This window comes from Mytilus californianus, unplaced genomic scaffold, assembly GCF_021869535.1.
Source record: "Mytilus californianus isolate M0D057914Y unplaced genomic scaffold, xbMytCali1.0.p SCAF_7, whole genome shotgun sequence".
In the NCBI taxonomy this organism is placed as follows: Eukaryota; Metazoa; Mollusca; class Bivalvia; order Mytilida; family Mytilidae; genus Mytilus; species Mytilus californianus.
Window position 1 is genome coordinate 87,943,028 of NW_026262723.1, and position 113,568 is coordinate 88,056,595.

At 32.6% G+C, this 113,568-nt stretch overlaps 1 protein-coding gene and 1 long non-coding RNA gene across 5 annotated transcripts; one reads left to right on the forward strand and one right to left on the reverse strand.

Moving 5' to 3' along the window:
* Positions 1-14,587: 14,587 nt before the first annotated feature.
* Positions 14,588-65,202, forward strand: LOC127709654 (uncharacterized). 4 transcript variants are annotated; one of them, XM_052215261.1, is made up of 13 exons: positions 14,588-14,687; positions 31,587-31,673; positions 32,279-32,429; positions 33,336-33,484; positions 37,002-37,102; positions 37,981-38,118; positions 38,876-42,292; positions 43,635-43,670; positions 49,072-49,425; positions 50,121-54,869; positions 57,867-58,105; positions 59,932-60,698; positions 62,688-65,202. In XM_052215261.1, exons 2-13 carry the CDS (start codon positions 31,625-31,627, stop codon positions 62,693-62,695), a joined length of 10,158 nt encoding a protein of 3,385 aa, XP_052071221.1. In that variant the 5' UTR covers positions 14,588-14,687; positions 31,587-31,624; the 3' UTR covers positions 62,696-65,202. The 4 variants fall into 4 exon arrangements, with proteins under 4 accessions (XP_052071221.1, XP_052071222.1, XP_052071223.1 ...); XM_052215262.1 differs by having other exon boundaries at positions 49,075-49,425; XM_052215263.1 differs by lacking the exon at positions 43,635-43,670.
* On the reverse strand, positions 34,350-36,020 carry LOC127709655 (uncharacterized). The gene is made up of 2 exons (XR_007985700.1): positions 35,892-36,020; positions 34,350-34,954 (listed from the first exon to the last, which is right to left on the reverse strand). It is a non-coding gene; the product is annotated as an uncharacterized LOC127709655 (long non-coding RNA).
* Positions 65,203-113,568: the final 48,366 nt, after the last annotated feature.

Genomic DNA, 113,568 nt, shown 5'->3' on the forward strand with positions numbered 1-113,568 from the left:
ATAGACAGTGGATACATCTCAGCATTGTGAACATTCCTGCACCTGTCAGATTTTATCTATTTATAGTAGTTTTCAAGATAATAGACAAAACTTGCATTTTACCCCTATTTTCTTTTTTTAGCCATGTCGCCCATGTTGGTTAGCAGGCAGGGTCATTAGACACATTTTTAAACTAGATACCCCAATGATAATTGTAGCCACGTTTGGTTAAATTTAGCCCAATTGTTTCAGAGGAGATTTTTGAAAAAGTTAACAGACAAAGACGACAGACGATGGATGATAAATAATGAGAAACGGCTCACTTGGTCCTTAGGACTAGATGAGCTAAAAACTGAAATTTGCAAAAAATTTACATTTCAGGAACAATAAATCCAAAGCAGGTAGTTTTATTTTTCTGAAAATTTTGCAGGAGTTAAACTTTGACCTGCTGATCAATTCTTTTCATATCAGCTTTGCTCTAACTGCTTTAGTTTTTGAGATATATAAGCCCAAAACTTTGAAATATACTAAAAATTGACATTTCAGGGACAATAACTCAAAATGGATTGTCCCATTGTTCTGAAAATTTATTAAGTGTTAGATCATAGCCTATTTTATGAAAAATAAGCAGAAAACTGCATTCTAACCCTATGTTCTATTTTTAGCAACAGCAGCCACTTTTGTTAATGGGTCAAATCCATGGATACAATTCTTAATCTAGATACCCTTAGGAACATTTAGGTAAAGTTTGGTAGCATTTGGCCCAGTAGTATCAGAGGAGAAAATATTTTTAAATGTTAATGACGATGGACAGATGGACGACAGAGGCCAAGAGATGGCAAAAGCTCACATAGCCATTTAAGCCAGGTGAGCTAAAGAGTAAATTGTGATTTCATTTTTAACCACACCTCCTCAATAAGTGAACTACAACCACTGGACATTAATTATTGGCATTCAACAATCAATCATGCAAGTTGCAGAGAGAAAAGTTTGTTTTTTTTGCAGTTACATCTTGTTTGTTTAACCATCGCCAAATTGATTTTTTACTTTTGTTTATTAGGTAATCATCATTTTGTGTATTGTCATTCTTTCCAAGATAGAAAAAATCACAAAAGAAAGATAACCCGAACAATACACTGTATTGTAAGTAAACAGTAAAATCATCTACTGGAAGGTTAGATCATAAATTAACCAAAAAAATGAAATTTATTTACTGTCCAGTTTTTGCAAGCGTTTACACTTTGTTCATTGGCGGCTCGGGGTCGGAACCCCCCCTTTAATAAATGGCTGGATCCGCCCCTGTTGTTTGATCATGTGAATTGGTAATTTGCAAATATATTGAGTAAAGACAACATGAACTTCATTGTGTGTAATGAAAATACAAAAAGCTATGATATTCTAAAATTAGCGAAAAAAGCTATTCATCTTTTAGAAAATTTGCTGCAATTTTCATGAATATGTGCTTTTTCAAGTATAAAACGTGTATTAATAGAAAGTTTTTTAACATTAGAAATGTATCCTGTATTTTGTGGATAGTAACTCATTTAGGGAACTACTCCCCATATGGCAGGTTGTCCTCAACCTGTTAAACATGATTTTAAAGGCAAAAAAGCATGGCATATGTCTTGACATGATAGATTGATTGTTGGTTGCTTCAATGCTTGCTTAACGTCCAGTGGCAAATATTTCATGAAGGTTCAGGACGAGAACAAACTATCAATAAATACAATACTGAATAGGTAGGTGATGTTTTACTGCCAGTTGGAAGAAGACCTGTAGTTACTATATTTCTATTCCCCAGCCACTTGAGCCTGTCTTGACATGATTTCTCATATGTCTCTGATTATATATATAAGCTCCAAAAAGATAACTTCACCTTGTTTTTATTCGAAGGGATTTTCAGACGATCATTACATTTTTAAATATTTTAGATGCACACATTGCTTTGAAGAAAGAACCTTGAATGGAACAAGATGACTAGATATGATTCTCGTCGCCTGTTGTTTAGTCCACAGCTAATCTTCAGCATCTCCCATTTCCGGTTGTCTAAAAAACGCGGGAAATACAGTTAACTTCTCTTGAAAAATGCACGTGAAATCTGGGACTATTATACTATATAAGTTAGGGAGCTATCATTTGATTTTTATTGGGGGCTTGGGTGAAAAATTTTGTCCTGCATTTTTTTTAGTTGTAATCACTGTCCTGCCTTTTTTATTTTTCACTCTATTCGGTCCTGCCTTTTTTTTTAAATTTATTAGTTTAATTTATCCTGACTTTTTCAGTTTACATAAATTGTCATCCTGCCCCCCCCCCCCCCCCCCCCCCCCATTCCTCTTTGTGGTATCATGATATTTTCTTAGATTCGGAATAAAATGAATTGTTTGCTTATATATTCAGTCTGAGGGGTCGGACAGGGGCTACCTTTCTCCTCAAGTTTCTCCAGCACCCTTTCTCTTTTCTCCCGCCCCCTTTCTCCTTTCTCCCAACCCCTTTCTCTTGTCTCCCGCCCTCAAACATGAAAAAACTAATGTATAGGAAGCTCATTTTAATAGAAATCGATCAAATGTCTTGTTTTTTTTTTATGGCTCGTCCCCGTCTTGTCCTTTCACAAGACAGAAGTGTTGTTTCTTCTGCTTCAAAAACCTCAATTACCTTTTCACTGACTGTTAAGCTGTCTGATTGCATTGATATAAATGTCTTCGTCTGGAGTGAAAAAAATCAAGAAAAAACAAAGGTGGTGCAATTACTTCCCAAACGGTGTCAACTGGTGTGGCTCTCACTGTGTCTTTGTGAAAATTAATTAAGCCCGCTTTCTTCTTTATACAACATAACTTTGCAAAATGTTGAGGTGTCAAAGACACGACCTGTGACTTTTCCTATACACAACTGATCATCCATCATTATCGCCAACAAATCATTATCTTCATAAACAACGTCTCCAACCTGGTCATCATCCGACTGTCGTTCTTGGTTTGTTGGTCTCGTAGGTACTACCTCTCCAGTTGGGATTTCATGAACATCAGAAACAAGCAACTCGATTGGAGAACATTTTGGTGGAATGTTGTTGTGTCTGACCGAACACTACCATGACTACGCTGTTGAACGCCTTTCCCATATTTCTCTCTAAACTCGAACATAATGTTCATTCATGTTTTCTGTTGTAAAAGCAGGATGTTTTTGGCGTTAAACTGTGGAAATTGTTCAATAGATAAATATTGCTTTGGTACCTCATATCCAGAATTTTTCTTTGACGTAGAATAGTGGAACCCACAGAGTGAAACTTTTTCATACATTCAATGATACCTCTTACGTAGTCCCAACATGATATGTAATTGCTCATTTACCAAAGTATGCACTGAATTAATATCAACTCTTCTCAAGTACTAGTAATCCGAATCGATACCAAACAGTTGTTCCAATAGGGACTACAACATTTATGGTAGCATCTGAATTGATTTGATTGTTTTACTGGCTGGCATACCATGGGGCCCTTGTAAGCAATTTATTCTAAGACTAAGCACGTTTTTGGCTTCTGCTGAACATTGTTCTAAAAACTTTTCAATATATTTAAGTTCAGTGATAGATCGTTTGATGTCGTCGCTATGACCGCTCCCCAGTATTTCACAATGCACAGAAAATGACGTGTACAGTTTGTTTAGTGTTGTCAAATATTTGTTCAGTGCTGAAAGTGATGTTATGATCCTGACAATCTTCGACCAGAGTCAACTACAAAAAGAGTGTTACCTTCACTGCAAACCCCTGACGGTTGAGAAAACTGACATTCATGACTAAGTCCATCTTCATTCCCTTCAGCTCCTGTACCAGCAAAAACAGCTATATCAAGTTGATTCTCGGATGTTGCTTCTTCACATTCTTTAATTCTATAAAGTTTTCTCTTTGTAACATCGGAATATATTAAATAATTTCCAAAAATGGCAATGTCGTGTGGTTGGCTATGTACAGTGTTCAGTATGAGATTTCAAAATTACAGTTGAAACTTTGGAATTCAAATCTATCCGCAAAATCCTGCTGCATGGTTAGCTTCATATAGACAATGCATACTGTAGGTCAGTCCAAAACATCCACTCATATCTGGTATATTTATTCAGCATAAACTACTCCCATACAGTTCATAGCCATAAGTAACCATTTTTATAAAAGGGGTGACCTTTTCTGATGGTACAACTATGACGTTCTACACTGTACTTGTCTCTTGTCTGAGGTTAATAAAAGATCTGACTTTAAAGATACTTTTTAAAGTACAGCAAAATTAGGGCTTTATTTAAATGTTCTCATTTATGAAACACATGAAGCAACAAAAAGTCTTATGAGTTAAATTATGTCTATTAATACCATGGAGTTCAGCTTCCTCTTTCAGTAGCAATTTCAAAGCATGTTTCCATGACGGGTTGTTGTTAATGACAACGAGTTTTCTGTCCTTTTTCTCGAAGATGGTTTATTCGGTATCAAAGTGAGGGATCCCTAATTTTCCACATCTCTCATGAAATCCATTATTTATTTTCAGTTCTTTCAAAAAAGTAGTAAAATCTTTGTCATTGATAACTCTAAATAAATAAAATGGTTGTCCAATGCGTGTGTCTGGTGCCTTCCAAATATGTGTACACCGGCACTAATTGTGTTCATTTTACAGGATCTTACAGCTGTTCCAGCCAAGTCCAACTTTGCTCTTTCCAAAACAAATCGAAATCTAATTACGGCATATTGCCGGACCGAACAAAAGGGGGGCCCTGGCACAATGCCCCCCCCCTTCCCCAATCCGCCTCTGTTTTGTTATGGTTAGTTCGTGCTTTGTATCGATCTGATGAATATAGCCCTTTTCAAATTTATTTTTATAGGTTGTTTTCTATGAGGCGCCGTTTTACTATTTATTGCCTATTTTCTGATATCAAAAAATGATTTTTTGATATCAAAAATTCTATTTTTTGATATCAGAAAATCGATTTCTTGATATCAAGAAATAAAGAATATTTTCTGATATCAAAAATTCGAATTCCTGATATCAAAAATTCATTTTTTGATATCAGGAAATAGATTTTTTGATATCAGAAATTCGAATTTTTGATATCAGAAAATATTTTTGATTTTTTGATATCAAGAAATAGATTTTGTGATATCAAAAAATGATTTTGTGATATCAAGAATTCGAATTCCTGATATCAAAAAATGATTTTTTGATATCAGAAAATAAGAAATAAATGAATGATGGCTCCCTGTGTGTCATTTAAAACATTCAGGCTCACCAATGAGGCCAAACATTAGGAAATATCTGAAATAATGTTCCCGGTAGACCAATTGTTTTATAGTGTGGAGTACCGCTATACACGGTATTGGTCATTATATTGATGACATTGTGTCCCTTGTTACAAAAACAAAATGCTTATACACTTCAAGTTTTATAAACATGAATAAGACTTCAAAGTCTCCGGAAAACTGCTATTTAATGACAATATTTGAAGCAAAAAAAATATTTACACTAATCTTCAGTTTGATCAAACTTATTATGAAATTCAAGATCCATGCACTAAAAGACAATATATGGAAGATTTTTTAAAATTATTCCTAAAGAAAACATATTTACTCTTGTGTCGTACAATCCGAATTGACGGGATATGTCGACCTAAGAATTTACTACATACTGGAAAATGTTTTCAAGATTTAGATACGATGGCTCGATAATATATTCAGGTTCAACTGGCGATATACACGATCTTTTTGCCTTATATATCTAATAAAATGTACTACATATATACCCATCTAAATTGTACTTACAACTTTTCTCAAAATGAAGTGAAAATTTCTTGACAATCCTTTCAATATAAAGACAAACTTTTCCAAAATGAAGGTATTTTAGAGATGAAAACGTACATCCAACCTACTGAAACGTTTCATTACTTCACAGAAAAAGCTCATATGTATTTAAAAGGTTTATGGAAGACGCGGTTCATAAGAAATACTAGCAGTCTCGTAAAAAGACGAAATAGACAAATCTTTTGAAAATATAAGACATGCATTTTTTTTATGTTGTTGTTGGCTTTGAACTAGTTGTCACTATCACATCTGTAATTTGTGTCTTTTTGTTGTTGTTACCCTGCCACGTTTGTTCTTACACTATGTTGTAATGTAACACCAGTGTCCCAGGTTAGGGGGGAGAGTTGAGCGCTCAAACATGTTTAATCCAGCCACATTCTTTATGTGTCTGTTCCAAGTCCGGAGCCTGCAGTTTAGTGCATTGTCTTGGTTCATAGAATTGAGAATGGAAATGGGGGGAATATGTCAAAGAGAAAACAATCCGATCAAAGAGCAGACAACAGCCGAAGGCCACCAATGGGTCTTCAACGCAGCGAGAAAATCCCGCACCCGGAGGTGGTCCTCAGCTGGACCCTAAAAAAAATTGTGTACTAGTTCAGTAAAAATGGACGTCACACTAAACTCCAAAACATATCAATGAACTAAAATTAAAAAAACATACAAGACTAACAAAGGCCAGAGGCTCCTGACTTGGGACAGGCGGAAAAATGCGGTGGAGTTAGACATGTTTTGTGAGATCTCAACCCTCCCCCTATACCTCTAGCCAATGTAGAATAAAGAAAAACATAGCAATACGCACAGTAAAACTAATTTTAAAAGAAGTCCGAGTCCGATGTCAGAATAGGTAGCAAAATAAACTAAGCAACTTGAAGGACAATGATACATAAATGAACAAAGGACTACTAGCAGTTACTGACATGCCAGCTCCAGACCTCAATTAAACTGATTGAAAGATTATGTCTTCATCATAAGAAAATAAAGTACAATCCCTCCCGTTAGGAGTTTAGTATCATACCATCATAAAATATATGAGAAGAACATAGACAGTATCATGCCAAAACTGGTTTTAGAATAAATGTGTTTATTTCCGATGCAAAGACCCTATGAGTGAATCAAAATATGCAATCATTAATGACTTATTGACAACAGTATCGTAACTACCGGTATATCCTTTCCGAATAAGTCTGTTTAAAGGTTTGGTTAGATTTTGAGGTGAATGCCGACATTTTTGTGCTTTGTAAAGAATATTTCCATAAAATATTGGATGTGAAATACCTGAACGTATAAGAAGTCTGCATGTTGATTTATATTTACGAATGATGTCTGCCATATTTGTTTTACGATTTGTTTTGTTAAAAATCATATAGGCCTTTAGCTTTCTAAATTGAGTTGTTTATTTCTTTTTCATATTGGAGCCTTTTATAGGCGACTATATGGTATGGGGTTTTCTCATTGTTGAAGGCCGTACGGTTGCTTATAATTGCTTACATCAACTTCTTTTAAACTTTGGTGGCTAGTTGTCTCATGGGCTATCATACCACATCTCCTTATTTTTTAAACTTAACAGAACTTACTTACTTACTAAATCCTCAACATAAATAACGGGAAAAAAAATATAAAAACAAGATGAACAAAACACTCCCAGCAGGCACACAACGTTGAACCAACGTTGAAAATATGTTGAAATTTGGTTGTAGCGTTGATCAACGTAAAATCAACGTTGTATCAACGTCAATCCTATCAACGTTTAAATCACGTTGTTGAATCAACGTTGATCTGTGGTTAGAAATATCAACGTTGAACTTTCAACGTTGAATCAACATTAAATTTGAGTTGATGCTTTCAATGCTTTAATTGGTTGAAAATGTAACGCTGATAAAAGGTTTAGTTAAGGTTGATGACTTTAAGTGTCAACCAAAGTATGATTCAAGATGAGATTGAACGAACTTTGTATAGTCCTTTTAGCTAAAATAATCACTTCTTATTTATATTGGTTTACTGATGTTTTTGAATAAATTCAATTATTACTGTTGTATATATAAATTAATCTTTAAACTGCGATAAAATATTTTAATTACTCGAAACGGATATCTTTTTTCTGATTGGCGCATGCGTTTGAGGCCGACATTTCGAATTTATTTGCGCCAATTTGATTACCACATCAAGTTAACAGTTGCTCTCAGCAGTGCAAAGTAAGTATAATTTTCATTTATTGTTTGATTTGATAATAGTTATATGATAATTTAATGTATACAATAGTGTAGCTGTAATTATATGAGTATAGTGATTTAAGCAGATAAGAAATAATTTATAATTATACACGTAGTTGTCATATTCCAGCAGATAAGATACACACATATTGTTTAGGTCTCTGGGAACATCAATGTTGACCTTAAGATATATTTGTACATTTATTGGGTGAGGCAACTTATTATGTAAAGACTTGAAAAAGGGGGAGTGTGTTTATGAACAATGATTAGGTAATTAAAAACAAAAGCGTATGGCAAAGAATTCTATCATTGCAGATATTGGGAGGGAGGAGTCAAAATATATCATGGAACATCGGATGAAATTGAAGAATTTATTCGTCTGGCAAATAATGATAATCAATTATTGAAGTTCACATATTTTCTTTTACATGTTTTATATGTTGATACAATTAAAAGTCAAAGATTTACAACACATGGCATTCTTGACCTTGCAACACATTTAAAACAAACAAATTCTTTTCTCTGGGTCAGAATTAATAGATGTCACTCACAGCATGTATTCTGAGGATTTATTAATGAAGCAGTACGGCAGATAAGAAACACGTGTGACCATAACAAATTAATACACAATGATCTGACTAATTTCAAAGTGGTTAATATGATAACGTCGAAATAGATGTTCTTTCAGTTGACCGTATTGAATTATTACAGCGCAAAAAAATCAAGGAAATAGAAAATATTCCTTTAGTTTCAATATCTAAACTTAATCCATATGCATGTTAACGTAAACTTAAATGAGATGTAACACAAAAGACTGGAATTTATTGAAGTTTAAAGAAAAATGTAAACACAGGTTCAAAGTTGAACTACTTCTTGCGTTTAGCAACCATGTCGAAAGTATCTATTGATGAAGAATTTAGATGTAAAAAGACATATATATTAGTATAGTTAATTATACGGGAATTATATTTATTTTGAATTATATTAAAGTAAAGCATCTTAAGATGACCATCCAAAGCTTTACATATCTGCCGAAACACTAAAAAAAAGTATATTTAGGGACATTCTTGTATCTTAAGAGGAGTGACTGTCAAGATCTTGGTGCTTGTGGTGCATTATTGTTTCACAAGATGAGTGACTGTCAAGATCTTGGTGCTTGTGGTGCATTTTTTGTATCTCAAGATGAGTGACTGTCAAGATCTCGGTGCTTGTGGTGCATTATTGTTTCTCAAGATGAGTGACTGTCAATATCTTGTTGCCTGTGGTGCATTATTGTTTCTCAAGATAAGTGACGGTCAAGATAAATAAAATTGAAACCCCATTAGCGTATTGTGAGATCTTCAAACTATAATTTAGGATTAAAATTAGTTATAATTAAAGCCCATGATTCTCAAAGGCAGAGCTGGGGACGGTGCCGGGCACCCCTTTTGAGGGAAAAAATGGTTGATTATATAAGAAATCAATGAAACGTGACTGGAGCGTCCCCCCTTATGCAGTCAGTGGACCCCCTTATGAAAACTTCTGCTACTGATTCCAGAATCTTGTTGGATTATGGAGGACAAATTTAACGTCATGCTACAATAAAAATAATTGAACCATAAGGTTTTCAAACAATTTATGAAAGGTTTTGGAAGTCAAAATTTTGTAAGCGTTTCACACATATGAAACTTTTTATTTTCAAGTTAAAGAGGGAGTTGATAATTTAGAAATGCTGCACTTAAATTTTTTTTTTTGTAGACGTCTTACAAATAAACCAGTGTCGGAAATTACATATTACCGGGTATAAAGAATAAACATGCCTTCGGTGATTCAAGCTAGTTTGAAATAATAAGAGATGAGTATTGAAATAATATATGTCATTGTTTTTTCATATTACAAATTGTGTGAGATTTTGTCACTTTGTCTCTAAAATCTTTGTTTTTTTTTTAGAAATATTTTTATTTTCTCATTTCTGAACTCAAGTTTAAAAAAAAAACACATGGTCGCTCTCAATAGATATCTAAAGAAATAACAATAGCATTGCACAGAGATTATTAGGGCCCCACCAAATGGCGGACGCCCTATAGTGATCAGTCTGTCCGTCCGTCCGTCTGTCCGTCCGTAACACATATTGTCCTCTCTATATCTAGAGAACCGTTATGATTTCAAAGTTTATACTTGACATGTATATTAACCAACACCAGAGGGTGTGTCATAATGTATGTACAGCTTCCTATGTCAAAGGTCAAATTCAAAAACTTTGGTTTCAGTTGACAACCCCATGTCCTATGGTAAAGATCGTGTCCGCTCTATATCTTGAGAACCGTTATGATTTCAAAGTTTATACTTGACATGTATATTAACAAACACCAGAGGGTGTGTCATAATGTATGTACAGCTTCCTATGTCAAAGGTCAAGGTCAAAAACTTTGGTTTCAGTTGACAACCCCATGTCCTATGGTAAAGATCGTGTCCGCTCTATATCTTGAGAACCGTTAAGATTTCAAAGTTTATACTTGACATGTATATAAACCAACACCAGAGGGTGTGTCATAATTTATGTACAACTTCCTAGGCCAAAGTTCAAGGTCAAAAACTTTGGATTCAGTTGACAACCCCATGTCCTATGGTAAAGATAAAAAAATGTAATGTACATTATTCACAGCGGGGCCCACAGAGATGGCTCCCATCTCAATGATATCTTGTTTGTTCATATATAAAAGTAGTATTCTTTATTAGAGCTGCATAATGATATTTACGAAGTTATGATAAAGATAGCACAATATGTTTTTTTTTTCTGTTGCAGATGCTGTAGTTACAAGTGACTAATGTGCAACAGAGACCACAATATGGAACTACTGTGCAAGATACCTAAAATATGCCCCTGTTATATCTGGGAATGTGTCTAGCAGAAGGACTAAACTTTTAAATAAAATTAATTGTTCAGTTTGTGTTTGTTTAAAATTGTAAGATGCATATATGAGCAACTTGTTATATAATTACTGTTTTGTGTCACAAACATATTTTGTGTATTAACAAAATAGTTATGAGCACAACAAGATCCTGTCTATAAAGAAAAATAAAGTTACAAAAATGTATGCCAACTGACATTACAATAAAGTTTCCGATTATCTATGCCTGGTAAGGTTAACATGGTTAATAACTTGTTCCTGTTCTTCTTGTCAAGGCTTGAATAATAAACATCAGATTCAGAAATGAGTGGTCTCCTTACCAGTATTACCGAAACAAAGAGAATGACTTATTTTCCACTTGATCATAAAATGTAGAGAAATCTAAAAAGGGAAATATTCGAACAGGCAGAAATTTCAATGACATAAATATTGAATTCTGCAACAGACTACATGTACATCAACCACCGACGCATGACTACTCCCACTTAGTACATATAGTTTTGCGATAGTTTTATTACACATAAAATGGTATTGATGGATATAATAAGGGGTAATGATTTCAGCTGTTATCAAACCTCAATTTAACCAATGTTCAACATCCTATTCTCAACATTGACGACATTTCTAGTTTCAACTTAAATTAACCCTACAACAATCTACCTGGACCCAAATCCTACCTATTTTCAACATACACTGACCACAGTTCAACCAGCTTTCGACCTGATTTCAACATACACTGACCACAGTTCAACCAGCATTCGACCTGATTTCAACGTACACTTACTATAGTTTCACCAACATTCGACCTGATTTCAACATACACTAACCACAATTCAACCAGCAATCGACTTTTTTTCAACATACACTGACCAAATTGAGACGAAAATTCAACCTATTTTCAACGTTGAAAGCTGACGTTGAATCAACGTTATGTTTTCAATGTCATATCAATTTTCAATCCAACACTACTTTTCAACATTGATTCAACGTTGAAATCTGACGTTTATTCAAGGTTGAAACAACGTTATTGTGCCTGCTGGGCTGGGGCTTGATATTTGCAAAAACCTGACTGCACAAATCTGTTTCAAAGGAAACTAATAATTGCTTATAAAAGAAGCGAGAACTTACAATTATTGACTATAAACCTTAAAATAATAAATATGTGAAACACAAAAAACACAAAACTTCTTATATATATTAAGACTGATGAAGCCGAACTCTGATACATGCTTTCGTATATATTACACGACCGAAACACCAGACTTAATGTAAGGGCTCATTGGTGAACGTTGATGCTTTTATTGACACACAGGGAGCAATCGTTGATATTCTTCTTATTTTCTGATATCAAAAAATGATTTTTTGATATCAGGAATTCGAATTTTTGATATCAAAAAATCATTTTTTGATATCAGAAAATGTATTTCTTGATATCAAAATATCGTCAGTAATAATTGATATCAGAAAATCTATTTTTTGATATCAGAAAATGGATTTCTTGATATCAAAAAATGATTTTTTGATATCAAAAAATCGAATTTCTGATATCAAGAAATAAAGATTATTTTCTGATATCAAGAAATCGAATTCTTGATATCAAAAAAGGCAATTTTTGATATCAAAAAATTGAATTCCTGATATCAAGAAATATTTTTTGATATCAAGAAATATTTCCTGATATCAAAAAATCATTTTTTGATATCAGGAATTCAATTTTTGGATATCAAGAAATATTTTTTGATATCAGAAAATAAGGAATAAATAGTAAAACGGCGCCTCATAGTTTTCATGTTGTACTGTTACACAACTGTCCCAGGTTAGGAGGGGGTGGCGCCATCAAACATGACTAACCCCGCCACATTCTGCATGTGCCTGTCCCAGTTAAGTCATGAATCAGTGGTTGTCGTTTGTTGATGTATATCGTATTTGTTTTTGATTTGTCATTTCGGGGTTTATATAGTTTACTCTGCGATATGGGTTTTGATCATTGTTGAAGGCCGTACGATGGCCTATAGTTGTTAACTTCTACGTCATTTGGACTCTGGTGGAGATTGCCTCATTGGCAACATTCTACTTGTTTTTATAATAAACGAAAAACAAATGCAACTACAACTTCATCATCAATTAACCGTTATTTACCGAAAACTGACCCACAATGGGCATCAAGAAGTATGTCAGAGAGCAACCAACGACAACCACTGAATTGAAGGCTTCTGACATGGGCCAGACCCTTAACTTTAGAATACGGTGGAGTTAAACATGCTTGTGAGCGCCCGGCTGTCCTTCCGTAGCCTCGGACAGTGTTGCAACAGTACCACACAAGAGCACAATTAATTAAAAGGCAGTGGCTATTTTTCAAAATAGAAAATATGCTGTTTTGTCGGCTCTAGATAAGCGGAAGCCAATATTGCCAGTAAAAACGATTTTGCAGATATGCAATCCAAAGAACTGACTTTTATTTCAAAAGCAAAATTAATTTTAACATTTTTAATTTTGAAGTTATGTGATTAATTTTGTTATATTATATAATGTTTTATCAAATTTATATGCAATGAGATTTTTAACTTTTAATTTTTTACGACATACAGTTAAAAAACCTGAGATTTTATTCTTATAGATATAAGAAGATGTGGTATGAGTGCCAATGAGACAACTCTCCATCCAAGTCACAATCTGCAAAAGTATTATGCATACCGGTACATTTAGCATTAGATTGTGACTGATGTTAGAAGTAATTTCAACTGCATGTTTTAATATGATTTCATTGCTACAAATGGATGCTCAATGTCTTTATTTTTATTTCTATTTACGTTGGCAAATTCTACAATGTTTTCTTTGATAGATAAATGTTTTAAACGATTATATGTATCTCAAATACTGTTACTGTTATCTAATTTAACTATATGAGTAATAATTTGATTCTTTATGTTGACAATGCACATTTTCGTAGTACTTTTCAAATGTAAATATTAGTGAAATTCTCTCTTAAAAAAAAACAAAATAACAAATTCACTATATTGCCGGCGCCGGCAAAATATCCATTGCTATAGAAATATGCTATTTTGATGGCTTTAATTAAGATATTTTAATCAGAGCCGGCAAAACAGCCACCGCCTTAATATAATGGGGTATGGTTTTTGCTCATTGTTGCAGACCGTACTGTGATCTATATATATATCTATATACATGGTTGCTTTAATATGGTTCATCTCGGGACTCAGTTCTATAGTTGTCTCATTGGCAATCATACCACATCTCCTTATTTTATACTAGTCCTGTTCTATGTTATATATATATTTCATATTGATTACTTACTTTATACCAACAGAATGGAGGCGGACTGGTGGAGGACACTTTTTTGGAAAAAAGTTTATATCTAGAGCAAGCACTCGTCTAAAATCGGCCGGTATCGCTAATGATAATATTAAAATTCATCTTCATTATCCATCCAGGATTAACAAGAGTGTTAAAAAAGTTAGATAATGTGCATGTCACATAAAATATTTTCAAGTTTTTACATGTAAATTCTATTAATTACTATCATCATCATCATGTAGATCCATGTATATAGGATTCATATAGTGTTTATCAGCATGAAATAAAATATGGGATAAGGGAGATTACTCAGAGAATTTATTGATACTTTTTGTTCTAACCTGATTGGTCAGTTTCCAGACAGCCATTGCTTAACTTTCCGTTAAAGGATAAAGGAACGGAGATAAATATGTAATGTAATGCTTAGTCTTATTTCAGGAAGAAGATAATTAAAAATTTCTTTGTAAGTATGAGGGAGAAACTTTTGGTGGACTTATCTATTTCGATCATTTGTTTGTGAACTGTTGAGTACTCGGTGGTCGCCAACAGCGCAGAAATCGAGACTCGATGGGATCAAAAACATGGTCACAAAATATTATTGCAGGAGGTTTAATAGATATTTAAGTCTTTTTGCAGAATTTGGGAAGCGGAAATGACGACGAAGACATGAACTGGTAGCAACAGTCGATTTTTCTTTTTCAGTAATGGATTGTCAACTTGTATTTCATACGGCTGCTCGCGTGATGGGAATTATTCAATATTAAGAGGCATGCATTGTATTTACCGTGCAAAAATGTATACATTTAGAAAAACAATACATATTTGACCATGTCAGCAGGTTAAATGACTTTAAGTGGTAGTAATTTTCAAACTTTTACAAATCAGAACTTGTTTAAATGATATGAAATTAGACTAAATAAAGCCAAAACAACACACCAGAATGTAATTAAAAGAAAAAAAAGTGTCAAAAACATGTAACCAGAGACATATGTCTCTGATGTAACTAACCAATAACTTCTAGGTGTTTGGAAATAATAAAATAGTGAGCACATACATTTTGTTCAAGAAACCAGAGACATACATTTGTAAATATACACACCTATATATATGTCTGAAGAAACCAAGGATTTATAGAAAGTCTTACTATATAAGGTCATATAAATCCTTGTAGAAAGTCGTCAACCATACATTGCAAATTACTTATTTAAACTATTAAATGTTCAATGTTTTAGATATAAGGATAGTTATTACATTCTCACACACAACATGCACACAAAAGAAAAGTGCGATATAAGTAATTGCCTGAAAAATTTTCAAGTATCCAAAAACTCTTGTGTTTGCAACATAACCACTATACATGTACATGTAGGTACACATATGCATGTACAGGATAAGCTAAAGTCTACAGAAATTGTGTTCCCTGTTGACTTTATTATTATGAGGCAAAGTTCATTCAATTGTTTTTATTAATTGTCTGTCAGAAATTCTTGTTATTTATACTAAGTAGTTTGATGGGTACACAATTCATAAACACCTATACAAAAAACATGTATATATTAAGTATACATCTTTAAAAGAACTGTAGAAAAGAAGACAGACTATAGTGAACAAACATTGGATAATAAACTTTGCAAAACATTTGTGTGAATAAGATAAGATATTGTTATTCCAATTAAAGGGCCCATGAAGAGCAAAGTAATACACTGTGCAATATTTCTTTTTATTAACACAAATAATTTTGACAATCATATATAAATATGAATATAATCAACTTTATTTTGAGATCTTAAACCACATTCAGATCAGAGCCATAGGCACAGTCATGTGTAAAAAAGCAGTAATAAAACAGATTATATATAATATTAACAGGCAAATAAATTTAATGGGTTACATATAAACATATCTGTACTATATTGATAGTTTCCTGAGTTCAAAACATTTATTGATGTAAATTCCAATAATTTATAGTTACGTTTCTGTTGTTTCCTTTGAGAGAGATCGATGCTGTACAACTGTTGTATGCTAAATTTATAAGTGTTTTTTTTTTACTCTATTAGGGAAAAACCCATTTATTTGCTCATAAACCAGACAACATAGATATGTATATATATAGTAATTAAATTATTTGCATGGGGATTTTAAATTTTATTTCTTGTATTTTTATTTACAGATAACAAAATAAATTGACTGCTGCTGACATTCAATCCCAAAAAGTGTTGTTTCTTGAAGTTTCATTTGTAGGGGTAAATGAGTATGGTTGCCTAGACTTCTTCCATCCGGCAGTAGAACTTGTGCTAAAGATGGACATCTATTTGTCTAAGCAGGATGTATAAATGCGCTAACATGTGTTGGTTGAATTGGGTTGTTAAATTTTATGTCTTGTGTAAGGAGAGTCCTACACTCACTGCATGGTGGTTAAGAACCCTTGCAACTACTCTGCAACTACCCTGAGGGGTTGGTAAGTGGAGTGCTGCAAGTCTAAATTTCTCTCCCCACCCTCTTTTCCAGTATTAGTCAAAAATTCTCACGCTTTATCCTGGTTGTCCAAATTTGCAGAACCTAGGGTAATGTTTTAGTTGTTAATTTGTTCTCATCCTGAATATGCATTGTTAGTGAATATTAAGTGAACAAAAGTCAATGAAAACGGTAGACCAATTCTACATTTTATTTTTTTGAAAACTAATATTTTATTATGAAAGAGGCATATGTGTTGAATTAAAAATGAACCTGAATAATATAATTTGGGCATTGTGCCTCTGTTTGATAATCAATCTGATTAAAAAACAGGACCTGTGTCTAAGCTTTGCTTAAAAGGATCTGAAAATGCTTGGTTCTACTTTCTGTTTCAAAGACAATTTGGAATCCTCTGGTTTTGTCGAATTAATATGCCTATATAAACAACCAAATTTTTCCCACAAAAGGGCCCCCCCCCCCCCCCTCTGAATCCGCCTCTGATGTTGAAACATTTTTATAACTCTCAACTTATAGAATATATATGTTTCTATATGACATAATTTGAGCTTGAGTTATTTCCCTTGGCCATCCTTTTGAATGTGTGCCATAAATGGTTAATTTTCTTATTTGACTCACCAAATTACATGTGGTACAGAGATGACAGACAAGTCTGATAAAAGATAATTACTAGATTGTAGTGATGAATTAAGCATGACTAAAACAAATTAAAATTGTTCAAAAAACAACCTTTTCTTAATGTTTAACTAGCTGAATTTGGCTGATTTGTAATGGGAGTTTGCACGGTAGACCTCCAAAAATGTGACAATAGGGTAGTAACTCTTGCTCAAATTGTGTCAATCAAAAATTTTCTACAAGTGAAATCACTTTTAATAAGTTCATAATGTGAGGGGTAATCTTACAAAGAGGTAAACACCAATGAACACGTATAACTACAATTGAATTTTGAAACCCGAGTACAAGAAAATCCAAATCAGTAATTGTTATAAAACTGACAAATCATTTTTGCTTTCAAAAATGTGTGAGCAACATGTACCAAGTATTCTGAAGAATAACTAATGGTTTAATACAGTTTTACAGTGCTAAACCTCTTGCTAATATGATAAATGTAGTCACAAAAATAGCTTTTGATCCATCAACATCTTGCATGCATTTATTGGATTAGTTAGCGAAATCATAAAAAATATTAATAACAATTGCAATTATAGCATAAAAAGCATCAAAAAGTTTTTAATGACTTTATAAGGCAAATGTACACAGATAGGGGGAATACGTATGCAATACAAGCATAGTCATAAGTTTAGGTTTCATGTAAATGTCGATCATCACTATTTTTTTGTGTGGTATGAATTTTTAGTTTGAAACCATAAAAAATATAGACACATAAAAATAAGATGTGGTATGATTGCCAATGAGACAACCCTCCACCAGAGACCAAATGACATATACATTGTATATAGAAGTTTACAACTATATGTCACACATGCATGCATTATCTATTATATACATAAAAATAAATGTTTTAAAAGTAGATCCATGTATAAATCCATAATGTACATGTATGGTGCCATTAAGTGCATGTGTGTACTGTTACACAGAAGTGAGGTTGTTGATCTTTCCAGGAAGTGTTACTTTGTTAAAAATGTTAAATTAATTAAAATTACATGCATATAAATATAAAAAAAATAACATTGCATTTGTGTGAGATCATCACTTTTAATGTTCAAGTTTTTTTTTTGTGCAGTTGATATGAAACCTTTGCAAGTTGAGCAGACATGATTTTAATTTTTTTTATATGAAATATCTTCTTCAAAATAAGGTTTTTAAAGGATACAGCCTCTCTTCTAATTTTTTATACGACCGCAAAAAAAATTGCGGTCGTATATTGGTATCACGTCTGCGTTTTCCGAAGACATTTGGTTTCCAGACAATAACTTTAGTATATGTAAATAGAAATCCGCCCTTGAAATTTGAATTGAGATTATGACCATATCTGGAGGGAAAGATTTTTTTTTTTTTTGGAAAAAGGGGGGAGGTGAAAAAAATTGGGGGGGGGGGGGGGGGGGGGACAATTTTGATCCCATTTCAGATTTCAGAAATTAAAAAGAAATTTCTAATATTTTTTTTTTGCAAAAAAAAGGGGGGAGGGGAGGGTTAAAAAAAAAAAAATTCGGGGGGGGGGGGGGGGGGGGGGTCAATTCGCAACAGCATAGTGTATTGCACAAAAGCAAAAAAATGAATATAAATTCAAATCATATAACCAATTATAAGTTCTTTGACTACAGTTATTCTGTGTCAGAAACCTATTTAATATGTGTCAAATATTTAATTACAATCCAAATTCAGACCTGTATCAAGCGCGAATATTGTGTCCATTTTTGCCCAAACAGTTCAGGGTTGGACCTCTGCGGTCGTATCCAGCTGCGCTCTGCAGAGCAATCTATTTTTTTAACATTTTTTTCATTCAAATTTTATTAATGGAACTTTCTCTTCATTTTTATACGACCGCAAAAAAATTTTTGTGGTCGTTTATTGGTATGACGTTGGCGTCGTTGTCGTCCGAAGACACATTGGTTTTCGCACTCTAACTTTAGTTTAAGTGAATGGATCTCTATGAAATTTTACCATAAGGTTCAATACCACAAAAGGAAGGTTGGGATTGATTTTGGGGGTTATGATACCAACAGTTAAGGAATTAGGGGCCAAAAATAAGCATTTTTGTAACTTCCAGACATAACTTGTGTGTTAGTGTATGGATTTCTCTGACATTGTACCACAAGGTTCCATATCACAAAGGGAATGCTGGGATTGATTTTGGGGGTAATTGCTTCAAAATTTTAGGAATTAGGGGCAAAAAAAGGATAAAAAAACAAGCATTTTTCTAGTTTCATGACAATAACTTGTGTGTAAGTGTATGGATCTTTCTGAAATTGTACTACAAGGTTCCATATCACAAAGGGAAAGCTGGAATTGGGTTTGGGGGTAATTGCCCAAAACATTTAGGAAAAGGGGGCAAAAAGGGGCCAAAAATAAGCATTTTTCTAGTTTCCAGACAATAACTTGTGTTCAAGTGTATGGATCTCTCTGAAATTATACTGCAAGGTACTATACCACAGAGGGAAGGCTGGGATTGATTTTGGGGGTAATTGCCTCAAAATTTTAGGAATTAGGGGCCAAAAAGAGGCAAAAACAAGCATTTTTCTAATTTCAGGATAATAACTTGTGTGTAAGTGTATGGATCTTTATGAAATTGTACTACAAGGTTCCATATCACAAAGGGAAAGCTGGGTTTGAGTTTGGGGGTAATTGCCCTAAATGTTTAGGAATTTGGGGCCAAAAAGGGGCCTAAAAACAAGCATTTTTCTAGTTTCCAGACAATAACTTGTGTTCAAGTTTATGGATCTCTCTGAAATTGTACTGCAAGGTACTATACCACAAAGGGAAAGCTGGGATTGAGTTTGGGGGTGATGAATCATAAGGGGGTTCAAAAAATTGGGGGGGGGGATTTTTTTTTCCTTTTTTTTCTTTAAAATTTTCCATTTTAAATTGGTTATTTCTGATTTATATATAAAAGCAAATAATAATGATATGGTTTGAATAGGTTAATTAAAAAATTTTAAGTTCTTAGACCACTTTCATTCTGTGTGAGAAACCTATGCTGTGTCAAATATTTAATTACAATCCAAATTCAGTGCTGTATCAAGCTTGAATGTTGTGTCCATACTTGCCCCAACTGTTCAGGGTTCGACCTCTGCAGTCCTATCAAGCTGCGCCCCAGCGGAGCATTTTATTGTGATATGAGATATTTCTACATAGAGATATTTGGTCATAATATTTTTTAATGATATTTGATGTTGAAATTTATAAATGTGGAATATTTTAACATCATATTAAATCCTTATAAACAAGGCTCAATATATTTCAATAAAATTGACCTAAAGTTGATGATTAGCTTTTTGACAGTGTAGTTGTTTACATTTTGGTCATTTTATTTGAGATTAGAGCCACAGAGACAGCAATTCAACAACTTACTGCGAACAGAATAGAATTCTAGAGATCACCATACTTCATTCAACAAAAAAACAATGTTCACATCACATGAAAATACCAAAATAAAAGTTACCCTGAGTCGAAGCAAGTTTTGAATATAATATATATATATATATTGAATATAACATGCACCAAATATTTAATTTCATTACAAAATTGTCAGTGACAGCCACCATCACTACCTAATCTGGAATAGGCACATTAATATGTTGCATTGTTAATTACTTAATTTTGTATTGCATGTCACAGCATGCAAGACAGATATTACAACCCAGTCGTGTCAGCTTAAACTTTTTGTATAAAGTTGCATATTTCAGAGGGTAGAAGACCTTGATGCTTCATACTTAGTATACAGATGCCTTATGTTACAAAGTTTCTGCCTGTCATGTCCATGGTTCAACAACTGCTTGAAAAGAATGTACATCTTTTTTTTTGTCATGTGAATTTCTCACTTGTGAGTAAAAGGATAACAAAATATGGTAAATGGGTTCCTTGCAAAGTCTACATGTCTGTCAGACCGTGACCTCATTTGATGATGAGTGATCAAGGTTAAAGTTACTTGATTATGTCCATTTCTCAGATACTATGAGCATTAGGTCAACTATATGCAAATGCGGATTCAGGTTTTTATACGCCCATCAAAATTTTGACGGGACGTATTATGGTATACAAATGTCGTCTGTTTGTCCGGCGTAAACATGTCGCACCGTAACTTGAGAACGACTTATCCAAATTTCATGAAACTTAATATAGTTGTTTCTTATGATGGTCAAACGATCTGTATACTTTTTGGTGAAAATAAGATCAAAACTTTTTGAGTTACGGGACTTAGAAACTAAAACAGGTGTGTGTTTTTTTTCACATGTCATGCCGTTTCTCAAAAATAAATCAATTCATGATTATTGCTTAAAACTTTACACACTTCTTAGTTATATTAATCTTAAGATCTGAATACTTTGTAAAAAAAGGGGGAGGGGTTTTTCACATGTCGCACTGTATCTCAAAAACGATTTATGATTATTGCTTAAAATTTTACACACTTCTTAGTTATATTAATCTAAAGATCTGTATACATTTTGGTTTTGATTCAAAATTTTATTTTAGAAATATTGATTTTTTTTTTTTTTTAAATGGGGGTTTTCACGTGTCGCGCCGTATCTCAAAAACGATTTATGATTATTGCTTAAAATTTTACACACTTCTTAGTTTATATATTAATCTAAAGATCTGTATACTTTTTGGTTTTGATTCAAAATTTTATTTTAGAGATATTGAGTTTTTTGTAAATGGGGGTTTTCGCATGCCGCGCCGTATGTCAGAAACTTTATGATTATTGTATAAAAATTCACACACAAGACGACGGGTGTATCATGGGCTCATGGCGCAGCTGTTTATTGAAAAAGGGGGGCCAAAGGCCCCCAAACAAGAGTCTGGATTAACCATAAATATAGCTCCATTAAGGAGGGGGGGGGGAGTTGGCACCCTGCCCCCTCTAAATCCGCCTCTGAGAATGATTGTAAGGTGTACATGTCAGTCTGGCAGGTTTCATATGGCCATGACATAATTTTCATGGTTCAATTCTGTTTTTCAAATACTATATAAGCAATAGGTGACTATAGGTCAATTATATTTGGTGTATGGAATGATTTTAAGGGGTACATGTCTGAATGGTAGGGTTCATCTGACCTTCGCTATCATTTTCATGGTTCATTGGTCAATGTTTAGTTTCCTGGTTAAGTTTGTTAGATACTGTAAGCAATAGGTCAACAGTATTTGGTGCATGAAATAATTGTATGGTGAATATGTCTGTCTGACCTTGACCTCATTTTTATAGTTCATTGTTTAATGTTAAGTTTTCATGTTTGGAATGTTTCTTTTGGTACTTTTAGCAAAAGGTCAACTCTATTTGGTGTATGAAATGATTGTAGGATGTAAATGTCTGTCTGGCAGGGTTTATCTTACCTTGCCTATTGTTATGTTTAGTTTATGTGTTACTTGTAGTAAAACCTTTATCTTGAAGACTTTCAACCTTAAATATTTAGTCATGGTCAGTAAAGCAGGCAAGACATTTTAGCAAATGCTTTAAGGTAGGGAATCGTCCTGAACATGCATGAACTATTTGCCACTGGACGTTAAGCAACCAACAATCAATCAATCTTGTAGGGAATCATTTATTCTAATATGGAATTTTATTTTTTAGCTGACTTTTGGCCAAAGGTCCAAGGAAGCAATTGCCATTACCTGGCATCTAGTTTAAAAGTTGTGTTTGTTCTCAAGGCAAAAAACGTGGTCACTCTGGCTAAAAAAAGAACAAATCTTATCTTGAAAGTAAGAACAAGGGTAATTGTTGCATCAACACAATCATCAAGTCATAATCTACTAGTCTTTCTACTGGTATCCTCTATTAATTCCTTATAGTAGTTGGGGACAATCATTTGATATTTTGGGTTGGGGAGGGGGCAGGAGCATTTTGAAAATAAAGTGTCGGGGCTGGCAAGTACTGAGAATGAAAAATCTTGCCTGAGACACTAACTGCAGCCAGACATTGCCAGTTGCAAGAAATAATTGTGTACACTACAAAAAAAGAAAAATCAATTTCAGTGCCAAATCTTCCCCTTTCTGCCTTTTAATGACTGTTTTTGTCCTTTTGGTTTAAATCTTTAAAAATATAAAATAGTTAGATGAAGGTTTTTAATTTTACTTTTCATTTCAATGCCTTAATTAGAATAGTTTAGGGCCATTGTATTTCAGGTGTGTAGATCTGTCTACTGTAAATTTGTCTGTATCAGGTTAAGTTTTGGTTTAAGGGAGGCTTAAGTTTTGGTTTAGGGTAGTATGAATCTAGTATATGGTCACAAAAATTTTAAACTTTCTAGTTTGTACACATGTTTATTATATAATTTTTTAGCAAAATTAGGGGTTTTGACACAGATTTCATAGTTCTCTAAAAATGGAAATGAAATGGTGCAGACAGCATATGGTGCCCTATGGACACATATTCTTGTTATTATCTTGGAAGCTATAATAAATAAAGAGAAATATTAAACATCACAAATTGATCAGCAAGACAAGGTCCAAAAATAATAATTATTAGGATGATTGAAATTGTCCATGAATGTCTTTTAGAAGTTATTGACCTATACATTTGGCATAAATGATGATTTTTACCATTTTTGTTACTTTTAGAAATTATCTTAAAAACTGCAATAGATGGAAAGAAATTATAAATAGCAAAATGATCATCAAGCAAGATCTCCAAATAAGTGAGCATGACTAAAATTGTCAGTTGACTCCTAAATATAAGAGTTATACACAAATGACTATTTTCGCCATTTTTTGATATTACCTATAATCCATAGAAAGAAATTTTAAACAGCAAAAATTATCATCAACATAAGATCTACAAGATCAAGTGTCTTTTAATGACCTAATGATTTTATGTCAGCTTGACCAAAGGTCTATATAGTCTATTGCCATCATTTCATGTCCTTAGTTTTCATTTAAAAAAATGGAAAACTGCTGAGTGGTTGGGACCAAACCAGAATCATCATTGGGGTACATGTATTCTATTTTCAAAATTGTGTTGATTATGTTTTAACCAACAAACATGGCCACTGTTACTATAAAGACAACATAGGGCCTGGGGTAAAATAGTTTTTTACTTGTATCTCTTGAAAATAAATCGGAGTTAAACTGACATAGGGAAAAATTATCAGCAGGTTTCAGAGAAAACAGACAAAATGTCAGGTTTTTTTTGTTTTTTTTTCAAATTTCATGTTTTCAATATACTCTGGAAAATTATAATTAATAGATAAAATATTTAAATTTAAGTTTCTATTATCTTGAAAACTAAAATAAATAGAAATCTAAAACAGCCAAAATTGATTAGCTAGACAAGATCTACAAAAAAAAATTTGCTGAAATCACCAGTTGACTTCTTGTAAGAGTTATCTCCCCTAAATAATGATATTTTTTTTTATTATACATGTATCTTTGAAAACTAAAATAGGTGGTGGTGGATGGCTGCTTAACTATAATAGATATAAACTTTAATAGCAAATATAATCAGCTAAGCTAGATCTACAGATAAACCACCATGATCATCAGTCCATTCCTTATACATTTTATAGGACAATTCACCACCTTTTTTTAAAAACATTTTTGACAATTATTCTAAAAACCATGATAGAAAGAGAGAAAAATAATTAATAGAAAACAAGATCTACAAACAAGACTCAATTTGTTGAGTAACTCTTTATAGGAGTCATTGCCCCTAATTGACAATTGTATAATGCTCATGTTTTATGTTTTTGGTTAATATATTTTGAGAAGTACAATAGATATAGAAGGGTCTGGATTGGGTTTACAGAATAGATGAATAATGGGCAAAAAGTGCAAAATAAAGGGCAAAAAAATAAAGAATTGAGAAAAAAAGTTCAGAATAAAGAATAATGGAGTGCTGCAATATAAAGAATGGAGAAAAATGGTCTGAAATATAGTATATATAATGGCAATTTTGTTTTTGATATTGACTATCAGCAAGAATATCAAACGAGCCTGCCAGGCGAGCTGATGAAGTCTGTATAAAAAAATAAATGCCATTATTCTTTTTGTCAACAATTTTTGTCTTTACAATGTGTTTTTTGTTTGAAAATATGAAATAGTAATAAAACTATTTTTTTGCATAGAAAACGTTGAGATAGTTGTTTGTTTGTATGAATGAGGCTGCATGTATTTCATTGATAAATTGATGTGGATAGACATGAACATGTGACCTCATTGCCTAATATTATAGAATATATCAGATCCTGTCCAAGATATAGAAAAAAAAATTTGCAGTAAGAACAAAGGGAAAATAAACAAATTGCTGATAAAGTTAAATAATAAGGAAATGAAGAAAATCCATCCAGACCCTTAATTAGAGAAAATGTGAAGCATAAATGAGCAGCAAGATAAAGATCTTGAGATAGGTGAACATAAATGAACTTGTTGATAGACTCCAGTCTCTCTGTAGAAGTTACCTCCCTAAATTACAATATTTGAATAATTATAGTTTTTTTTTCTGTTACTGGTATACATCATGAAAACTGTAATAGTAGCAAAAAAATGAGTTGAGTTCTGCCAAGTGATTGAACCAGGCTTGTATGTTGTATGTTGTCATAAAAAATGAAGAGTATACAATACAGATTGAGTGTGATAAAATTTTGTTTACTACACCACATGATTTCAAAAGAATTGCATGATTATTTGAAATATCCAGGAAGTCCTTTAATTTATGGGGAAAATTTGCATACTTATGAAAATAAGGAGATGTGGTGGTATGATTGTCGATGAGACAACTATCCACCAGAGTTAAAATGAAGTTGATTACTTTATTTCATGAAAGCAGGACCAATGCAGTTTCTTGCTGATATTAATGTTTAATATAATACATTTATTGACTTTTGATGAGGTTGATACAATGATTTATCAACCCCAGAGATATTATATTCACTGAGGGCAATGACCGAGGGTGAATGTCTAATCAATGGGGTTGATCAATCATTGTAATTGATATCAAAAGTCAACAATTGTTTTATGATATTACTTTTTTATCCATCTCTTATTTCTAGTATTTGCTCAATATATTCAACTGCTCCTTTCATACTAAATATAGTTTTTGCTTTGGCAGTTGCTAAAATTTTATAAGTTGAAATATTTAATAAGATTTATTGAAAATAGATTACAAAATGAGAATGTGCATGACATAATAAGCCTACGTTATTGGCGTTGCCTTGGATAAAACTAATAGTTATAGGTACATGTAAGCTGTTCCAAATCTTATATTAACCTCTCGTGACTTATCCTGCGGTTATTATAAAGTTTAGTTTTATCAGAGAAGATTCTGTATGTTTTTAGCCAATGAAAAAAGAGAATTTGTATAGTCATATAATAAATGGAATTATTTATTTACTTGTTCACTTCTTTTTCATACACAATTGGATATATCTTTATATCTATTAATTAAAGTACCTATTATGAATACTTGTGACGTCATAGAATTTCTGAATATTCTATTTTTGGTAGCATTCCACATTCAAAAGTGGATGCTAAATGTATTTGAAAGAAACTAGAAAAATTAATGTTATGCATGTAAAAGGAGGTTCCAAATGTGAGATAACCTGTACAAACTAGAAATATATTTCATTCAGTTCGCGGCACATGTTTTCCTGAAATATCAGGAATTTTTTTTTTAAATTGGTACTATAGATTCCATAATTGTCCATCATGACAGACATAAATACACCATATTAGCTCTAAAGTTGGCATTTGTATTTATCTTTTCACTGATTTTGTTTCTAATGTTACATCTTTTGAAATGGAAAACAAATCCTAGGTAGGACAAACTCTGATCCATGCCAATATATTAATATGCTAAAGGAGATGTTGGGTAGACAGCAATCAATCCACAAAAAAATTACATACATTGAATCCAGTATGCTTTAATAAGGTTTACATTGACAAGATCATTGTCCGTCATACTTGAGTTATCTCCCATTACCAAAAATTCTAAAATTAAAAAAAGTTGTGATTTGAAAATAAACAGTTTCAATGCTAGCTCTTACTGTATTAAATAATTATTGAACTTAAAGAAATTTATTTTGATAATTTACAAAAGACATTCAAGTATGAAATGTTAATTGCCATAAACATTTCTTCCAACATGACAGTCTGCCATTCACTTTAGAATTTTGTCTTTTTTTTTACAATCTCTCAAAAATAAAAAAAAAATAAAAAAAAAATAAATGTAACCATTAAACTATAGTACCTATTCTGTATTTTTTCTGTCATTTAGTGACCTACATTTCTTTCATTATTGGCCCTATAATTAGAACCTCTGATCTTGCAACAATAATATGGAACTTAAGGTCACCAATAGTTTCATTATATGCGTGGATGGCAAAGATTTGCATCTGTTTTTGAATGGTTTTTGTACCATATTTCTTTTTAATATATATATAGCTTTTACATAATTGACTTTTAATACAAAATGTATGTTTGAACTACATGTATATTTTTATAGAAATACTTGATGTACTTTCATCAAACTTTTCATTTTTTTTCCAGTGTACTCTCTTTTGAGTACTGTTTTATAAAAACAACTACATGCATTTTATGGGGATGGGATATCAGTTTAAGGCTTGGGTAAAAAGTGTTTTTTTAAAGCTTTAAAAATTCATTAGTCAAAGTATATTCTTTTGTTTTGATTTTAAGAATAAAATTCCTTAATGGAACAAGGTTAGCTTTAAAACAGAGAAAGAACAGTGGAACACCCCTCCCGACATATTGGAAATAAGAATATTTCCTCCCAAGTAAAACAAAACTAACAACCCTTGCATACCTGCCAACTTTTTCAAAATCTCCATGGGGGATTTTAAGCACAAGAGGACCTAATGCATACCTATACATGTCATGAGTTTTCTTATTTGGAACATCTATGGTTTTGAATGAGTATACATGTGTTTAAATGTATTTTTGTCTCACTTGACGGAGTCAAAAAGGGAGACATAGGTATGCTGTTTCTGGCGTCGGCAGCGTCGGCGTCAACAATGTATTAGTTTGTGATTAGGTCTAGTTTATGGTGAACCACTAGTGGTACATGTAAGTCAAAGATATTTGGTATGCAGTTGTATTAGTATTGGCACATCTCATTACCATGGAGATTATTTAGCCCTGCCCCCTCAGTTATGGTTTATTGACTGAAATTTATGCTTAGTTTTCATGTATTAGTTTGTGATTAGGTCAGTTCATGGAAAATCACTAGTGGTAAGTTAATGATAATTGGTATGCAGTTGTATAAGCATTGGCATATCTCATTTCCATGGAGATTATTTGACCCCTCCCCCTCAGTCATGGTCTATTGACTTTGAAATTTTTGCTTAGTTTTCATGTATTAGTTTGTGATTAGGTCAGTTTATGGGGAACCACTAGTGGTAAGTTAATGATAATTGGTATGCAGTTGTATAAGCGTTGGCATGTCTCATTTCCTTAGAGATTATTTGGCCCCGCCCCCTCAGTCATGGTCTATTGACTTTGAAACTTTTGCTTAGTTTTCATGTATTAGTTTGTGATTAAGTCGGTTTACTGGGAACCACGAATGGTAGGTCAATGATATTTGGTATGCAGTTGTATTACCATTGGAACATCTCATTACCCTGGAGATTATTTGACCCCGCCCCCTCAGTTATGGTTAATCAACTTTGAAATTTTGCTTAGTTTACATGTATTAGTTTGTGTTAAGGTTTGTTTAAAGAGAACTACTTATGATAAGTCAGTGGTATTTGGTATGCAGTTGTATTAGCATTGACACATCTCATTTCCAAGGAGATTGTTTAGCCATTTTCCTTCAGTCATGGTTTTTTGACTTTGAATATTTGCAAAACTTACATGTGAAAGTGTTGCTATTTTAAATTCAACATTTGCATTATCGAAAATTAAAAAAAAGCGAGACATATCTCTGTGATAACAGTTTATTTACTCCTCTTAATGCCTTTTTTTAAAGTATTTAAGTCTTAATAATTGAGTTTTATAAGGGTCAGGTCAACACCTCTCATGGGGGGTGCCCTTGAAAAGTCAATGCAAACAACTTCCTTGATACTTGTACATGGCAGAACAGGAAGACTGGGCAAAAGAACATTTGCCATCCCCCAATTTTCAAAAACTGGTAAAAAATCTTTTAGGCTTTATAAAGTACCTCCAAAATATGAACTGAACAGGTATTTGTTTGTTTTATTTTATACTTGTCAAAGTTTTATATATTTTTGGTTGATGTTAAGTTTTGGTGATCAGATCTTAAATTCTTGGAAAAAAAATATTTGTTTCAGAAAGGATGTGAAAAGTAGTTTGTTTCCAAAAGGATATGAAAAAGGTAGTTTGTTTCCAATGAAAATAATGGAAAAAGTAAATACATTTAGTTTTCAAAATATATTTCTTGTTCCTGTATGTTATTTTCTGAATAGGCATGGGTTTTTTCAGGGTTTTTTTTATTGGGACAAATAGTTTTTGGGCTTAATGCTATTTTTTTTCAAAAACATACTAGCTTCCAATCATAAAAACTGTTTGTTCTTAGAAAAAAAAACAATAGGAAAAAAACATGCTCAAACTAACAACACACACAAAAGATGAATGGTCAGTGCCTTAGTTAACCTAAAATTTTGAAGGAACCTTTTAGTCTCAAGACCCAATTAACTAGAAAAAATAAAAAAAGAATAATAAAATCAAGAATTGTTTTAGTAAATTAAATACATTCTTTATCACAGGTTTTGTAATTACATGAGTAACACGATTGGTACCACAAGGGGAGCAGGATCAGCTTATCCTACGGAGCACATGAGATCACCACTGTTTTTTGGTGGGGTTGCTCAGTCTTGAGTTTACTATGTTGTGTTTGTATTTGGTCTTTTTCTTTCTTAGCCATGTCAGTTTATTTTTGACTTGTGAGCCTGAATATCCCTTTGGTATCTTTCCCCTCTCTTTCATTATTTTATTTACCTGTTCTTTAAATTCTTAGTACCAGTACCTAAATTCAGTAAATTATTTCTTTAAAAGATTGAACTGTAACCATTGTTTTGAATAATTTAGCAAATATTTTTACAATAATCATAGTAATTATTTAGTTGATGTATGGGAGATAACTCATGATTATTTATTTTCTATACTATGGGATCTAGCAAAATTTCTGCCAAGTGCTGAGTTTACATAGGCAGATGTAGGGGGAGCTGGACCCCCCCCCCCCCTTCCCCCCCCCCCCCCCCCCTTATGGAGTTTTATATTTTGTTAATGCATAGACTTTTATAAGTCCAACTTCTAATATTGTCTTGTTGGTAGGACCCCCTTTTTCAAAATCTTGGATCTGCATCTGGCTTATTTGAATTTAGCTACATTATCTGGCTTAGTTGTAAATATTTATATTATCTGGTATATTTGCATTTAGCTACATTATCTAGAAATTCCCCAAAACAGAATTTTCTCATATATTCCGTATTAAAGTTACATTAAAAAAAAGATACTGTAAATTTGTCTGATTCTGATATAATTCTGTAACTTAGATCTGGCTCCTTAAGGCACAGTTGACCTTTGTCAAATAATGTCAGTTTTTGGTGTTCCTATTTTTGTTAACTTTTGGTGAAGCAGGTCCCATTAACTGTTTGTTATTGCCATTTCTATTCCATGTTTACCTCATTGTTCTGTCTTTATGGCAATTGGTTTGTCTTCCAAATATAAAAAAGGATCTCAAGACAAATTTGATTTTATCATTATCTGGGGAGAATATAAAGTGTTATGCCTATATATGAGTCTGTCTGTCTGTGATCACTTTTACTCTTGTGGTACATCTGTGAATTGATATATATTTATATTAAGAAAACTGTGTTGCTTTAATAGATCTTTTAGTATTTTTTACACTATCTGTTTGATACAGCAAAAAGCTCCTTTTTATTTTGAAGATTTTTTAATTTGTTTTGGCAGACTTAAAAGTCTTAAATCGTAAAAAACAAAAAATGGTAACCAGGAGCATGTCATCTTCTATACCTCAATTTTATATATAGACTTTCAGAGTTTCCTCAACCTTGAACAATTTATCAACATACTTGTAAGTGAAAGCAGATGACAGAGTATCATCTGGCACAGAAGTTCATTATTCAACATTTATCTCCTAACAAGATTTTTTGGCTTAATAGGACAGGTAGAAAGCATGGTTACCAGAATATGTACCAGTTTTGATATATCTTTAATTATATAAACTAAACATATTAAATGAAAGATTTAGTATGAAACATTTGTAATTTGTTTCTCTTTTCAGAAAAATGGTATGGGAATCTTTTGTAACATGAAACAAACATGGACTTCAACTTTAATATTCCAAAAATCAAAAGACAAGCCACAAAGGGTAAGTCTGTTTTTCTCTGATTATACCTCAGTGCCCCAGAGACGCAACCTCTGCATTGCTAGAGACGTGTGTTTGACTGTGTCATTGTATTGTGTAAAAATAAGGAGATGAGGTATGATTGCCAATGAAACAACTATCGATCAAAGTTCAAATAAAGTGGATGTAAGCAATTATAGGCAACCGTATGGCCTTCAACAATGAGAAAAACCCATACCGTATAGTCGGCTATTAAAGACCCAGACATGAAAAATATGAAACAATTGGATTGAGAAAAACTATCTGTAGTATGTTTTCACAATTGAAATACAATTACATGTACCATAAACACTATTTTTAATTGAAAGTAACTCAAATTACTACTGTTTGTTTGATAAAAAATTAACTGGAGGACAAAACAATCAGCTTCGTATAACAAGTTTGGCAAAATTTTGTTTCACTTACTGCAGTTTTATATAAAGTTTTTAAAAAAAACAAATAGATGAAAAATCCGAAACAGTGCTTCAAATTTAATTGAAAACAAGGAAGTGATTTATTAGAAATGTATAAACTTCATTGAAGGATTTGTTATATTGACATATTTTGAATGTGATGTTTTTGTGCTTCAGATAACTTAAGGAGTGTAACAGTAAAAGGTAGAGATGCACAAGATGTGTTGGACAATTTACAGAGATCATACCTGGACAGGAATTTCAGAGCAAACTGGGAGGTTACATCAGTCTATTTGGTGGAAAATAAAACATTAGAGGATGCTTATAGGTATAAAAGATGTAAAATACTTTTAGGGTTTATGATTGTGCAAATATTTTAAGCATAATTTCATTCTGTTGTGTAGAACTTCCAGTACACAAAACACACTAGAGTATTTTTTCTTCACACTAGTGTGTTTGTTCTGCTGGAAATGAAACCTCATGGAAAATTTGTCAGGGAATTTTTACGCCAAAAGGAAAGAGTATACTGCTGGAAAAGATTCACTATTACACAATGGCAGGTTTATTTTAAAACTTTGCCATTAATGATAATGGTAACTTGATCATTTTATCTAATCAATTAGCTTTTTGTTTATTTATATGAATAGAGGTGTAAAGTGCGTAGAGAAAACCTACCTACAACAATGAATATATATATATATGTTACCAGAAGTTTTCAGTTTTGAGCAGACACACCATATATAGCTGTCTAACTACCATAAAGTTTCAAAACTTTGTTAAACAGTTCAATGAAGACAACTGGTAGATCTAAAATGTTGACTCTCAGTTTCATAGAACAGCAAATAGTTGTGGTCACAAATACTTAAAAACCCTGTTCTTTTTTCAGTATTCATGATACAACAACTTTGTCCTCATTATGATAAAAATTACAATTTAGTTTTATTCCTTACACAGCTGTGGTAAGAAGTGGGGGAGGGGTTGCAGTAAAAAAAATAAAACATTTTGTCACAGCTACTTCATGTTTCTAGGGATTTTTAAAGGCACTGCCTTCTTACAGATACATGCATATGAATGACATATTATCATAATAATATATAATGGACCTATTTTATTGCATAACAATCCCAGGAATTTCAGTATGAGTCATGTCAAAGACCCACATAGAACTTTTCCTGAAACTGCCCAGTTCAAAACCATTTTATATTGTTATAAATCAGAAATTGATATATTTCAGAACCAAGAGAAATGAAATGAAAGAAGATGGAAGACATTCTAGGGAGTTGGCAGAACAATATGCATATGTTAGTATGAAAGATCCAAAGATTGCACAAAAAGTCGCACAAGATGGATTAAAAACAAGAGAGTTAAACTTCAATTCATTGGGTAAGATTTTAATATTCATAAACAAAAAACTAGTAGGAATATTTTTTCCAGAGATAGATGATATGGACTTGTTGCAGGAGGAGTAAAAACCTCAGTTGAAGTGGCATATAGGAGTTATTGACTTTTAATGACAATTTTACCAATTTTTTGCTTAAATTACCTATTATTTTAAAAATTATAATAGATATAGAGAAACTTCAAATAGCAAAAATAAGTCAAAATTGGTTGGTTGGCACTTTATAGGAGTTGTTGTCCTTAAATAACAATTTTTACCAATTTTTCACAGTTTTGTCTACTATCTTGAACACTATATTAGATAGAGACCAACTTCAGATGGCAATAATGATCAGCAGGACCAGATCTACAAATAAGTCTGCATAGCCAAAATTGTCAGTCAACCCCTTAAAGGAGTTATTGCCCTTTAATGATTATTTTGACCTATTTTTGTTGAAAGCTGTAGGTGATAAAGAGAGTACCCATTTTTCATTCTGGGCAAAAATAATAGAAGATAGGGCATGTAGGGAGAAACTGTAAACAGTAAAAATGATCAGCAAGACATGATCAACAAAAAAGAGATTTTAGTCATGAAGTATTCTAGTTTACATTGTTGGAGATTGTCCATTGTTGAAGATGCACATAGATCCAGGTGAGCCACTGGTTTAGGCTTGTAGTAAGATGTTGACAAGAAACTCTTTCATTATATAATTCAATCTTATAAATTAAACAGATGAGACATTTCAGTATGTTAATTCTTGTTAATGAGATTGGTGATAATGTATTTCTTTGTCACTGTGTTTAACTGAACTATAAGGTGCATAAAAGTATGAGCCCCTGAGTTATTACATAGTATCAGTATATTGTGATATAAGAAGAAAGATGATTTATTTCCATGATCAGTTTTACACTGCAGTTTGACGATATCCTTCAGTTACAAATATATTTTCTAGAGATGTTACACTAGTTGTTGCATTTAACCTTCCTACTGAAAGTGAGTGTGCACTTAGATTTCTGTCTGAACTTATTGTCATGTTCTTAAAGTTGTTACGCTTCAAGTCGCTCAATGATTTTGACATTGGCATTGATTTTGTTCTTGCATGTCGTGGTATGTGTGTATCTGGAGTTGAAGTTGAAAAATCTTCTACTGTCCAGATTATATTTGGATTACTTTTGGCAGTTCTAGTGTCCTCTTCACTTTTCACAGATTCTACATCAGAACTTTCATCTCCACTTTCAGTTTTTGTACCAACTTCAATTTCATGTTCATGTTTTGTATCCTGTTTAGAAGAACAACATTTCTTACAGTTGTACTTGTAGCACATATTAAATATACAGTCACTGCATGGTAAACAAAACACACAACTACACACATATCTGCCTAACTGTTGGCAGTTTTCTGGACAACGTCCTAATCTATGGCATAGTCTGTGGAAGAATCCATTGTCTGAATCATGTACCTCATTATCATCAGACCTAAAAATACACAAATAATCTATAAATAAAAGCACGAAGGTAACAAAATAAAATTTGAAGAGAAGAAAATCAAACATTTGTGAAAAAATGTACTTTTCCTCAGGAAAATACCATTTTAAGCTTAAAAATTTGAATAAAAGGTGTTCATATTAACTAATAATTACATAGATATTTGGTTTAAGTTTAATATAATTTTTTTCTGTTCCTTATCAGATATTTTAATCATTGAGGTAGTGTAGATACATGTAGTTTGTTGACACCAACCTTTCAGATACTGCCTCATTGGTCTTCTGGTAACATGTTTGCCTTGAATTTTGGAAGGTTATGTATCACACGACCAGGGGGTTAAAAATTGATATTCTCTGCTAAGCATGTTGCCTATTGGAGTAACAGTACAAAATGGTTGTCCTGGATTCAGAATAGTTTTTCATGATAGGGCACCTTTCTTTGGACTAAACATTGTGAGCTTTTATGTGCAATATTTGCCAGTGCACATTAAGCACGCATCTATCAATCAATTAATTAGCCTTACAAGTCACTAAGTAAAACACCATTACAGTTGAGGTTTAAAAAGTTTCTTTTTTTTTTGTTCTAAAAAAATGGCAACAATACCTTGTATTTTCTGTAATGGTGGACACGTATACAATACCATGTAAACAACTAGTAAGTCATGTTCATCCGAAACAAACAAATACTTTATTGATAAAGATTACAAAGAATATTTTGTTTTACCAGTTTTATTTGCAAGAATAATTATACTTAAAAATGTAAAATAAATTCATTTACACGCTATGAACTCTCTAAAAGAAAATAATTGAAAACAAAACAAAAACAGACAAAAGAATAGCAAACAAACAAAATATGGTGGAATATGTCTCTTTTTATCAAAAAGAAGTCTTTCTGTACATTGGACATGAAAAGAAATGGTAAAACTTACATTTTTTTAGCCAAATTAAATCATAAATAACTCCGTAGAGACCACCTAGATGTACATGTATAATTGAGTGTAAATCTGATTCACAGGATTTTAACACTTGTATGCTGTGTTGTTTACTCAAATTTGAAGTACATAAAAGGAAGTGTTCATATATAGATTATAATTTTGCTTTGTTAAATGAAGTCAGAAATAATTTTTTGATCAGTCTGAAGTAACATTTAGTTCAGGAAGTCGTATCCCACATAATTATTTTAATTAGGAAACCTGTAATATATTAGTTGACACTTATTTTTGGGTTGCATCCAAATTTTTTTTATAGATTTTAAAAAATGTATTATTCCTAGACATTAATTTTCATTTGGTCTTAACAAGAGCCAAACTAAGAATATGAACACAAATCAACATTTACCTATTGCAACTGGAATTGAACTGAGGTTTTACAATGGTAGAAATACTGACTCCACATATCAATATCAAATGTATACCTTGTACATTTATTTACTTTGAGTTCAGTTCTAGTATATGGAAGTTTTAGACTTTCAAATTTTTTTGTCAATGCATTTTCATTCAAAAGGTTTTGAATAATTTAAGGATATCTGAAGTCTTTAAATTATATTTCTTTAAACCAAGTTCACACATCTATTTTTGTTACTTAGTTGATTAATGCCGTTAATCTCTAGCTTATATAATGTCAACACTTATGTAGGTTTAATGTATGATTAAACACATTTTTCTAGAGGTTATTGATGTGTAAACTGGGGCGATAAACTCACAAACTGAATAAAAGTTTTCATTTGTATAACTTCATGTTTGCCATGACATAAATGCATCAAGATCATTTATAAAATTTTAGCTGAATTTTATTTTATTTTATTTTTATACATATTCCAAGCTCTAATGCATTTTTTTTTTTTTGGTAAATAACAAATTGTATTTGTTTTTCAATCTTAATTTTCCCATGTATGGTATAGGTTATGAAAGTAGTTGTGGCAACATGATCTATGAAAATGAGAACCAAGAGAAAAATGTTTGTGAATTCAATCTTATTCAAGTACTATTAGATATGCAAATCATATAAGAATTATTGTGTAATAACAATATATTTTACAGGTAACAGTAAATTTGGTGTGTATCTCTGTAAACATGCTGATGTTCAGCTTGGTCTGTTTGACACTTCTGGTCAAGAAACGTGTCAGCTGATGATTTTTAAGGTATGATTATTTTATATACATTTAAGATATGAATATGTAGCAATACAGGAATGTTAGAGTTATCTCCCATTTTATATGTTATACTATTTGTGAATTCTATAAATTATTTGAATTAAATTTTTTCTAAATTAAGAAAAGTTTGAATATTTTTAAATAGAATGACTTCATGAAAACAGATTTAAGAGGTTAATGAGCAGTTACTACAACTGTTGATCATCTTTTGTATATCCAGTTGGGGTAATAATGACATCAGGAGAGTGGAAAGCAAAATGTTGTACATGTGATTTACCTCAAATTTTTTTTCAAGATGAAATTGTGGCCTTTTGTAGTAAAAGTGTATCAATACGTATACGTAATAGTAAATTGATTGATTTTCCAATATTTATAATTTCTTTTAATTTTGATATGCTACTGAAAAGAACTAATAATAACAAAACATATAACTAAAACAATACAATATTATCTCCAATGACGTAACATATATGTATAACTAAAACAATACAATATTATCTCCAATGACGTAGCATATAACTAAAACAATACAATATTATCTCCAATGACGTAACATATAACTAAAACAATACAATATTATCTCCAATGACGTAACATATAACTAAAACAATACAATATTATCTCCAATGATTTTACAGTGAAAGCCTTACGTGTTAACACATTTTTTCTAATTGGTCCATTCAATTTTAATTTATGAACAGTAACAATATTTGTAAAGTATTGAATTTAAACTTGTCATTTATTAAAGTAGTTATGGTAAATTTAAAATGAATTCAACACATCTTCTGTATTGTTAGTACTATATAAAAAAATATTTTGTATTATTTATACTATATAAAATCAATATTTCCATTCTGATATATTAGGTGACCCTGGGGAAAAGTAAAGTGATGAACTTACAACCCACCATGAGTGTAGAACCAACTCCAAACTATGACTCACATATCAACCAACTAAAACCATCTCCTATGGATTTACTTAACATACAGAATCACAGGTCACAGGTAGGTTACTTTTGATTTTAGATTATATAACATAAGTTACCATTATAAATTATAAATGACATTTGTTAGTCAATTTTGATTTCTAGTAAAGGAAATTCTCAGCTACCCTTATAAATGACTAAGTTCAGTTACCCATGTCAATGACAGCTTTTATTTATCCTTATCAATGTTGCATTCAGACAGGGTTACCCAATTAGACATTTATTTGCTTTCATTTTTTCCCTGTTTGAATTTATTTTTTTATTTGGATTTTGGCTGCTTTCATGGTCATGAGTCAGATCATTTTAAAATGTCAGACTGATGGGCAGGTATGAAAAGAGTCCTATCTTTGAATTATTTACTTCTAGTGACATGATTATTTTAAGAGCAACTTAGTATATATTTGCAACTTTATATCATATTCAAGTGGTTTTATCTTGACAAGTACGTCTTTCAGGCATGTTCTGTCACGACGGCAAAAGATTCTTTGCAGATACTTTGAATTATGAGTAGGGGTAAGCTCAGCACCACAATGTGTGCAACTTCTTGTTCTATTTGAATTTCAAGGAAAATATCTCTGATGAAGATAATTTGACATAGATACTAACCAGGTCATATTGCTTTTAAAATGGAACAAAAATGATATAAGAACTTGGCAGAAAACCTGTCAAGAATGAAAAACTATTGATAAACTAAAATGAAAAAAAATATGGTGAGTGCAGAAAGCCATCAAATTTGTTTTATATGTTTAACATATATATTTACATGATCTTTTTAGATATACCTGTATGAATATGATGATGACTGCGAACCAGTACAAAGACCACGGCAATGTCTTCCATATGCTCTCATCACATATAAAAAGATTAAAGATATCCCTCAGACTGCACTGAGTGGAGCTAGTGCCAGCAAGTACAACAGACCCTTCAAACCTACAGAAGTCAAGGTCACTGAAACAAGTGAACTGACCACAATCCCTGTACTCCTTAACCGGAATATGAGTGAAACAGCTGTTTTAAAAATTCCGACTGGTCCATCATTCACAAAAGATCCAAATCGTCAATTAAGTAAACAAGAAAGGAGGGAATTGTTTGAAAGGCAACATGCTGAGTCACTTAGACGACAAGCTCAGGAAAAAAGGCCAGCTACTGAATCTTATGAAACAAACAAAATCTATTATGCAAATACTGATTATTCAAAAACTCAAACACGTCAAGATCCAAGAATGAAAAATATACCATTTGTCCCACCACAGCCTGCAAACATTGTCAAACAACAACCATCAACAAATTCCATGGATCCTAGGAGATTAACAAATGAGAGACCTAATCGAGGGATGGGATACCAGAAACAACTATCTGTTAATATTCCACGACAACGCCACATGTCTGGTGGCAGTCCCTCTCCTGATGGTGATAGTATAATAAGTGATGCTTTAACAGATCTTATTGTTAAAAATCAAATAAAAGTTGATGCATTTGGAAGACCTGTTTTGGCTATTCCTAGTCCTGCTAAATCTGAAGAGGAAAAAATGCAAGCAATTAATCAAAAGTTTGCGGAAGAAATTCAGAAACATTTGCAAATGACTGGTCCTATTGATGTACCTAGAACTGCAATGGAGGAGGACTACACTCCTCAGCCAATGGAAATTGAGAGTTCTGAATCCCTGGACAGTAAACAGGATAAAAATGATATGTTAGAATTTGACAGTAAAATTTCAGAACTTTTAAATGAAGCTAGCTTGAAACCTATTGAAAATGTGGAAATGAAGACCCAACAGGTAACTGAAGTCAACAAAGAAAGTGGAAACGAAATGCCTTTCAATGATTCTGATGATGAATTGCCAAAATTGAAAAGGCCAAAAGCTAAGACTATAGATAATTCAGCTGTAGAGGAAGATGACGATGATGAAAAGTTAATTATTGCTGAAATGGATGTTGAAAGTAAAAAACTGGAAGTGCTTGAAAAAAGGAGAAAAAGCCATGAAGGATCTCTCGAAAAAGATCTACTTACTTTTGTCAGTCGAGAAGACATTAAGAAAAAAGATAGTGATAAAGGCTCAGATAATTCAAAATCACAAGAAGAGCAAAGTATATTAAACAGGAAAGAAGAAAAAGATAAAAATATAAATATAGTTGTTGTGAAAGAAGAAACTATGAGTAAAGAAGAGCAAATGAAAATGCAAAGGGCAAAAGTACTTAAAGAAGTTCAGAGTATGTTGGAAAAGACCAAAGAAAAAGCTGTTGATAAAATTGATGATACTATAAAAAATGACAATGAAATATTGCAAATAGATTCAAATAAAGAGGGAGAAAAAGGGGCCGAAGCGAAGAAACAGATGGAGGACAAAAAAGACATTTCTTCAAATAAAGAAGCAGGAAATTTATCAAGTGAATATATAGACTATGACTTAAGTACCTTCAGTTCTGATTCCGATAATGAAAGTGTTAGATCTGATGATAGTAGATCAAATCATTCAATACCTCAAACATATTCAAGACCATCACCAATTTACAATGAGAGCCCAATGAAAGTGGATCAAAGAGGTCCATACAATGTTCAGACAAGTCCACATAAAATGCAGTCCAAATCGGACTCCTGGGTTTGTAGAGATTTATATAATGCTTATGGTGATCGTGTCCAACAACCAGGATTAGACAATAGACCTGAAGATAGAAATCAGGATTGGTCACAACAACCAATGCACAGAGAACAGATAAATCAGCAACCCATACCTGGACATCAGAGTCAACCACAAATAACCAGACCCCCAACTCAGCAACCACATCCCAGCCATCATCATTATCAAACACCTGTTTCTAGTCACCATCAGCCACCCATACCAGGCCAGCATCAAACACCAATTTATAGTCAACAAAATCAGTCATCTATACCAGGTCAACAAAATCAACCACATTTTACTGGTCATCAAAATCTGCCACCTTTTCCAGGGCAGCAAATGATTAGGCCACCAATGCCTGGCCATGAAAACCAGCAATTTTTTCCAGGTCAACAGATGATAAGGCCTCCAATGCCCAACCAATCTCCTGTACCTAACCAACATATGATAAGGCCTCCAATGCCCAACCAATCTCCCGTACCTAACCAACAGATGATGAGGCCTCCAATGCCCAACCTGCCCCCTGTACCTAACGAACAGATGATAAGGCCTCTAATGGATCCACCGCACTTTGATGGACATTCCTATCTACCTAGGAGACATGATGATCCTAGAAATTATCCATCACAGTTTCCTGTCAAATCAAGATCAGACTCTGACATGGTATATCCACCACATCATCCACAGAGTCCTCAAGGTCACCTCCCAAGTCCTTTTATGCAGGATACAGACTACAGACAACAACCAAATATGAATTTTTTAAATGTTCAAGACATGGATCATAGGCAAAATTCACTCATTGATGTGAACCCTGAAACTGGTGATGTTGATTATCGTAGATTGAATCCAGTAAAACCAGCTCAGAGTCAACCACTAAATACTCCGGACATGAGGAACCAGTTTCCACCTAATCCTAATATGCCATTTAATTCACCACCATTACATGTAAATATGCCTCCTCAACCTTCAAATCAGAATTATAGTCCAGAAGGAGCTAATCTACAGTTTAATCCTAATAATCAGAATATGTTGAGTCCTCCTCGTTCATCTAGTTGGGGTAAAACAGAAACTATTGGTTTAACCTCTCCTTCCAAAGAGAAAAAAATTTCATTAACAGCCTATAAAGCAAGGAGGAAAAACAGTCCAATCAGAGATGGTAGTTTTGAAGGTCAATTCCCAACTTTTGATCTGGATGTAAATAACCTGAAAAACATCTTACAAACAGTAAATGTTGTTTCTGCTCTAAAAAAAGACTTCGCTGAATCTGAGAGTGGGGATTCTATTGATGGAAGAGCACAAAGATATATTGATGATGTCACAAAAGTTAGTCCATCAAACGTTAAACATACAGGAAAACTTGCTTTTTTAAATGATGTTCAAGATGATGATGGACTATTTAATTGTTATGGAGGCGAGAAGATACCAGGGATAGATATATCACCTCAAAATATCACTACAGGACAAATAAGCATTTCATCTATACTTGGTACGAATGTAGATATGAAGAAATTTGATGTGGATATGAGACAGGACCAAAGACCTGAAATCCTAGATGCTCAAGGAACTCCTTTAAAGGTATAATTAATGTAGTTTATAATTAATCAATGTTGTACAAATTATATTTGTTTTTGTATACCCGGTATGTTGTTGTATGAAAGAGAATATTTAACCATGTTGCATTGAGGGCAGATCAGAATTTGAGTTTAATAGATGATAGGCTCTAGAAAATAAGTAATTAGTATGAGATTATATTGTGATCTATAAAAAAAAAACGCCACAGTGGCTTAAGTAGAACATGAGGGTAAAATGCAGGAAATGTCTAATATCTTGAAAACCATAATAAAAACATAAAATCTGACAGAGTAATAATGTTTGATATTTGTAGATCTTTCTCAACTCAATCTCTACCAAAATTTTCAAATAACCCTTTATCTGAGTTATGGCTCTGAAATGACAATTTCAACCAATTTTAAAAACTATAACAGATACACAAAATATGTTAAAGGCAAAAATGATCGGCAATACTAGATTTATGAAGCTAATTAAAACATGTTTGACATGACAATAAATAGAAAAGGTGGGTTTAAAAAAAACAACAACAAAAATTTGCAGATATGTATATGCAGTCCAGGACCAAACTGTAGGGTAATAATGCCTTTCCTCTTCTTGATTCTGAAAAATACTACTGCAATCCAGCCTTCAATGCAATTATAATAGGATAGTTGATTAGGATTATTATAACCCCTATTTCTGAAGCAGGAAGGGAATCCCATGGTCCTATCACATTTTGAGGTCATAACTGCTCATGAACCTTTGTGCACCCACATTTTTTTTCTATCCACATTATTTTGGGGATTTCCCTTAGAGGCACAACATAAATTTTGCATTTCCTGTATGTGGCAGCTGGGGGTATCATTTTGTGAGCTAAAACAGCTCACAGTATCTCTAGTTTGAACAAGTTCTGTCAGAAATATTGTACTTAATATCTGTTCCTACATTAGTGATGTTCACTCAAGTTATAAATTTTCACATACAAATTGAATTAGTTAAAACTACTGAAATTCCTGTGAAATCTAAAGGCCATTTTATGCCAAAAATGGACTAAATCATTGTAAGGTTGTTTGAGACTATAGATTTACATTAGTGCTACTCACACTTAATCAGTATTATGTATATATATTCAAGGTCAGCAAACCTCAAGCTGTAATGTGTTAATTAACATTCACCAAGAACTTTATTAATATTAAAAAAGCAATTAATTCACTTAAATTTTTGACAAACCACAAAAACACAGCCTTGCATTCATTTTGTAATCAAATAAATCACATGTTAAATGGAAAAATTAAAAGAAATATTACTATAAATGTCATTATGTTGCAGTGTTTTTTTTTGTATTGTTGATATTATTGCATTTCAGAAATATTACGGCAAATATCCATGGGAAGAATTGCATGTATGTACATGGGTACCACTACACATCTCACTACTAATACATATCTGGGCTGAGGACACTTGATCTTTATATATATACCTAATGTTTCTCTTACTCATTTTATAGTATAATCTAGAGCTATGAGTTTAACACCCTTTGCTAAAGTAGATGAGGAAACTTTTTTAACTCCACAATATCTCTCATTAATTTAAAAGTATTGGACCAGTTATTTTTTTCTTTGATTTGAAACTGTGGTTAAAAATTTTATACATAAAATATATATATGTGGATTTACGTTGCCTCATCTGTTATTAGTAAATATTGTGATATTTCCTTTCATTGACTCTTCTAAAATTTGAATAGACACTTAGCAAGATAGATGTTTGTGATATTCTATATAAGAATACCCTTATACTTCCAATTTCCAAAGTAGAGTATTTATTGAAATTGCTAAGTAATTGAATTTCCTGTCATCTGGTCACATTTCTTGAATTTAATGCAGAATTTAAAAGGATTTCATGACTTGTTAGTTTGTTGGGTGGTAAATTTAGAGGAGGCCAGGGATGGGCACGATTACTGACAAATGTAATCGATTAATAATCGATTACATGAAGGATTTTTGTGCAATCGATTAATAATCGATTACTCTAAATTTGGTATGTAATCGATTGCAATCGATTACTTTATCAAAAGTAATTACATTACTTTTCGATTATTATCAATTACATGTTATAAAATATTGAAGAAAGTTTAAACACAACTTATTTAGAGTGATAATTTAGAACTTTACAAAAACAGCTTTTAAAGCATTGTTTCCAAATGTTATGTTGACAGTTGTTTTCTAGATGAAAGCTCTTACAGAGGATCCAAACTATTTAAATATTCTTGAGTGAGTGATGATAAACATGAGAACATTCTTGAAATGAAATCGACAATTGTATCAATTGCTTCCTTATATTGTAGGTCATTTTCTCCATAGTTTGCAAATTTTGGCTGTCATACTGACTTAATTTTGATATTTACTCTTATTTAACAGGATGGTTTATTTGAATATAATGAGTATGAGAGGTTTCCTATGAAAAAAAATATATAAAAAAGAAGAAGAGTTAATTTAACTAATTTTGAAAGATGGAAATTTATAATTTATAGTTACATGAATGAATTTATCCTTTTGTTTGGATAATCCCCCTAATTACAGGTTATACAATTGCCAATGGAGAACAATTTATAACCTAAGGGCAACAACTTGTATTAAATCTCTCATTTAATTAAACATAATTGAAATCAAAACATAGTCTGTATCTCATTGATTAGAGGTCTTTGCTCATCTGATTAGTAATTATAAAAACAAGAAGGATTTTGAGAATTCTTTGTTCTCTTTTCAAAATCATAAACAATTTACATTTTAGTGACACAATGGGATACATGTATCTATTACTGAACAAAAATTTCAATGCATTGGTTCATTGTAAAAATGTTTTGTATTCTTTCCTAATTTTGATGTCATAACACTATGACGAATCAACAGTTTATCTACTCTAAGCTAAAGTTCTAAATATAATTGAAAATTAAGCTTTAAAAAATGTTATTACATATATAAAAGCATTCTTCTTTAGTATAGTACAGAACTTAACTTAGGACTACAAGTACATTTATGTATTTTCCTATATTGAATCTATTTTCTTAATTTTAACATTTTTGTGTTTAATAAAAAATGTCTCAAATTATTGACAAGCATTGGAAGTCATTTATTTCAAAAGCTGGAAATAAAGTAAAAATTGTTAGCCTAGGAGATTTGGTTTATCATAATGCAGCGTGAGACAACAGATCTAAATAAGGTATTTGATAAACTCTCAAGTAATATTGATGCATTCTATTTTATCAGTACTTTAAACTGATGAATAAATGCAGTTGTCTATTTTCATTTAAACTAGGTTTTATTTCAAACTATATTACTAAAGTAATCGAAATGTAATCAAAAAGTAATCAATGATTACATCATAATTTTTGCTGTAATCGATTAAATTACGATTACATGTAATCGAAAATGTTGTCGATTACAGATTACTGTCGATTACTTGAAAAAATGTAATCAATTACAATCGATTACGATTACAGATTACGATTACCCCATCCCTGGAGGAGGCATTTTCAAGTCTGTTAAAGTTTCACTATTTTAAGTTCAGATTGAAACCTAAAGATTTGAGCATTAATTAAACTTTTGATTAAAAAATTAAAGGAAAGTGGAAATATTAATTTTGGATTGAAAAGTTATAGAGGGAAAGGGTATTGTTGAATTTTATTATAAAGAATGATGATGGTACACTTATTATATCTTGGGCCATAAAAAAGGATGACATGCTTGCGTTATTTGGAAGTGTAAAATAAGTAAGAGAGGTTAGGTTATGAGGTAAAATTCCGTAATGTTTTCTAATTTTGATTTTTGTTTTTGAGCCAGCCAATCTGACACCATGTCACCACTCCAGATTTTAATATGGGACAGGATACTGAATAAAAGCATATAATAACATCATAGATGAGTAAACGAAGAAATTATAAGACACAATTTTTATCATTTACCACTAACTATTCACCTCTAATTTGCCCTTTTTTAAAAAAAATTTTGAAGTTAAGCTGACTGACTCAATTTCAATTTAATTCAATTGCTTAAAGTTCCATCTGTTATAACATTTTGGTTAGAAATATGATAGTTATACTTGTGGAAGTAGTTGAATATAATTCAGTAATAAATATAAAAATGAAACAGTTGACATTTACATGTTGATTATGCATTTGTTAAATAACAAAATTCTGCTAGAATAAGATTTTCAAAAGTAAGAAAGTTCCAACTTGATCCCTTTCAATACTTAGTATTAAAAAGGGCTTCCAACAACTGCTTTAAATTAAACAATTGGAAAGAAATTCTTGAATTTAATATTTTCTGTGTATAGTGCTGATTTTTATGATTTAGTAAGATTGACTGGCTCACAGCATCAGCAGCGCTTTGATTAATACCATGTTATTTACAGATAATATGACTGAAGGGTCATAGTGTTTACTTAGGTTTTGTTGATTACTTGTTTGTTTTTATAAATATGATACTAATTAGACTTGAAAGTTGGGTTTTTATTAGTGGTGGAAGTTTTTTAAATACATCGTCTTATTGTATTATCATGATTATTCTCTTCTGTCTTCAAATAGGTCTTTTACCAATGATTAACACAATGTTCATCCTCATTAGATCATCATTTGTCTGTCTCTCCTTTTTAGTTCAATATTTTATTTAAAGTTTGTTTCCCAAAAAGGTAGACTGAAATATTAATAATATTATGGCATTTCTAGCCTCTTTGTTAAGTCTTGTATAGTACAACCTGATTCAGTACATTTAAGTCACTTATAACTCATGCTAGAATGACTTTTGTTATGTTTCTTTTGTTTTCATTTCTTCCCCTTTTATATTTGAATGATGTTTCAGTGCTGTATATCTATTAGATAGTACAAGCCTGGTGAATTCTATACCAATTTATATGCTATTGCTAACTTACACTTCAGCAAATTTGGATTAAAAAAAAAGTCAATTTCTCCAAAAAAATATGATTATGTGATAGTTCAACATTTTAATCCCCTTCAACAGTAAAAACATTGTAATAGCATCCTTCACATCTATTATTACAGGACCCTTTCATTGAACATCACAGTACCCAAATTGCACTCATTTAGCAAAAATAGCAGCGGAATCTTACAAGTTTTCTTAGAGACTAAACAATTTGTATTCTTATGATTTGACATTATGCACGTCTTTCAACCTAGCTAAATATATTTAAATATACGCAAAACGTTCACAGTATCTACCAACAGATGAAGTATTCAATGGGAAATGTAAAATCTACAGAAACATCACAATGCCATGTCCACATAAAGTCAAGTTTTAAAAATGAACAATTAAAATATTTTACAGGCAATCCATTTCTTCAAAAATAAACACTGAATGGAAACGCTTGTCTGGATCTTAAAAAAAACATAGGTGCAATTTGGGTACCCTCACGTTACACTGTTTTTCAATGGATCAATCCTCATATGATTGTACCTCAAGCTGCAAAATACTGGGGTATATATATAGGTTTTTACTTGTAAATCTGTCCATCTTGATTGCAGAAACTATAAATCAACTATTGCAGAAACTATAAAATCAACTTTATTTCGGATTACAACCACCCATATAACGAAAGGATGATTGCTATTAATTTTGAGGTCACAGATCAAGATCATATTCAAAAAATAGACTGTAATAAGTACAGATAGGGGGTTTCATGGTTATAATTCCAGATCATTACATGGTATTGCAACTAACTTGGAAATAAGGTCACTGTCCAAGGTCAAGGTTATAGTTATTTAGAATAGACTGAAATAAGTGCAGAAAAGACTATTCTGTATTATAACTCCAGAACCTTTCCGTAGGTACATGTTTGTCTTTGGGCTATTCTTAAGGTTTAGATTTAGGATTGATTGATTAATTTTTCATATATTCTATGTTTCGCTTGACCATCCCTGTCTTAAGGACACAATATTTAATTTCTCTTCAAAGCTCAATTCATACATGTCATACATTAAAAATTAAAAAAACTGGATTTCTTTTTCAAATGATCTATCAGTACTAATGTCATTTAAAATCATCATATAGAAAATATGATATCTCTATAAACTTAATCAAAAATTATGCATCCTAAAGAATAAAGTCAAGATTTTAATTAAGATCTATACACTGAATTTTATAAATATAAAACTTGAATGAACAAATATAACTTTCATTAGTTGAATGATTTATCTAGTGCTTATCCCAAAAATATCATGAAATTGAAGTATTTATATATAAATAAAGTTATTACACACGTATTAAAAACTATAATGACTGACATCCTCCTATATATATACTAGCTAGATACTTTCTCCTTTGTTATGCTTATTCTTATATTTATGTTATGCAGTATAGTTAAGCAGGTCACAAAAATAAAATAATTCACATCTTTTAAACTAGAAATAATATAGCTAAATAAAACATAAACATTTCTTTCATATAGAAAAAAATTATTATGTGTAAAAGTTTTATAAGTGTTAGTATTTACTTTCAATATCTTTTATGTTACATAAGATAATTAGGTACCAGTAGATTCAAACAAGTTAGATAATTAGGTACCAGTAGATTCAAACAAGTTCATTTAGTTTAAGCTTTATAGTATTTATTTATTCATTTTAGTCAATGTAGCATAGATCTCATTTGTTTTGGTTTTAGTTTTAATTTTCATTATGCATGAATTCTAAATAAAGCACTGCAATTCTTACATATCCACCCCATTTAAAATACACCAAACACTTTGCACAAGATACTCATGTATGATGTACACTAAAGCTCATGTCTCTTCAGCAGGTAACTACACAGGCTCATGATGGAGAGAATGATCCTTCACCAGTTAGCACGGCTTCTGGTAAAATGACACCTCCATCAAGCTGTTCATCACCGAGGGGACGAAAGAAGAGAAAAATTAAGTCAGGAATGATGGGATATGTGAAGAGAAAAAGAAGGAAAAAAAAGAAAAATTTATTTGACAATGTATCTGATATAACAGGTGAAACTGGTAGCGTTGCCTCATCTGACTGGCGAAGTAGTATAGAAGATTTAGGACGAGTTAGAGTCATGTCCCTAGAGGAAGTTGGTCTTAACCATTGGACTGATGCCATTAACCACTCATCATTTCAACCCAGAGTAGTACTAAAAAGGGTAACATCTTACTTATGTTTAGAGTTATACAGTTATATATATCTTAAAAATTAATGATTACTAGAAAAATTGAAAACACTATAAGAGAACTCTTTTAAGGAAAAGAATTGCATTGCCAAAGTTGAAGTGTCAACATTTTCTGTAGCTTTTGAAAAAATGACACCATGAAATAAGCTGTTCCAAAATAATTTAATTAATTTCTACTCTTTAGTCATATGTACAATTTAAAAAATTTAATGTATCTGTTATGGAGTAGAAGTTCCTTTATAATATTAATTCCAAAAGAAAGAAATATTCTGGAATATTATTTCCACTGGAATAGATATTATGGAATAAAGGATATAGAATATGTGTTCCAAAAGGAACGGATATTATAGCATTATTTTTAATAAAGTTCCAGATGATAAAAAAAATTCCAGAGGAACTTCTGTTAGGAGAAACAATCATATGTTGACAAAAGAAGTCCCATTTTCAATGTTTTTTAGTACTTTCAAAACATAATCATAAACATCGCAGATGATATAAGCATTACATTAAAACCTGATTTAGAAAAGAATTATATTGCCTTTGTCTGAATCACTGACTTATGGTCACTTACAAATCTATAGCTCTCTATAAAGATGATTAACGGAATAAAAATAAGACTTAAGGCAAATGAATATGTGTGCATGAAATTTTTTTAACATCTGTTTCAGGAAAAAGAAGCAGAAATTGGTGCAGCAAAGATTGCAGAGAGCAATGAACTGAAATCCGAAAAAGAAGCTTTAGATTCTCAGCCAGAACAAAAGAATACTATGGTTAGACAATGGGTAGAAACCTCACACAAGAAAATTAAACTTATTACATTGAAACGAACTAAAGAGGAAGATACAGCAAAGAGTGAAAAGTCTTCTATTCTGGAGGATGTTATAGATATTGATGGTTTAGTGGAGAAACAGATAGCTCAAGACATGGCCAAAAGTGATGATGCCATGTCAATCTCATCATCCAGTGATATTATTTATCAGAAACCTGGACCAAAGTGTAGCAAAAGGCCACCATTGGCTGGGACACATCAGTCAATACCAGTTCTCAATAAAAGAAAAGTCTTACCCACCCAACCAGTTAGTGATTCATTGTCGTGTACAATACCAAGAAGTCAGGATCAAGTGTATTTGCAGTCATCTCAAGGCCAAGGCCATAGACAAGTGCCACCATATCCAATAGTTACTGATATATCTGTGCCGCCACCAGTTGTTTATAGTACATCGTATCCGCCACTATCTTCTTATCCAGTGCAATCATACTCTATTCAAAGTTTCAGACCTCGAGGTCAAGGACAAATGAATTCCCCTTTGCCTGTGGTTCCGCCATTTCAGTATCCAAAGTCATCCATGAGTAATCTTGTACCCCCGCATCCACTTTCAGCCTTTGGCCAAACAGATTTTAGTCAGCCACCACCTCAATTGCCATCTGCACCATATCCACCAAAACCTGTGGTAGGGACACATGTAAGTAGTACTACACCACAATCCACGCTTCATTCATCAGCACCTCCAAGTCATCCATCATTGACAACAAATCAACAAATGCAGCATCCTGTTAGTCATCATCAACCAACTCATCAATCAACAACTCTTAGTCATTTGAGCATAACTCATCCTGCAGAAATTCGAAATCCATTGCAAAATCATGCAGGACAACCTCGTATACTTTCTCCAGGTATCCGTCCAATTGTGGCGCAGGCAAATTTTCTTAATCGTCCAAGGTTGTCACTGTACACACCACAATCTGTGCCGGGATCAAGTGAACCACAGACAACAACAGTAGTTACTACCTCTGTGTCATCAAATCTTGTAGACGTGTCTACTACAACAGGTTCAAAGAGACCATCAGATTTAGCAGATTGGTTTGCAGATAAATTGAATCCTAAAGCATCTCAAGATACTGTAAATGATCCAATTACAAAACTAGAAGGCAGTACTATTATGAAGCCAAAAGAAGGAACCTTGAGGGAAGAACTTGAAAAATTGAGAAAAAACAAGCTTGAGGAAAAAGAAGACTCCAAAAAAAGAAAATCTAGATCTAAATCAAAAGAAAAATCACCACAGCTAAAATCTAAAAAGAAAAGAAATCAAAGCAGTGATAATAATAGTGACATATTTGAAGATTCAGAAAATGATTCAAAACGGAGCTTGTCTAGTTACTCTCCAAGCAGTAGAGGAAGCAGTAGAAAAAGATCTCCAGAATATAGACGTAGGTGGCCATATGATTCTCCAGATTTTAGAGGAAAATACAGTTATTCACCAAGAAGGAGAAGGTCTCGCACAAAATCCTATTCAAGGTCACATTCTAGGTCAAGATCACGTTCTAGGTCAAGGTCATACTATAGAAGATCAAAATCAAGATCAAGATCAGGCTCACAAAGCAAAACTGGAAATAAGGTACGGAAATCTCCAAGAAGAAGAAGTAATTCAACAGATGGAAAATCTAAGGATCTTGAAAAAGATGTAACAACTAATAAATCTACCGATGGAGTAATAAATAGATCTGATTCTGTTAGAGCAAAAAGGAGATCTAGTACGTCACCTGATCGCCCTAGGAGAAGGAGAACTCCAGAATCGTACAGATCAAGAAGATCAAGTAATTCTCCAGAAAGGTGGAGAAGAGGAAGGTCACCACTGAAGAGGTCAAGTAGTTCCCCTGATAGTAGACAAGGGAAACAATCTCCAGAATATAATAGATTTAGTAACAGAAAGAGAATCAGCAATTCACCAAGAAGAAGTGTTTCGCCTAGATGCAGAAGTATATCACCAAAAAGGAGAACATTTGAATCTAAGCGTAGAAGTATTTCACCTCAAGTCAAAAGTAAATCACCTAAGCGTAGAAGTATTTCACCCAAAGTCAGAAATAAATTGCCTAAGCATAGAAGTATTTCACCCAAAGTCAAAAGTAAATCACCTAAGCGTAAGAATATATCACCAAAACGTAAAAGCATTTCTCCACTAATTCAAAGAAATCCTTTGCAAAAACAAATTAATACTACCGAATTAAAATCATCAGGAAATACTGAGAAAGTATCTAACGAAAGGGAAATAGTGGTTGAGATACCTACAGATACTAATAATGAGGTTAACAAACCAAATGAAGCACTTTTAAAACCATTTTTAAGGGGTCCTTTAACACTGGCCAGTCAACATGTACAGTTATCAACAGAAGATAATAAATGGACCAAATCTAACTTTACAGAATACACTATTGATCAAATTACAGAAGAAGATCAGAAATTGCAAGAAGAACTTGAAAGCCTTGAGGAACAGAAGAAACTTCTAGAACAAGAAGATAAAAAAATGAAGGAAGAAATGATGAAAAAAGAAGATGCAAGAATTAGGAAGGAATTGATTGAATTAGAAAAACAGAAGAAAATAGCAGAAGAATTGCTTGAATTACAAAGGCAGAGAGAATTTGCAGAAGAATTAGTTGAATTAGAAAGGCAGAAAAAACTTGCAGAAGAATTAATAGAATTAGAAAAACAAAGAAAAATTGCAGAGGAACTTGTAGAATTAGAGAAGAAGAAAAAAACAGCTGAAGAAATTGAAGAACTAAATAAACGAAAGCAACAACTAGAAAAAGAAGTTGAGAAATCAATAATGGTAGATATATTGGCAGAGGAAAAGATGGATGTGTCAATTGATGATGACAAGATGATATCAGATGAGTTAGACGAGCTTGCTCAACAGAAAGAGAAGCTTCAAAAGGCATTAGCTGCCCTGGAAAATATAGACAAAGATTCTGATGTCTGTGAAATTGATTCATCAGGTTTGGAGGATGGAGAAATTGAGGATGACTCAGAAGATGAGGAAAAGAAAGATGAATCAAAACCTGGAGAGGATAAACACAATCCCATACGAATAAGCTCAGTAATAGATTTAACTGACAGAGCACCTTCAAGAGATAAAAGATCATTGTCAAAGGATTTGAAACGGTCTCCTTCAAGGGAGAGACGGGAATCTTCTACTGAAAGAAGATCATTAAGAGATTACAGAAGGTCTCCGCCTTATAAAAGAAGGTCATCTTCAATTGAAAGAAGACGATCACGTTCTAGGGAAAGGAAAAGAACAAGCTCAATTGGATCAGATTATTATGATGAGTTCAATGGACGGTCTTCAGATGATAAGCATAGACAATCCTTGGAACACTCTGACAAAATTAAAAGGCAACATGCCAAGGAGATTGGAAATGTATGGGGTGCTATGATTTCTCACAACGATACTAGGGTTGAACGCATCAAAGGTGATCCATTTTTCAAGAAGACGCCTGAATCTAAGGAAATAGAAGATGATACCACTATTGTGCCTAAGCCTAAATCCCTTGCTCAGAAGATCAGATGTAATGAACTCATTACAGCCTATGATTTGAATCAAGAGCACCAAAGGTCTGTCACCAAAACTAGGCAAGAATTAATTACCTTTGCTGATTGGTTAAAGATGGAATATGAAATAAGTGACGAGGAAATTGGTAAATACCAAAAATATATTACTTGTGTCCAATTAGATTCCAGAATTGATGAAAATAGTAAAAACAAAAGAAAAACACTGAAAAAAAGATTACGTGCAGAAATGGCGTCTGCACAGGAAACTTTAAAAATTGAGGAACAGGAGAAACAAAACCAACAAGGAATGGATAAACCTTCTCGTAATATTGTTGTTAGTGGTGTTAAAGAAAGACTTGAAAATGTAAAAGAGGGGGATAAACGTATCGTTTGTGACAGTGGAGTTCATCAGTTATCTGAAATTGAACATCTTCATCAGCCATTTGATATATCTCGTCAGCAACTTGTATCAGAACTTGAAATGGTTCGATCAGCATTAAAAATGTCATGGAAAACACCTAAAGGCAAAGTACCTGATGTCGTCAAAAATGAATCTCTTGGTTTTGGAGAAGGGGATTATGACCATGAGTTTTTGATGAGACATGATCTTCAGCAGTTAGAAGCAGAGATTTTAATGAGAATCAATCATTTTGAGTTTCATGGTGTACCAAACAGAAGAGTACCTGAAATTCTTCTTACTAAAAAAGAAAAGAGCTTGCATTTTTCAGAGGAGGGCCTATTTTTAGTAATGACAGCATCGATTTCTAACAAGGCATATCAAAATTTACTGTCTTTAAAGAAAAAGTTAGAACAAACAGAAGAAGCTGCATCAACAATGAATCCTGTTACCCATCATGAGCGAATTCTTAAACATTTACAAGAAATAGAAGTTTTACATCAGTCACGGAAGGCTGTCATGCTTACAATAGCAGGATACCTTACAAAGAAACGTTTTTCTAAACTATCAACAAGACTTAAATACTACAAAAGATGTATTCAGTACTTCAGTGACTTAAGAAAACCAGAACTAGTGTATTTAAAGACTACTGTTGCTGATGTTGAAGTTCATCTGAAGCTTGGTGAAAGACTTCTGGTAGGCTTTTTACTTTATATTCAAACAAAAATAGATTCAGGTTATGAAAAAAGAATACATTATAAAAGTTATCATCTCTGGCCAGTTTAAGAAATAATGCACTTTATACCCTAATCTATAGCTCGTTAAGAAATGGTTAAAGTAATTCATGTTATCTTTGCTTCTTCTGTTAACTTCATTACAATTTACTTGAATGCCTTGAACTAAGCAACTTCATACCATTTAGAAGAACCTTAGTTTAACTGATTTTTGTTCTTGATGAGGCCTTGAACAGGGGACCAGTGTTTGGTAAAATGCATTTAGAGCAAATCTGACAGGTGGCAAAACTGTTCATCAGATTTAGATTTATCTGCCCTGAAATTTTCAGACGAATCCGACAACCTGTTGTTGGGTTGCTGCCCCTGAGGTAGTAATTTTACAAAAATTTTGCAGTTTTTTGTTATTATCTTAGATATCATTATAATATCTAATATCTAATACTATTAATTATGATTTTAACCTTATTTTACATGATTTCCAAAGCATCAGTAAATACAGGTGAGTGACACAGGCTCTTGAGAGCCTCTAGTTTGTTATTATCTTAGATATCATTATAATATCTAATATCTAATACTATTAATTATGATTTTAACCTTATTTTACATGATTTCCAAAGCATCAGTAAATACAGGTGAGCGACACAGGCTCTTGAGAGCCTCTAGTTTATTGCTCCATTTGTGAATAAAAAGAGTTAAACATCCATATGGCATCAACCGAACAACACAAAAAAACAAAGACATATAAACTATATAAACATACATTTCAATTGATATTTTACAGTGTGTTTTTTTTATGTTGTAATGTTACACTACTGTCAGGTAAGGGTGAAGGTTGGCGCCTGTTGAAATGTTTAAACCCGCTGCATTTTTTATGCACCTGTCCAAAGTCAGGAGCCTGTTATTCAGTGGTTGTCGTTTGTTGGTGTTGTTCATAAGTGTTTCCTCTTTCTCATTTTTATACGCCCGCTTACGGGATGTATTATGGGATACCATTGTCCGTCGTCAACATGTCGGACAATAAATCAAAAATGGGATTTTAATCATAAAAAAAGGGGTGATTTTCAAGTTTTGGGACAATGACTCAAAAGTGCTTTAAGCAGTTTTCATGAAACTTTGGTGACTGGTTTATATCTATGAAAACAACCTTCCTTTAGTCTTTATGCCTCCGCTGAGGGGGCATTAAGTTTTACCCTTGTCCGTCTCTGTACATCCCAAAATTGGTTTCCGTTCTCTAACTAAAGTTTGCCTCAACCAAATGTTATGAAACTTATACACAATGCTTATTACCACATAATACAGATCAAGTTTGAATTTTGGTAGCGTCACTCTAACTGTTCTAGAGTTATGACCCTTTATAAATGAAAAAATTACAAAATTTTTAGTTTCCATTCTCTAACTTAAGTTTGCCTCTACCAAATGTTATGAAACTTATACACAATGCTTATTACCACAAAACACAGATCAAGTTTGAATTTTGGTGGGGTCACTTTAACCATTCTCTAGTTATGCCCCTTTATAAACGGGGGAAAAAAATGCAAAATTTTTTAGTTTCCATTCTGTAACAAGTTGCCTCAACCAAATGTTATGAAACTTATACACATTGCTCATTACCACAAAACACAGATCAAGTTGAATTTTGGTGGGGTCACTTTAACCATTATCGAGTTATGCCCCTTTATAAATTGAAAAATTGCAAAATGTTTAGTTTCCGTTCTGTAACTTAAGTTTTGCCCCAACCAAACATTATGAAACCTATACACGATACTTATTACCACAAAACTCAGATCTAGTACAAATTTGGGTAGCTTCACTTTTATTGTTTTTGAGTTATGTCCCTTTATAATGTTGTATGCAAGTGGGGGCATCATCTGTGTCCATGGGGACACATTTTCCATTTATTTATAAATTTCTGATATGACATTGAGGAGTTATTGACCTTTTATCTTTGAAAAAGCAACTGGCGTATCATGTGCTCTTTTCACAGCTGTTATATAGATTAGACCGTTGGTTTTCCTGTTTGAATTGTTTTACACTAGTCATATTGGGGCCCTTTATAGCTTGCTGTTCAGTGTGAGCCAAGGCTCAGTGTTGAAGGCTGTACTTTGACCTATAATTGTTAACTTTTTATACATTGTGACTTGGATGGGGAGGTGTCTCATTGGCACTCATACCACATCTTCTTATTCATATATATAGTCTTCAGCAATAGACAAGAGTCTACTCAGTATGTCAAGTTCAAATGGCATGGCATGAGTTTAGAAAACTTGTAAGATTAAACAGAGACTATAAAAGATATGTGGTCAACACCAATTTCCTAAAGAACAACAAACATTAAGAAGAAGTGACTTAAAAAATACTGATGAGCTTTTTTATTGGACAGAAACATGAAAACTTCTTCATGCATGGTTGAGCTGGGGGAATAAAGGGGGTATTTGGGAATCAGTCTGTCTGTTCATCTTTCTGATCAAACTAAGTTTTGTCCAATTTAAACAAAACTTTGTGCATTTACAGATAATCATGTGACAACTTTGAAGCAAAACATTGGGTATTTTCCTCAATTATGCCCTAGAAAATTTTAGATACTATTAAGTATTCAGTTTGTAGATGTAACTCCTTATACATGCTTCATCATAAATTTTTCAAGAACCTTGATACATTTTAAGATCCTTAAATGAAAATGCCAATACTAGTAGAACATCTTGATCCTTGAACAAATCCCAGCATTATGCCCCTTTGAATTTAGAAATTTTTTATGCTATTCAGCCTGCAATTTGTGGACAATTGTTAACACTCTTCTTTACATATTTCCACCAGATGTTCATGAAACTACCTTTTTCAATCAACAATATATGCATATAAGTAGAGATTCCAGGTCTGTTTACAAATTCAATTGTTGTGCCCCTTTAACTTAAAATGGTGATATGATATTCAATTGCAATAAGAAATGTTTGTTTTTCAGCAAGAGCAAGAAGGTGGAAAACCAAAATCATTACCTCTTCGTTTTATATCATTACCCACACAATCCACAGTTTCTGGCCAAGTATCAGGTGCATTGTCTGCTGGGCAGACCAATATAACACAAAGAACAACAATAAATATACCAGCCAACACAATTCATGTCAATCGGAATGTGGAGCTTAAAGCATCAGAAACACCTAGAAATATACCCTCACATACTACCAGCCAGACTACTCAGAGGTAATTATATTTATAGAAAAACTATAAAAAGTATAATATAAACTTCTTGTCAACCTTTTATTGCTGTAGTAATTTTATTTCAAATTTACTGGATTGATTGATTGTTACTTGTTGAATGTACAGTAGCCCATATTTCATGCATATTTAGGACAAGTTTACTGGAAAGTACATAGATACCTATGTGATTTAATACTACTGTATTGCTGCTTTCTTTAAAAACACTCTTCAAATTATTTCAAAGTTAAACCTTGACCACATAAAGCTGTCCTATTTTTAAGTCAATAAAAATATATGGATATAAAAATATGAAGATGTGGTATAATTGCCAATGAGTCAACTCGCCACCAGAGACCAAATGACATAGAAGTTAACAACTATAGGTCACTGTACGGTCTTCAATAATGAGCAAAACCCATAACCCATAGTCAGCTATAAAAAGTCCCAAAATGACAAATGTAAAACAATTCAAAAGAGAAAACTAATGGCCTAATTTATGTAGCCTTGTTTCATATTCTCTAATTAGTTTTACATTTGATTGAATATGTACCCATGTGATGATGCATTAATACTTCTTGGTCTAACTTGCTTGGAATGTGTTTACCTACTTCCCTCGGTCATATTTAATGTTTCCCTCTGTCATCCTTTTAACTCACTTGACATGAAGTTTAATTCAAACAGTGACAAAGGATCTGAAAGAACTTGCCTAAGTGATTGATTGATTGATTGATTGGTATCTTAACGCCACTTTCAGCACTATTTGTTATTTTGTTGTGGTTAGTTTAAATTGGTGAACCAAGACCTTCGGCAGGAAAACTAATAATCCTTGTCAATTCAGATTGGAGTCAAGCACACCTGCCACGTGTAGGGTTCTAACTCACAACCTCAGTGTTGACAGGCTAGTGATACAGTAGTTGAACTACTTACATGACTCAGACCACTCGGCCACAGAGGCCCCACTTACCTAAGTGATTCTTGACTGAAGAAATCTTTGTATCTGTCAAGAGCTTAAATAATACAGAATGGAAATTTATACTGAATTTTTTTAGGAAAATATTTCATCTATTAAAAAAAGTAAATTCTATTGTTGTGATATTTTTATGAAATGAAAAGTTCCGTGGGCATGCTTACTTGAGTGTGAGTCCAAAATACATTAAGGCAAGCCATTTGCTTGTGACTAGGATTTTAAGCCCCAGTAGAGACAAAGTTTGTACAGTAGTGTAGCTTCAATTGACCAATCAGGTTAGAAGTTTTAGCATCATTATCCTGGGTATAAATCATAGGAATGGGTTTCTAAAAATAGGACCAAAACAGGCCCAACAAATGTTTTCACTAGTTTTATGCATCAGTCTTTTTTTAAATTGCCCTTTGAAATTGAAGTCACTTTCAATGAAATGTCAGAATGAAGAAAGGTTTGTATGATCACTACCATAATGGTAAGTCCTGTACACTACTACTGACCACACTTTAGAGAGTATGGGAGTTAATCACCAACTTGCCTGATTTATGAACAAAAAATAAACGAAAAAACAAATATGATATGCAGAAACAAATGACAACGACTGAATTACAGGCTCCTGACTTTGGACAGGCACATACAGATATGTGGTGGGGTTAAACATGTTTGCTGGCACTAAACCCTCCCCTAAAGCGTTTCTCCATGTACAATACTAACAAAAAATTAGAATTTTTATCAGCCTCTAGCTTGAAAACAAGCACTGTGACCTATACTTTTTGTATTATTTTTCATTTAAAAAAGTTTGATGTCTACCACATATATAAACATGTTATATGAGATGTTTTGAAATATTTGTATGGTTTTTAAATAGGATTCCAGTAACTTCTACTCAGACTTTACCAACGACAGTTCATTCTGGATTATCTTCAGGAAATTTACGACAGGTTCCTTTAGCTACCACAAAACAAAAACAAACAAATAAAGAATCCTCAATAACTGTACAACAGATTCCAATTCCAACTTTTAAACAAACAAATCAAGAGTCCAAACTTGTGGATCCTAGATTTAAAAGGCAAAATTCAAATGAAAAAGTCAGTGATCTGCCAAACCCTAGATTTCAAAGACAGAACTCAAATGAATATGTAAATAGTCCAAGAACTGTTGATCAGTCAGCTAAAGTAGCTGAAGAATTACCACAGTTGTCAAGAGGACAGAACACTCAAGACAATTCTGAAACGGGCAGGAATGTGCAATATAATCCTAGATATGGATCAGTCGAAAAAGGAGATCCTAAAGGAGAATCTGCTGCCATATCATCACCATATACTTTACCTCCTGCCAGATACTTACAACAACCAGTACAGAAACCCCCTACGTGGGGCCCTAGAGATACAAATCAAACAAGGTCACAAAATGATAAAAAATTAGAATCAGACTTAATGACTGTCAGAGATAAACTTGTACGTCTGTCACAACAGTTAAACCATGATCAGAGTGTTCGTATGAGTGTACAGTCAGTTTTACTGTCTGTGACAGAAGCCCTAGATCTTCTGAGAGAGGAGTCCAGTAATCTGCCTAAAGTTAAAGACATCATTTTGGAATGTTTAGCAAGATATAACGCTGTCAAAGAATTAATGGGTAAGTAAGGGCAACATATATTTGACACATTACTAATTTATTTAAGAAATTTGCTTAATTGATCACTCGTCCAAAACTGTTTGGGATCTTTTAAAGCAGCTTGATTTCTTTCACAAATTTACTGCAAAGAGTTACTGGTATATCAATTATTGATAAATTTTTGGTTTATAACTTTTTAATTGATTGAATACTTACTTACAGTTTGCTGCCAAAAAACTGGGTTGTCTTATTATGAAAAATACTTATGAAGTTTTGAACAATAATGAGATGCCAAGAAGTACTGAAAAAAGACGTTTTGATTGAGTGAAATTGGTTATACATTTAAAACACACACACAATTGTAAACATAGATAACTCTTCACAAAGGTGCAGAACTATTTTCATCATATATTTTAGCTGTCAAACTCGATATAATCCAGGATGAAATCATTTTACTAAGTAATATTGCACAACAGGAATATTATTTTCATTTTCAAAAAAGAATCACATATTGCTTTTAAGTGAAATTGAATGAAGAATATATAGTTAAAGGGACTTCAGTACTACAAGTTTAACCATTTTCAATTAGGACTGTCTGATTGCATTTATTGTAAACAAAACCTACCAGTATCGAAATAAATCTAATTAAATTTAGCTAAGAATCTTGAATAAAATAGTTTTATTGTTTAATTCTGTTTTGTTTTTAGGTTTAAGCCAGTCTGTATTTTACACAGATTCCTAGCCTATCGTCTGTCTTTTTAAAGAATGAATATTCATATCAAATGTTTTCATCACATTTTATTAGCAATACCAGTATAAAAAGCCATATATTTTTTTAATTCATTCACACTAAAAACTACAATTTTATTTTTTTACCAAACACAAAAAAAAATACACAAATACATTTTCAAAATATACAGAAATAAGAATTAATGAATTGTTTATTACAGTGCAACCTGTATATATACAATAAATACATATTAGTACAATATTACATTACAGCCAGCCAAATAGGCTTGCAATGCACTGTGATATATCTAAAAAATATACATTAAATAATGTCTTATCCTGGATTGAAAAAAAAGTTGTGTCTTAATCTCTAAAACCTCTGAAAACATGAAAAATGAAAGATAAAATTTCTCCCATGCTGAATTTTATTAATAAGATTTTTGTCTCGCTAGTTGAAAGTCGCTTCAGTGAGGTATCGTCAACAATTGTTAAGTTTTCTGCTTAAGTTAGTTTGATAGAAACTACTTGTGATAGATCATTGATATTTAATATAAAATTGCATTACTATCAGTACATATCAGTTTGACCACTTTTTTTTAGGCCCTGCCCCCTAGGACATGGTCCAGTGACTTTGAATTAATAAGCAATTTTCAATGTTAAGTGTTCTGCTTAAGTTAGTTTGATGGGATCTATTTGTGATAGATCAATGATATTTGGTATGAAGTCGCATTACTACTATCAGTACATATCAGTTTTGAGGCCCTGTCCCCTAGGTCATTGTCCAGTGACTTTGAATGAATTAGCCATTTTCAATGTTAAGTTTTCTGCTTAAGTTAGTGTGATAGATCAATTAGATATTGTATAAAGTTGCATTACTATCAGTACATATCAGTTTGACGAATATTTTGAGGCCCTGCCTTCTAGAAAATGTTCCAGTGACTTTGAATTAATAAGCAATGTTGCTGTTCATCAAATTGTCTTTTTCTGAATTTTATGCCTACAGGCGAGACATATCTCTGTGTCAACAGTTTATTTATCTAAATTCCTGTTTCCCTGTTTGTGTTACATTCAATTCATTCTTTAAGCAAACTTTTAATTGTCATACATTCAAAAACAAATCTTCAAATGTTATATAAATGTTGCTTCACTTTTGATACAGATTAGAATTGTAATGTATTTACTGGACCATTTAATGGAGTAGATTGAATTTAAGATCGCATATTGTTTAAAGTGATCAGTATAGATAATCATTAACAATTTTTTTGTTTTTTATTCTTACAGAAGGTTGAAGAAGTTTGAAAGGCTGATGTAGAGAAAGAGAAAACATGCTGGCATTGTTGTGTTACATTGTGTCATTTGTATAGATTTTTTTTTAGATGTGCAGTATTTTGAAAAATGTTAAGTGAATGTTATTGTCTGTATTCAGTTTTACACAAATCTGCATAAAAGACGTGGAATTATGAAATCCAGAAGGCATAAAGAGTTTATGAGAGTTCGAAATTATTGTGATATTTTTGTGTTCATTTCGCTTTCAGTCAAGTGTTTATGTGAGAAAAGTGATGTATTATGTAAGATAGGTTTTTTAATAATTTCAGTAAGTATTGATGTAAGAAGTAAATTTATAATTTGAAGCATCGTTTATTGCATGATGATACCTCTATATCATACACAATAAACTTGCATCTTACTGAGTGAAATGACATCACAATTGGTTGTACATTTTTATAATGGTGCTTTTTACTTTGTTGTATTTTACATAAATCATTAGTGCTTATTGTTTGTGGTATATTGCATATTTTGCATATTTTTCATTACTTTCATTTGAATTATCAGTCCCTTCATAACATCATATTTGAACAGTAATTAAAAATTTTAAGAATTTCCCTGCTGTGAATGTATATAACTGTTGTCATTAACAATGTAAGGGATGTTCTTGAATGCTCAGAGATTTGTGGTGAACATCAATTAGACATCAATCCAACAACTATATTTACAAAAAAAGACATTTGAAGGTCACCATACATCTAACCACACCAGACAAGCATCCATATCATATTTAAAACTTTTAGTTAATATTTAATATTCAAAAGGGCCACAAAAATATGTAAACATTCAAATTTTTCACAGACATTTGAAATGTAATGGAATATGATATCTTGATTAAATTCTTGGGTCTAAAAATTCATCCATTGGTACCCATTTATGAACTATCTGTTGGATTTCATTTCCCAAATGGCATGGTTTTACAAGTTTATATAATACATTAAGATTCAATGAAAAACTTGTTCATTAGGCACCAACTTTTCATTTTTCGCTGGTAACACTTTCAATTGATACCCTAGGAACCATGTACTGCTTTGTTTGATTCAGTTTTAATTTTTTTTATCTGTGCCTAGCATAAAATTGTGAAAGCAGGGTCCTTGCTAAATTGTAAGTTTTTACATTCATAAAATTGTTAACTTTGAATAAGCTTCTGTGCTATATACAAACTTTTGATCAATACCTTGACTTTCTGCATTTTTCTGTAATCATACAGATAGTTTATTACTATTAGGTCATATAGTTTGTTATAAGTAATGCAAACAAGTACAAACTTGGTAAAATTTTATACATATATATTTTTTTTTCTGGAACTACAAATCTAAAACTGAATTGGTTTGTGAGCTTGTCATACCTTGTGATGCATTTTAGCAATCATGGCTCATCACCTTTTGTTAACTAAATACTTATGAGAGTATTAGTTAGCTCACAGTTCATCTTTGATTTTTAGTTTGAGTGTAAAATGGGTAAGTTAAGTAAGTTAAATGTACCAAAAAGATTCAAACAATACTGCTTTTAAGAAGCATAGATTCTACCATTGAATATTTTTATGCCCCTGCCATCCTACCGTCCGTCCAATATTTGTTTCTGCACTCTAACTTAAGTTTGTCTCATGCAAATTTTATGAAACTCATACACGATGATAAGAACCAAAACTTGCAGAGATTGAATTTGGGAAGGGAGTCACTTACCATACTAAAGTTATGTCCCTTTTTAACTTGGAAAATTGCAAAGCTTGAACAGGGGCATTCGTGTCCTCAGACACATTCTTCTTTTATTTTTAATGAAACATTTATCATTTTTACAATTTGTAAAACAAAGAAAAATAAAACTAGCATCATAATATAAGAAATTGAAGAAATGAGACTTGCAAACTAATGTTAATTATCAAAGCAATAAACTGAACAGTACCGAAGGGAAACGTTTAAATTTGCTAGCAATCACTCATACTATTTTTTGTATGATTAGTTTATTAAACTAATTGAAGAGTCAAAATTGACTTCTATCGAAGGTTTGTTCTTAAATTTACAAAAATTGCTTGCTGTATATAAATTATTTGATCTTTAAATGATTTAAAGGTTAAAGCAATATTAATCAGCATGTGATGATGTTGTATAAGAAATTCTCTTTTTGTTAATGAGTGTCTGCAAAAATGAAATGTTAATTAGAAATAATTTTGAAAACGGCTGAAATTAAATGGGAGAATGACTGTAAGTGTATTTTTTCCATTTTTAATGAAAAGACAATCATAAACTGACTTTTACTTGAAAAATGTTACTATAGAGATAGAAAACATTAAAATTATTAATTTTTAACATTGTATCTCTTACTGATACTAGTAGAGACAACTCACGTTTTATCACATTTGAATCATCTCATTGAATTACATAATTGTTTGTTATTTTTAAGCATATATATTGTTATTTTAAGCTGTTTGTTGTAAAATTCTTATAAAGAATACAGCCAGTATAATGCATTTTTGAATTTCTTACTATAGGCATGGTGATTTATCCATTTGAAGGTATTAGAAATATCACATGTAACAGGAGTTTATGTCCTACCTGCATCAAGTATGTTGTTTTGCAGTCTGCAGCTTTCTGTCAGTCCAACACATTCGCCTTCTCTTGGTTAAGTTTTCAAGTCTCAGGTTTAAGGAAGTGTTATAAGAAGCAGATGGGATATAACATTTAATTTCTTAAATTGAAGATAGAATATGTCTAACTATGAACTTTCCTAAATAAGGTCAAAACAAAGAACAAAGAAACAGTCTACAAAACACTACATACCAATTTCTGGTGATATGACATAAACAACGAAAGTATATGCTTTTTTGTCGAGCCTGCGACATTGTATCTCTTACTGATACTAGTAGAGACAACTCACGTTTTATCACATTTGAATCATCTCATTGAATTACATAATTGTTTGTTATTTTTAAGCATATATATTGTTATTTTAAGCTGTTTGTTGTAAAATTCTTATAAAGAATACAGCCAGTATAATGCATTTTTGAATTTCTTACTATAGGCATGGTGATTTATCCATTTGAAGGTATTAGAAATATCACATGTAACAGGAGTTTATGTCCTACCTGCATCAAGTATGTTGTTTTGCAGTCTGCAGCTTTCTGTCAGTCCAACACATTCGCCTTCTCTTGGTTAAGTTTTCAAGTCTCAGGTTTAAGGAAGTGTTATAAGAAGCAGATGGGATATAACATTTAATTTCTTAAATTGAAGATAGAATATGTCTAACTATGAACTTTCCTAAATAAGGTCAAAACAAAGAACAAAGAAACAGTCTACAAAACACTACATACCAATTTCTGGTGATATGACATAAACAACGAAAGTATATGCTTTTTTGTCGAGCCTGCGACTTTTGTCGCAGAAAGCTTGGCATAGGGATAGTGATCCGGCAGGGGCGTTAGCTAACTTCTTAAAAGCTTTATATTTTCCAAGGTGGAAGACCTGGATGCTTCATACTTTGTATATAGATGCCTTATGTTATGAAGTTTCCGACTGTCATATGTCCATTGTCCTTGACCTAATTTTCATGGTTCAGTGACTACTTGAAAAAAAAGGGAAGATTTTTTGTAATGTTCATTTTTCTCTTATTATGAGTAATAGGATAACTACATTTAATATGTGCGTACCTTGCAAGGTCCTCATGCCCGTCAGACAGTTTTCATCTGACCTCATCTTCGTGGTCAAGTCCATATATCAGATACTATAAGCAATAGGTCTTCTATATTTGGTGTATGGAATGATTGTAAGGTGTACATGTCAACTGGCAGGTGTCATCTGACCTTGACCTCATTTTCATGGTTCAGTGGTTAAAGTTAAGTTTTTGTGTTTTGGCCTTTTTTCTAAAACTATATTTGGTGTATGGAAATATTTATCAATATGTACATGTCAGTCTGGCAGGTTTTATTTGACCTTGACCTCATTTTCATGGTTCAATTTGTTTCTTTGATACTATTAGCAATAGGTCAACTATATTTAATGCAAAGATTGATTGTAAGGTGTACATGTCTGTCTGAAATGGTTCATCTGACCTTGACCTTATTTTCATGGTTCATTTGTCAATGTTTAGTTTTCCTGTTTGTCTGTTTCTTAGAAACTATAGGCAATAGGTCATTTGGTATATTGAATGATTGTAAGGTGTACATGTATTTCTGGTTTGGTTTATCTGACCTTGACCTCATTTTCTTGGATCATGTTAAGTTTATGTGATACTTTTAGTAAAGCTTTATATTTAGGACTATCAATATAAAATCAATGGTCAGTAAAGAAGGCGAGACATTTCAGCATGTGCACTCTTCTTGTCAAATGTCACAAAATCCCAGACATATAAATAAAATTCTTGTGGCAGTGATGAAGTTAATTAGTTGTATAAAGCTTAGAATTTCATTAGGTATGTTGTGTTATGTTCAAAAATCTACCTCTGGGATATGGCTGTTGTCAGTCAACTCCTTTTCATGGTTTAGTAACTGCTTCAAACCTTCAAAGTTTTTTATTGCATGATTATTTTGCTGAGTTGCCACAAGTCAAGATCTGTTTATGATATGATGAATACCTTCAGGACATCAACATATTATACAGACAAAATCTTTCAAGGCCATAATGAATATCTTTACCAGACTTGGTCTGATAATGCTGATAGGAAGAGGGAGATCCTACTGATTTTGGGGTCAATAGGTCAATGTCACAGCAGCAATATTTAGACAGAAATATTTGCAAAATTTTGGTTTTCTGATTTTATCTTGCACCATGTTTCAAATTTTTCACTTGGTTTGGTATGGCTTTATAGGGTGAGGCAACCCCTTGTTGATTTTGTTATAGGAGCCAAAGGTCAAGATCACAGCAGATGTTATAAGATTAAATTTTGGCAAATTAATGGTTTCCAGATTGCGTCTTTTGTATCCTTTGCCCAACTTTTACCATACTTTGTGGGATTATGCCCCATGGTTTGAGGAAATCCCTATTGAATTTTTGGTCAAAAGGTCAAGGTCACAGCAGCTATTGAAAGATCATTGACAAAGTTTTGGTTTCCTTCCAGACAAAATGTTTCACACTTCAAGGAATATCTTTACTACACTTAGTTTGATAACTGCTCATTGGAGGAAGACACCTATGATGTGGGGATCTATTGACTTAAGGTCAAGATCACATTAGCTATTGATAGACTGAAGTTTCTAGATGATAATGTTTGGGCTACATGTTCAACTTTTACCAAACTTAATTTGATAGAGATTGAAAAGACCTCTATTGACGTTGGGGTGAAAAGACCAGGTGAACAGATATGGATAGATTTGAATTTGGAAAAAAATTTGATTTCTGAATCTTATCTTTTAACCTGTGCACAATTTTTACCAAACTATGTTTGTAAATGCCTCATGGGTAGAAGAAAAATTTCTTTTGGGTTAATATGTAAAGGGTCTAGGTCATAGCAGTTATTGATAGAATGAAATTTAGGTGAAATATTGTTTATTCTTGTTATCGTGTGAACATAATAAAGAAATACATCCAACATTTACCAAATTTGATTTGGTAATGCCCCATGAGATAACAAACATCCCTATTGATTTTTGGGGTTAATATTGCTTTCATGCAATTTAAACCCTTATGTGGCTGGCTTGATTGTTGTCATATTTCCAGACTTTCATCATTACTTTAAAGATAAATAAAACATAATGCATTGAGCACAACATTCTATACATTCTATCCATAAATATTTCAAAAAAATTGTTTAATGAAACGTGTACACAGATATTCAAGCTACAAAATAAGGTATCTAATCTAAAAAATATCAATGATGTCATTGTAAAAGTAATACTTAGATTTAGAGTTATCTTTCTTTGTCCATAATAGTTGAACCAATACATTAAAGTGCCTTCCAATGCCTAATTCAATGCACTGTCTCACTTCAAAATGAAAGCAATCTTTAAGTCAAAGTCACAGTACCTTTAAAATTACTGAACATAAGGCAAAAGTTTGTTTTGGGAAAGTATCTTTTAAGCTATAAGACAGAGCTTTACCCATCTATGGCAGATAATACGCCTTGGGGTGAAAAAAAACAAAATCAATTGATTTTACGTCGCAGACTTGTAGATCATGATTCAGCTGCAATTTGGATTTCCCACAATTTGAATTAAATTGTCGGCTATCTTCATTGTACTCGACACAAAAATCTGTTTCTTCTACTAGAAATAAAAGTTCGCAACTTGGCTTCTGCATCGCACACATTGTGCTGCTTTATTTTTTTAACAACTATATTTGGTATATAGACAACTTGCAAAATATATATCTTCGTTAGACAGGGTTTACCTGACCTTAACCTCATTTCATTGATCAGTGTGATCAACTTTAATTTTATTTAATAATAAATTACGTCCGTTTCTCAAATCCCAAAGAAATAGGTCAACTATATCTGAGACTACTATAACATATAGTAGTCTCAGACTATATTTAGTGCATACCTCCGGTTTTTTTTTTTTTATTTTTCCTATACCCCTATTTATATAATCATGATATTACGTAATGGAAAGAAATTTAAAAACAACCCTACTTGTAGGATATCCACGTGCTTCAAAAATCGTATTTCTAATATAAATTCTATAGCAGCCTATCAAAATCATCATACAACATTTAGCACTGTGTACAATTGTGTCAAAGTAGGCAATGCCTCTGCAGCAAGATTGTTAAACAAAAATGCACGTGGATATCCACAAATTTTCCTGTGCAATGCCAGAAAATAACTTACCTGTTTCAGATTAACTTTACACAATACTGTTAGGTCAACAGTGAACGGGAGAGCTTTTTCGCTCTCCTTTTCCTGTGACATTACCTGAAAAACCAAAAACCTTATTTATGTGGTAACCTGAACCCAGAAGTGTGGAATTCAATATGTGGGACAGACGGGACGAGAATATTACAGAAGAAATCAAGAGCACCTTTTCCGCTTTCGAAGACCTAAAAAATTCAAAAGTTTGATATACTGATTGATATACAAACATTTAGATTAGCATAATCACAATCTAAAATTTATAAAATTCCAACCACTTGAAACCGTTCAGAAACAACCAGGACAATCACACAAGCAATTTGAAAAATCCCGTGAAGTTCGCGAACTATTTTGGATAAAAAGACTTCAAACATCTTATCCTATCGGTCTCAATGACAAAATATTGGGACAGGGGAACATATCTAAAACTTCTATCGATGTCATTAATATTGTCGATAAACGGCTAAGAAATAATAGGTCTCATGGGAAACGTAATCTACGTATTAAACATCGTATAAATTATACACTTGCTGATCTGTTATCTATAATTTAAAAATAACGATTGACATCAATTATTATGCAAACTTGGTCATATACCAATAAGTAAATTATATGATATTTTTCTGGGGTGTGATAAAATTTCATTTTTTAGCCCGTTGTATGAATACACCCGTATTATTACAGCCTTTTGTCATCACAGGCTTTTTACCTAGTATCGCTAAACCTGAAAATCTTAAATTAAAATATATAGATAGAGGTATTGATTTTATTAACTTATCTAGTATATTCAATTTCTTTTGAAAAATCTCGTTGCAAATTTATTTGCTATAACTCGTTTAAAGCCTTTTTCTGTAACGAAAAAGGAAGGTATGCTAGATACACTTACTGGAAATGTGAAGATATGATTGAAGCTTTAAATTTTCTCCTGGACAACATATATGTACGTTTCGGCGATAAAGTGTATCGACGGGTAGTAGGTATTCCTATGGGCACTAATTGCGCCCTTTTAATAACAGATTTATTCCTGTATTGCTATGAATCTCAGTTTATGACCAAATTCAGTAAAGACACGTCATTGTTACATTTGGTTGACACATTCAACAAAACCTACCATTATCTTGATGATATTTTTTCGTTAAATAATCCAGAGTTATCTAAATATACTACCGAAATTCACTCAAAGGAACTTACTTTAAACAAATCTAACATAAACAGCAGTAGTTGTCCTTTTCTAGATTTAGACATTTCAATTTTCAAAGGGAAACTCCATACTAAAATTTACAACAAAAGAGACGATTTTTCATTCCCTATTGTTAATTTTCCTTTGGCTCCATCATACGGTGTTTATATATCCGAACTCGTTCGTTATGCCCGTGTGTGTTGTGATGTCATAGATTTTAACGAACGTAATCAATGCATCACTGCATGGTAAATTATTAAGTCAGGGATTTCGTTACCATAAATTACCTAAAACTTTAACTAAATTCTTTCATAGATACAAAGATTTGATTAGTAAATTTGGCTGTCCCTGTAGAAAACTTATTAAAAACGGTATTTCACATCCTAAATTTTACGGTAATATTGTACTAAAAACGCGGAAATCACAATGTGAACCGTGTAAACTCATCGAACCTTTAAACAAACTTATTAGTAAAGGTTATCTTATTAATGATTTAATAAGATCTTTGAATATTGTTTACATTAGCACAAATATCGATTTTGTCATCAACAAATTAAAACATAACTAAATTTGTATTCTTTTCGAATGTTTTTTTGGATGTATAAATACACATCCACGTTCATTTTCTATATAGAGATTGCTTTATCTATATATAACATTAAACATTTTTATTATAAGGTTAAATCCAAACTATCCTACTGCCTGTCGATATTTCTATTTTGGCATTGCACAAGTCATGTCTTCTTTGACTGTCCATGGCGTTTAAACACTAAATCCCTGGGATGTGCTTTAGTTGATTTTAGTCTCTCATACATGATTTTTTATTATTAATTGTTTTTGGCTTTTAACTATCTTTCAGTAACTGCGAGTACTCTCAAATCGTACTTTCGTGTTAATTTGACCTGTAGACACAATTTGTAATGCATTTTTGTTATTCAATGTTTACTTATTTTGTGTTATATCTCGTCTCGTTATTATCAATAAGTGCCGGGTGACCACCTTTGATAAGTATTTAGTATGACGATAATTTTCACTGCTGTTCTTGTACTATGTATACTATGATCAACAAATTTATTTATTTTGTAAAAAATATCTCCGTACTCCTAACAACAAAAATATTATATTTAAATTTACCTGTGTACATTATTTTATTTAACGCCATTTTTTCCAAGATTACAGTTGTCTTTTTGACATTGTTTTACATTCCCTCCCTTTTTATTTAATATTGTATTTATGTTGTGTCATAGATCAAATTTATTCGTTAAGTGTATGTTTACTTGCTTCTGTTAATATGTCTTTTTGATTGAGTTAAGCCATTTCAATTGATATTTTATAGTGCGTCTTTCTGTGTTGTAGTGTTACATTGCTATTTCAGGTTAGGGTGAAGGTTGGCGCCTGTTAAAACGTTTAAACCCGCTGCATTTGTTTGCACCTGTCCTAAGTCAGGAACCTGTTTCAGTGGTTGTCGTTTGTTGATGTGGTTCTTAAGTGGTTCTCGTTTCTCGTTTTTATATAGATTAGACCGTTGGTTTTCGTGTTTGAATTATTTTACACTAGTCATTTTGGGGCCCTTTATAGCTTGCTGTTCGGTGTGAGCCAAGGCTCAGTGTTGAAGGCCGTACTTTGACCTATAATAGTTTACTTTATACACATTGTGACTTGGATGGAGAGTTGTCTCATTGGCACTCATACCACATCTTCTTATTTCTATATATATGGAATGACTACATGTACGTCTGACTTAGACCTGATTTTCATAGTTCAATGTTAAGTTTTTGTGATGCAAATGTAATAACAGTTTCTCGGATACTATATACACATTGTCAACTATATGATTGTGTGGCTTTTTTGTCAGCAGCACGAAATATTGATAGGAAATCGAAGCTCTGGGACGTTGTATTAACAGGGAGATATACACTCTATATGTGATACATGTAAATTTAGAAAACAACCAAACAACATAAATGAATACATTGCGAGGTCAATAAGATTAAGGGGAATAAAACTTGTGTCAATCTTTTAATCAACTTAGTCTAGAAAAGTGGCGAATAAATGCAAGTGGTTGTATAAGATCTACTGCGAATACATATTTCTAATGGGACAAGATAAAAGATGCTGATAACTGAAATTCTGAAGAAAAGAAATCTGTGATTGTCTAGTCATATAGAACAAGACACTGGCTATAGGATATAAAACAAAGACAACCACTTATATACATGTACATGTATAAATAAAAGAAACGACCATAACATGTGAGTTATGATAGCAATGGCTAACCAAGACAGGGATAAAGGTTCCTCTTTTCGTGTGATCAATAAATGTTTTCATTAACGCAATGCTACACTACAACTTACTGACAATATCGCATACTTCAGCAAGTATCTCACTTATTTGCTGGCAACTGATGTTAACATACAATTTGTTATGCTTGCCGAGGAACGAACATCACCCTTGTTACTATTCTTAAACAGTGGAATTGAAGATTTGAAAAGAAAGGCTTCATTATTATTCTATTTGAGAAAAAGTGTTATCCACTTTACCAACGGATATAGAAGATTTGTTATATTTGTTTTTGAAATATACACAGCAGTCAAATATGTCATCACAATGAGTAAAAGTTCCAACTTTCCGTGAATAACATATGATCCAATCTTTATGAAAAACTATGCACCTGACATTTTGAGGTTAATAAAAAGCTTCAAATTGGCATTTTTGTTTTGTTTAATGTAACCCGGTAAAACGATATTTTGTGAAGATTTTCATAATCTGACCGCTTACAGAAAATTGGTATATGGTATGACTGTTGTAAATATTTTATGGGTGTCTTATAGATATGCTACATTGTTTATGGGGAGGATTTAGTCAAAGCGACCTGTATCCTTATAGAGCCCCCCTCCCCCACAATATAATTTCTTTATAATATTTAAAAGATCAATTATAAAAAACCTGCCTTAAATCTAAGGTAATATGATTTTAATTAATAAAATAAAATTGTATTTTGTTCTAAAACGAAGCTATTTACTGAAAGAGAACACCATAAAACTAACCAGTGATCGTTAATTACATTACTATAAATACATTTGGTAATGTATGAAATGTTATAAATCTTTTATTTTACTGAACAATACGCGGTTTTATAGATTCTTAGCTAAACCATTCGGAAAATCACAATCATATATCTTCCATTTGATATTATTCTTTTCTATATCACAAGTTGTTTAGTTAAAAAAGGTTGTAATCATATCTATACCATACAACTGGCTATCGGAACGGCAGCTGTCAAGTTAAGGAATGACTGTAAAAAATTTTTCTGTCTATGAAGAAATAACATCAAAAATGTGGTGCATAATGAATAACTCGCGGTAGCGGGTTATTTAAAAGTTTGCGCCACATTTTTAAGGTTATTTCGAATAGACAGAAAAAATATTACAGTCATTCCTTATAATCTAATTCTAAATTCCATTTTTAAGGAGTAAATCACGAAAAAAACGTCGATGACGTCACGATCACATGACAAAATTTTGTCTTTGAGCTGATAGACAAAAAACTTTCATCCAATCAGAAGACGTGTTACATCCAAAATTAAATTATATCGTAATAACCGGCTATCGGTACGGCAGATGCAATTGGTAGCACATATCAAAATCTGCTGTACACGTCTGTAAAATCCATTGTATTGCAATGACAATCGGAAACGCAGACAAAAATCTGCTGTACACGTTTGTAAAATCCATTGTATTGCAATGGCAATCGGAAACGCAGACAAAAATCTGCTGTACACGACAGCCAAAACAATTGTTTTCAATAGCAAGTGAGAACACGGATCCTAAAGGATATTTTATCCAACGTATAGCCTGTAATAGATGTGGTATCGTTCTCCTGTAAGAGATCATATTTCCAATAACTTGCGATGACAACAGGCATGACTATTTATTCAAACGAGAAAAAAATGTAATCGTTTTAGCTTGTTATTGCTGCAGCAACATCACCAGGGACATTATTTTTTTTTGCATTTTAAGACAAAATGTATTAATTCCTCTGAGAATACACCATTTGAACAAAAATAATTTTCACAAAGGCAATTATCGAGTCTGGCTAAGATATCAGCAAAGGTTTGTGTCACAATGTGATGAGATGTCAAATAACCTAAGAGCAAATTCAGATAACAAAGTCCTGGAGGAACTAAAACTTTTTTCATTAATGACATTGATACCTTTGATACACTCCATGTGACAAAACAATTATTCTGATATTATCGGTAGTTCGTCCTTTTAGAATAAACTTTCTGAAGTATTTGTGGAACTATCTTTTGATAATATGGCAATTGGATGGATGAACTTTATAGAAACAGATAATAAACATTGTTTTACATTGGAAAGTTCTATAAAGATAGTTTCACTTCATTAATTCATTCGGTAGTTGAAAAGTTTACTTTTAAAAGAAGATACATGTTTGCGTCAAATGACAAACACAAATCTTCAGTTTTCACGTCATGCAACATTTTTGATTTTTGATATACTTTTCAAAAAGGGCAAACTATTGTAATTATTGACTTAATGAATTCAAGTATACAATATATAATTCAATTGTAAGTGATAAGGAGGCAAGCCTGATAAAATCCAAAGTTACAAATATCTGCAACATTTTGATGCTTTTATAACATTAAGCGATCAGGATATTCACATGTGACTTCGTAGACAATAGATAAATATTGAATAGGAATAGCCACAACCCTAATGAAACTATAGAAATAAATACCATAGCAAACAAACCAAAATGCGACACCATGACCAATGCACTCTCCATAAATTCTTATAATCACTCATTGACATTTAATGTTGTTTGTGCTACGGGTCATTTTTTTTTACAATTTGAGTTTCATATATAAATCGATTCAATCCAATTAACTAATCGGAGTTCAAGATCCTCACTGTCTTTAGATGCCTTCCATGGAATATATTTGGAGATTCTAAACAATAGATATTTAACAAGGCGTTCAGGTTGCAATCAGATCGGATGTATGACTGCATATTTATACACACCGTGAGGTGCTCGCCTATGCAGATGAGTTCCTGCATATGTCGGTTCGAATGATTCCAGATAGGAAAACCTAAAAACATGGGTCAGGACAAAGGATAGAGAAAAGTAAACCAAGTAAGCCAAAGCAAAACTCAAATGGAATTTAACTTTAAATTGGTCGTTTCTATTTAACCTCCTTACTTTTTTACTTGTTTATGTGTAGACATTTTTGCACTTAGAGAGATTAGTTGCTTTCATATTGGTTAAAATGAATAGCCACTTTTAAACAGCAACCAGTTCTATTTGTTACTATCAACGCTTTTAAAAGTTATCCCTATTGACAATAATTTGACATAAACTTTGCCCAAAATTGTTCAGTGGAGAATTCTTTTGAGATATTAATTACTAGATAACATTTCACTGACATTTGAAGTCCTAGTTTTCAATTAGTCGTATTTTTCATTTTTCTAATTTACAGCACATGAAAAATGCTATTGTTTATCCGTCGTAGCTTAAAGACATCCGGGTTATTGTCCGAACATCGTTGAAAGTGAGAAATTTTAGCAGTTATTTACAAATTGAATTCTCTGTCAACGTCAACCTTTACTCATTTCAGTCTGAAGCGCTTCCGCTTCAACATAGTGTGCTACATGTGCATTCTATTCTTAAATGAATAACAAAAAAAAAAGGTAAAACCTTTCCATGTTCCGCATCATTTATCTGACAGAAGTTCTATATTTGTACCTTCAAAGGTATCTTTTTGATAAAATATAGTTGTATAGACATATAATATTTTTTTTCGAATTCTCAGAATTCAGGTACCAGTTATGTCGGGAAAACATTAGGAAGCCAGGAATGGAACAGAAAGATAACAAATTTTACCAAGTTTCATATCGGTACAAAAGTCTAAATTGACTTTTAAGGTTCCACATTCAAAAGGTTCGATACAAAACAAAACTGCTCAGTATAATACAGCACCTATTGCAAAGAAATACAAAACAACCGTAAATGTACAATCAACGTTTTGAATCTGATGGGGAACGAGAAAAATTAATGAATGTAAGTATGGGATCGTGCTTGGGTCTACTCTGCACATTTTTATATTAATATGTGAAATACTCGTATTATGTTATCATTAAGAATTGCCTTATTTGTACTCATCAGCAGTTTTCACATCGGAAGAGACATATATATATTACATGTCTCTGACATCGGTAAATTAACCGGTTACTTTAAGACCACTTAAAATCAAATGTAAAATTAATGATAGCTTGCACATGAAGTCTTATGTGATGTGATGATATTCCTTTTAAATATATTAATTCCACCATCTCTCTCGTGGGCACCCAATAAATGCTTTTCCATTAGAAAACTATACAGATAACAGAGAAAGTGTCTTTATTGATTATATAATATTGTATCACTGAAGCAATGTTATACAGATGATGAGTTTCACAACACAATCTATCGAGAGTAATATCTGCTATTACTCTGACCTGTCATATACCATAAACAGACGTGCTATTTATTTCAATAACTGACCTTAACAACTTACAATAAGATTTTGTTCCGTCTAACATATATAGCAGTCATGCTTAATTAAAGGTCATCTCCCTATCACTGTGTATCGCCGCGATATAGCCTTTTTGTGCTGATGCGGCGTAAAGCAATCACCAATCAATCAACCTATCACGGCGTCACATGATATAAAATATGAGATCATGTTAACTGAAGGCTAACATATTGCACTCTATGTGATAAAATGAAAGGGTACACAACATACAACAAAACGGTTTAAAATAACGAAATAAAATGTCTTGTCTTTTTAACAAAATTATAGGTGTTCGTCTGCCATTTTTCTATTTATTCACTTGAAATTGTTAAAAAGAAGCCGACTGTAACTCAGAACAAGCTTTATAGATATAAGAAGATGTGGTATGAGTGCCAATGAGACAACTCTCCATCCAAGTCAAAATTGTTTGTTTGTTTCTTCTTTCTCTAAAAAAAACTCATTCGGTAGATATATGTCGACAATGTTTGAATATTGTATAAATTCATCTATCGTACTTTCAACATATCACAAGGGTTAAATGCAAATGAAAAGCAAACATTCAAAAGCGTAGAAATCCCCAAGCCACTATTTCTAAATTAATTATAGACCTTTTATGCAAACATCTTCAACAAAATAAATGTTCTTTTTTTGTGTTTATTCAAGAAATGTTTCTGCATTTAAGCATTTAACAGAATTGACACGAACTGTCGATAAAAAATAGATGAACATTATTTGTTTTATTAATAAAAATAAATTGCATGTAGAAGCCAACTTAGGATTTAGGAGTTGTTTTAACAACTTAGTAATAAAAAAAGGCAAAAACTAACTTCCAGAAAGTTTTAGGAACTAGTCTATCGTTACATTTTAACATAGAGGAATCTGAAAATCAATAAGATTTACTTTATATGAAATAAGCAAGATTTACTTTGTACGAATAAAGCGTTAGATTGAAAAAAATAATATTACGTTAATCAATCGATTCTTTACTTTAATGTTGTGGCTCAAATGCTGCAGATTTCTCTTTATTAAGACTTGATTAGGCTTTTGTCTTAATGCATTATTTTCTTTATGACGATGGGTTATACTTTAAAGAGAATATTATGTAAAGATGAAAGGATATGATGGGAATGTAGAAGACAATAGGAAGATGACACTACAAAAGTTAAAAGAATACCTTTCGATATTCAAAATTCAACATTTAAGTTCATTTTGATATTCCGTATTCGAAATGGTCAATTAGAGGACAGTGTTTCACTGTTTATACGTCCAGAGCACACCTTCTGCTCTTAATGGTGTTCTTGTTCAATTTTGATTTTCTGTCTAATGGTTAAACGATTATCGCTTTTTTTCGTCTTATTTTCTCAGCCATTGTGTTGTTTGGTATTTGTCTTTCTGTCACGATTTTTATTTACCCATTGGTATCTTTTTATCCTCTAAGATATAGAATTAGTCTGAACAATGACCAATATTATAGAGATGTTTTCTGGTTGTAATATTATACAAAATGTAGTAATTTTGTAGTTTTTCATACTTTTTGATTAATCATATATCATAATAACACAGACTTGGACGTGACCTTGATATTATTTAAACTGTGCATTTATCATAAGTTCAGGAAGTTGCTAAATGAAGGGTTCTCTATTGTAAAGTTGATGTCATCACCTCGAGTTTTTTTGGTATAATACGCGTCTTCTATAAAGCAACTTTTGGTGCCATTGAAACGGTAATTTTAAAATTTGAATTAAAAAATAGTTCTTGAATTACGATTTGGAATATTCAATTAAGTCTTCATATAGAAATATAGTAGAATACTGAAAGACTTCTATCAATATATTTATATTTCTGAATACATCGGCGATGATTTTGTTTTTGCGTTTGTTTCTTGTTCAATGAATATCTGTCTTTAATGCTGTATCTTCAAATATAAAACAATTTATATAAACTATCCAATATGTTTTAAAGTAATAATTTAAGTCAAATTTAATAATTCTTATAGAAAATAATATGATGCATAATCATGAAGTTCTCATTCTTTTATACAGTCACAAATATAACCATATTTAACAGAGCATCCGAAAAGGGAAAACCAAATTCAGATTATCTATTGACAAACATGTCCATTACGTGAGCGGTATTTATTTCGTTAGCTGATCCCTCACTGGAAGAAATACACACAATCGACTCTCGTTGCCTCTATGTTGATCGATCTTACATTACTATTTGTTGGGTAGCTTTATTGGTCGAAAAATGTGAGTATGCTATGTTTAAGAATAAGTCTTGAATTGAAACAGCCAACTAATAGCAATCATCCGACTAGTGATATAGGTCGATTATTATATTTAAGTTTGAAAGAAGATAGTTTCAACGTATTCGTATAGATCATTTATTAGTATCGTTGCAGAAATATTTTCATACTTACATACATCTACAATTTCGAGGCAACTGCGTATCTTAGAACTACGAACTTCTGTGAATGACGGCGAGCTTCAGGAATGAGACTAACTAACACAAAGCAATGCCAGGATAGTCATTCAGATACGGTGAAAAAAAGTACGTAAGAGCAATATACAGTGTACAGGGGCATCTTTATCTGTATCTGTATGAATACGTTGTTGATACCAATACTTGATAAAAGGGCGGGGAGAGCGCCGTCGGTTTATTGAAGGTGCGTAAGAGAAGTTTGAAAAGCTCTCAATGCTCGGTGTTCGCACTGCAATGTCTTCTAGATGACTCCAATCGATCACTGTTTTCACAAACGTTTGAAAATTGAGGTGTTGATTGTTGGAATGTCAAAGCACTTTGCATTGTTTTTTTTCACAACATTTGTTAAGTGGTCATTTTATAACTTAGTAATTGTTCTCTTATGAAGTGCTTTCCTGCGATATTTGTCTGGTTCGATAGTAGGAACCAACCCCTCAACCTCTTTGTATAAAATATAAGCTTTTGGCTTGAGTGTCTTGTCTGGAGTTCCTGAAGTTCCAGTTTAGCAAGCATATAGGAGTCACATCCTTCTTTTAACGATTAGTAGTTTCCTGATATGAATATTACGGTCTTTCCAGCTTGTTTGTGTACGGGTCTCTCACTATTGCTCCATACTCTATTGTAGATATGACAACTGAATTTAGTTGAAAGATGTCTGAAATTTGTAAAGGATCAAAACTCTCGTACTAACAACATAGTAGAAGAGTGCCTAAAACAGCAAAAAAAAAAGTCAATATAGCCTGAAGGAATTGGAACACTATTTTTTTTAACAAATTACCAAAATTTAAAAGTAACAAGATTTAAAAGCTACAAAATATAATAAGTTGTTTAACACCAGAAACATGAATGGTTGTAATGAAATCAGTCGACCCGGTTTTTTGATTTTTGTTCGAACGAAAAAAAATATTCGCTTCACTCAGGTTTGCTGGCTTATTTGTAAACAAACATTAAGCTATTTCAATGGCTTGTATTGTGTATGGCAAACATTAGAAGATTTCTACTTTGTAACTTTGCAATTATCACAATAACATATGTAATGTGCTTTTTGAACTTATATTGATTTCTAAATGTTCTACTGCTTTAAGTTGGCGAAGTGAAAATGTAACAAAAGTGATTTCCCCAGCTGCTTTATTAAAAAAATAATCGAAAATGGTGAATGTTTATTATTTTTTAGGAATGATTTCCTTAGTTTGTTACAAGAAAAAATAGATTAAAAAATCATTTGTATAATGGAAGTACTAAATGACTTCCCAGACGTATATATACTGTATCCGGATATACTCATAACCTGACGTAACAAACTACATGTTTCTGGTATAAAAAATAATCAGTCTTCAGAGAAATACAATGCAGATAATGCACGATACACTTATGTCAGGAATTTGATTTGTGGATTGTTTGGTGGAACATGTAGGATTTAACGTCACATACAGGAATGAACAAAGATAAAATTAAGAATGGAAACGGGGAATGCGTCAAAAAGACAACAACCCGACCAAAGAGCAGAAAACAGCCCTAGGCCACTAATGGGTCAGTGTTCAACACAGCGAGAAAATTCCGTACCCTGAGGCGGGCAAAGTTATGGATGAGATTCAAAGATGGGTTTACTTTTTGAGGCTATGGAGTATTTGATAATGTTGGAAATCTTACTTCGGACAATTTAAATCTCACCTGTGATAAGTGTTGAGCATTTTATCTGCGCTTATAGCTACCAATGTTGCAAATTAATGCTTGACTCTATGTTACTATAACTTAGATCATAAGTTATACAAATATATAAACTCTCTAAAAACCACAAAAGCAGTGTAAATATTCATGAACATACTGCATGAACCATTATTAATCTGACATTTCAACGGGAGGCACAATACAAAAATGTACTTAACAGCATCAGAATGGTACCCCTTTTTATGAGTAGTTATACAATACCTGGCCGTTACATCATAGGCACCCAAAGGGTGACTGGGGAATAAAAATATGGTCCATTTGGCCTTCTTCCGACCGGTAGTTAAACCTTGCCAAAATGGAGCGTCCGTTTGGTTGTGTGGGATTTATAAATACACAACCATGATCAGTTAGAATGGGGACGTTAAATCCGGTGTTGGTTGGTTCTCTCTGTAAAATATTCAGTATGCCTTCGGAATATACAAATATTAACATATGCAGTTTCGTCCTTGGCTTATAGAAAGTTTTGATAGAAGAGCAACACAATTTATTTCTTGCATTTACAATTTAGGCACTTTGTTTACATTTTTAACAAACATTACTAACAAAGTTTTCTAATATATGAAGCGTTGACATTATACATGTAAATAAGAAAATACAAGCCTGCCATTGGTACTCCCATTTCAAATGAGACACAAAAGTGGTAATAAGTTGTAAGTGGTAACGCACTATACAGTATATTTGTGCTTGCACACGAACATTATAATATAAAAATAAGGAGATGTGGTATGATTGCCAACGAGACAACTATCCACCAAAGTTCAAATGAAGTGGATGTAAGCAATTATAAGCAACCGTACGGCCTTCAATAATGAGAAAAACCGTATAGTCGGCTATTAAAGGCCCCGACATGAAAAATATGAAACAATTCAATTGAGAAAACTAACGGCCTAATTTATAACAAAACAATTTACGAAAAACAAATATGACAGACGTCAACCAACGACAACCACTGAAATAAAGTTATTTTATGATAACAGCTCGAGGATAAAAGCACCCCAGAAGCTGCAACTCTTTTAAATATTATAGTTCATAAATATAAAGTTAACAGTTAAGGGATTTTTATACACTGCTTTATAGAATATTCAGCTAGACCCTCTACTATAAAACAATCAAATCTATACCTAAGATTTTCAATGTGGTGTGTCAATCTAATTCTACTCCAGACATAACTAAAGACGTATGAGACAAACCTTCCCACTTGGGTTTCTAGAAGAACACTTTTCAGAACAAATTAATTATGGTAATTTTACATTTAATTTTCTTACAGTACATTTCAGATACTTGTAATTTTGTTGTATTTAGCTTATACGTATACATTTGTAGCATAAGAACGTTATTTTGAACGAATTGTAAACTATGGCGCCGTTTAATGTGTACTCATGAAGTATGTTTTATTAATTGAAAATGTGAACAATGCTTAAATGAGACAGCCATGCAACAACAAACTAAAACGCTCAAAAGACATCTGAAACGCCATATCTGAATGCTAACGAACAGTCTTCATTACTTCTTATAAAACTTTTCTTTGATTTTATACCATTTTATAAAAGTTATGTAGTGAGAAGATCAGCAGCAAATGATTGTGTCCACCAACGCTATCTCTTATCTCTATTTAAGAAACTAAGTTAGATTTTTTATGAAAAAAATCGTGATAACGTCGATCCAGTCACTGATTCCGGTAATTTGCATGAATGAATCGCTGTTTTCTTTACAAAAAATACCAGGAAATACTTTTCTTTGTCGTGTCACATATATTTTAATATTCTGTTTAGATTGTATCTGCAAGGAGAAAATAGAATCCATTATTAACTTTGTAATCTTCACACGTAAAAAGCAAAATATAATTTGAGTAATAAAACGCAAATAGCCTCTGTGTAATGTACTGCAGTGGAAAAGTTGGGATAATTTAAATGTAGTTTCATCAATTAGTGCTTAATTTAACCGAGTAAATACGAGTTTTTAATATACATGTTAAAGTACATGGTTGCATCAGTGAAGGAAGAACAAAAGTATATCGCCTAACTACCAAACTAAATGCTTTAGAGCAAACTATCATATATACATTCCTTGTAATTCAATCTATGAATAGAAAATATTATATGGCCTTTTCAATATCACACCTGTATCAACCCAAGACACCAATATAATCCCAAGAGCTCTGCTCGAGGGATTATATTGGTTGAGGGTTGACGGTGTGTGATATTGAAAAAGCCATATCATATACACCTTATTATATACATGTACCTCAAGTACAACTAATCTCTCTTATGTATTTTTCACGAGACATGACGTAATACATATTAGGGGTTTGATAAAGCTTTTGTAACCGTGACTGATATCTATTACGTGACGTCATACCGATTAGGGGTTTGATAAAGCCTTTGCAACCGTGACTGATATCGATATCATCACGGATGGCTGATACAGCACGATTGTCATCAATTGTATTACACATACAATTTACCGGTATTTACTACTAAGTATATAATAGAATGAAATATATGATGTCATAATATAACTGTTCGTACCTTGAAAAAAAACCCAATAATTATGCCGATCTAAATCTAAATATTCACACAAAAACTTTAACATTGTGCTTAGATTAAATGAACCAACATTGTACCAGGATGATGCAAACAATGATAGTATATATCGAAACTAGTTCAACTGTAAGCTACTGCTCAGTAATAATAACCCCGCTATACTGAGTATTCGGTCAACAAGAGATGATGAGAGATGGCTGTGAAAACGCCTTAAACGGTAGAACAGGCTGACATTAATGTTGATACAAAATTTTATGGTGCTCGTATTCGTAGTTCCTGGGAAAATGTGATTAAATGTTCAAACATGGTATATTTTTTTTGTAAAAAATATATAATTATCGATGCGCGATTAATGTGTAAATGCAAATGGAAGTTGATAAGCCAATGTGAAAATGCATTACATAGTATTACATAGTATAGCATGCTCAAATAAAACCTGATAGAAAATTTCAGGAATATCTGTTTGGAGTTCCTTAGAAAAACGCGACGGAAATCTTATGAGACGGATGGACGAACAGGCAGGGGTAAAACAGTATATCCCTTCTTCGGAACAGAACAATACATTAATTGATATTGGTTTAATGCCGTGCAGGTATCACACTTGAGGTTTGTTTTTGCGAACAAAGTCTGATTACACTGAAACATTATTCAACGTTGGAAAAGAGACACGAAACAGAAATAAATTGTTGTTCGAAACTTTTTTTAATGACATAGAAGTTAAAAACATTAAACATTAAAAATATTTGAAATACACATTTGACGATAGCTTAAATCGGAACCTCATTTAATGACTATGATTTTTAACATTAAACTTTATTTAGCTTTGAACAATATCAATTGTCCATAAGTTTTCGTGGAAAGACCTTTTGCTTTTGTTCTGATTATTTTTTTTCTTCTGCCGTCTGAGATGTTTTTCTTTGGCTTCAAGACATGTTGAGAGGATTTTGTGCCCATGATATCGTACAGTGATAAAGACTTTCCCATTGACCCTGCGTAAACGAAACTTTTCTTATATGAGTTATCTCCCGGCGTCCCCTCTTTCTTGTTACCTTTATTTCTCTGTACCCGTAAAAGATATCGACAAAATGTGTTTTTTCCAAATTGTTCGTCTATTCTTAAGGATGCTTTGGTTAAATTTAACCGAAGTAATCCAATGACATCTTATGGGAGTTATTTCCCTTTTCAAATTTAATGTGATCTGTTCAATCAATTTATACACCATAAGTCATAGAGACCTAAAGTCTGTTGATATGAAGTCCTATGTCCATTAGGAGGAAATTGAGGTCAAGATCAAAGGTCAAGACCATGTTCTTGATTTTTAACACTGCTTGTTATCTTTATCCCAAGGGAACCGTAACAGTTAATGATAAGAGGCTTTTGCCAAATAATTGTTTATGACATGGCGCAACTTCCACGCATTTAAGTCGAAGTGTTTCGGTATCCCTTTATAGAAGTTTTCTCCCCTTACATATTTGAAATCAGTATAACTCCTCAACCATACATGCAAATGCCCTGGGGTCTTTTGATTTGACATCCGTAACATACGACCTTGAAATTGAGGTCAAGGTCAACGGTCAATTGACGTTCTAGATTTTGACCTTTGCCATTACATCTTTTGCATTAGGTTTGAAGACATGTGACCTTTAAAAAGGTCAACAGGAGGAAGTGACCATTTTACATTTATTTAATGAAAAAGTACCTAGAAACCTTATGTTTTTAGAATCAGTTGGAAGTAACCAATCATAAGAACCAGAATTGACATCTTCTTCCACCATTTTTAGAAAAAATCTTATCTTTTATTATCGAAAGTTAAGGTGAAAAGATCTTCAATCGTTCTCTAAACAATTGACTTTCAATTATTATTACATTTCTTTGGTATTCGAACTGGTTCTACAGTTTTAATTGTCCAGAAAAACTTGGAACTGCTTTAATAAGTGTAAAATAAACCTATCTATCAACGTTGTTTTACATTTAAAGCCTTAACTTTCATTTACATTAAAACCAAATGATGCATTATATAAGCTCTTTTAAATACATGTCAGCTCAACATTTTGAGCTAGCCTAAAAAGTAAAACTTTACAAAAGAGAGGAGAAACATACCAAAGGGATATTCGAACTCAAAAGTCGAAAACAAACGGACACAAACATTACACAAAAATTTACGACAAAAGGGACGATTTTTCGTTGCCTATTGTTAATTTTCCTTTTTTGAAAGGTGGTGTTCCTTTAACACCACCTTACGATGTTTATATTTCACAACTCGTTCGCTATGCCCGTTTCTGCAGTGGCGTTTTGGATTTCAATGAATGTAATTCATGTATTAGACCCCGTTCACACTAGGACATTTAGATAGATTTAAACTAGATCGGTTCACTTTAGATCGATTTAAGGGCTAATGTGAACGCGTTGAATCGATCTTCAATCGGTCTAAACTAAAACACCAAAAGAGGTGGTTTAGTTTGAATCGATCTAAAGTGAACCGATCTTACTTTAAATGTGAACGCAGAAATCGGTTTAAACTAGTACGATTGAATCGAAAATAATGTATGCGCATGTATAGCGGCACAACTATATCAATGGTTCGTTGTTTAACCAATATTTCTCTGTTAACAGACCTTTGTGTACATGCACGTAAAAACAAACTGAAAACATGTTGTTTTCGCCGTAGCATAAATTTGCGAAATATGTGTCTTCTTTTTTTAGTTGATTTTTTTTCTTTTCAGGAACCGCAGTATTTCGTCGTGTTGTAACTTCGTTGCTGCAGTTTTTTGTTTCAAAATCAAAGAAAACTGCAAGAACACCAGTATCAAAATTTGAACTTGTGATTCAAGAGAAACAATAACTTCATCCAATTTTTTTTTTAAAGTGTGTGTATCAGTGTATCAACACATCCATTTGATAAATTAGTTCTATTTATACACAATGTTTACAGTTTTACGGGTAATAAGGTCAGATCAATTGCATTTTTAATTGTAGTGTGAACGCACTGGTTCAGATTAGACCGATAGAGATCGTTATGATTAAAGATAATGTGAACGCTAACTGGTTTTATTTAGATCGATTCAAATTAGATCGATTAAAGAAAAATGCTAGTGTGAACGGGGTCTTAATGGCAAATTACTAAGTCAGGGATTTCGTTACCACAAAATACTTTAAACCTTTACTTCATTCTTCCATAGATAAAAGATTTTGTTTGGAAGTTTGGCTGTACCTGAAGGAATTTCAAACGGGAAAGCACATTTTAATTCTTACGGAGATGTTGTTTACCGAGCCCGGAAGTTAGATATCGATCCTTTAAATAAACTTATTCTAAAAGGTTACCAATTCAACACTGTAATTAGATCTTTGAATACTAGTATTGTTTTTATTGGTATAAATATTGATTTTGTTATCATTAAATTGAAATCAAACTAGATGTTATTGTTATATACATATGCACATTCATGGCTCTACAATCTGTCGATGCCTGTATCTTGGCATTGCACAAGGTCATGTTTTTCTCTGACTGTTAATGACATCTATACCGTAAATCTATTGGATGTTGAATGTGTACTGATTGTTATTTTAGTCTTAGATGCATGTTTTTTATCAGTTTTTTTTTTGGCTTTGAACTAGCTGCCATAATTGCGAGTACTCTGAGATATGTACTTAGTGTCTTTTTGTTGTGGGGATGTATGAATATCCTGCCACGTCCGGTCTGTGTTTTTGTTAGATGTTTTTCTGCGTTGTATCGATCTAATGAGTTAAGCCCTTTCAACTGATTTTTATAGTTTGTTCTTATGTTGTACTGTTACACCACTGTTCCTGTTAGGGTGGAGGGTTTGGCGCCAGCAAACTAGTTTAACCTCGCCACATTCTGTTTGTTTCCTGTTCCAAGTCAGGAGCCTGTAATTCAGTGGTTGTCGTTTGTTGCAGTATATCATATTTGTTTTTCATACATTATTTTGTACATGAATCAGGTCGTTAGTTTTCTTGTTTGAATTTGTCATTTCGGGGCCTTTTATAGTTGACTATGCGGTATGGGTTTTGCTCGTTGTTGAAGGACGTACGGTGACCTATAGTTTTTAACTTCTCTGTCATTTGGTCTCTAGTGGAAAGTTGTCTCATTGGCAATCCTGCCACGTCTCATTATTTTCATATTGACAATGTTCATGACAAAAAAAAAACGAAAAACGACAGAAAGACAAGCAAATATTACAAGATGTATTGCATCAAATTTTAATTATTGAATTTTTGTGAAGGAAACAATTAATTATCTGTTTTCCTTCAAATATTTTCACCAAAGACATCTGCTTTGTTGTGCTGTAATTTTCAAATGATTGAAATACATGGTTTATAGTATTCCCTTAAGGGATGGGACGTATTAATAGGTCGTTTAACTGACTTCAGAGTCATTAAAGTGTTATTTCTTATTTTAAAGTAATTGTTTTGGATATTGAATTATCCGAAATTATTCAATTTTATGGTTGTATCGTGCGAATTAATTAGGTTTTAAGTCTGGTACAAGTATAGTGTAGTTAACTGTTTTTCAAGTTTTCATTTATAAAAAAGGGAATGTTGGCTTTCATTTATAAAAATGGGAAAGTCGCCAACATCAGGTATCATCTACTAGACATATTTCTTTCGTATTGTTGTACTATATCTATTCCACTTTACATTTTTGGTGAGCTGTTGGAAGGATTGCTTAATTAAGTGATCTTATATTCATTCAAAAACACATTGGAAAAAAAAAGAAAAAGCTCTTGGTTATCTTTGTAAAATATTTCGCCTCGTTGTAGATCAAGACTATGTATGATTCTGTTATTTATATAATAATTTGAACTACATGGTATATTTTTCACTTTGTCAGGCCCGACAATAAGGGTTTTTTTACTCGTTATACAACATATTCTGACTACATCCTTGGTATTTAAAAAAGTTTTATGGAATGAGAATCGATACACAATATCCGTTCAGAATCCCGACTTTTATTCATGGTCTCACCCATTCTGTGAAGTAGATGGATTTATAATTACCTCAAAAGTAGCGTGTAGTCAATTTCTCTTGTTCCAAAAAGGAACCACACCTCGAAGGAGTTTCTTTGTTATAGTTGTGTAGAATCTTTACGTTGTTATGTTAAGGAGATTGCTGTTACAACTCTCTTTGAAAATAAAGAAAGCTTTTAAATGCTCGTGTTTCCGCTTCTACAATGACCTTTACACATGTACTATTTTGATTTCTTTTGTTTTTATCATCTCTTTGACGTGTTTCCAATTTTTCTTTTGTTCATAATTAAAATTCCATTTCTTTCTCGTCTCGCCTTTCCATAACTTTTAATTCAGATGTTAGAAACTTGTAGGCTAGTACTGTCAACTAGACGTTCAGTCATTAGCATCAATAAAACAAACATTCGTAAACATTTGCCAAACAATGTAAAATAAGATTCGGTGATAACATTTGATCATAGATGATAGAAGTTGTTTTGTACTTTTTTCTTTATTTTTCTAGCACTGAAAATATCAACACATACTCAATGCAGCATGTCGTCTTTTCCTTTATAAATATTTTTTTAAATACATCATTGGTTCATAACAATGATCTTCAATTCATAATGTACGTTACTCAGATATTTAGTTTTTGTCATTGAGCTGAAAAAAAAATCGTGCATTCTTGAAATGTGATTAACAAATAGCTGACACTTTGACATTTGCAATAATCATTATTCTTTTTCCAGTAATAGCTCAGTCGTTAAAACATCAGGAATAGCGCAAAAGTTCGTTTGGGTAACATATAAAGGTTAAATGAAAGATGTACAACTATAATAAAGACGAACGTAAAACATTTAGACATGCATTGTTTCTTAATCAAATATTTATCATCCCAACCAAAAGTGGTAATTTGATTGAACTCCAAATAATCTTCATTGTTGTAAAGACGAACGTTCACAATCAATGAGTGAGGTTTACATCGTACTGTCACGTTACTTCCTTGCGTTTTTCTGAAGATAGAATATGTAAATTTAATCAAGAAGAAGTTTTATTCCAAATTTTTCGATTTTAGTAAGCACTAACATTACAGAATTGAATAACAATTGACCAAATTCTATAATAAGGTACAAAAGTATCACAAAAATAGTCATTAAATACCAATAAGATAAATGAATCTACGGAGATACAGTGTACATTATTAAGGAAAATAATTCACACATTAAGTCTTTTTATGAGCACGTTATTGTAATTGTATTACTAGTAATAAGAAATCTTGAGCGCGATAAGGCTTCAATAAACACACCCGAGTCTAAAAATTATTTGTAAGAAGCCCACACGAACATCCCAATTACTATAGTTCTGTAATCCAGTCCCATCAACACCTTAATTAAAACAACTACAGAATAAAATAGAACCGACTGTGTCAAAAGGAAAAATGAAAATGTCGACCAGTACTACGTGCACCGAGAGAAAACAATGACGACAAAGACAAGCATTCAACAACCACATAGACATTTATGATACAATACGTTCCGTAAGGTTGTTGACACTGATAAAAAATCATTCGACATCAGAGTCTTGGTTTCATTTATTGAGTATGAAAAAAACACACATACACGTCTCTGGAAAAAGTATATTGCTGGCCACTAGAGAGGGACGAGGCTATTAACAACCATATGTCAACGTATGACCTTTAGCAATGAGAAAAACACACATGTGGTTTTACAGTTTGTTTTTATATTGTGCTGTTACATCAGGAAAAGGGATGGCTGGTCAAACTGTAAAATAAGCTAGAAAGAGCTGATCAAATCGGCACGATATACAACAAAAACATGAAAAAAATTACAAAAATACGAAGTATCGACCTAAAAGTACTCGAAGTTACTGAAATCTAGTTCAAAATTAGTTTCAATTAAAAGATAAACCATATATTCCAAGACAAAAATATCAATACAAAAATATTTTACTCAAGACGTCATAAACAGTCTGAGAAAAGCATTACCTTGTGTTGTTTCAAGATATCAATATCGACAGGATATAGGACCATTATTGTTTCCTTAGGTCATATAAGTACCCATGTATCCAAATACTTCTATATGATATTGGTTTTCATTATTGTTTCCTTAGGTCATATAAGTACCCAAGTAACCAAGTACTTGTATATGATATTGGTTTTCATTATTGTTTCCTTAGGTCATATAAGTACCCAAGTATCGAAGTACTTGTATATGATACCGGTATTGGTTTTCATTATTGTTTCCTTTGGTCATTTAAGTACCCAAGTATCCAAGTACTTGTATATGATATTGGTTTTCATTATTTTTTTGTGGTTTGGACGTTCCTTATTAAGGTAAATCCTCAACAGTGCTTCGGACGCCGCACCACATTTATCAAGGGCAATTTTCACTGTATTGCTGTTTATACTAGATTTATTTAAATTCAGTTCCCTTGTGTACGTAGTAAAATTATAAAGAAGTTAGATAATTTAAAGCAAGACATATCCTTAAGGTAACGGTTAGTGTTATTAATTGTTTATTGGTGTTATTTTGTGGTAGGTTGTTGTCTCACTGATGTATACACAATGACCGTCAATATTATAAACACTTTTCTTCGACATCCTACAGTTTAAACACCTTCCTGATAATATATACGGTCGTCTCAAAGCCTCAATATTTGGTTCTAGGAACTAAATATACTAAGCAAAAGAAGGTATTTTTTTTTTAGAATCTTTTAGAATTTTTTAAATTTTAATCAATTGAATCTTCATACACCGCATGTAACTTTATTGACTAGGATTGCCAGTTTTTCTGCTGAAGGTGAGTGGTTCTATCAGGGCATTCCGGCTACCTCTACCAATAAAAACTGACCGCAACAATATAGACAAGAGTGCTGAAAGTGGCGTTAAACACCACAAATCATTAGCATGTTTACATGATAGAGAGGATCAAAAAATCTGGTCTGCTTATCCACAACAAATTCGTCATTAAAAGAAAGTAATCACTGTCATAAAACTGCTCCGTCAAGCTTATGTTCAGCCTAAATTGATTTCGTCACGAATTTGTCGATCGTTAGTTATCAGATCAGCGTGTCGTGATTAATAGCTAAGATTTGGCCCCTAATGCTTCATGTTCTGTTACAGATTTTGACCATTATATATTTGATTCATTTCCGCCGGTCGAAAAATAAGCGAAGAAGAATATCCTCACCAATGTGGAGAGCCTGATACCACTGTCGATTGTAAGATCGGTTTAGAGTTCCATTATCTAAAGCATATTTTTTGTGTTAATTTTCCGTATGATAGATATAAGAATATATGGTATGAGTGCCAATGAGACAACTCTCCATCCAAGTCACAATTTGTAAAAGTCAACCATTCTTTTTATGAGCATGTTATTGTAATTGTATCACTAGTAATAAGAAATCTTGAGCGCGATAAGGCTTCAATAAACACACCCGAGTCTAAAAATTATTTGTAAGAAGCCCACACGAACATCCCAATTACTATAGTACTGTAATCCAGACCCATCAACACCTTAATTAAAACAACTACAGAATAAAATAGAACCGACTGTGTCAAAAGGAAAAATGAAAATGTCGACCAGTACTACGTGCACCGAGAGAAAACAATGACGACAAAGACAAGCATTCAACAACCACATAGACATTTATGATACAATACGTTCCGTAAGGTTGTTGACACTGATAAAAAATCATTCGACATCAGAGTCTTGGTTTCATTTATTGAGTATGAAAAAAACACACATACACGTCTCTGGAAAAAGTATATTGCTGGTTCTCCAAAGTGCCCTTTTAATATATCGTTATTTGCAGTTGGGATTTAATGGCAGATCTTTGATTGTTCCAGTTACTGTTAAAGACTCATGATTTAAAGCTTGACATATTAGATAGACACCATGCATGTTGTTTTAGATTTCATGTTTCCCTCTAGATGTCTTTTTGATATAAAATTAAGGAGATACGATTGCCCATATGAGACAGCTGGCCACTAGAGACCAAAGGACGAGGCTATTAACAACCATAAGTCAACGTACGACCTTTAGCAATGAGAAAAAACACATATGTGGTTTTACAGTTTGTTTTTATATTGTGTTGTTACATCAGGAAAAGGGATGGCTGGTCAAACTGTAAAATAAGCTAGAAAGGGATGATCAAATCGGCACGATATACAACAAAAACATGAAAAAAATTACAAAAATACAAAGTATCGACCTAAAAGTATTCGGAGTTACTGAAATCTAGTTTAAAATTAGTTCAATTAAAAGATAGACCATATATTCCAAGACAAAAATATCAATACAAAAATATTTAACCCAAGACGTCATAAACAGTCTGAGAAAAGCATTGCCTTGTGTAGTTTCAAGATATCAATATCGATAGGATATAGGACCATTATTGTTTCCTCAGGTCATATAAGTACCCAAGTATCGAAGTACTTGTATATGATTGGTTTTCATTATTTTTTTGTGGTTTGGACGTTCCTTATTAAGGTAAATCCTCAACAGTGCTTCGGACGCACCATATTTATCAAGGGCAATGTTCACTGTATTGCTGTTTATACTAGATTTATTTAAAGTTAGTTCCCTTGTGTCCGTAGTAAAATTATAAAGAAGTTAGATAATTTAAAGCAAAAAATATCATTAAGGCAACGGTTAGTGTTATTAATTGTTTATTGGGGTTATTTTGTGGTAGGTTGTTGTCTCATTGATGTATTCACAAAGACCGTCAATATTATAAACATTTTTCTTCGACATCCTACAGTTTAAACACCTTCCTGATAATATGTACGGTCGTCTCAAAGCCTCAATATTTGGTTCTAGGAACTAAATATACTAAGCAAAAGAAGGTATTCTTTTTTTTTTAGAATCTTTTAGAATTTTTTAAATTTTAATCAATTGAATCTTCATACACCGCGTGTAACAGGTGTTTTCGACTCCGATCTTAATTGACTAGGATTGCCAGTTTTCCTGCCGAAGGTCGGTGGTTCTATCAGGGCACTCCGGCTTCCTCTGCCAATCAAAACTGACCGCAACGATATAGACAAGAGTGCTGAAAGTGGCGTTAAACACCACAAATCATTAGTATGTTTACATGATAGAGAGGATAAAAAAATCTGGTCTGCTTGTCCACAACAAGTTCGTCATTAAGGTAGCACAATACAAAGATTTTTTTACTTCCAACCTCCAACCTTTAAAATGATGTTACTTTCTTATGACTGCATACAAATTAATAAATGAGGTATATATAGATAGATAAAAGATTAATCTTTTAAATGACTGCAATATTTTTGTTATGCAATCATTATGTAATCAATTATTATGCAATTAATGGCAAAATCTTGGTCAGTTCACTTGAATGAATTTAGCTCTGACATCTCTCTAACTACACAAGAAATTTTAACGTTATCTTAATCAACACAGCAGGAGCTACGAAAGGGTGTCTCAAATTATCGCTATCGTATTCCATTCTCTCATAAATCTGTAATTAGTGTAAACAAGTAGAGATTATTTGATTAGGTGTAAAATTTGATCTATACATTCTATCCAAAATCTGAGACACCCTTTTGTAGATAATGGCTCTAGGAACAACATATTATAAAATCAACCCTCTCGGGGTATCCATGAAGAAGCTAATTTCAATTGAAAGTGGAAATTTCTTGTAAAATTTTATAGACACAGTTAAAATTATAATTGATTACATAATTGTTGTATAATACTTGCATTGCATTAATTTGAAAGAGTTATCTGTTAGCTATCCATAAATACCACTTTTATAAATTTTCAAGCATTATAAAGAAAGTTACAGCATTTTAAAACTGGGGAGTTGGAGGTATAAAATCTTTGTATTGTGCTACCTTAAAAGAAAGTTATCACTGTTATAAAACTGCTCCGTCAAGGTTATGTTCAACCTAAATTGATTTCGTCACGAATTTGTCGATCGTTAGTTATCAGATCAGCGTGTCATGATTAATTGCAAAGATTTGGCCCCTAATGCTTCATGTTCTGTTACAGATTTTGACCATTATATATTTGATTCATTTCTGCCGGTCGAAAAATAAGCGAAGAAGAATATCCTCACCAATGTGGAGAGCCTGATACCACTATCGATTTTAAGATCGGTTTAGAGTTCCATTGTCTAAAGCATATTTTTTGTGTTAATTTTCCGATTGTTAGATATAAGAAGATGTGGTATGAGTGCCAATGAGACAACTCTCCATCCAAGTCACAATTTGTAAAAGTCAACCATTATAGGTCAAAGTACGGCCTTCAACACGGAGCCTTGGCTCACACCGAACAGCAAGCAATTAAGGGTCCCAAAATTGATAGCTATTTGTTTTTGTCTGTAAGTGTGTTTGACCGTACGCCTGTGTGGTTGCTTTCGGTGATTTGTTTTAATTTGTGAACAGATTTTATGATACCCCTGTTAACTCTTTCTAAGGTAGTTATCTGTAAGTATTCTTAAGAACTTTTACAGTTTTTTTAGCTATTTAAGGTCCAAATAAGCAATCCATTACCAATCTGTTTTATTCTTTTTTATTTCAGTATCAGATATCTTTTTATTTCAGTATCATATTTCATTTTTATTTTAGTATCAGATATCTTATTATTTCAGTATCAGATATCTTTTGTATTTCAGTATCAGATATCTTTTTAATTTAAGTATCAGATATCTTGATGATCTCCTTTAATTTAAGTTGAAGTAATTACATACTTCTTATATATCTAAGACAATATAAAATTGAAATTAATTAAGAGACAGCATAGTTTCTTATGTATTTTGTAGATCTTACTTCGTTTTCTTGAAGTCAACACGTAAAGCTATATCTATGACAAACGCGATGATTCTTTTCGTGCTGTATTCTTTCTTTTCTTGATTACTAGTATACAATCTCTTATAACCCCCTTGGTGTCTACGTTCATCAATTGATACGAAATTCTTAAGATAATTTTCGATATGCCGATTTTACAAATATCTACCTAAATATATTTTTAATAAGGTAATAAGAAGACACTGTCTAAATGATTACTATATAAGATAATCATGACTAAATGGTTAATGGGTACAGAACTGCAGCTTGAAGTTCTTAACTTACTTTACAGGCTTTCAGTGATGTAGATTAATATAGATACACGTGTTCACCCACAGATATTAGATCATTTTCTTTTTACTGAATACATTATCATCTTTTCACTTAAAATCTAAATGGTCACTTTCGTTCTTTGTCATTTATTATACAAGTGATGATTCACAGTGAAGTAAGCTTAAAGGCATCTAGACATAACCGGCTTTTCATGTTTCTTCAAATAGCAATTGACATTTATATAAAAAAAGTAAAATAACAAAAATACCAAACCCAAGGGAAAATTCAAAACGGAGAGTCCCTAATAAATAGCAAAATCAAAAGTTCAAACACATCAAACGAATGGAAAACAACTGTCATATTCCTGACTCGTATCACATTGTGATCGCAAAGTAGGTGGTAAAATCACATTAAACAGTACAAATTTTACTGTACAGATGCGCATTTCGACAATAAATGTCTCTTCAATGATGCTCGAGGCCAAGCATGACATAAGATACTTATCCTGTCGACGTAACTGGTTTCAGTTCAAACAATTCCGATTTTCTCTCATTGATTGTTCGTTTTTTTCATGGACTTATATTGCAGCAAGCCAGCATCGATAAACAATCTTCATAATAAACTTAATAAGGGGCAACACGTGTCGTTATTTTGTTTCTTATATTATTTTGATGTTGCATATTTAATTCAAGAGGAGAGCAGATAAGGTAGTTTAAGCTCCTATTCAGAAGCTCAGTATGTTTGTATTGTCATGACAAATATATAAAAACAACACATCATAAATTGTATGAGTTCGAAGCGCTTTTCAGGATTTACCCTCATCAGGAACGTTCAAATTCAAATATTTGAATGCCAAGCATGTATATAAGAACCGAAACAGTTGAAGAGCTATATGACCAAAAAGGACATACAGCAATAGCCAAATCAATCTAAGGTCAACTTTGCCTGAAGTGTAAAATATTTTTTTACAGAGTGGGCCATAAAATGATGTTTGAATGTATGAATTATCAACGATACTTTCAAGGACATCAACCTTTCGTCGACGAATTGTTTTAATATTTATATGTTTACAGCAGAAGATGTGTTAGGATTGTTCGTTCACTGACAATAACGATTATCGGAATGGACATTTTGCGTGTATCATTTGTAATTAAAGCATAAATGAGACACATATGGTTCGTTTGTTGCATTGTGACGGTAAGCATAGAGGAATAGTGACCAGCGTACAATACATTTATTATCAGACATTACTGTTTAATTATTAATATTATCTTGATGACTGCTGAATAGGTTTGTAACAGGCTATATTTGTGTTAGGAGAGTTTTTACGCAATGGAGATGGCATCATGCAAGTCATACAAATACCAATTGGTGATAACAAAGTGAACGAGGAAATGAAAACGAATATCAATTTAGCGCGTCCGAACCGATTTTCTGTATTGACATACATCAGGAACGCTCTAAAAGAAAAAAATAAAGCGTGGATGTTTAAATACTTGATGATTTCTCGACTAAAGGGGACATAAACAAAAGAGCCAAAACCATATAAAGCCAATTTAACTTTAGAAAAGATCGTCATCCTGGAATGTTATATAATTTATTGAATTTTTTCTATTTATAAATAAAGATGATATCTTTCGGATACTTATATCGCTGTTATTGTCTCATTGAGGTATACCCCATATCTTCTATTATTCAAGGCGTACATGTACAATTTGAAGTTAAATATATAGGACAATAATACCTTCACAATAAACAACCTAGTTTCCGGTCTCTCATTGTCAGGCCCGTTTCCTTATATTAAGTTTTGCTCTGGCATAAGTATGTTTAACAAACATGTAGTTATAGGAAAAATACAAAAGTAAGGAACAATCAATCAGTACAACCTCGAAATTTAAAACACAAGTTTAGAAGGCAGAAGATGCAAAGGACACACAAATATCAAGTCGAAAAATAAGACAATACCATGGCTAAAAAAAAATATAACAGACAATACCATGGCCAAAAAGAAAAATAACAGACAATACCATGGAATACCATGGCTAAAAAGAAATATAACAGACAATACAATGGCTAAAAAGAAAAATAACAGACAATACCATGGCTAAAAAGAAAAATAACAGACAATACCATGGCTAAAAAGAAATATAACAGACAATACCATGGATAAAAAGAAAAATAAAGACAATACCATGACTAAAAAGAAAAATAACAGACAATACCATGACTAAAAAGAAAAATAACTGACAATACCATGGCTAAAAAGAAATATAACAGACAATACCCATTGGTGGCCTTCGGCTGTTTTCTGCTCTTTGGTCGGGTTGTTGTCTCTTTGACACATTCCCCATTTCCATTCTCAATGTTACTAAAAAGAAAAGATGAAAGAAAATCAACAGCATGCAAAGCACTACACAAAAAACTAAAGACTAGGCAACACGAAACCAACATGAAAGCCGGTGGTGATATCGGATGCTCCGGAAGGGTAAACAGATCTTGTTCCACTAGTGGCATCCGTTGTTGTGCTCATGGCAAGAAAATGATCGATGATACGTCGCTTTCTGTGGTGTCAAACATTCAAGGGAACGAGGACGGGATTGTTGCTTTGACATGTGGAACAAATCCGAGATAATATATGACACAGATATTCCATAACGGTTAACCAATCACATTGGCGTCCTGAAAACTTTCGTATGGATGACTTCAGTGTTACCAATAGGAATCTTTGGTTCAATAGCTCCCCTGTAAGAATCAATCCTCTATCAAATCATGATAAGAAACAAGCTCTATCAATCGTATATTTTTTAAAACGTTATGACCCAAATTTCGACATGGAAAGAACATTTTTAAAATGGATATGATTCAAATTTTGGTGAACTCTCTCCGAATATTATAATGATTTTGAAAAAAACTGCAAGCAACTATATATTTTGGGAAACATCATGACCCATACTTTTTGAGATGGAACAAATGAATTTGCAAAGTATGTTATACCAATTTGGTAAATTTTCTGAAAGACTCTCACACCCACAATTAAAGGAAGGTACCATGCAACCATATATTTTTGGAAACATGTTTACTAAACCTTTTATATGGAACAATTTCTTCCAATTTTAGATTTGGAAAAATTTCTCGAAAGTCATTCAAATCAACAATTTTGTAGAACTGTGCCTAACAATCATGTATTTTTGGAAACATATTGACCAAGCGTTTATATGAAACAATATTTTTTAAAGTATGAGATTAAAATTCTAGTCACGATCCACCAACTAGTGGCGACAGCTGAACTAATGAAATTTGTTTTTTTCCCACCATGACCTTATGATAGTAGTCAAAGAATTATTTACTTAAAAAGAGAGAAACTGAATTATTGTGCTTGATATATATTCTAATTTTAAGTTGTCGTGTGTCAGTGTCAATTTCATGTAAAAAAAAAAAGTCAAAATACTGAGAAGGCATTGTTTGCTATGTGATATCCAAAAGGTTAGTTCAATTGGATAAACAAATGTACACTAAATATTTGCATTTACAAAACTATATATAAGCAGTATAGACCCAGCACTAGTAAATGAAAATAACATTCAAAATAGGTAACAGAGCGGAAAATAAATGTGAAAGTGAGTTTGCGTTATGTTTTTTTGTCTTTCAGAAGTTTGTTTCTGCTTTAGATGAAACGAGAACAAATCGTCTCAGTTACCATTGAAATACAAACTGTATGTTGGATTATTTATCTACTATGATCCAAAAGTATGTTGCAGATTAAGATATATTTCGTTTAGAAGATATCTGCTTCCACCTATTTGCTACTGGGATCAATGTAGCACTTAACTAAGAAGATTTTTTCCGACCTCGACAAGCATAATCATGTTTTCTTCGTTTACCATTTTTCTACACAGTTTAATGAGAGAGTGTAGACGATTCATAGATTAACAAAAAATGTGAAGATTAAAAAAATGTCGAAAGTTTTACTATTTTCTCACAATTTCAATGGATGTGATTGAAGGGATTTAAGTCAAACTTCCGATTTTTTAAATAACAGGAATATATGCAAAACTCGACATACAGTTTTCTCAGTTGAATTGTTTCATATTTTTCATGTCGGGGCCTTTTATAGCCGACTATACGTTATGGGGTTTTCTCATTGTTGAAGGCCTTATACAGTTGCCTATGATTGCTTACATTTAATTCATTTGAACTTTGGTGGATAGTTGTCTCACTGGCAATCATACCACATCTTCTTTTTTTTATATACAAGTATATCATAAGCATAAGATGGCCAATAAGGATGTTCATAAAAACTGGAAGGTTCGTTGGTTTAGAAATAATTTTAAACCAAAATAACCCTTTTATGCTTTGTAACAATCAGCTCAGCTTTTGTTTCGAAATCAACCATTCTAATTCCGTAAAACGATTCACTTAAATTCGATAATTCTACGCCTCAATCATGTTACTGTCTTTAAACATCAACTTGTGTGATGTGTTTTTTCCATTTCTAAAGCTCAAATGTTGGAATAATTAAGCAATTGTTGTCAGGAAGTCAATCATCTAGAATTTGTTTTATGAAAAACAAACATTTTCAAAAACCTTCCACGTATTTTATTTTTGAAATGATGAATGGGCATTTCAACATAGTGCAATAAATACCTTTTAAATACTGAATAATTGTCATAGCTCTTCAACTGTTCCGGGTTTTATACATCCTTGGCTTTCAAATATTTGTCTTTGAGCGTTCCTAATGAAGGTAAATCAACAAAAGCGCTTCGGACGCATGAAGCCTATAAAGTGTTGTTTGCATATTTTACAGCACTGTGTCGATACCGCTGGTGGACTATCAGTTCCCGAGGGTATCATCAGCTCAGTAATCAGTACTTCGTTACTGACATGATTTATAACAATAAACTTGAGAATGGAAACGGGAGAATGTGTCAGAGAGAAACAACCCGACCAAAGAGCAGAACACAGCCAAAGGTCACCAATGGGTCTTCACCACAGCGAGAAAATCCCGCACCCGGAGGCGGGCTTCAGCTGGCCTCTAAATAATGATGTATACTAGATCAGCGAAAACGGACGTCATACTTAACTCCGAAATATATATTTGACCCAATTTAAATTAACAAAAAACGTACAAGACTAACAAAGGCCAGAGGTTTCTGACTTGGGACAGGCGCAAAAATGCATCGGGTTAAAAAACCTTTCTAAAATTGTCCGTTTATATATTAAGATATTATTAAGAAACTAAGGTTTCAACTCCCTTAGGCAAAGGTGACCTTAGATATTTGGCTATTATTTTTAGGTCCTTGTTGGTTATAAAGGTCTTTAACTGTTTCGGTTCTCATACTTACTTATATATCTTTCAAATATTTGGCTTTGAGCGTTCCTGATGAAGGTTAAGCCGGAAAAGCGCCTCGGACGCATGCAATTTAAGAATTGTTGTTTTCATTTTTAGGTTTGTTTGTTTGTTTTTGGCTAGAGGTGACGGTTATGATTAGGTCCCTTAATTTGCCAAAAACACTAAAAAGACTATATTTCCTTCAAACTTATGGTTTATTTTTGATAACTGGCACTAGGAAAATTATTGTCTTGAGGAATGTGATGTTGATGGATGGATGAATATATGGCTGAATTAAAACCCTGCTGTGTACATGGCCGACACGCTGGAGTTATAAAGGAAGACATGTTATTCTACCCGAATACATTATTCTGACCCCGCGTCGATCAGTCTTCTTTTAATCCTAGATACTACGAGCTTAGCGAAAAACCAGCACATACCAATTTTCAAGTCTTGATGTTAATGGTACATCTTTAATAGTCTCTGTCAAATTTACATCTGTTTTAGACTCGGATTGATTTAGAGCCTGACATATTGTAAAGTCGTATATCTAGTGTTGAGAGCCACATGTTGACCTCTTGGCTTCCTGTTTGTTAGTTTGGGTTGTTATCTCAGTTGAAATACCTTTATTGTTATCAATAGGATTGATTGTAATAGCATTTTGTATCACTTTTAAATTTGCGTCTACCTTTTGTCATTTAGATTTTCACTTAATCTTTAGATATATAAAACACTGCTATCAGAAGTGACTGTCCAATATTTGTTAAACTGGGGCCAGTATCATGAAGCAATCTTAGTGCTTAAGATCATCGTAAGATCATCTTATCTGCTAAGAGTGTATCTTGAAGTAATCTTAGAATGATTGACAGCCCTTAAAATTCATGTTGCGCTCGCATCCCTAAGAGTACTCTTTATCCTTCTCGGAACGCTCTCTTATTTTTGGTCTTAACGACTGGGTATCTCGAACGTTGATAATCAACTTAAGATCGTCTTTAGCAAATGTAAAGTGTATCAGCAATCTTTTTTTACTGAAAACTTAACAGAAATTTCTAAGAGTGGTCAGGGGCACCCCTTTCTCTCTCTTAGTTGATAAAATGGCACTTACAATGTTCTTGCTTGTGCGTTCAAGTGAGCAAAATAGGATATCCATAAGGATATCCGGAGATCGAACAAATCCATTTGAATATCTAGACGATAACAGCTAACAAATGCACAAACCAGAAGTGGCAGGGTATTTATACATCCCTAACAACAAAAGACACAAAGTACAGATCTGAGGGTACTCGCAGTTACTGACAGCTAGTTCAAAGCCAATAACAACTAATTAAAAAATCATGTTCTAAGACTAAAATATTAGTCAGTACACATCCAACATTCAATGGATTTAGTGTAAAAACGTCATTAACAGTCAGAGAAACACATGACCTTTTGCAATGCCAAAATATATGTATCGAAAGATTGTAGTACCTTGAAAGTGCATATGTGTATACCAATAATATTTAGTATGGTTTTAATTTACTGATAACAAAATCAATATTTATACCAACAAAAACAATATTAAAGGTATAATAATTACAGTGTTGAATTGGTAACCTTTTAGAATAAGTTTTTTTAAAGGAGTGATTAGTCCTAATAAGTTTACCCGGATCGTATCTAAATTTTTAGGATCGGTAAACAAGATGGTAGGAATGCCCTTTACCGTCAGACGTCAAACAGTCATTTTCGGCTACCATTAACGTAAAAAATCGTGATTTGTCAGAATATCCTTATCGTGATTCGTCCCAGATCTCAAATAATCATCCGTTACCATTTTATTTTTGAAAAGAATTTATCGTGATTCGTCAAAATCAGTCATTTTTTATCGTCATAAAGAAAATGAACATTTTATCGTCATGCATTAAAAATTACCGTTAACGTCATTTGGCAAGATTTTTTTTACCGTTATTCGTCACGAAGGTATCCCCATTACAACCCTCAAACAAAATCGCCGTAAAAATAGGATATGCTGTTCTGTCTGAAATAAGTTTACCACAGGTACAGCCAAACTCGCAAACCGAATCTGTGTATCTATGGAAAAATTTAGTTAAGGTTTTAAGTAATTTGTGGTAATGAAATCCTTGACTTAATAATTTACTAGTAACACTTAGATTACGTTCATTAAATATACAATATATGTACATTGTCGGAAAATATAAAATTTATTTGTGTGAGCTTTAGAAACAGGACGAAAAGCGAGGCTCGTCGAGCTTTTCTCCTGTTTCGTAGCGAGTACAAATAAATTTTATATTTTCCGACAATGTACATAAATTGTTTTTATCCTAAAATTTACACCCAACACTTGAAACTTTAGTTGTTAAAATCTAAATCATTGTCTCTAATATTTCAAAGAAATCGACATAGTATAAACACGGACCGCGAAGAGGACCCCAAAATGAACTGTTACGCAAAAAGAAATATCAACATTACCGCTTGCTCAACATTGAAGCGGGCTAATAGGAGACTTTATTTGTACAAGTACAAATAAAGCAAAAATTTATTTGTATACCTGTTATTTGTACAATAGGTGGCTGATTGCAGGATAAAATCTAAAACGTCACTACAGACAAGGACATAGCAAACGAGTTAGGAATATAAACACCGCAAGACGGTGCCAAATGAACATCCCGTCATACTTTGAACCACAATATTATTTTATTTATTAATATTACTTTTACTGTTAAGTCTGTTTTTTGTGATATCCATTTTACGTGACTCTGTACTTATGTATCCCGTCATACTTTGAACGGCAAAATTATTTTATGTCTACCTGTGCGAATTTCAAACGCGCGATTTTACGCCAGTACTTAAAACCTTCCATCCTTTATGGGTGGATTTGACATAGATAAATATAATCGTATAATAATAAAGCAAAATGAGGATGTTAAATTTGATGTATGCCTTTTTGTGCTTCTTCGTTATAACATTTGTTTGTTTTTATAGTGATTAAGATGATAACACAATGTTGACTGCTGTACCCCTATTTTTGACATTTTTACCTATTGTGTCTGTTTGTTTTGTGCACGCATCGTTGTCAATATAATGGAATTTGATGCGACTGTCATACAAGTGAGAGGTTTAGCTAGCTATAAAACCAGGTTCAATCCACCATTTTCTACATAAGAAAATGCCTGTACCAAGTCAGGAATATGACAGTTGTTATCCATTCGTTCGATGTGTTCGAGATTTTGCCATTTGATTAGGGACTTTCCTTTTTTGAATTTTCCTCGGAGTTCAGTATTTTTGTGATTTTACTTTTCACCGTCAACAAATAAAAAATTAACAATAGGGAAAGAAAAATCGTCCCTTGATTTCTTCGGACCGTTTGGAGCACCTCCTTCCGCCATTTTTTGTTTTTTATTCAATGTTTGAAAATATTTCTTTAATATTAAAATAAGGAGATATGGTATGATTGCCAATGAGACAACTATCCACCAAAGTTCAAATGAAGTGGATGTAAGCAATTATAGGCAATCGTATAGGGTCTTCAACAATGAGAAAAACTCAAACTGTATAGTCGGCTATAAATGGAATATAGACATGAAAAATATTAAACTATTCACGTGAGAAAAATAACAGCCTAATTTATAACAAAACAATTTACGAAAAAAAATATATGACAGACATGTTCCAACGACAACCATATGTGCAAAAAACGACAACCACTCAATAACACTCAATGCTCAATAAGCAACTAATGACTTCGGACCGAGCTTTGGACAGGCACATATAGAATCATATAGAATGTGGTGGGGTTAAACGTGTTTGTAGGCGCCAATCCTCCATTAACCTGAGACAGTGATGTAATAGTACAACATAAGAACAAACATTAAAAACAAGTATTAAATTAAGGTATGTTTTTCTACCGTTTTATTAAACGCACAGATGACTTTTACTATCGATTTTGCCTCGAATTCTAATATTCTCTTCAAAAATCAAAGGCGGTCACTTCGGAAAAGTCGATAAGAGTACTATCTTAACTCGCAGTCGTAAGTGTATTCTAAGATAGCTGTAAAATTCTTAAGAGTAACCCACGAGGGGATTGGAGATACGCTCTAAGCACCATCGTAACTTTCTCGTCGAGCGTTCGTAAGTTTTCTCTTAAATGAAACTTAAGATAGGTTTTCATGATACTGGCCCCTGGTCTAATCAGGGTAGACTACTTAGTCCTTGAAATGAACTGCAAGAGAAATGTCTGAAATTCAATTAACTTTAATATACCGCAGTACACAAGTTTACCATCGGCAAACCGCGACAGATTCCGCCAACCTACATCTGTTGAGGTGTGACGAATGTGACATGCGAAACTCAATTCTACGCATATGCGCAAATTAGTCTTACATGTCTGACTTTGCAAGATGCCGGTGCGCTTTATAATTGTATCATATTACTCATGTCCTTTAAAAATGTTCAGTTGTCAAAAAGATGTAAAACTGCAACTTTTTTTAAATGTAATTCTAAGGTAACTCTCCATTTATTATATACAGAAGGGTCATTGTTCGTTGTTATTGCACATATGCTACTTCTAAATTGTACTAGTTATACATGTAGTGATAACAGGAAAAGATCTTTGAAGAAAACATTCAAAACATAGCTAATTCATTTTGCTAAGTGAATAGAGTTACTAAATGTAAAAGTACAAAGCAAAAAATCGTCAAATGACGCTCGCTGCAAGGTCAGGTTGTGTATTCTCATATTATATTTTACTTATCTTAACGAATAGACATGCTTTTTTAGTATATGTGACACGTTGTTTAATTTTACTTGTTACTGCAGTATTTCGTGGTATTTGTTGCCATCATATTATTTTACAAAAAGTATAACAAAAATACCGAACTACAAGGCAAATTCAAAAAGGAGAAGTCCATAAAAACTGACAAAATCAAACATCATTTAATGGAACAAGTGAAAAACAACTGCCATATTCCTGACAGGTACAGGCATTTTCCAAAGAAAATGGTGGATTAAACCTGGTTTTATAACTAGCTATACCTCCCACTTGTATGACAGTTGTTTAAAGTTCCGTTATATTGACAAAATTGAGTAAATTCAGAAGATTGGGTTAAAATCAGACTTGCAAATTTTACTTTTCACATCGGTAATTTTGTTAAACTTTGTAATACGAAATGATACTGTCTATATATGCACATATCTAACCAAGGTAGTTTTTCTCTTATACCCTTTGTTTTGCTCAAATATTTCAATTATCGTAGTTTTTATTTAGTATTTTTTTCGTTTGTATGAAGCGCAAAGACTCGTGCTGGAAAACGTCTAGGAATCAGTTGACATTCCCATGGAAAACTGGAATATAAGTGAGAACAGGAAAACTGGTGTAAAATGAAAATCAATACTTTCGGAATATCGTGGATATGGTCTCATTTATAAAGAAAACTGTCACACACACATCAATAAAGTTAATCGATAATTATGATCTCTATAACTACCAAAATGTCATCATTGTTATCAACGGCGATTTCTTCATTTTTTATCGCTTGAGTGGCTAAGATTTTTCTGTGAGATCTTATCATATGCCTCAATTTTCTTTTAAGTATTATATCTAATTGTTTAACCTATTAAGTCAGGTTTTCTTTTAACTTAATGACCCGATTGTTTACAGCCAAGTTACGTAGATGGTGTTTAAAAGGAATATGTATCAACATATTCCCATTTCACTTTTGTTAATTTAAAGTTGGTTTCGAATTCTTTATCTGATGAAAGTCTATATGTATAGGACCAATATGTTTCAACAGTATATTTCGTACTTAATTTTACACAAAAAGAGTTTACCGCCGAATTTTTCGAAGAGTCTTTTGTAAACTTGTTTGTCTTTTCATCGTATTGTTTTTGCCATGGTATTGTCAGCTTTTCATTGAATTGATTTTTATTTTTCCCACTTCGTACCTTTACCCTCTCTTTTCTAATAACCATCTTGTTTCTACAGTGTATAAGCAGCGCACCTTTTTTTGCAGTAGGTTTACTGTTTAATGATCCTACAAGACGTTCTGTATAGATAATGCGCACTACAAACTGTAAACTTTATATTAAAGAAACCTAACAGATACTAATACAAACTGTAAACTTTGTATTAACTAAAGCTAACAGATATTGTGTTATATCAATATCTATAGCCAAAGTTATTGTAGGTAACAGTTGTGTTTTATATGTTTATGTTTCAGTTCATCTGTATCAGCAATTAACGTTGGTTTATTTTGTGAGTACGATATTTGTTATCATTTGGTATTTACGTTTCCAGCCCCTAGACACGTCTGGTAGATGTCAACAAGCAACATTTGATAATTTTGTGAATCATTTATTTTCTGTGTTATATTTTTGCCACTGATTGTTTATCTTTCAGACATTCCTAATTAAAAAAAAGTTATTATGAGGTTTATTTTGTAACTAAATACTTCAATATATAGAATATATTCTATAGCAGGATTTTCTGAATAGAAATTAAAGCTTAAGACGAATAATATCAGAAACACTCTTAAAGGGAAAACTTTGCTTTTAATTGCCCAAATTTAGATAATATTTCAAAAAAGGTATCTAAGAGTGAAAGGAATCATATATAGAATTCTTGTTAATTCCCACAAACTTTCATGACGCCTTAAAAAGGAAAAGTCTGTATGAAAATCTTATAATGTGTAGGTAAAGGTAAGTTGTGTTTTTATGATAGTTTTTGTTGAATGATAACACAGCAACTTATCTAAACTTAACTATAACCTTGGCGCATGAGAAGATGTGGTATGGTTGCCAATAAAACAAGTATTTTCCAGAGATCAAGAGACCCTATGCTGTCTGACTTTTATATGTACTATAATATTCGCGTAAACTGTAGTTCTGTTGACTCATCAATATACATTGAAGACTTGATGTGAACAACGCTACTTAGTAATCCTATCAACTCATGTTTAGTAATGTATCGTAGTATATGTGATGCGTTTAACATTTTAGAATGGTCATTTAATAGGTTTGTTTCTGAATATGAATAAACCGATCCTTATTAAAAGTTACTGCTTACAAGGAATCTACTTAACCAGGGTTTCTTCATGGCAATGTTTTTAGAACTCCATCATGATTGGGTTAACATTTCTAGAATGTCTATGTCACCGATTGTTATAGGTAATATATGATTAGTCATAACCACAGTCCCGCCCTTCTTGTATAGGTTATGAGAATCATTGAATAAGACTTGTTACTGGAGTTTTACAATGACATGAGCAACACGACGATTGCAACTAGTGGTACAGGAGAAACTCAGTTTCGCCGCTCGTTTTTGTTTGGGTTAATTTTGCTCTATCTATAGTTTTCTGTTTAAAGTTCTGTTGACTACTTTTTTCCGTCTGTTTTCTTTTTGCATCCCCTCCCCCGACCTTTTCTCTAGCATCCTTTTATAACAAAGACCACATCAGGTTGTTTGTATAAAGATATACTTTAAACACAAAATTTAAAACATACATTAGGTACATTGTACGCCCTGACTAGACAATGATATGTTTGTGATTCTAATTTATAAAAGTTTCATAAAAAAAAAGGCCAAATAAATTAAAAACCAATTGTTCAGAGAACAATTGTAGGTCTTTCCACTCAAATTCACTTAAGATGAGAAAATTTTGATAAAAAACAGTATGTCTGAGCTCAAATGATAGCTCATCACACACTGATTTTGAAAATACAATGTTTGAGGCACTTTTTTATCAATTAAGGGAGATAATAAGCAACTTCCGGTTAAATAAATTAACTTCCGGTGTTAAATAATAGCTTACATTACTATGATTAAAAAAATATATAGTTTCTATATACTTTTGCTTTAAATAAGGGAGATTAATTGCTACTTCCGATTTAAAATAGGTCACTTCTGGTTGACATTTTCAAGGTCATATGTCTACTAACCTAATGCAAAAGATCCCAAGGCTTAATCATGTATAAATATGAATCTACAGCAAAGATCAAAATCTAGAACGTCAATTTTACCTTTGACCTTGAACTAAATTTCAAGGTCAGAAAGCAAGGACCTCAAATCAAATTATCCTTAGTCTCCACTATGTTAGGGAAATGAGTTCTATCCCAATAATGCTTATTTTGGGTATTAGAGGGGAGGAAACTCCCATCAAATGTCATCGCATCTTTTTAACCAAAATATGTATGTTACGACATGTCGCAAATATCAGTTTAGTAAAAATATTTTGTCGATATCTTACACGATTTCTGAAAAGAAGCAATATTAAGCCAAAATAAAAATTTTGAAGCTGACCTTGACCTTTGACCTTGACCCCCATTTTCTTTTTGGTGGACCAAGGACCTCAATTCAAAAGACCCTAGGTCTCTATCACTAATGGTTTACCAGTTACAATTACATTTCACTTATTTTAAATACAGAAAGGGAAATAACTCTCATATGGATTCTCCGGACCGCTTCGGTTAAAATTATTCTTAAGATTCTGAGGATATAACGAGCAAATTGGTGAAATAATTTTGTCGTAATCTTTTACAGTTGCGAAGGAGATGCACAAACAAGAAAAACAGTGTTTGGGGAGATAACTCTTATAATAAAAATTGTTCGGTTAAACAGGGTCAGTTTCAAAAGCGCAATAACTGTTCGATATCATATGCAAAAAATCTAAGCGACATCTTGCGAAACCACTATACACCACAAGACAAAAATGTGGCGGAAGAAGAAAAAAATAATAATCAGAACAAAATCAATAGGTCTTTCCACAGAAAAGTGGAAAGACCTAAATAGTCAAATCCTTCCAAAGTCAACATAATCCGAAGGACATTATCACGGCTTTGTGGCGTCAAATACGTTGACTCGACTTTAAAAACTTTGACCCGGACATATCAGCCACGTCATAATGTATGAACCGACATTGATAAGTTTGACCCAAAATTGTCAAGACATCTTCCGGTTTGCTGGCGAACAATTGTTTCTATCATACAAAATACGCAAATACAACCCGATAAATCGATTATTAGGTGGTCTGCATATTTATATTGTAAAATAGCAGCTGCTCGACACAATATGAAGCCTTTTTGAACTCGTTCGCTGCAGTCACTCGCCAAAATGCTTCATATTGTTACTCGCAGCTGATATTTTACAATATCAATATGCAAACAACCTGATAATCGATACAAAACAGTCATATCCTTCCAAAGTAAACAATACCGAAGAACGTTGTTACCTTAACAAAACAGTCAGATCCTGCCAAGTCAACAATACCGAAGAACGTTGTTACCTTAACAAAACAGTCAGATCCTGCCAAGTTAACAATACAGAAGAACGTTGTTACCTTAACAAAACAGTCAGATCCTGCCAAAGTCAACAATACCGAAGGACGTTGTTACCTTAACAAAACAGTCAGATCCTGCCAAAGTCAACAATACCGAATAAGAACGTTGTTACCTCAACAAAACAGTCAGATCCTGCCAAAGTCAACAATACCGAAGAACGTTGTTACTTTAACAAAACAGTCAGATCCTGCCAAAGTCAGCAATACTGAAGGACGTTGTTACCTTAACAAAACAGTCGGATCCTGCCAAAGCCAACTTTCTCTAATAACGTTTTAACCCTAACAAAACAGCCAAATACTACCAAAGCAAACTTTCACGGAGGAGGATGTTACCTTAACAGAATAGTCAAATCCTACCAAGGCCAACTTTCTCGGATAATGTTGTTACCTTAACCAAACAACCAAATCCTACCAAAGTCAACTTTCTCGGATAACGTTGCAACCTTTACAAAACAGCCAAAATTCTACCAAAGCCAGTTTTTCCTTTAAGTTGTTAACTTATTCAAACAGTCAAACAGCCAAATCCTACCAAAGCCAACTTGGAGGACGTTATAGCCTTAAAGAAACAGTCAAATTCTGACAAAGCTAACGTAACCGGAGGACATTATAACCTTAGTATTGTAAAAATTGGATAATTAGTTAAATGAAAAATCACATGTACAATGTTTCGTATAATCGTATAAAACAAGTTACAAGCTTTGGCTAATGGTTTCCCCTTTTTTACTAAAGTTAAACTGATGAATTTTATGTTTTCAGTTTTTTAATATCTTGTTACTGTTTTTAATCCTTAAAGTGTATTGAATATTTCCATTAAAAACGTTAATTAATCTTTTATTTAATAAGACTTAATACATAGAAATTACAATTTACATGTCACAAGATCATATTTTGTTTTCACAGGAAATGTCTTTGCTGTTAAGACAGTTTTTGAAGGAACATAAGGAGATATTTTCGTGTATGTAAGTATGATTTCGTATCTATTAATAAATCAAGTACACTTAAGCTTACGTCCTGTAATTATTATATGAATAGTAAAAGCTTGCTTCCAGGAACTATGATTATTCTTTATTACAATGTTATTTGGTGCTGAAAACTTGTGTCTGTGTTTTCAAGTCCATTTAAGTATTGAATTAATTACTTTTGTCTATGTTATTTGTTATTTCACTGATCGAAATTAAAAGGTGTGATTTGAGTTCTGAAACATTTTGAATTCCTTAATATATATTTTTACCTGTCCCTACCATGTGAATATGCCTGTCCACTCCGAACTTGTTTATGTGCCTGTCTCTCGTGATCCCTCTAACATGTGTATGTGTCTGTCCCTCGTGAACCCCCTTACTTGTTTATGTGCATGTTCCTCGTGATCCCTCTAACATGCGTATGTGTCTGTCCCTCGTGAAACTCCGAACTTTGTTTATGTGCCTGTCCCTCGTGATCCCTCTAACATGTGTATGTGTCTGTCCCTCGTGAAACTCCGAACTTTGTTTATGTGCCTGTCCCTCGTGATCCCTCTAACATGTGTATGTGTCTGTCCCTCGTGAAACTCCGAACTTTGTTTATGTGCCTGTCCCTCGTGATCACTCTAACATGTGTATGTGTCTGTCCCTCGTGAAACCCCGAACTTGTTTATGTGCCTGTCCCTCGTGATCCCTCTAACATATGTATGTGTCTGTCCCTCGTAAAACCCCGAACTTGTTTATGTGCCTGTCCCTCGTGTTCCCCCTAATATGCGTATGTGTCTGTCCCTCGTGAAACCTCTAACTTTTTTATGTTCATGTTCCTCTTGATCCCTCTAACATGTGTATGTTTCTGTCCCTCGTAGTTGTTTAAGGTTTAAATCCTATTGTTTATTTATTCTTATATATGAGTGTACATGGGCAAACTCTATAAAATTTATTCACTTCTTGTCTAGTAGTGTCGCGACGATTTGGAGCCCGACACATGTCTATTGTTGATCGTATATTCTTCTTTAGGGGTCTCTTTGTTTTATGTGTATTGTGTCATCTTGGTGCTGTCTCATTGAGGCACGCCCCTCTCTCACCTCCTTTGTTATAATTTACTCTGTCATTCTGTTTCTTCTGGAAACACTTTGCAGGAAATTGATTGTTAATTGTAATCTGGGATGACAGTCTATGGCTTTGCAAAACTCAAGGTAACGGAATCATTGTGTCGTGAACAAGTATGTTTGCTACTATACATTAGAGAAGTCTTTTTGTCATCATATAATGTTGATTCTATAAACTGTATGGTGGCGCAATAAAGTGCAAAATTGACCAACAACAGAGTTACTTATTCGGTATTCCTATTGATTTATTTTAGAAAACACGAAATATATTCATTCGTAAGTTTTACGAGCGCTATCATGATTTGGTTGTCCATTATGAAATACCTCTATCACAGATGACCATGGATATGTTCCACAAGTCGTAGACTCGGTCCCGTCCCCTTTTCCTCGACTGTGAAATTACCAAATACGACTTGTCAATTGAAATGTATTTGGTATGAGAAACACAAAGGGTGGCACACTTGGACCGGGAACTGCTTGTCCTTTCTAAGCACCCGGATATACCCCCATATACCCCCATTACTGGGGTGGGTTCTTGTTGCTCAATGTATTAGAATACTTTAGAATGTTGTGTTTTGAGTACTGTTGGTTTTTTTTGCAAAGTTGTTGTCTGTTTTCCTTTGAATTGTGTTTTTTGGTTGCCCCATTGCTATTTTCTCCCATTTTCTTTTTATATAGTAATGGTATAGCTAATTTCAAATGGGAATTTATATAAATTGCTCCTCTCATAAATTTTACAATTTTAAAAAGCAATTTCGTTCTAGTTTCGA

Coding starts and splice junctions, on each gene's coding strand:
- LOC127709654 (XM_052215261.1), top strand. CDS start 31,625: ATGGACTTCAACTTTAATATTCCAAAAATCAAAAGACAAGCCACAAAG. Junction 31,674..32,278: donor CAAAAGACAAGCCACAAAGG/GTAAGTCTGTTT, acceptor TTTGTGCTTCAG/ATAACTTAAGGAGTGTAACA. Junction 38,119..38,875: donor TACAGAATCACAGGTCACAG/GTAGGTTACTTT, acceptor TGATCTTTTTAG/ATATACCTGTATGAATATGA.